Source organism: Lontra canadensis, unplaced genomic scaffold, assembly GCF_010015895.1.
Source record: "Lontra canadensis isolate GAN:19392208 unplaced genomic scaffold, GSC_riverotter_1.0 scaffold1, whole genome shotgun sequence".
In the NCBI taxonomy this organism is placed as follows: Eukaryota; Metazoa; Chordata; class Mammalia; order Carnivora; family Mustelidae; genus Lontra; species Lontra canadensis.
This window is the reverse complement of record NW_022630995.1, coordinates 114609148-114731043: the sequence shown is the minus strand read 5'-3', so window position 1 is coordinate 114731043 and position 121896 is coordinate 114609148. Positions and strand designations below refer to the sequence as shown.

Here is a 121896-nt window from a genome sequence, read left to right as displayed (position 1 = left end):
TCCTCCTCTTTCTCTCTGCCTGCCTCTCTGCTTACTTGTGATCTCTCTCTGTCAAATAAATAAATAAAATCTTTAAAAAAAAAAGAAGAAGAAGAAGAAGAATGGATTGAGTATCTTTAGGCAATAATCCCAGAAATATTATTTTTCTTAATTGTTATTTGGTGAGTATTTGTATTTGGTGAGTCTGAGGAAGCAGAATTTGAGGTTAGGCCTCTGACAGTTTCTGGAGAACAGATATTTTATGTCTCCAATTACAGGGTGATCTATACATCTAAAACCTCCAAATGTTCTGGGGATTCTCTGGAGAGTTACATGGGAAGATGGCTTGGTGGACTGATAATGAGATACAGAACCTTTAGCCTTTTGATCACAAGGTCATTTGTAAGCTAGGAAGAGGGTAACCAAAAGTCATTATTGGTCAATACCTTGCAAGAGCAAAATGAATTGCTTAGCTCAGTTCAGTTTTTATTTCCATTTGAGAGCTATTTGTTACCAGTTATAGATCCAATAAGTGACCCTTTATCACTAAAGTTCACTTGTCCTGAACAGGATTAAGATGTATTTTACAAACCATGGAAGCCAAAAAAAAAAAAAAAATCGTGTGCTATCATTCTGGTTGTTTCTTAAGCTTTCAAGGCAGCCTATTCCTCTGCTTTTACTAAATCGAAGAAAATGGATTTAAAAATGTACACTAAATAGAAAATTTTTACTTGGGTTTTCCTGAATTACTAGTTTGCTCTAAGCCAAGGCTAGCTCTTCACATCTTTTACAGATAAAGATGCTGTAATGTCTTTTTCTTAGTAGTTAAAAAAAAAAAAAAAAAGTTTGTGTTGTGAAAATTATACAGTTTCATTGCTCTTTTTAGTGATGAATTACTGCCTGGATTATCTGTGCTGGACCTATTTACTCTTTTACTAATGCAAGGTTTGTTGGATTGTTCTGTGGTATATATCCAAGAAACAGATGCTTTTTAATTCATATTAGAATTAATTAGGGTTGCTACTGATTAATATGTGTCTTGGTTTAAATAACTTCTTATTATATATCTCTAATTTGTCAACAGCATAGAAATAAATGGTAAAAATTAAAGGGAGGAAAAAAGTATTATGACCAAGCAGTTAGTAGTTCAGAGAAAAAGTAGGCCTTGTTTCAAATCCTGGTGCTCTGTATACAGGATTAGGGACAAGAGTATGTATCTACAGTAATATATAATGCAACAGGCATGAGGTTTCTGGTTATCTATTTTTTCTTTTTTTTGGTTATCCAATTCTGAAAGAAAAAAATTCTATGTCTGAATATTCAGCAAAAGCCTAATGCTTGGCACAAAATTGGCAGAAAGATTAATTACACATAGATCTGAGCTTCAGATAACATAACAGACCATAAGCAGGTAGAGAGCCAAGAATATTCTTGCTTTGTAATCTCAGCACCTAAGAGAGTACCTAGCTGAAGCTGACTGAGGGTTTGTGTAATTACTGAAAGAATGAAAGAGTGGATGAACTGTTATAATGTGTTATTTATATGTCCAAAGAGTCTGCTGTGGAATTTTTTTACAGATGACAGAGCTTAAGTGAAGCCTGAAAATCAGAGATTTGCTATAGTAGTGAAATCATAAATCCTATGAAGAATCTCTACTAGGGAAACAACCATAAAAAAGTCTTTAATCAATTTAGTTCTCTATTACCTACAGCTAATATCCTTTTGCACCATAGTAGAAGTACAAAAGCCTTATATATGATTCCATTTTAATCTATTTTCACATGTCTTCACTTTTCTTCATCTGTTATTATCCAAAATTCTTACTATTCATTCCATAAACTGGCTCTGAGAAGTTCTAACAGCAAAATTTAAAGTAAGTTCCATATATATCTATATAATTCAATAATTTTCACTTCTTTTTTTTTTTGGTATTACTTGTCATCACTGACATTAACTTCAAGTAATGCTTTGGCAGAAGTATATTTATAAAAATAGGGGGATATATTTTTTTTTTCATAATTCAGCCTGTGATGTGTAAAAGGCTAGGAACTCTGTCAATGAGTTTTTGTTTGTTGTGCATGCATATAATCATTTGAACAAAATGTGATTCTCTGGATGGGGCACAGTGGAATAGAAATGTCATAATTTCTTTTTCTCATTTTCCCTGTGTAGTAGAACAAAGTGTTAAACTCCTTGATCCAGCTCATCCAAACAAAATTCCATACTCTCTATCATCAATGTGAAATTTCTCTTCAAATCAGCAACCAATGAAACATGAGTGGACATAGGAAAGAAAAGTTACTTCATGTTTTTCTCATGGATTTCCCTGATAATAACTGCCTGTGTTTTCCCATTTACCCTTAGCTTCGTCAGACACCCTTCGCCACCTCCATAGATCCATCCCACCCGAGGTCACAGATCACACAAAACCTACAGAAACAGGAAATCAAACTTCCTGAGTCCACTACAGAACACAGAAACCTATTTCCTCTGCACATCTCAAATTGGCAAAGCTCTGTCTTAGCGGAGTCAGTGTGGAAGCAGCTGTTGCAAAGACTAGAAGGACTGTATCTCCCAATTTCACATGAGCTTTCTTGCTACAAACTACTGAGATGAAGAGAGCAAAGCTATTTATTCTGCTTTCTACTTTATGGAATGGGGGCTTTGGGCTTATCAACACCACACATACTTGGACTACCCCTGAGGATGCAAGCTCCCAGGAGAACATGGCCTCTGCTGCGGTTTCTCTAAATAAAATGCTGCCAACCCCTCAGATCATGTCAGCTGAGATAGCCACAGTTCCTGAGGCAAGAACCTTTGAAGAGAGTCTTCTAAAATCAACACTGCCTCCCTCAGAAACAGGCACACCTCCCGAGGGTGTGGGAAACCAAACTCTCACACCCCCAGAGAAGACAGAAGGAGCCCTGAAGTTACAGCCTCTTGCCCTCCCAACCAAACCTAGCCTCAAGTTCAGCCCAAGAGCAGAGTCAGTGGTCCTTTCCAACTCTACAATGAAATTTCTTCAGAGCTTTTCCAGAAAGTCAAATCAACAAGCCATCTCTCCCAACACAGTTGCCGGTGACCTGGGAAATCGGTCCCCACGGGAAACATACCTCAGCAGAGGTGACAGCAGTGGAAGCCAGAAAACCAACTACCAAAAATCAAGTTTTGAAACAACTAGAGGAAAGTAAGAAAGATTCTTTTCTTTTATTTCTTTTTTTTTTTTTTCTCTCCTTAACTATAAAGTCTGTGATATTGCAAGCTAACAGTTTCTCACTCTCAGAAAATGTTTTCATGTTCAGGATGAAATTGGATCACATTTCAGTTAGATAAGGTAATTAAGCATTATTTTATCTAATGTAGAAAAGATGAACCAAAAAAATGCAGCAGTTTTGTTTTAATTGAACTGATCGTAGTCCTTTATAATGGGGCTTTTACTTGAGATGCTCACTAACAAACACTGTAATACTACAGTGATTATTAGTTGCTTATTCAACTCAGGGGTATGTCGGTGGGCCTCAGAAGGACACCCACAACATGAAAGAAAAATGACAATACAGTGAGACGCGAACAGATTTAGAAATTGACAGAGCCTGGTGCCGTTGAAGGTATAATTCTCAAGATCAAACCAAGCAGAGCTGGGGTGGAATCCCGGATCCAGTAATGTCTCGGTTGGTGACTTTGAGCAAGTTAATGGGGCTCCCTGATACTGCCTTTTTTCCTACGTGAAAATACAGATATGGTATGGAGGTACAGATAAAAATACCAAGTTCACAGAGTGATCCTGCAAGGTTCATATTAATCGAACATACTTAGATGCATGCTTCTCATAGAACAGGGGCTAAGAAACATATTTTACTAGTACTCTTATATTGAGTTATGCCATTATCATGAATGTGATGAGTAGAAAAGCCCATTTTTCAAATGGATTTTGATTTAAAATTCAAGCAAAGTCTATGTGAATTGTTGAAGTAAAAAAATAAAAAAACTTGTAAAAGTACTGTTAAGGAAGACTTTCCAAAGGGCCCCCAAAATACTAAAATAAACAAACAAAATAGCTGTGAAAAATGCACGCCACTGTTCTTATTTGTTTAATGTTCAGAGCAATCTGTTTGGAATACTAGTAGTTTAGTGTTATGAAACTAAACTTTCAAATACCTTTTACCTACAACAAAATAATTTCAAGACATCAAATAATGCCTTGGGATCTTAGTTGAATTAAACATCTTACTAACTATATAACATAGTTTAAGGCAATGATAGTAGCTTACACCTGCTCTGTGAGAGGCATCCTGTCAAAGCAGTTATTGATACTGATAAGAGTATTAGTGTTATTGATGCTGATAACAATATCAGATATTGGTACTGATACTGTTATTGATATTGATAAGATGAGGAGACACTGGGAAGAATATAAGCCAGTAGATTCATATCTATGTATTCTTTATTATGTAAGTCCCATTATTTTACTATATTTCAAAGGTTATGGAATTTTTAAAAATATATAAGTAAATCTGATTCTAACTAAATATTTATTTACTTAGTGGAATTTAGAACAATAGCAATGTACTATAAAACTAATGTTACAGCTTAGGTTCAACTTAGGTTGGGTAAACTATGCCTATAACCGACATTTTAACATATAAATTAAACTTTTTCACATTGAGGAACAACAGAATATGGTCTATTAAATGATGATAGCAAATGTCATGTCACTTACATGATCATTTCTATTAGTCATATTTTATTAGACTGTATGATTTTATTTTTTAAACCAATTATATAGAACTCCTAGTACTCATTGAAAATGATTACGAACTTTTTAAAGATGCTGTCATCAAGAGATTTTTCAATAGAATATGAAATATAGTGAAAACAAGCAGGAAAATTCACATTAAAATATCACATTTTGTATAGTATTATTTCATAATTAGATCGCTTTTAAGAGTCTCATGCTCTACTGACTGAGCTAGCCAGGTGCTGAAATACTCGCTTTTAAATAAATGCTAGTTGTTTTATTATGTGCCTAACACTGTTCTAGTTTCCAAAGACACATAGAATTTTTAAAGTAAGAATTATTCTGCCTGCAGGGATATGTCTTATAAAAACTGAGCAATAACATATCTGCCAGATTTCTAAAAACTCAATATATGTTAGGAGGAAACAAGATGTTAAAGGTGTAACCTGCCAAACAACGTCATCCCATGGATTTTCCAAAGAAAATACACATATATTTTTCTTCAATCATTTGATCACTACCATAACTTCATGAAGAAGATTCTGTTATTATTTCTTTCAGAGAGATTAAGTAATTTAACTAAGGTCACTTAAAAGTAAATCTCAGGGCGGAGATTCAAACCCGGCTGGTAGGCTTCAGTGATGTAGCTTTCAACCCCTATGTTATACTCCTTCAGCAAATGTGATCTGTTCTCCCAAGTGGGTAAATGAGAGTGACTAGTTTATGTCCCTGCTTATGAGCCCTCAAAGGCTATTCTTTGCTTCCAGAACAAAGCTCAGATCCTTACGCAGTTAACCATACAATGCCATCTTTGATCTGTCTTCTGCCTACCTCCCCAGCCTTGTCTTTGACGTTCTGGCCGGTAAAATTTGTAGGTCTCTGGTCCACAATATGCTATTAAACCTGTCTTTGTTTCCAGTTCATCCCTCTGGCTAACATGTCCTTTTCCCATAATCCTCTTCCTTTACACCCAGTAATAATAGCTCCAGAAAGCCTTCTCAGGCTGCGAGGTGCCCATTCTAACTTTCATAGAGCTTTCCTTGAATTCTTCTATCACTGTACTTGCAATAGTGTATTATAATTACAGTGACCTTTGTGATCTCCTTTCTTATAGAGACATATTTGAATGCTAACAAGGTCTCTGGGTTATAATAGGTACACAATAAATATTTAACAAGCTGAATGTAAAATTTATAGATTAATATTTGAATATAAAGAAGAATCTTTCCCAAAGAAATATTCTTGTTTCTCTATGATAAAATCTAGATGATTCATTTTAGGTTTTCCTTGTTGGGCTTGTTTTGTTTTCTTTCATTTTTCCTTACTGCTTTTGGAATTTTATAGTGTTTCTATGTAAAAGGAATCCTCTGTCTATAGAATTTTGCTGGCATATTCCTGTCTCATCTTGTACTCTTTTGGTCTTTGTGCTGCAGAAATTCTTGGCTACCCCAGAGCTGTGGTTTACTATCTGGTAGAGTGGTTGTTGATCAGTGAAAGGACTCTGAAATAGGCAGGATTTTAAAAAGACCTCAGAATTAACCTATTTATGCATTGGAAAATTATTTGTGGAGGACCTAATCTGCCCCAGTATTGTGTTCATTTTGAGGGTAAAATAGTGAACAAAATGGCCATCCCTTCTGCCCTCATGGAGTCTATATTCCAATGGGAAGGACATGAGGAGGAAAAATAGTAAATCACAAAGGCTGATATTGAAACCAAATGGTGGTAAACATTCTAAATGACGCTTATGAGAGTATGTGACAGAGTGAATGACCTACCTTGAAGGTGGGTAGACCTTCCTTGAGAAGATACTAGGTTAAATGAGGTATAGATAGATATCAATTGCCTAATTAACTTCTCCCACAATCCCAACCCTGTACACACCTATGTGAATCTTCATCATCTCAGTTAATGTCTAGCTCCCTAACAAGGAACCCTTGATATATCCATGACATTTTTTTTCCCTCCTAACTTTTATCTAATATATCAAGACTTCTTCTTGGTACTCCTTCCAGTATATCTCAGATCCCTCTCTACCCTCACTACACCATCCTCTTCTAGGCACCATTATCTACCACCAGCCTCCTAGCTTGTCCACATGTTACCACTCTTGCCTCTTGTAATTCATGTTCTATACAAGTGAGAGATCCTTTCAGCTTTTTTTAAAAAAATAAATTTGATATATATCATTGTGTAAATGTAAGTTATTAAAACTTTTAAATCAGATTAATGAATTTCATTTGATATAAGACTTCAACTTTTGTGACACATTATTTCATATACTATAAGAAAGAAAAGTATGACATTATTTCTTAGAATTTTTAGACTTACTTATCTCTCAGAGATTATTTTATATATATGTATGTATTATATATATATACATATGTATGTATATATATGTATTATATACATATACACATGTCACCCTTTTGCGACTTAAAATGAAAATATAAATGAAACTGGTTAAGGGGTCTCTAAGGCAATGGGCAGTAACTACTGTTTGACAAGAGTGACTGAAAAATGTCATTGATTTTAAAATATATTCTTGATTTCAGAGATGTTGTCTTAAAATTTGTGGAATTTAACATTTTGCTCACATGCTAAAAATCTCTCAGTATCTTTTCTTTTCATTTAGAATAAAATCCTAAATCCTCACCCTGGCCCATAGGGTCTTGCTTGATATGACTCCTGACTTTCTCTATGATCTCATCTTCATCACACTCCCAAGTTCATTCAGCTTCTTTTCCTCTGGCCACACTGACCTCTCTTGGTACTGAACTTGTCCAGTTTATTTGCATCTCAAGGAAACTTCCTGTTTGCTCTTGCTAGAATGCTTTTCTTTCAGTGTACAGAAAGAGAGAGAATTCTTTCCCTCATGTGTCTTCATCTTTAATGTCCCTTGTCAATGAAAACTCTGATTAACTGGTGTAAATTTGCCATTCTTATTGTATCACCCTTATTTTTTCTTCATGGCACTGATGTGAAATTATTAAGTTTATTTATGGAGACAGCTGTGTCTTTTCAGTCTTTCTGCGATAAAACAAACATACATCCCATGAAAATGAGAACCTTGCCTTTCTTTTTTTTTGTTTGTTTGTTTGTTTTAAGAGTAGGATTTAGTGATTCATCACTTACATATAACACCCAGTGTTCATCACTAGTGGCCTCCTTAATACCCACCATGGACATAGCCAATCTACCCCCCACCTCCCTTCTGGCAACCCTTAGGTTTCTTTATAGTTAAGAGTCTCTTATGGTTTGCTTTTTTCCTTCTCTTTCTTTTTTCCTTCCCCTATGTACATCTGTTTTGTTTCTTACATTTTATATATGAGTGAAATCATACAGTGTTTGTCTTTCTCTAACTCACTTATTTCACTCAGCATAATACATTGTGGCTCCATCCATGTTGTTGAAAATGACAAGATTTCATTCTTTTGATAGCTGAGTAATGTTTCATTGTATACATATACCACTTTTTTATCCATTCATCACGTGGTGGACACTTGGGTTCTTTCCATAGTTTGGCTATTATTGATAATGCTGCTACACATATTGGGGTGTATGTATCCCTTCAAATCAATATTTTTGTTTCCTTTGGTAAATGCCTAGTAGTGCAATTGCTGGGTCAGAAGGAAGTTTTAAAGTTTTCAAGGAATCTCCATATTGTTTTCCACAGTGGCTACACCAGTTTGCATTCTCACCAACAATGTAAGAGGTTTCCCCTTTCTCCACATCCTCACCAATATCTGCCATTTCCTGTGTTGTTCATTTTAACCATTCTGACAGGTGTGAGGTGGTATCTCTTTGTGGTTTAATTTGTATTTCCTTGATGATGAGTGATGTTGAGCATCTTTTCATATGTCTGTTAGCCAATTTTATGTCTTTGGAAAAATGTCTGTTCATGTCTTCTGCTCCTTTCTTAACTGGGTTATTTATTTTTCGGGTGTTGAATTTGGTAAATTCTTTTTTTTTTAAAGATTTTATTTATTTATTTGAGAGGGAGAGAGAGAGCATGAGAGGAGAGAGGTCAACAGGAGAAGCAGACTCGTGGGACTCGATCCTGGGACTCCAGGATCATGACCTGAGCCAAAGGCAGTTGCTTAGCCAACTGTGCCACCCAGGTGCCCAAATTTGGTAAATTCTTTATAGATTTTGGACATTAGCCCTTTATTAGATATGTTGTTTGGAAATATCTTTGCCCATTCTATAGGTTGCTTTTAGTTTTGTTTTATTGGGTGGATTTGGAGTTCAAAGAAGAGATCAAGACTATAGATACAAAGCTGGAAAATATGAAAATATTAACACTTGGCTAAGGAGAACTTTTTGTTTGTTTTTATTTGTTTGTTTGCTTTTGTAGTTGGTTGGTTGGTTTGTTTTAATGAAAGGGAGGAGAGAATAGAACAGAAACCAGGGCTAGTGAGTTTTCTACTTTTTTGTTTTTTATTTTATTTTGAATACATAATTGTCATAAATATGGTAAAATATTAATGAAACATGCCAGAAATGAAATAAAATTTGAATACCAATCAAGACGACCATCTTATTTGCTTAGTTTAATGACTTTCTTTTAGAACTTCATTTATTTACTCTTTTTCTATAAGCTACATAACTTGTTTTGTGTGCAAATAGGTAGCTTACTTTAAATGAATTATGACTTCTAAAATAATGTTTAAAATGGCAAGTTCTCTAAATCTTTCACTAGATCACTTTAAGTAAAAATTTTGAACACATTAAAAAAATACTTAAAATTATAAAAACTAACCATTACATTAATTCTACTATTGTAATATGCATTTTTCTACTTATTTCTGTGAATTATGAGTAGGTTTTAGGTGTGAAAAATCTGATCAACTAAATTTATATATTGTCCCAGTTCCTTGAGACTGCTATACCAAAATAACACCGACTGGATTATAAACAACAGAAATTTACTTCTCACAGTTTTGAAAACTGGATGTCTAAGATTAGTATGGGCAGAGGAGAACCCTTTTCTGGGTTTCCAGATTTCAAACATGAAAGAAGGTATGAGAGAATCTCTCTAAGACCTCTTTAATAAGAGCACTAATCCCAGAGATGCCTGGGTGGCTCAATTAAGTGTCTGCCTTTAGTTTCAGGTCATGATACCAGGGTCCTGGGATTGAGTCCCACATCAGGCTTCCTGCTCAGCGGGGAGCCTGCTTCTCCCTCTGCCTGCCACCTCCCCTGCTTGTGCCTTCTTTGTTTCTCTCCCTATAAAAAATAAATAAATAAAATCTTAAAAAAAAAAAATAGGGGCGCTTGGGTGGCTCAGTGGGTTAAAGCCTCTGCCTTCGGCTCAGGTCATGATCTCAGGGTCCTGGGATCGAGCCCCGCATCAGGCTCTCTGCTCAGCCGGGAGCCTGCTTCCCTTCCTCTCTCTCTGCCTGCCTCTGCCTCCTTGTGATCTCTGTCTGTCAAATAAATAAATAAAATCTTTAAAAAAAATTAAATTAAATTTAAAAAAAAAATAAGAGCACTAATCCCATCAAGTGGGCACTTCTGTCTCCCAATGGCCCCAGTCCCAATATTATTATATTGGGCATTTGGATTTCAACATATAAATTTTGGGAGGACACAAACATTCAATCTATGTCATGTGTATTTTGAAAGTTATTATCAAACCTAATAGCATCTGAAGGGGATTACTCTCACAAGCTGTAAAATTCTTAAGAGAAACATACCATTATGTTAAAGAGTATGTTCTTAAATTTCCTTGGGAAATAAATGCATCTACCAGATTACTGCCAATGAAAACCAACACTCAGTGGACAATATTCTGTGTCTTAATTTTGTCTCATTAATAATTTCCTTTTATTTCATTCCTTTGATATTTCTCCTACCTAAATTACTACTGGATATATAAATACATACTGTATTACACATGCTAGAATTTAATGAGTGCTTACATAATCCTAGGTGATTAAATGAAAAATTTTTGTATTTCCTTTTGGCTTTTTCAATATGAAAATATTATTTTAAACATTTATTATTTAAGACAAAATGCTAAAAGAGTCAGTTTACAGGAATAACTGGAGTTAAGTATAGAATTAAGCATCATAGCATCTGTTAGCATGCCTTTTCTGAGGCTTTCTGGTCTGCACACTGGGAGAGCCTGACACCTACTGGAATAGAAGTAGTTTACAATGTTCCCAAATAGGCTGAGTCGGATTGTGAAGAAAAGAAACAAAAAATAAAATAAAATTAGGTAAAATAAAACAAATTTATGAAAAACTATTATATTTAAATAACTTTAAGAATTATTACTTATAAATATACAAATATATATTGTATGTATAATATGTTCTACATTTCTAAATCAATGTGCCTCTTAAAAATATACTATCATTAGCTTTAAAATTTAAAAAATAGGTTGGACTAAATTGTTCAAACTCTATGGAATGGGGACACATTCAGCTTATTCTCTGAATAATTTTGAATAAAATTATTTATTTTTTATTTTATTTATATTCAGAGAATATAAATTATTCTGAATAATTTGCAAAATAAATTTTGCACTGAAAATATTATATATACACAATAATTTGTGATTCTGAGCACTGTATAATCCTCTATCATCAAAAGCTCAATTACATTTACCATACACTGCCCAATATAAAAGGCAAATTAATGATATCTGACAAAAGACTTTAATTGCAAAAGTTGGTATGTAAAAAAAAAAGTTTGTTCTTAAAACCTAAATTAACCGGAAAGTCAAAGTATCAGAATATTAGAAATTCCCCATGATCTGAGCATTGTGTGATTGCCTTTCAAAATCTGTTTTAAAAATATTTTATTTCCTTATTTATTTTTTAAGTTTATTTGCCAGAGAGAGAGAGAGAAAGAGTGTACAAGCAGGAGGAGAGGCAGGCAGAGGGAGAAACAGTCTCCCTGGGGAGCTGGGAGCCCTACATTGGGCTCCATCCCATCAGGACCTGAGCCAAAGGCAGATGATTAACTGACTCAGCCATGAAGGTGTCCCAGTTCTAAATACATTTTTACATGATTCTTTTATAAAACTAATACTTCTATCCAAGTTAAATATTATGTAGAATTTTGAAAAACATGGACTATATAAAGGTACTTAAACTAAAATATTAATGAATTACAAATAAAATTTTGTTTGAAAATAAGTTGTTTTCTTAAGGAGATTAATATTTAGACAAACTTACTTTTGGACTATTGGCCAAACTAAATATAAAAAGTCTAATGTTTTATCCATGTGTGATTTACATTAAGAATCGTTACTAAATCTAAGTACTTCCTTTCAATTTCTATTATTTCTTCTTTCATATTGTGTATATGTCTATTTCCTTTGGAGTACTTTCTCATTCATGACTGGTGAACTCATGTAAATTCTAGTCTCTCAAATTAATAATTTGATAAAGGTGTTCTTATTATAGTTCGATTAAAAATAAGGACTTGTATAAAATAAAGATTTCATAACATTTGGGAAGTATTTATGTTCATAATTTTTTAAGACTATAGTAACATTTTGGGGTGTCTGGATGGCACAGTTGTTAAGTGTCCAACTCTTGGTTTCTGCTCAGTTCAGGATCTCAGGGTGGTGAGATCAAACCCTATGTGGGGCTCCACACTCAGTGGGGAGTCTGCTTGAAAATTCTCTCCCTCAGCCCCTCTTCCTGCTTATACCATCTGTTTCTCTCTCCCTTAGATAAATAAATAAATAAATCTTTTTAAAAAAAGACTACCAAAACATTTTAAATATATATATATATATATATATATATATATATATAAATATTCTAGGAGCTAAGCTCATCATGTGATCTGAACAAAAAGGATGATGATAATGTTCTGTAATGGTTTTCTGGAAATTATTATTATTATTTTAAAGATTTTATTTATTTATTTATTTGAGAGAGTGCGAGCAGTGAGGGAGGTGCAGTGGGGAGGTAGGGGGAAGGGAGAAAATATATATATACACATATACACACACATAATGTATATCTGTATAAGCAATTACGGTTAAGGTAAATTTATCAGATCATTAGAGAAGTGAAAAAGGAGTCGTGTGTCTCTATTTGCATATATGACAAAAATCGGGAGATATATAAATATATTAGTAGATACACAGTTACCTAGTCTTTTGGTAAAAAAAATCCTACTAACTCTCTGAATCATGTAATCAGCAGCAGCAGTGATTTATATTAATTCATTTGGTCTCACAACAACCCTGTGAGATAGGTTATATTATTATACTTACTATATAGAAGGGGAAGCCACATGTAATGAACAAGCTAATGGCTGATAACAGTAGAGTCAAAATCTCAAAGTAGTCAGTCTGGCTCAAGCATAAGTCAACAGCTATGTTACCTGCCCCTCTAGTCAGGGAAACTTTTCCTTATTATTTTGTTTCGCTTATGTAAGTATCCCAGTCTCTGCTCCTCCCCTTCTGCTTCATTCAGGGAAAAAACAGAAACAAAAACTCCAGACACAGAAATGCAATCTCTTCTTCATTTTCCACATGTGTGGAGTAGAAGGAGAATGAAAACCTTGTTCATCAAAAATGACCTTCTAAGTCTGACTTACAGAGGGGGGCAAAACTGTGTTTATGATGGTCGTGAAACTGAGAGAAATCCATCCTTTCCCTCTTCTTCCCTTTCTGTCTTTCTCCCTTTTCACCATTCATATTGTAGCATGTGGCAGAATTCCTTTCCTTTTTAAGACGGAATAATATTCCATTGTAGATAAATAGATGATAGATACCTATATATCACATTTTTAAAAAAGATTTTATTTATTCATTTATTTATTTAATTTATTTATTATAGAGTGAGATATTTATTACAGATAAATTTATTTATCCATAAATAAATTTATATAAATTTATTATAAATTTATCTATAATAAATATGTATAGATAAATTTAATAAATTTATTACAGAGATATTTATTATAGAGTGAGAGAGAGAGAGAGCACAAGCAAGGGGAATGGCAGGCAGAGGGAGAGGGAGAGGAAGAGGGAGAAGCAGGCTCCCCGCTGAGCAGGGAGGCCAATGTGGGGCTTGATCTCAGGACCATAGGTTCATGATCTGAGCCCAAGGTAGCCACTCATACAACTGAGCCACCCACACACCCCAGTATATGTCACATTTTGTTTATCCATTCATCTGTCCCTAGGCACTTTGATTGTTTCCACCTTTTGGCTATTGTTGTCCGTGAAATTTTAATGATATTGTTAAATTAGGATAGTGTGCTAGGGAGAACATTGACTCTGGTTAGTGGTGTTATCTGAAAACCGGTGTTTTGTTTTGTTCGTTTTTTGTTTACAAAGTTAGAGCATATATTTATCCTCAGGAACTTAGTAGCTGAACTACTGAACCACATAAGGCTTTATTTGATTGTTTTCCTCCCTTATTACTAACATCAACAAAATTAGGCTTGTTAGGATATATTCTTGCTTTTGATATTTATTTTGCTTTTAAAATGAATTACTTTTTACTAACTTGTAGGAGAAAGAGGGGCAGAAAGAGAAGAAATTGACCACATATGCTACCGAGTTGAGAAATGAGCAGGTTGGATTTACAAAAATAGTAAACACTTGTCATTAAAAACACATGACTACTTTTGATATATTTAAAATATGTTTATATTACTAATCATCATTGAGTTTGGTGGGAATTTAATTGCTATGTGTTTCAGGGGTTTAGTGTATGATGATGTACTATACCATAATTTCACAATTTCGCTGTTAGTGATGGACAAACTTAGCTCAGGTGGTTTTATTGGAATATATTTCCATGCAATCATTGCCTTGTAATTAGAACAAAAGTGTTCCTCATAAGATAAATGAGTGGCAACATGAACGAACTATTCTTTTGTGAAGGATCAACAAATATTCTTATCTACAAATTAAGTCCCACAGGAAACAGTCCTTTCCTTGAGGCATTTATGAATTCATTAATACATGTATATATTTTTATCATTTATTTGTGGTCACCTTTAGCTACAAGGTAAAGAATGATTCTCAAGTCAAGGAGGCATAGGTGTTTGTTAGGTGAGGTGTGGGGGCTGATAGGAGAGTTGCAAAATAATCCTCTTTCTCTGAGAATGTTTTTTCAGAGGCAGCCGTGACTGTGTTTCATTTTCCTCTTGTTCCTCTTTGAATCCCTAAATTCCTCTAAATAGGAGATGGCAGGAAACAAAATCATAAAGTCCCTTCACTTCATAAAGTCTCCCAAACACAAAATCTTCTCTAACTTCCGAGGGAAAAATTATATGCCATTGGCTAATTTCTGGTGGAGGCTTTGCTTAACTTGATGTCTAATGAATATCCACAGTTCCTATTATTTTCATGTTACTATGTCAATTCAAGCCACAGGTTATCAGTATACAAGTTTGAACGTTCTGCCTTTTACGATAAGATGGCAAGCAATTTATCAATATGAGTCTTAAAGACATATAAATGGACGCTGTTAATTGGTCGATTGTTGTCTTTTATTTCTTTTTTTTTTTAAAGATTTTATTTATTTATTTGACAGAGATCACAAGTAGGCAGAGAGGCAGGCAGAGAGAGAGGAGGAAGCAGGCTCCCTGCTGAGCAGAGAGCCCGATGTGGGGCTCGACCCCAGGACCCTGAGATCATGACCCGAGCTGAAGGCAGAGGATTCAACCCACTGAGCACCCAGGCGCCCTTGTTGTCTTTTATTTCTTAAAGAAAGTATTTGTTCTGGTCATTATTTAAATGACCCCTTTGTTGCTCAGTCTACTGTCGGTTCAGGATAAGAATGTATAGGATTGGCTCACGGAATTTTCAGGTTATGCTTCAAATGGCAAATCACTAATTAATGGAACATTTTTTTTAATTTAGTCTTTTTACTAGATCCTTGGGAGACCAGGTTTCTAAAACATTTCAGTCAAAATTACAGTATAGAGTAGACTGTTTATTTACGATGCTTCTCTTCGTTCACTATCCACAAGAATTCAAGTTACTTAAGTCCAGCTGGAATCCTTTTTCTTCCTTCTATTTTGCATGGTCTGCAAGCTGGCTGATCTTCATAAGTAACCAGAGCTGCCTGGTTTTCCCTAGAACAAACCTTTTACATATTAACTTGGAAAATCCAAAGAATCAATACAAGCTTTTTTCCGTACATGCTGCAGCACAAAAGAAACCGTGTTATTACCCTTAAAGAGAATCCCAAATGCAGTCTTCTGTTTGGAGGGTTACGACCCCATGGAAAGCTGAACACTTCAAAGTAACTGCTCTCCATCCACCATAATCAGTATGGAAAGGTACAAAGGATTTTTAGATTTCAGCAAAATGCTTGTCTGGGATCATTACATTCGCCTTTATACTACCTGTCACCATCTTACCATGCTTAATTTTCTATTTTTAAACTTATATTTTCCAATAATTTGGTTTTAAAATTTCTATTTACATTTTTAACATCCCTTAATGAGCTTATTTCATCAGTAGCATAAACCTAATTACAAGTCACACCAGGGGCTCTTTGGCTGTGGGTAGTTCTTCCAATTTGCACTGGATCAAAGATTGCTGGGCCATGAGCAATCTGCTGGTCTGCTTTTTGCCTACTCAACTCTTTCAGTCATGAGATTGCCTTAGTGTTTAGAAATTTAAAAAGATCTCTGCAGGTGACACTGTGATTCAGTCTCACAACAGATATCTATATCTATCATGTATCGATCAGTCGATCCACCTATCCATTCAGCTGTCATCTCTTTTTCCAAAGCCCAGAGTATGTAGGGATGGAGATATTGTTTTTTCTGTCCTGCCTTGTACACCTCCCTCAACACTCATGCAGCTAATTCAGGTGACAGACTATTTAACTGCTTCTGTTGAAGCTGCTCGTTCTCTAAAATTAGGATGATCAGTGAATTTGCATAAGAAATCTAATTCACATTTTAAAGTCTCCCTTTTTTGTGGTCCTCTCAATTTGAAATCTTCTGTATTTCTATTTCTTGCTTTTGCCAGTTCTTTGTTTCACAGTATTTTTGCAAGTCTCACCATGCTTTTACAAACTGTGCCAAAAGGTCTTTTTATTTCTTTATGGAACTAACCGTTCAAACTTCTCATTCAAAAGACCCTTGCACAATAAGCTATAAGGTTCTCACTGTATTTGCTGTAGGTGGATGAATGACGGAGTCCGCTTTATTTGCAGAAAAAACATTTGGTCCTAAGAAGCCTAAATATTCCAAAGCAGATGTTTATTAACTTCAGTGTCTCTACTCTAGGGAATAACTGTGTACCCCCTTTGGTCTTTAACATTTAGATTGATTTTTTTAAAGATTTTATTTATTTATTTATTTGACAGAGAGAGAGCGAGCACAAGCGGGGGGGAGGCAAAGGGAGAAGCAGACTCACCACTGCGCAGGGAGCCTGAGCCGGGGTTCCATCCCTAGACCCTGAGATCATGACCCGAGCAGAAGTCAGATACTTAACCGACTAAACCACCCAGGTGCCCCAGATTGATTTTTGTATTATTTTAATTATTATTTGTATTTTTAGGCAAAATAGATTTTAAACATTCTACTGATTTAGAGGCATACATCCCATACTGATTTGAACTTGTAGTGATTAGATTATACTGTCATATAACATTTCTTTTAATACCATATTTTGTAAATCATCCCTGCCCCTTGCCCCCAAAAAACCTCATTATAAATGAGAAAGAAGAATCTAAATTAAATGTAACCAAATGCATATTTACAATAGGGAAAAAAAGTAAGGATTTTAAAAACTCATGATATAATTTAATCATTCAATTAACCTACAGGTATTAAGAATTTTCCATAGTATGGTGTAGGGTCTTTATGATAAAATAACTTGGTATTACAACCAGGAGTGAAGCTGAGCCTTCTTTCCCTAAAACAACGTTTATATATATATTCTGCTACCAACCTTTAAAAATTAAAAAAATAATTTATGTAACATATTATAAGCACAATAAAAACACTTTCCAGACTTCTACCTATAGCAACTAGGTCTCACCAACTGTATTAGGTAACTTACTTTCTCATGTAATTTGTTTAGTAACTTATTTTTATGCAATTGCAAATAATTGATGTTTTGTGTCTGCATTAATTTAATAGTTAACATTTAATTCTCTCTCTATGTCCTATAACTCCATTTTTAGCATTAATGTATATGTACGATTTAAAATTTCTTGAGGTAGGGAATATCTTTAAATATCTTTATCATTTTGGGGGGCTTCTAATGTTTGAATGTCATCTAGAAATATGTACTTTAATAAGAGCCATTTTTGTCTGATCATGATATTTTTGTGGCAAATGACTCTGATGCCGTGGAAGTTTCCCAGCTATTTCTATACTATTTTGTGTGTTGAAGAGAATAAGCACACATGGATGGACATAAAGGAAGTTTTTTAGAAACTGGTTTGAGAAGAGTTGTAGATGCAGTATGGTCTCATTGATAAGACATGAGTATCAGAACAGTAAGTCAGCTAAGTCTGTAAGAGGGGATTTATTTATGTTATTCTTAATCATAATATTTTAAATTATGCTATATTTGATCCATACAAAATAGATACATTATTAAATATAGTTTTACCATATATACAGGTATCCCTAAACAATGTATTGTTCACTTTTATTTTTTAGCTTTACATAAGAAAAATGCATCATACTGTATTTCTTCTGTAACTTACTTGTATCACATAGGTTTGTTATATAAGTTAAATTTGAACTATTAGTTAATATTATAGTTCTTAAAGGTGAATAATGTTCATGTGTAAATATTTCAGCATGTATTTCTGCATTTTATGTTAAATGGACATTTGAGCCACTTTCAGTTTTTGATAATTATAAATAATGCCTACTGCTAAAAATATTCAGATATATGATTCCTGGTATACCTGTGCAGTTGTTTCTCTAAAATATGTATCAAGAAGCATAGCCACTGGGTCAGAGGATATTTGCATGTTCATTTTCACATAATATTAACAAATTGTTTTTCAAAGTGGTTGTACCAATATATACTTCTGTCAACAGTATTTAAGAGATTCCTCCTATTCTCTATATCCTCTCTATGTGAGATTGTTGAATTCTCAATGTTTGCTTATTCTGGAGTATCAAATATTATTACATTGTGATCTTAATTTGCATTTTCTTGACACCAACAAAATTGACCTTTTTATATGCTTAATGGCCATTGGTATTTCCTTGTATAAAATGTTTGTTCAAGTAGTTTGTCAATTTTTCTATTGTTCTATTTTTATCCTGTCCTTGTCTTACTCATTGGTGGGAATTTATTATATATTATGAATATTAATCTTCTGATTCATAGTCTCTCTCTTTCTCTCTCTCTCTCTCTCTATCTCTCTTTTTAGACAGAGAGGGAGTTTGGGGCAGGGGCAGAGCGAGAGGGAGACAATCTTAAGCAGACCCCAAGCTGAGTGCAGAGTCATTCATTGCAAAGCTCAATCTCACCATCCTGAGATCCTGACCAGAGCTGTAACCAAGAGTCGGACATTCAACCGACTGAGCTACCCAGATGCCCCATAGCCTCTCTTTTCCAATCACTTCTGGTGTCTTTACATGAACAAAAATTCTTAAACTTTATACAGTTAAGTATTTTAGTTACTACATTTAAAAACATTTATTTTTCTGTATATTTGCTTTAGATCTTGCTAAGTTCACTAATTATCTCCAATAGCTTTTTTTTTTTTTTTTTTTTTTGTAGATTCATCATGATCTTCTACATAAAACCTAAGTTTTCTGCAAGTAAACATACTTTTATGTTTGAAGTCACTGGGTGACTTCACTTCTCTTTCTTGTCTTATTACATTGGCAAGATAATCTCAGGTCATGTGGATATATGTCTTTGCTTTCTTCTAATTGTCTTACAGTTTTAGCTCTTACTTTTAAGTCTTTGATCAATTTTTGAGTTGACTTTTATATCTGGTATGAGATATAGGGGTCCGACTTTATCTGTTTGTCTGTGGCTATCAATTTAACTTACCATTATTGGTTGAAAAGAATAATCTTTCCCCATTGAATTGTTTGGCACTGTTGTCAAAAATTGGTTGATGATAAATGTAAGGTTTATTTTCTAAACTCTAAATTATCTTCCATTGATCTATAGCACTATTCTTAGGCTGGTCAAATACAGTCTCACTTACTGTAGTTTGTAATAAGCTTTGATATTGGATAATGTGAGGAATGAGCCCTCCATTTCTTTTTGCTCTTGCTTTTGCTTTTTTAAAGATTTTATTATTTATTTGACAGAGATCACAAGTAGGCAGAAAGGGAAGCAGAGGGTGGGGGAGGCACGCTCCCTGCTGAGCAGAGCGCCCGATGCGGGGCTTGATCCAAGGACCCTGGGACCATGACCTGAGCCAAAGGCAGAGGTTTTAACCCACTGAGCCACCCAGGCGCCCCCTTCCATTTATTTTTCAATATTGTTTTAGCTATTCTGAGTTTATTGCATTTCCACATGAATTTTAAAAACCCCTTTAAATTTCTGCAAAAAAAGGCAGGAGGGATTTTGACTGGGATTGTGTTGAAGATATAGATCAGTTTAGGGAGTATTGCCATTCTAACAATGTTAAGTCTTCTAGTCGATGGACAGTTTCCATTTATTTAGGTTGTCTTTCTTTCAATGATATTTTGCCATTTTTGTACTTCCTTTGTTAAGTACGTTCCTGAGCATGTGCTTATTTCTGATGCTATTGTAAGTGGAATTGTTTTCTTAATTTCATCTTTGAGTAGTTCATTGCTAGTATGCAGAAATACAATTGCTCTTTGTATATTGAAACCTTGCTATATTTGCATATAAGTTCCAGTAACATTTTTGTGGATTTTTAATAATTTTCTACATAGGAGAAATATATTTCTATGATATGTTTTCAATCATATATATATATATGTGTGTATATATATATATATATATATACACACATATATATATGTATATAATTGCTTGACTAGAACTTATAGTAAAATATTAAATAGAAGTTACAAGAGCAGACATTCTAGTTTTATTCTTGATCTCAAGTGGAAGCTTTCATTCTTTAAACGTTTAGTATGATGTTAGCTGTAGGTTTTTCATAGATGCCCTTTATTAAGTTGAGGTAGTTCCCTTCTTTTCTGAATCAATGTCTGCCTTCCTTTATCTATGTTTTTTATCTGGAATTTATCTATAACGTGTTTAAGGGAAGTTTTACTTTGTGTTTATCTTCCTGGATTCACTGAACTTCTTAGATCTGAAGACTGATATTCTTTAGAAAAATTTCAGCCCTTATTTCTTCAATTATTTGCTCTTTCTTGATCTTTTTCTCCTACTCTTCTAGAACTCTAATATATTTTAGACCACTTGAGTTTCTGTTCATTTGTTTTAATATTTTTTCCTCAGTACTTCAGATTGGATAGTTTCTTTTGCCCTACCTCCAAGTTCATTGATCTTAATGTCCAGGATCCACACTTCTGTTAAGCCCAATCCAGACAAATTTTATTCATATCTTGTATGTTTTTGTTCTATTTAATGGTTATTTTTTTTTTAGATTTGCCATGAGTTTATTGATTATGCTCATTTTTTCCTTAATAATCGTGAACAGGTTTACAATAACTATTTCAGTCTTTGGTTGCCTGCCAATTCAACATCTATGTCATCTCTGTTTTGTTTTGTCTCTGTTTATTGGATGTTTACTTGTATATTGGTCCTATATTCCACCTTCTTCACATATCCGGTTCTTATTATTGTTTATTTTTTATGCTGGGATGCTACGTTCTGAACAGATTTTGTTGTCTTCCCTTAAAGAGCATTGATTTTTGTTCTGGCATGGAGTTAGTTATATCAAGGATGGGATTTTTGTTAAGGTTTTGTTGGAGTATGTGTAAATTAGACTTACCTTACTAGATACAGATATTGTTAGGTTCAGGAGAACACTCAGATGTTTAATGAGCCTCTCCTCTTTGGCTGGTCAGAATTCTCCATGATGGGATAAAATCTGGAATCTGTTCAGCTCACACAGCTTCACAATATTTGTTCTCTGGAGGCCTTGAAAAGACTATTATTTGCAAGCTCTGCATGGTATTCAACCCACGATTTATAAGAAACCCTATTTTTTTTGTTTTGTTTTAATTTTTTATTTTTTTTATAAACATATAATGTATTATTAGCCCCAGGGGTACAGGTCTGTGAATCGCCAGGTTTATACACTTCATAGCACTCACCATAGCGCATACCCTCCCCAGTGTCCATAACCCCACTGCCCTCTCCCTACCCCCCTCCCCCCAGCCCCCCTCAGTTTGTTTTGTGACATTTAGAGTCTCTTATGGTTTGTCTCCCTCCCAATCCCATCTTATTTCATTTAAGGAAACCCTATGTTGACTTAAGATGACATCTCTGCTACCCCCCTCATTTTATGAACTTTATCTACATATTCTAACCACCTCAGCAGCCCCAAACTCATATATATTTCCTTCACCCAGTGCTCTCTCTCTTTGGACCTATTCCTTTGCAATGTAGCTTGAAAACTGTTTGCAGACAGAAAACTAGATTCAATATGGAATTCACATCATGTTGTTCCCTTCTCTCAAAAATTCATTTCATGTATTATCTGTTGTTCCTTTATATATCTTGTCCAGCTTTATAGAATTTACCAAAGGAAAGTAAATCTGATAGTCTGTAATGGCCAGAGACAGAAATTTCTGAAATTTGTGTTTTTAGTTTATTACATAAAAAATAGAATAAGGTCATTCACTTGTATCGAATTAAAGTTTGACTTAAAAAGGCTCTAAATCTGTAGATTAATTTGAGGAGAATTGACATTTTTACATTGGCTATTTCTATCCATTAATAGGATTTATTGGATTTTCTTTTGGGCCTTTGAATAAAGCTTAAAATTTATATGTTATATCTTACACTACTTTTGTTAGATTTAAAAAGAATAATGTTATATTTGTTATTATAAGTACTGCTTTTTTAAAATTTATTGTTAGTACACTGAACCATAACTGATCTTAATGTTGTGGCCATACGTTTTTATTAATTATAAAAAATTTGTATTGATCTTAACTACATGCTGAATTCTTTTAATCATTTGCATCTGGGCTATTTCATATTTTTTATTCAAGTCATAGCATCTGCTACTAATAATAGTTATTTTTTTCTCTCTTTTGATTCTTACAGCATTTACTTATTTGCTTTTGTCTTATTGCACATTGTTCATTAGAAGTAATGGGCCTACATCTGAGTCTACAATCTAAGTACTAATACTGACATTTGCCATAAAGGCAGTCTTGGATTTTTACTTAACTTACAGCTGAACAATGCAAGTTCTAGTTTTAACTCTTATTTATTCTTAATTTACTTTGATCTTGTAGTGTTTTTTTACTTTTCATGTGTACAACAATGCAGTAACAAATGTGTTTTCTCTCATCTCCAGATATTTTAAAGATAGAGACCAATTTTTAAAAATACCTACTTCACAACACCACTCTATTTTCATAGAGGCCTATGAAAATAATTTTCATGGAAAGAATTGTTTTGGACAATGATTTTTTTAACAAAATTTATCTTTTCCTTAGGAATTGGTGTGCTTATGTACATACCAGATTATCTCCCACAGTGATACTAGACAACCAAGTCACTTATATTCCAAGTGGGAGAGGGTCTTGTGGCTGGGCGAGTGGATCCTGTCCTCAGAGGTATGTGACATTTTTTTGAAAATAGCCACTGCTTATAGTGTATTTGTGCATGTTTTGGAATATACAAAGTTAATCATCCCAAGTGCGTATGTGTATAATGGGGTCAGCGTAGGGTCACCACAGTAAATTAGATGCGTGATTTGGGGTAAGTAATACATGCTTCATATGGGAATTTTTAGAATATGTGAGATAATGCAGTAATATGCTTAGCCTAGGAACAGATACTTTGTGAGTCTTCAGTAAATGTTAACTTTCATGCTTATTTCCATTTTTACTATTACTATTACCTTTACTCTATGACCTGATCAATAATCCTGTCCTTTAATTCTTATGACATTCATATGCAGTTTTAAAATTTTATTGATAATTTCTGCTTCATATTAGGTCAGAAAAATGTCCATAACTTAATTGCAATTGTGCGTGATTAAACAGCTAAGTGGGGCCTTTCTTTCTATGTCTACTTTAATGATTCATGTTATTTAATTTTCATTTTTTAAAAAACCTATTTAGGACATTTAAAAATTGTTCAAATGTGGGGCTGAGTAATAAGTTCTTTGAATTCATACAGTCACAGTAGCTTATCTGAAGGTGTTTCAGAAGACCCTGAAATAAAAACAAATTATTATTCAGGCCATGATGTCTCATGTTATGCAAATTGTCGTACAAATAAGTGAGGCAATGAATCTGACACATTGGCAGTCTGGAACAGTGCACAGGAAGGATATGTAAAAATCAAGGTGTTTCTTACTCCCTGGAGGAATAGCTAAGGTTCATGGTCCAGAGAGCTAAGCACATCTTAGGGATTTGAGAGAGCTGAGCTCCAGTGCTGCTTTCAGCATTTACTCCCTTTGTGGCAATTTCCTTGTTGACATGATACACAGAATGCATTGTTAATTCTTCACTAATGAAAATATTACCACAGCAACCCCATTATACTGCCTTTCTGAGTTCAAGGTGAGTCTCTCTCTCTCTTTAAACAAACCAGAAATATGGATCCTTATTCTCATCTCTTATCTTTCTCTATCTTTGAACGTGTCTCTCCATTCATTCATTATTTCAGTACCTATGCAGTGTTTGTCACTTTCTCTTTTATTATGCCAGAACCACATCTAGCAGGGATCTCGTTTGCTAAAGCAGGGACATTGACCTTAATAATAATGCAACTATCTGCTTGAGTTCATCTTAGGAAACTCTTAAGGGTCCTTTTCCAAACAGCCTTACTTTCTATTTAGCTTTAGCTACTGGACTGGAGCTATTTCACTGGACAGAGTTACTTACTGAATAGAATTTCCTGAAATAAACCCAGATAAATGACTAGCCTACTTTGAGAGATGGGAAGAACTTGTAGCTCATCTTAAAACTGAGGAATAACCTCACACATATTGAATTACCCTTCAGGTCACAGCAGAAACTAAAACTCAAGTCTCCTAAAGCCCAGTTGGCTCCAATACATTCCCTCACATGATCAGAGTTTATCCACAAAATTGACTATTGTTGGCCCCACATAGTTGTAGGGGACAAGCTAGATAATTAAAGGGAGGCTAACCCATGGAGCATGGATTAAAATTCCACCCCGATCACTTTTAGATTTGAAACTTTGAGCACGTTATTTCATCTCTCTGTTCCTCATGTTCCTCATCAGCATATCATGATTATAATAATAATATTTTCCATATAGAACCAATACAAAAATTAAGGTAAGTGATAGCCTCACTTGATAAATATTAGCTAAATATTAAAGTCATAGGGGTAAGAATAATATGCCCAAATTGTATTTATAGATTTACATTTATATATATAGGGCCTAGATTTAGTACCATTCACCATTTATATTGATTGCTATGTTAAAATGCTGTAATTTCTTCATTTCCCTTCCATGGTTTCTTCTCAGAAATATTTTCTCGTATTAGATATCTTCCTCTCTCCCTCTCTTCTCTGTCTCTTTCTATCAGAGATAAATACCATATGAAAGAAATGATATTAAAAATTAATATTTTAAAATTTGAGAAAGGGAACACTGCAGGTTAAAATCATAGTGGTCATTGTAATTTCAATTAGATCACCATTACAAAATTTAAGTTATTTGATATTTATCTAGGGGAAACAGATCCTTTTAACTCTAACGATATAAGAAATACTAAGAATTGAAATAAAGGAAATTGTCCTCATAAGCTATTTTTAAAAAATTAAAAGAAGTTTTAACTTTGGTTTTGTAAAAAGTATTTTCAAGAGAAAAGCTATGCTATGTTTAGAAAATGTAATGATAGGTATAAACTTAAAATACCAAATAGCATAGATTTAATGCTTTTTGTAATTTATTTAAAGAAATGTAAGTTTAACACTAATATCGATGAGGGGCACCAGGATGGCTCAGTTGGTTAAACGTTTGACTTGATTTCAGCTTAGGTCATGACTCAAGGTTGTGAGATGGATCCCCACACTGGCTCCATGCTGAGCATGGGGCCTGCTTAAGATTTTCTCTCTCCCTCTCCCCCTGCCCTACTCTGACCTCTCATGTGCTGTCTTTCTCTCTCAAAAAAAATATAATAATAATAATTATTATATGTATATATAAAATGATAATATTGATGATGAAGAATATAATAATAACAGATAATATTTATTGAATGTTTCTCATATTTTAGATATTGTTTCCAAAACTTTAATTATCCCAACTGATAATTTAATGTGAGACAAATAATTGCTCTCCTCTCCAGATCTCAGAAGATAACAAATCCTGTCTACAGGATGCAACATAAAATCGTTACCTCATTGGAATGGAAGTGTTGTCCTGGATTCAGTGGAGCAAAATGTCAGCTGAAAGGTACATTTTAAGCATAAGACTTTTGGAGAATAAGCAACTGATTCCAGTGAAGAAAAGAGTTGTATTTTCCCTTTTGAACCAAAGTTAATGAACATGTAGCCAACTCATTAAAACTGTTATGTCTCTAGAGCTTTCCAACTTAGCAGCTAGTTTAGCACCCCAAATCTCATAATGAGATATCTTACATATTCCTATATTGTTATGTTAGTTTTAGAGGATGAGTAAGTGGAGATCTATCACATTTTTTCTTAACTATATGCTATGGAAGCATGCTTTATTAAAATATCAGAAATCCTAATTTTATATTTTAAATAATCATTAGAAGTGACCCTATATGAAAATAAACTACCTTCTAGTTTTGTTCCAGTTCAATTATTTGAAATAATATTATGTATGTGAATGAAATTCAGTTTTAAAGAATATACAAGTGTAGCATGAGTAATTGTGCTTTTCTTCTTAAATCCTAATAGAGCCATTTTATCAACTGTGATTTTAAGGATTTTCTGGTGGCAAGGCTAATCAAACACATAGTAACCTGCTGTGGCCTAACATCCGTGTGGCTATTATGTTGCTCTTGGCTTTAAACAAGTTTCCTTTGAAAAATAAGATATGGCATCAGCATACATATTTTAAACGAATGAATATTACAAGAAAAACCATTAGCAATGGTGAGGAATTCAATCAGCAGTGTGAGAGACTGTGATTAAAAATTAATGTAAGCGTGGAGAAACCATTATGATTCACATTTAAAAAAAGAAAGTTGTAGTACAAAAGCTCTAGGAAACTTGCAGTTTCGTTAGGGATGTTATATATGGTTTTTCTAGCCCATTCAGTGAGAATCTGTAGGCAAATTCAACTGTAATGCTATTTGTTCTGGGTTTGGCCTGAATTTCAGAGATATCATAAAAATTTAATATATTTTCAGGGTATAATATGAATATGTACTGCATTTATAATCAGGTAAAGTAAACTTTTAAATAAAATTTCATCTATGCCAAAAGTATTCAGAAACAAGATAATTTAGCATAGTTAAAAAGTCCAAATATGATCCTACTTTCAGAAGATTCCTAATTTATGTGAGTTGCACAGTTCTATTCCCAGTGGTAAAACATATTTGTTTATAATCTGTTTATAGCAGATGATAAAAGTTATGAACAGTATTTAGAACTGTATTTCTAAGTCTAAGACTAGTTTCTATATTTTTCTTCTTTCATGCAGAAGATCTGAGGAGTACTAATTCCATGAAGGCTATCTTAGGAGTATTAGTTCCATTATTATTCTTAAAGATTCAAGCGTTTGTTCACAGAATACCTTTCTAGAAATTTAGACTGTCATTACACACCCTGTTGCACCTACAGAACTGAACGTTGATGCGTAGCAAGAAGCAAAATCTTTATGTCAAGGAATGTCATAGGCTATCGCTGATTATGAACTGCCATTACTTCATACTTTGTCCTTCTTACCTACTAATCGATTATTAATCACTAAGGTGGACTATAAACATCTATGAGGAAAAATCATAGAATTCCATCACAAATGTACACACAAGAAACAAGGCTAGTTGACAGTTTTGAATATCTACTATGTATTGTCATCCCCTCTTTTTTTTTTTCAAAGCATCACATGAAATATTTAAATTAAATTCAAACAGTTTAGCTTTGATTATTTACTGACATCTCATGTTCTGTTTGGAAGCAACCTGTGGATATTTTTAATATTAGATTTACAAATCGTCATCTTGAATCCCATTAACAACAATATTCCAGAACAGATCTATGACCTTCTGTCACAGTACAATAATTAGAATTACTCATAATTCAGGCATCTGCTGATTAAGCTGTTGTGTAAAAGTCATCTTTCTATTGAAATCTGCAGTAGAAATAACTTTCTGATTGCAGCTATGCCCATTGTGTCATGTCATATAATCAACTCAATATCACTGTGATTCAAAAAAAAAAAAAAACAAAACAAAACACCCTACTGCTCCCTACTATATTCTGACCATGCTACTCTTCACTTTTATTGCAATACATAAAAGCTGTTGAATTTTTTATTAGTGCAGTTGATGCACTGGTAGTATCAAGAACTACTGTGTCTTTGTCCCTTGAATCAGTCTTCAATTATTTCATCTATCCTGGGCTTCTTTTCCTTCCTTCCCTTCTTTCTTTACACATTTTCCCCTTCTGATTCCTCCTTCCTACAGTCCAAGTCCCCCCCACCCCTCCACAACCATCACACTTTATATATGTGCCAACATTCTCATTCTTATATGGAAGGGAAAATTGTCAGGTTTCTTTTGACAACACTCTTCACACTGTCTCATATGACAAGCAGCCCCAAATATGACAGGAATAATCAGTGTGGCTCATCCATTCTTTAAGCTTCTTCAGAACCCTCAAGGGTTTGGAATAACCTGGTCATGTAGCTACTGTGATAATTACTTCAGTGTCAGGCCTTCACATCAGGAGATCATTTCATACGTAGAAAATTTGTAAAATACTACATACATTTTACAAATCCCTACTTTCCCCAAAAGTTCCATCCCCACAAATAAAATAAATGTCATAATACAAAGTAACAATTTCTTTTTCACTTAGATTGCAGTAGAGTAGTCTTTTTAAATATACAGGGAAGAGTCATAGAACAGGAATAAAATAGAACAGTTAGCCACTGTACTCTCTTTTATTTCTCCTCTTCCACTTCTCTACCTGTTTCTTTTTCTTTCTCCCCCCAACTCCTCTACAGCTCCATCTCCAATCTGTTAGAAAGGGATATTGTAATTCAAAATCCATGAGGCAATTCTTCCTGTTGTCTTACTCTACAATACACTGTTTGTAATATTACTGACCCTTCATACATGCTCATTTTGCTACAATTTAGATAATCAAAATTCTGGTTAAATGTTCTAGATTATCTTATTAAAATATTAGTCATACTATCAAGAGGAAACCAACTTTTTAGGAAGTCTAAGTGAATAGAATTTGTTGGTTAAAAAAAGGAAGAAGCATTAAGTTCAACAGCAAAGTAATAGTTTTGATGTATTTTACATTTGGTATGCCTTTTTGAGGAGCAAAGAGTTTATCTTCAGAAAAGGACCTAATTTTGTGATGTGGACTCCAGGACATTTTTTTTTAATGTCAGCAACAATATACTTTTTAAACCAATTTTATAAAATTTGCAATAATGTGCTTTTCCAGTAGATGTCTCTAAAATGTTCTGAAGTAGAACAAGGAAATTGTGGCTTGCTGTAATGACACAAAAGACAGGAATTTCAGTTCAAAAAGTGTTCAATTAGAGAGGAGGAAAGAAAAGTTTCTTTGTAAACCTGTTTAAAAAATTCCAGTCAGCTTTACTCAGATCCTCTCTATAAGAAAATTATGTTTTATGAAATGTATCACAGATATTATGAATGCAGAAAATACAATCATGCAATTGTTGAAATAAACTGATCCTGCCATATGTTATGAATATATAAAAATGTTTCATTTTACAAATGTGGAATAATTCAATAAATTTTATGTTATTATAGCATTTTAAATATGGGACTTCCCCAGTAAAATTGTTTTAAAATATGACTTCAATTGATATAAATATTTAAAACAGAAAAAAGTCCCTGTATTTCTTATATATTTGCATATCTAATTCATTCCAGTGGCATTAAATGCTTTCTCCTTTAAGAAAGAACATTACCACCTATAAGCATCTTGCTCAATTATGATACATTTAGTCAAAAGTCACCATATAGGGGCACCTGGGTGGCTCAGTGGGTTAAGCCTCTGCCTTTGACCCAGGTTATAGTCCCAGGGTCCTGAGATCAAGCCCCGAATCCGGCTCTCTGCTCAGCAGGGAGCCTGCTCCCCGCCCCCACCCACAGCTCTCTGTGCCTGCCTCTCTGCCTGCTTGTGATCTCTCTGTCAAATACATAAATAACGTCTTTCAAAAAAAAAAGTCATCATGTATCTTCGGTCTTTGTTGCACCAAATTGCTTTTTTTGATTTGACTACCAAATCTCAGTAAATCTTTACATATGTACTGACCATCATCAAGTAAGCATTCACCTGGTATTGCAGGATCAGCAGGAAAAGGGTCTTGTCACACAGGAGGGTTTTTGGTTCTAAGAACAAGCTTCCTCATTACTGAGTTGCCCTTAATGGCTTCCTCTATATGCCTCAAAGGTCTGGAAGGAAAGAAAAAAAAAATAAAAAACCTCATAGTTAATACCTGCCTAATAAAAGGAGGATGAGGAAGAAGAGTAGGAGGAGGAGAAAGGAGAGAGGGGCGGAAGGAAGGAAGGAAGGAAGGAAGGAAGGAAGGAAGGGGCACCTAATAAACAAATTGTTGCTCTTGACACTTGCTGACCTTGCTTCTCTAAGTCCTTGATCCACCGAGGACAGTGTTTCCATGCAGGAAAAAAGAGGAATTGTATTGAGGGAATAGAAAAAAATACTAATAATCTGATTTTTAAATATATTGCATTTTTTAAAAAATCTGAAGTGCATAAAGATCTTTAAAAGTTATTTGACTTACATAAATGTCCTTCTGTCCCAGCACCCCTGTCTCAGAAAGAACCAAGAAAAAGGGACTGAGAAATCCATTCTAGAGAACAAAGCAAAGGTCTGTGCTGAAGTGCAAGATAAGATAAGATTGCCTGGGAAACCTAGAATTTGTCATAGCTCTTGTGGTAGGGAATACTTTTGGGAAGACAGAAAGATTGTTAAATGAAAAAATAAAAGAGCATCGATCATCCAAGAACTTTATCACAGGAGAGTAACTGACTCCACTGTCAAGAGATCCTATCAGCACTTCTCCACAGGCTAAATCCCATGCAATAAACTGGGATGAATACAAGTATTGAACTCCAGTCAACAAATAGAGCTGGGAAAAGATAACATAAACTATTGAATTTGTTAAACAGGCATTTCAAGTTTTTACAGCCTTGGCAGGGACCCGATCCAAAGAATTTCAGAAAAAGAGATTCATTTGACAATTGGCTCTCAAGGATCTTTGTGTGATGGTTAATCGCTGTTTCTTCCACTTAGGAGTACAATTTCCTCACCTGATTCCTCTTAAAACAATAAATTAAAAATAATTATAGCTAGAGCAAATGTGAAGTTTTAAATGTGTACACATACACAATCACTTTAGTTTTTGTCACTTAATATTGAAGGTATTTTCCCCATTCCATTTTCTTTCAAATCAGTCAGGAGAAAATTTCATTTTTCTTACTTCACATATATTATGTTTTCATAAAATGAGGAGAGAATTACTGAAGATCAGTGGGCAGAAAACTAAAGACTTTCACTTGACACTTCTATGTATTATTCTTTGTCCCTTTCAATAGCTTTCTTTTTTTCTCTGACAGTTTTGTTTTCTCTTCCATTTGCCAATGATTCTAAAGGGTTTTTTTTAATAATTTATAAAACTTTTTGACATGGTTTTTTTTTAACATGGATGATTCCAGCTAAACGATGTTTCTGTCACACAGATGATTTCATGTAGAGTACTGTCTCAACCTCCTTTAAAGAATTCTCCATCAGACTTAGAGTCAATGGATGATACCAAGTCTCGGCAAGTTGATCATTTCTATTAACATACATGATAGTGCCATCCTGCCAAATTATCTGTTAGTCTTTACTGAATTAACAATGACTGCATTCAAATTTTTTCCAGCCCTTAAATACTATGTACATTTTAAATATTTAATATATTTATTACAAACTAAATCATGAAAATTGTAGAATGTCCTATTTAATTAATTCATAGAGCTTTGCAAATGTCATTTGGCCAAATTTGTGGCACCATAAATCAAGGAATGTAAATATTTATTATATTTTTTAGTTCTGTTGTATAAATATTATTTTCGTATAATTAGAAAAATTGATGTTTTCTCATGTAATTGCTTATTAATTTTTGTTTCAAATGAAATACATACATTTTTCATATCTGAAATGTCTTCTAATCCTAGGTTAAAAAAGAATTGACATCTCTATTAGAATGTTGTTTCTGAGGGTGCCTGGGTGGCTCAGTTGGCTAAGTGTCTGACTCTTGATTTCTGGTCATAATCTCGAGGTTGTGAGATCAAGACCCAAACCAGCTCAGCATGGAGTCAGCTTGAGATTCTCTTTCTCCCTCTCTCTCTACTCCTTCCCCAGCCCCGCTCTACTCTCTCTCTCAAATAAATAAATAAAATCTTAAAAAAAAAAAAGAATGTCATTTCTGAAAAACAGTTCTCCACTTTTTAAAAACATGGCTTGTTTTCTGAATGCTAAACATAAAACACTAGTAATGATATTCCTATATAGGAATTATATTAGGTAAGTTCTGTAACATTTTCTTTTCTAAAAATGATCTATTATTTAAATTATATGACGTTAAAATTCTAATTTTATTTCATAAACAGTCTCCTTTCTTTATTGATTTTTATTAACACTATTTGATAAAGTATTTATTCAATTTTTTTATTATTCCAAAAATTTTGCTTTACTTGAAAATTTTTGTTTCAAATCTTATTTCATGAGATTAATTTCATAAAGTTCTTTTAACATTTTCCTCTTGATTTCAAATGAACTTTAATGGAAATTGATTGTCATTATGAAAAACAAATCTACTGATTTCAATTTTAAATGAAAAAAGTTTAGGGGCGCCTGGGTGGCTCAGTGCGTTAAAACCTCTGCCTTCGACTCAGGTCATGATCCCAGGGTCCTGGGATCGAGCCCCGCACTGGGCTCTCTGCTCGGCAGGGAGCCTGCTTCCCTCTCTCTCTCTACCTGACTCTCTGCCTACTTGTGATCTCTGTCAAATAAAATAAAAAAATAATAATAAATAGATAAATAAATAAATGAAAAAAGTTTAGAATATTACTTGAGTCAAAGTTTACATAGCATGTAAAAATCCACTAATTTTTATTGAAAATAAAATTGAATTGATTTTCATTCCAGAAATACACATCGTTTTATATTTAATTGATTTTTATATCAATTTAATGTTTTCATATCAAAAGATGCTCCAGAATGATTTTTTTAAGAGAGAGAGAGGGGTAGGGGGAGGGGCAGAGGGAGAAGGAGAGAGAGAATCTTAAGCAGGCTCTATGCTCAGTGCAAAGCTGGATGCAAGGCTACATCTCACGATCTTGACCTGAACTGAAATCAAGAGTTGGGTACTTACCTGACTGAGCCACCCAGGTGTCCCTATTATTGATAAAATTTCTATGGTTTTCTTTTTACAAAAAAAATCACACTCATAAGAAGTGCTTCTAAAATTTAAGCTTTTGTCTCTTTTCCAGTGTTTTTAATAATTTATTATAAATTATTTAATTATGTTTATCAAAATTACCTCCTCCTTATAAAGGCCCACTTCTCTTTGGAATGATAGGAGACTCAAGTTTGTCATTTATTAGAGTTTAAATAGATTATGTTTTTAACGTATGTTCTTATTATCAACAGGCAGGTGTGGTTATTTAAAAGTCTATGAAGATCAAATTCTGGATTAAAACTTTAATATGAAAATATTTGGGATTTTCAGCCTTGTAACAATGAAACATTAGAATTAGAATTTTTCACAATTTTTTCTAAATCAGTACTTCTTAACTAAGGTCATACATCAAAAATCACTTGTAGAGTTTAAAATTATATGTATATAATATTTAAAAATATATAATAAAATATATAAATACATATATATGTGTGTATATATACATATATATATATGCACATGCTCAGTTCCCAGAACAGATCTTCTGAATCAGAATCTCTGGGTGAGATAATGGAAAAGACAATGACACTTTCAGTGTTTCAGAACTTACAGGTGCTTTTGTTTGTCATCCATCATGAAAAATCATTAAAGAGGAAGAAAAAAAAAACCAATGTGTTTAAAGTTGATAACAGATAGAAAAGGAAATTGGAATTGTAACTTGTTTGTTGCCACAAAACAATATAATTTTGTTGTTACTATAATCTCACATTTCTTACTAACAAAGTACCCTCTGTCTACCATGTTATGGAAATGCCTTTAAATGCACCAGCTTTTTTTGTTTTCCTATGATTTTTTGGTTTTGTTTTCCAGTGATTTGATAAAAAGGTAAGCAGTAAGAAAATGTAAACATCATTTGTTCATCCTGTTGATGAACATCACATGTTCCTTTGCTATAAATACTTGCTCATATCCTGAACCCTCTTCCACTACTAAGAGAAATAGGGAAGGCTGTGAGATAGGTAGTTGCTAGGGAAGATTTATTTTGATGCTTTATTCTGGTGATTCTCAAACTTCAGTGTGCATTGGAAACACCAGAAGAGCTTGTTAAAACACGAATTACTGCCCCACTCCAGACTTTTTTTTTTTTTAAGATTTTATTTATTTATTAGAGAGAGAGCAAGCACAGGCAGGCAGAGTGGCAGCAGAGGCAGAGGGCGAAGCAGGCTCCCCGCCGAGCAAGGAGCCCACTGCGGCACTCGATCCCAGGTTGCTGGGATCATGACCTGAGCCGAAGGCAGCCACTCAACCAACTGAGCCACCCAAGCGTCCCAGACTTCTTTATTTTTTAAAGATTTTATTTGTTTGTTTGACAGAGAGAGACACAGCAAGAGAGGGAACACAAGCTCTATCCCAGGACCCTGGAATCATGACTGCAGCCAAAGGCAGACACTTAATGACTGAGCTACCCAAGCATTTCCAGACTTTTCTAAGTTAGAAGGTCTGAGATGGGGCCTAGAAGTTGTATTTTCAAAAGTTTGCAAGTGGTTAAAAAAAAAAAATACTACCCATAGAAGAAAAGTTTCCAGGTGATACTGATATTGCTGAGCTAGGAACCCTGGTTTGAGAAACATCACTTTCTAGTTATTCTCTTCAGTATGCTTAGATTTTAGCTGTTAGAAAAATGCTTTCTACATCATCTAAAGAGGAAACTTGATAAAATCTATGCAATTATTTAATAGATATATTTATATGAATTAATTTGAATTTAGCCTAAAGGAACCTTATTACTAGGACCGAAGGGAAATTTAACACTTTTTGCCACTTTTGCAGCCCCAAAATAAGTATAATTTCCCCAAGCTGCAGATTGTTTTCTTCCAAATAAATCAACAATTATACAGGACTTTCCATAATACAGTGGAGAGAAAAAAGAGACAATATCAAAACAAAAACCTTGAACATGAATGGAAATTCGTTAGTTTAGCTCAATGCCCTGAAGAAAAGCGATGCAAAATTCAATCTAACAATAGAGACTAACTCACATTAATACTAAATATTTTATTCTTTCTATGGAGTAGAAATCCTTCAGTATTACTGTCACAGTCACATATGCCTTAGGGAGCATAATTAACATGGGCTAGAGGGAAAGTTTCACTGGTACATAATTTCACATGGGAAGAAGCACAGTTAGACTCCAAACGCTTATTTTCTCATATAATTATTTTCTCAATAATGAATACATTTATTTATTAAAAGTCTGCAAATTACAGGCCTACCTTACTTGATGTGTTCAATGTTTTTAATAATTTTCACTCTAAATTGTTTTCTCCAATGAAAAGCTGTATTTCCATCTAAATATTAACTTGATTCATGGGAAAGGGGAATCAATTCTTTAACAGAGTAGACTTATTTTATAAGAATTTTTATTTTTCTGAAATTTCTCTGATTTTACCAGTTGATCCCCTTACAACTTGCCATGTAATAGTTTACTTTTACTGGTGGTCCTTGCGTTTTGAGTCTAGGTTTTTCCTAAAAATCTGGGAACAACCCATTTAGTTAAGCAGATACTCTTCCAGTCAGGAACCTGTAGCTCTCCCTTATTTCCAAGGAGACACCAGCAGGAAATCCCATTGTTAAACAAGCGGGCTTTGTGGCAGTCCACCTACAGAGCCACGGTAGACTTTAACACAGCTGATTTTAAAGTCCCCTTGGTGATGCAGGCAGTCCATGTCCTCCAGTTTGCACAGCTGCCACATGCTACCATCCATTCTCGCCTAAAAGAGGGCCTGAATAATTTTATTTTTTCCAAACAGAATTAGAGTCCCGGACTTCCAACACAAGGTGGTAGCACATTGCCCTCCGGATTGGGGCAGAGCAGCTCCTTCTGCAATCCTGGCGGACTGTCATGCTTCTGGACAGGGAAAACGAATGGCTGCGACGTCCCTGAAGGACTGGAAGAAATGAGGCAGTCCCAAGGCTTAACTCTCTCTCTCTTCCCTTTTTGTGTTCGTCTAGCCCAGGAACGGCAGCACCTGATACACAGTAACCAGGCTGAGAGTCACACCGCTGTTGGCAGAGAGACCCCTGAGCAGCCGCAGCGGCAAGACTGCGGTGACCCAGGTCGCAGATTGTAATTGCTAACATCCCTAATCCAATTATCGTCGACACTATTTATAACAACTTCCAAACAAGAAAACACTTGACTGTCAAATGCTTGATGGGGACACATTTAGCATACCCTTCAATCCTTTTCTACTTGGTGCGCCCTGTTGGGAGAAACCTTGGAGGAGCTGAAGGTTCCCAGCCTTGAGGGATCATGTATGATTGTGAAGCTCTGTGTGCAAACACAGGAGATGATTAAAAATGCTGTTATCCTAGTTGTAAGGAAATCACAGGTTGCCACAGTAAAGTCAAGCTTTTGTCCTTCAAAAAGGGCAATCATGGAAGAATCTTGAGGTGGAAGGAATGACGTGATCCTTTGAAGGAGCTAAGAAGGCTCCCTTCCACTGACTGAGGAGAGATCTCCAAGGATGTGTGGATCACTGACTAGGGAAAAGAATTGTGGCTAAGAATCAACAAGAACTTCATGTTGATCCAAAGTTGGCAAGCCACATATTTTTCTCATCGTTCTAATTATAAGTATTTTACCACTTCTTTTAGGCCTGACTTTATTTCTTAGAAACATTTAGTCCTACTAAATGAGACACTCAAATTGAGAAATGGGACTTAGGGGGAATAAAGGTAAATATATCCTAGAAATTGTGGTTTTTTTTAAGGGATTGGAATTCAGTATCTTCATAAAATAGTATAAAATCCTCCTTGAATTACTGAAGTGCGTGCAAAAAAGCAGGGGAAGTATCATTGCTATGTTAAATGATTCAGACTAAATCTGAATCTTTATCACTCATTAAAGAATACCTCAGTAAAGAATAAAATCTTCAGACTATTGATATAACTACACATATATAGAGCCACACATATTTAATTCTGTAACATTGGATTTGAAAGCAGAAGATGAGGTATCAGCTCTGCAACCTCAAACCAGTTACTTTGGTTTTCTGTCCCTTGGTTTCTTCATCTCTTAAGAATGCAACAATAACACTTTAAAGTTAAAAAAAAAAAAGGACTGAAGATTCTGAGCAAAGTTAAAACATTTTAGAAATCTATTATAAATATATATGTCTTTTATATCTATATATCATTTATTTATATATTTATTATGTATTAATTATAATATATTTATTCTATTATAAATATGTATCTATATATTTATTATATTGTATGAATTATTATATAAATATATTATTATATATTATAAATTTTCACCCTTAATGTAAAATTCAGGCTGCCATTTGCTGAGTGCATATACAGTAGTCTATATTTTCAAATAGAGAGTACAAACATGATTTATTTGAAATACCTTTAATCCTGTCATGATATTTGAATAATATATTTGAATAGTATTATATATATACATGCACACATATTCTTTTCTTCTCCATGCAGCAGTGACACAAAAGATGACCGAGCAGATGAACTACCAGGCAATGAAACTGACCCTTCTTCAGAAGAAGATTGACAATATTTCTTCAGCTGTGAGTGATGTAAGAAACACATACTCCTCCCTAGAGGGGAAAATCAACGAAGATAAAAACAGAGAATTTCAATCTTTTCTAAAAGGTAAAAGTAAAGTAAAATATTCATACAGTTAAGACAAAAGGTAAATGACTCATTTATCTTTTCTCATATCTTTTGGAATCTTCACTTTAGATTGAGTAGTATGAAAGTCTAAAACTATATTTTTGGAATAAGATATTGTAAATTATTATTTGAAATATCTAATTTTTTTTCTGTATTGTCAAATCTTTTACTCAATTTTTCATCTGAATTATTTTCATTAAGTACTAGTTAAAGCTTAACTTGTATTTCTTTATAGTTAAAATGAGCTGTACTTAGTTTACTTCCATCGTGGTCTCCAGTTCAAGATAAAGATGAGTTAAGAAAGGATTATCAAGGGACACCTGGATGGCTTAGTCGGTTAAGGGGCTGCCTTTAGCTCGGGTCATGATCCCAGAGTCCGGAGATAGAGTCCGGGCTCCACATCGGCCACATCGGCCACATCGGCCTGCCTCTCCCTCTGCCTCTGCCTGCCTGTGCACTCGCTCTCTCTCTCTCTCTGGCAAATAAATAAATAAAATCTTATTTTTTTTTTTTTTAAGGGATTATCGGGACGCCTGGGTGGCTCAGTTGGTTAAGCCGCTGCCTTCGGCTCAGGTCATGATCCCAGGGTCCTGGGATCGAGTTCCCCATCGGGCTCCTTGCTCCGCGGGGAGCCCGCTTCTCTCGCTGCCTCTGCCAGACACTCTGCCTGCTTGTGTGTGCACTCTCTCTCTAACTCTCTCTCTCTCTCTGACAAGTAAATAAATTAAATCTTAAAAAAGGGATTATCAAGGCACAAATATATGGTTGTCTCAATAATATTGATGAAGATACTGAGGATAAATCAAAAGTGTGCTGTTACCACAGAAATTATTTAGTTTATGGAGTATAATCAATAAAATATATTCTCAGACATCTCAGGTAACAGGAATAATAATTTCTTCATAAATATGAATCAGCTTTGCTCAACTTTTGTGCTCCTAAAACAGCAGGCTGTATTCTTTTCTGAAGGCTGTACTGGATAATCAATTTCCTGTTAATTCCAGTTGTTGTCAAAATTCATTTTCTTGCAGTTGTGGGACTGTGGTCCTATTTTCTTGATAGCTATAAACTGAGGCTCTTTCACAGCTTCCTGAGGCCACTGCACTTCTTGGCTCATGGCCTTTTTCCTCCATCTTCAAAAACCAGCAACACTGTTGGGTCCTCATGGTAGGTCTCAAACCCACCTCTTCTACCTTCCTTTCCTCTTTTAAGGACTCAGTGATTACATTGGACTGACCCGAATAATCCAGGATAATTTCCTCATCTCAGGGTCTTTAACCTTAATCATATCCACCAAGGTCCTTTTGCCAGGAGAGGTAACATATTCACAGGTTCAGGAAATTAGGATGTGTATCTTGAGTGGAGCAGCATTATTCTACCTACCACAGGGATCTGTAGATAGTGAGCAATTGCTATGGTAGTGTTATATACAGGGTACCATGGGACCACCTGATGGTTTCAACAAATCCAGTCTAAGGGCGCCAACAAATCCAATCTAAGGGCTTCTTTCTACAAAAAGAAGCCATCTCAACTAATAAGTTGTAGATCAGGAGGAATTAATTAGGCAAATGGTTTCAAGGAGGGCATGGATTTTCTAGGCAGGTAATTTGGTCACTAGGAATAGCTCAGTTCTCTGGGTTAATTGCATGTTTCCCAATTTTAGGATTAGTGATCCCTTTCACTTTGTTTTACACATAAAAATACACTTATTGTATAATCCCATATCTATCACATTATTTTTTTCTTTATTTTTCACCTGTGGTTCACAGGTAAAAGATAAGGTGGAGGTTTTGTATCATCTACCAGTATGGCAGAACCATGATTTTTTTTTTTAATTATGTAGATAATTGGTATTGTTAAGCTCCTGAAGGAAAGACCCTGCCCTACATTTCTGGCATGTCCCTATGACCAAACTTACCAATGGCAAGCATGAGAAAGGAATATATTTTCCCTGAAGCGATAACATGAGAAAGAAGTCAAATAGAAACAGTATATAATTGACTATAACCACCATAATGAAATTTGTTTAGCAAAATTCGGTTATCATTACCAAAGAGAATTAGAGAGAATTAGACCTGTCAACAGCTTTTTGTGAAACTACTAACAAAGATTCTGGCAGTGACACAGGAAAAATACATACACTCATAACAACAACAACAACAACAAAATTCTCTCCTCAGTGTGAGGTGTTAGATGGGTGCTAAGCATAATCAATTATGAAAACTTAGAGAGCTCATAGTTAATGAATGTTCATTCAGGAAACAAAAACTAAACTCACCCCACAGTACTATACTTCCCTAACAAAACCACAACCCCTTCTCTTGCTTACTCTACATCCCAGCTCCAAAAGAGATACCTGAATGTTATGCATAGGCCATACAGATATTGACATAAAGCACTTTGATAGGTTTTTGCAAAATCGGATCTTGCACAATTTTTTAGCAACAAATTATAGAAATGTTATTGAAAAACTCCTTTTCCAGAAACAATAATCTGTTTTTAAAGCTAATAGTCTGATTCTTTTCAGACACGACTGTGATTTTATCCCATACCCAGTGTATTTTTCCATTAAAGATTTAAAATATGATAGGGGCACCTGGGTGGCTCAGTGGGTTAAGCCTCTGCCTTCAGCTCAGGTCATGATCTCAAGGTCCTGGGATTGAGCCCCGCATCGGGCTCTCTGCTCAGCGGGGAGCCTGCTTCCCCCACTCTCTCTGCCTGCTGCTCTGCCTACTTGTGATCTCTCTCTCTGTCAAATAAATAAATAAAATATTTTAAAAAATTTTAAATATGATAACTGAAGCACCTCCTAATTTCCATTTTCACTATTTACTTTTTTCCTAGTTACTTTGATTAACAACTCTGAAATAAATTTTACCTATTTATAGTGTTTTTACCTGCCATTCTTATTCTCACTTTCATTTTTTTTTAAGATTTTATTTATTTGATAGAGAGAGATCACAAGTAGACAGAGAGGCAGGCGGGGGGGGGAAGCAGTCTCCCCACTGAGCAGAGAGCCCAATGCGGGGCTCCATCCCAGGACCCTGAGATCATGACCTGAACCGGAGGCAGAGGCTTAAACCACTGAGCCACCCAGGCGCCACTTATTCTCACTTTCAGATCATAGTGTTTTTTCTTTAAAAGTTTTATTTATTTGGGCATCTGGGTGACTCAGTTGGTTAAGCGACTGCCTTTGACTCAGGTCAAGATCCCAAAATCGCAGGATCGAGTTCCACATCAGGATCCCAGCTCCGCGGAGAGTCTGCTTCTCCCTCTAACCTTCTCCCCTCTCATGCTCTCTCTCACTCTCTTTCTCAAATAAATAAAGAAAATCTTTAAAAAATAAAAATAAAAATTTTATTTATTTATTTATTTATTTATTTATTTATTTATAACATGCTTGCTCATGCAAAATTGGGGGGGTAAGGGACAGAAGGAGAGAGAGAGAGAATTTCAAGCAGACTCTGTACTGACCACGAAGCCCAATACTGGGCCAATCTCATGACCCTCAGATCCCAACCCCAGCCAAAACTAAGAGACACTTAACTGCATGAGCCACCCAGGTGCCCCAGATCACATTCTTTTTGTTGGATGAATTTAAACAGCTATTTTTGTTGCCACAATGAATTAATTCAATTATGCTTAAGTTTTAGTTCACCTTTTCAATATTGAAAAACATTTTAAGGCCAAAATTATATAAATTCCAAGAAGGTCTGATCCCTAACCTTAAATATTTTATTGTATTTCATCAAGTTGTCATGAAAATTTAAGACAATTTTAACTAACAAGAAATGACTAAATGATCTTGTGGGAAGTGCAATAAAAAAAAAAGAAATTTGCTATTGAGTAGCACCTTATACCCAGTGAAGCTAACATATTCTATTTTTAAGTATTTGAAGTCTAGTTTTCCAAATTTTACTTTCTGTGTAACATATAAAATACACTCAGTGAAGATTTGTTGTGCAAATGAATAACCAGTTAAATGCTAAGTAAAATTTAGAAAATAAAAATACTTTAAAAACCTGCGGTGTGATTATTCATGGTATCACATGTAAAAGCTAGGACTATTTCAGTATAATTTATCTTAATTGTGACTGCTTAAACTTTCTAATTAATGTAGCCTTTCCTTAGTATTTTGGTGCAGTGTCATTATTGTTCCCATACTTAACATTTTTACTATTATTTTTTCCATTATATACAGGTTGATTTTCACTTACTTATATTTTTTGGCCTGTTAAATATATTTCAGTCTTCACTATGCTTAGAAATTTAAAGTATATATATATTTTTTTACTCTGGAAATACTGTTCCCTAAAGATCAATCAGCAATATTGAACTATAGAGTATAAGATTTCCAGGGAAATCTTTATTCATGTAAACAACATTTACAGCTTTGCCTTTGTACCAGATTAATATCAAGATGCTCAAGCAGTACATCATTCTATTTGCTATAATTGATCTTTCACATACTTTTTATGTAAATCTCTCATGGGTCTCAGATACTCTTTAAAACGTGCTTATGAAATAGAGACATGTAGAGACTATATATTTTTATTCTACAATGATCTTTCTTAAATAAGTCTTATGGCAGCCACAAGTCATTTCACAGTTGTGCAGACTTTCCTGTTCAAAATGTTTTGTAAGACATTGGCCATGTTTTACATTACAGTCATTAGCTACCATTTGGATTTGAGTGGAAATATCTTCCATTTATAGACGCTTCGTAGCTATGTACTATAAATACACCTCAAGCATATGTTTTATTTTTTTTCCCATTTTCTGTTTTTGCATGTAACAGGTTTGGTACATTGTTTTTTTCCATTTTTAAATATTAATTTCCTCTTCTGAATAGTTCTGAGTCTTGAGTTCTTCTGGATCCTTTTCCTTTTTTTTTTTTTTTTAATACTACTTTTAGAACTGTCCATAATTCTGACTTTTGATCAGTCCATGCTTTCTAATACTGGAAGTACTAATATATGTTTCATTAGCAGCAAGTTTCCTCTTATTTTTATGAAGAATTAATGTCATATTATGTTAACCAATATATCTTGAATTCTTATTTTCATTTGTCTTTGTTTGGTGATCCCCAAACCTCTCATTATTATTTTATTGTTGATATAAACTATTGTCGAATCTTGTGACTGTTACTTCATAATTTTCCTTATTTGGGAATTTCATTAAATTTCTTCTCTGCAGTCAATTTATTCGTTTTTATGAGCTCAAAGCACAAGCCCTGAAACCTAATTACTAACAGCCTAATAGCATAGTCATGAGATAACACCAGGTATTATTTACTGAGCCAGAGAGCCCAAAGCCATTTATTTTCATACCAGAGTAAGACTAGGTTTAGAATCATAACATATGAGGTTCTATTAACTGAAATCAGTAGCAGTTCCTTCGTGTCTTTTGTTTATGACTGTGATATGTTCTACACCACAATTGATTTCCCTCCTCAGACTTACCAGTTAAGAAGGCTTTCACCTTCTATGAACTATAGTAATTTTTGGAATTTCATAAGTAAGTGTAGTGAAGAAGTATTTTTATTATTACATGTTAGTGGTGCTTAGCTCAAATTTTTTATCTTTTTAGAGATATCTGAAGTTTACCTAATTAAAATCATATATCATTTATTGTTGTTTAATATTTTTTCTCTAGGCCTAAAATCCAAAAGCATTAATGATCTGGTAAAGAACATAGTAAGAGAGCAATTTAAAATTTTTCAAAATGACATGCAAGAGACAATAGCACAGCTCTTTAAGACTGTATCAAGCTTGTCAGAGGACCTTGAAAACACCAGACAAATAATTCAACAGGTTAATGAATCTGTGGTTTTAATAGCAGTCCAGCAAAAGTCTGTTTTAATGCAAGAAAACAGGCCCACTTTGACTGATGTACTAGATCTAAAAAATCGCATTGTGAATATAAGGCAAGAAATTACTGTGACTTGTGAGAAGCCTATTAAAGAACTAGAAGCAAAGCAAGCTCACTTAGAAGGTGCTTTAGAACAGGAACATTCACGGAGCATTTTGTATTATGAATCCCTCAACAAGACTCTGTCTAAAATGAAGGCAGTACACGAGCAGCTTTTATCAACGGAACAAGTATCAGATCAGAGGGGTGTTCCAACTGCTGAGTCAGTTCACAGTAATGTCACTGAGTACATGTCTGCTCTACAAGAGAACATAAAGAAGCAGGGTTTGATGATGCTGCACATGTTTGATGATTTGCACATCCAAGACAGCAAGATTAACAATCTTACCATTGCTTTGGAGATGGAGAGGGAATCTATCAGGGGTGAATGCGAAGACATGTTATCTAAGTGCAGAAATGATTTTAAATTTCAAATTAAGGACACAGAAGAGAATTTACAAGTTTTAAACCAAACACTGGCTGAAGTTCTCTTTCCAATGGACAATAAGATGGATAAAATGAATGAGCAGCTAAATGATTTGACTTATGATATGGAGATCCTTCAACCCTTGCTTGAGCAGGCAACACCTTTTAGAGAGACAATTGTGCAAGAACCACCAAAGGAAGCAATAGCTACAAGGAAGAAAGTGGAAAACCTGATAAGTGCTGTCAACAGTCTAAATATTCTTATCAAAGAACTTTCAAAAAGACACAACTCACTTAGGAATGAAGTACAGAGTCGTAGTGATGCCTTGGACAGGCGTATCAATGAATATGCCTCAGAAATGGAAGATGGCCTAAATAAGACAATGATAATTATAAATAATGCCATTGATTTCATTCAGGATAACTACATGCTAAAAGAGACTTTAAATTCAATAAAGTATAATCCCGAAGTCCATCATCAATGTACCCAAAATATGGAAACCATTTTGACATTTATTTCTCAATTCCAACACTTGAATGATTCCATTCAGATGTTGGTCAATGACGATCAGAGATACAACTTTGTTTTGCAAGTTGCCAAAGTCCTTGCAAATATGCCTAAGGAGGAAAAACTAAGTCAGTCCAGCTTTCAAAAGATTTATCAAATGTTCAATGAAACCACCTCCCAAATGATAAAATACCAGCAAAATATGAGCCATTTGGAGGAAAAAATGCTTTCAGCTACGAATATTTCCAAAAATTTTGAAACTAGGTTGCAAGGTATTGAGACTAAAGTGGCCAAGACACTCATACCATATTATGTTTCACTAAAAAAAGGCAGTGTGACCACAAATGAAAGAGACCAGGCTCTTCAACTGCAGGTACTGACTTCCAGATTTAAGGCGTTGGAAGCAAAATCCATTCACCTCTCGGTTCACCTCACTGCGCTTAACAAAACTCTGTCTGAAGTCTTACTCATGTGTCATAATGCTTCTACACATATCTCAGAACTGAATGCAAGCATACCTAAGCAGATAGAAAGTTCCCAACCTGATCTTCAGCTTCTTCAGAAAGGTCTGACAGAATTCGTGGAATCAGTAATTGAAATAAAATCTCAAATCGCCATATCTAATTTAACTTGGTATATAAATCAAACACTGTCTGGTAGTCTTGCCAGTGTTGCCAAGTCTCAGAAGCAAATAAAACCAGTGCTGAAGAAACCCAGTTCACTTAAAAAACCAACAGTGAATCTGACCACTGTCCTGATAGGCCGATCCCAAAGAAACACAGACAACCTTCTAGTTCCTGGTAAGCTATTGCTGAAATAATAACATTTAATCTCTCTTTTCATTTAAAAGATGTTTAGTAGATCTGTGGGGTTTATCAATACCATAAGAAATAAAAGGCACTTTCTTGAACTTGAGTGAATAGTTAAGTAATTCAAAGATCACTGATATACCATTTGAAGCTGATTCCATCCTATATAAATCAGGCATTAAGTGTTTATCATGTAAATATTTGTCTACATGTTTCTTTTTTTCTGACAAGACCCCTGTAATACAATCAGATTTCTCCCTGTAGAACATTTTTGCTTTTATGTATAATTAAGGAAAACTATTAGATAATGAGCTTCTGAATGAAAATGACCAGACGGAGTCTTACTCATTTTGGTATTATCTGACAAAATGTCTGGTATACTATAGGAACTCAGTAAATATCTGTTGAATGACTGAATGAATGAATGCATACATGAGCAGGAATTTGATTTGGGTAGGTCACAGCAAGCTACAAATGCCAAGCTAAGTGTCTTAGTCCATTTGGGCCACAATAACAAAATACCAAAGACTGGAGGAGCCCCAAATAATAGAAATGTATTCTCACGGTTTTGGGGGCTAGAAAGTCCAAGATTGCTGTGTCAGCATGGTTGCACTCTGGTGAGGGCCCTCTTCCTGGGCCACAACCAGTGACTTCTTGCTGTGTTGTGAGCCATCTCTCTGGGTATCTCTTAAAAGAACACTGATCCTGTTCATGAGGGCTCCATGTCCCAAAGGCCCCACCTCCTAATATCACCAACTTTGGGGTTTAGAACTTCAACATATAAATTTTGGGTGGACGCATGTAGATTATAACACTAAGGCCTTTAGACACAGTTTTCTAAGAATGGTCTTTGAAAATTTGGAGGAGAGGGTTGGGTATGGGAAGAAACATATGTCAGAGGCATGAAGCTAGCAGAAGCATAGAGCAAGACCGCAAAGAATGAAATTAGAGATACCAGTTAGGACAGTATTAGCAGAGTGGTAAGAGCCAGATCTGAGGAAGAGGAAGTTGAAACAGAGGGGACAAATGTGAAACTTGTTGTAAAGGTAAAATTAACAGAAACAGCAGGAGAGTGGAAAAACAGATGATCCAAGGAACAACAAATCAGGATTTGGGGTCCTAGTTGTTTCAGGGATTTCTCTGTAACTTTAAGCAAGTCCACCTCTCTGGGTCTCTGTTTCTTCCTTTTAAGTGATGGGATTGGGATAGGTATTTTGCTGAGCTCATTAGTAGGAATATGCGCAGAGCGCATTACTGTATAAAAAACGTGAGCTGTTCACAGCCTGAATGCACGGCACCTGGGGAGGGAGAAGACCTAGAATACTCTGAAGTTTTGAATTTGGGAAATGATAGGGTAGCAGGATAATTAATAGATGTTGTAAATACCAGAAGAGAGGCATAAATCTGGGAGGAAGCAAGAATTCAGTGCAGTGCATATAAACATACAGAAGTCTCTCACGAAAGAAGTGTCTCATGAATATGTTTGAACTTTTCACAATGAGAAGAATAGCTGCTGATTCTGACTAAAAGAAATGGCAGTGTTCCTCTCATAGGAGTCTGCTATTAAGTTATATGCGCAACCGGATGAATTTTTTATTTTATTGCTTTCTAATTACAGAAGAGTGATCACTGTCCTGACATAATATGACTCCATCTTTAATCTCTGAATGTCTTGATAACATTAAAAATCACAGAATAATACAAAGCTGAATTGCTTCTTGACTACTTAAATTACTGTATTTATTTATGGCTTCCTTGCAATTCGTCTGACCCAGGAAGCCTAATCTTGTCATGTGGAATCACAGAACAAACAATTCAGATGTACATGTTTCCTAGAGAAAGATGGTAATAGTTCAATAGGAGATGTTCTTACACTAATTCAGGAAAAATGATCAGCTGTTCTTTTTCCATTTTATCTCAATCCTTGGTCTTCTGTGGACATTGCAAATGAGTTTCAGTTAAGCTCTACTCCAGCATATGTGGTCTTACACCAGGCAACCCATGTTATTTCTTTTTTTCCTTAAACCAAAAAAATGCCTGGACCATATAGTAAATATAAAATTTAAATAGCTTCAAAATTAATTGAGGTAAAAGGTTTAATACACATAAGAACTTATAAACTTTTATAGTATAAAGAATAACTGTTAATTTATAAAAATTGTATTTAGATATTTATATAGCAGGTGACTCAATACTGAATTTAATGGGCTAATCATTAACTTAGTTCTCATTCTCTTTTTTCCAATGATGTCTTGATAAAATTGCTTCCTGTTCCTTTATTTACTGGAAGTAGAATTTTTTTTATAGACCTGTCTACCAAAATTAGTAATAAATTACACTCTATATAATTAAATTATTTATACTTTATAAATTAAATAATTACACTTTATGTAAGACCAGCAGCATAATGTGTAGGACCCTTTAGTAGTTGTGTAGATATGCATACTTATTAAGCCAGCTTCGATGGGCCATAAAACTGATGGCATTCATTGGACAGCTTAGCTGGTGAAGTCTGTGCATGGTGATAAAACCAGTGGACTCAGTCTAAGTTCTCCTGTAAGAACAAACCAGCTGTGGGGAACCTGTGTGGGTCAATTAGTTAAGCCCCTGACTCTTGGTTTCTGCTCAGGTCATGATCTCTGGGTGGTGAGATCAAGCCCCTTTGGGCTCCATGCTAGGCATGGAGACTGTTTAAGTTTCTCTCTCTCCCTCTCATTTTACCCCTCCCCCTGCTTGTGCTCACTGTCTCTCTCTCTCTCCCAGAAAAAAAAAAAAAAAAAAAAAAAAAGAAAGAAAGAAAGAAAAAGAAAAAGGTAAAGAATAAACCAATTGCAATTAACCACTTTGTTTGATACCCTGTTTCATACCAAGGGTGGGACACACTGGCACACTGGCTAAAATGTGGTTGTTTCCTTTGACCTTTACTATTATATTATAAATAACCATGTAGCCAGATTAACATCAGAAGATTGTTTATCATCATCTTATGAATCTCACAATAATGTTATTCAGATTAGAGTCACTATCATTTACAGAATAGTAAGTGCCATTAATAGAATGAAAAATCCTATGAATTTAGTTTTTAAAACTTAACTTTAATACTGATAACTTCCTTTTAAGCCTAATAATAGTAATATTATAATAACATAACATTGGATACTACTTATTAATAACTATATCACAGGTGCTATACAAATTATACTATATATGTTAGCTCACTTAACAATACTTAGGAAGTAGTTGTCATTATTGTTATTTTGAAGATAAGTAAACTAACCCGTGGAGAGATGAACTGGCCTCTGATAGAGCCTGACTCCTGGCCTGTTGGATTCAGGACTCAGTCCTCAATCACTCTACTCAAAGAGATTGTGGAGTATGTTCACCTGCCTTTCTCTTCCTTCTGCTTCTGTTCAGGGCATCAGATCTGAGTATGGCTATATCTGAATATTCCAGATGGCCAGAATCAATACTCTGAAGGAGTTTTCCTTCTTGAGGATCCAAATACTGCCATTCATTTCTGTACTTACCAGGAGGTAAAGGTGCTACTTTTCAGTTTGATTTTTCTGTAATATGACTAATGGGCAGTTGTCATTGGAAGTGACCATCAATTATTCACATCTTTCCTTGACTAATGTGGTGGAAGGGCAAAATGCAGGGTCCTATCCCTCTCACTTCTTGTGAGGCAGCCCCACATTCAGTTATGTTAGTTATGATTCCTCCTAGGCCAGTGCTGATAAGCTATTCCAGTTGAATCACTAAATATTTGATTTGTGTCTAAATAATATTCCCATAGACACCAAGAGGGTTTTATTTCATCTTTGAAGATTTGTTTGTACAACAATTGGCAGACTTGTCCCTGCAGGAGGGTTTGGCTGCTTGCCTCCTAAGAGGAGCTCAGTCCTGCGGTAACACATCCATATTGACGACAACATCACGGAGGACGGGCACCTGATGCTCATGAGACCACTGACTTTTTATTGCAAAACTATTCCCAACGTTTGCCAGGTATACTTAACTCTCATAATAAACCTCTTTTATTCATAATTACTCCTTTAACAACTCCTCTTAAGAAAGATTACCTTCCACAGAAGATTTGGTAGTATACCAAATACAACTTTCTAAAATTATCATCACTGAGGATATAAGCGATTTAACAGAGAAAATAAAAGCCTGGATATTTCACTGTTTTATTCTGTTTTAAACCCACTTTTAATTTTTGTAACTCTGCATTGAAGCAATTATGATGACTAAGGAGCACTGATTTTGGAGTCAGGAAACGAATGTTCAGGTCTTGCCTGGCAATGTTTTTGTTTGTAACAAGTCATTCATTTTCCTAAAATTTGCTTTCTTCATTTGTAAAATATAGAATAATATAACCACCTCAAAAGTTTATTTTGAGCATCGTGAACTAACTTGTAAAAGTATATTATTAAATTAGTTAAATTATATGATGCTTGTTTTTAGCTATACCCAACATTTATGGGTTTTCTCTAATATTTTCACTTAATATTTGATATATATTACATATACATATACATATATCAACATAATTTACAGACTTAGGTATTCCATCATCCCTTATCTTTACTTTATAAAGTCATTGCATTTTAAATTCAACATATGTTCATAACTTATGCCTATCATATAATAATAACTCAAAAATAATAACATAGAAAATATAAAGGCTTAGCTGCACAAAAATGAATGTGTATCAATAAACACTGAAAAATATCTGCAAAAATTTTAATAATGGTCTTTTCCAAGGTATTTGCTACTCTTTAGATGTCTTCCCATATTATTTAAAAAATAACATTTTCAAGATAACTTGAGGTATCAATAAGTTGACTTCTCTCCAAAATGGTTAACTAAAAGCTGATTAAATTTTGAAGGATAACTGCTTGAATTTAGAATTTATGGTGTGTTTTATAGGGTCTCCAAAACCACACACAAGTTCGGTGATCTGTTAGCATCAACTCCTGGAACTCAGCACAGAGTAATGCACATAGCTGAAGTTTATTATGGTGAAAAGATACATGGTAGGATCAGTGGGGGGAAATGATACAGGCCGAGTCTGGAGAAATCCATGTGCAGACTTCCTTATGCTCACTCTGTCCTGGAATGGGACATGCTTGTGTGTGCTCTTTTCTCTAGTCACAAATACACACACACACACACACACGCAAATGTGCAATATTTCTGTCAAAGGAAGTCCATCAAATAGCACCCAAGGGTTTTACTGGGGCTTGTCTTAGTCAATTCAGACTACTATAACAAAGTACCATAGATTGGATCGCTTATAAACTATAGAAATTTATTTCTCACAGTTCTGGAGGCTGTAAGTCTCACATCAGGCCATCATCACTGGAATCTGGTGAGAACCCTCTTGCAGGTTGCAGACTGCCAACTTCTTGTATTCTCATGTGGCAGAAAGGGATATAGTGAGAGACCTCTCTGGGGTCTGTTGAAAAAAGGCACTACTCCCATTCATGAGGACTCCACCCTCATGACCTAGTCACCCCTCAAAGTCCCTACCTACCAATATTGTAAGATTGGGGGTCAGGATTTTAACATATGAATATTCAGTCCATAACAGGACTGGTCACATAGGCACCCTCTGCCTAGTCCTTACCAAAATTCTGGACTCTCAGAAAGAAGTCAGATGTTCAGCCTAAACATATTGTTTGTACAAATAGTCTGGGCACAGTGGATGACACTTACAGTTAGGAAATGGCAAGAAGCCAAGAGCCCAGATGTGGGCTAAGGGCAAAACCTGGCAGGCAGCCCTTTCTAAAGATAGCAGTCTTAGGCCTGCTTAATGAATTCCTTTCTGCTCATGATTTTAAAGGTATTCTTTGTGTCACAATTGATTAGCGAGCCTATCCACTGAGGATAGTCTCCCTAGTTGTTGTCAATAAAACATACCAGTGTTGAAGAGAATATTAAGTGAACTATTTTCATTTATGGTTCCCTGGGAGAAGATATGACTCTCCAGCTTTCTACGTAATTCTCCTTCCAATGGAAGGATGACAGTTGAGGAGAGGATGCTGACAAAATTGACAGCCCCTTCCTGCACCTTGTTGTGCAGTAAAATGGCTGTGATGTCTTAGGTGAGCAGACAGGAGCCATGTGTTTGATTCCTGCATATGAACCAAAATTTATAACACATGGTCTGACAAAAAAAGGAAATTGGACAGAACACCAGGTCCCATTTACACAGACACTGCACATGTTTGGGTTCTTTCTCTATCAAGAATCACAGGAGCTTTTTCTCAACAATGGACTATTTCTTTGGCATCTGAGAGTTGAAACCAAATTTGATTATTAACTGATCTATAATTAAATACAATGAATGGATGTCCTTCTACTGGTCATCAAAAACACTGTGAATTCAAAATTGCCCATGTGGTATTATTTTGTGTCATATTAATTATCAAACATGAAGAGGAAAGTGTAGGGATTATTAAATCACATATTGTGAGCTTACTGCACAGTGGTCTGAGTTGCATCTTGACAAAAAAACTGAAGGATAAAAATAATAGCTGTACCAAATTTTTATTGAGCATGAAGTTTGAGAAACATGCTTTAAGGTTTTAGTTGCCAATTTTAGTATACACAGCTTAAAGTGACTCTGAAAAGAAATAATACATATTTCATTATAAGTTTAATTGGAACTATTCAACTATGTTTATGTTGAATAACATTTTGTTGTATCTAGGGTTTTCTTTTGCCTTTTCCTAATGACTAATGATTTGTACATATTTTAATATGTTTGTCATTTTTTAAATAGTGCTTTTGATTAAAGGTTATGACTTTTAAGAAAAAGGTGAATAGAGTTGATAATATCAAATAAAAACATTTGATTTCCTGGGTCATGACTTAAGATAAATAAGTGATAATTTAGTGACAAAGGTTAGAGTAAATCTTCTGGGACAGGGATAATACAGTTGGTAAGGATTGCTGATATGATTAAATGAGCTTTAAAATTACATTTAAAGGACTGAGAAAAAAAGATCTCAGAAACAGTATCAAGAGCAACAGATATGACTTATAAAGAACAAAAATAAAAACACTATGAAGGAAAAGTAGTAAAGATAGTTGGAAACAATATTTCCATCCATCCATCCATACACCAATGGACAAAATATGAGTACTTAGAACGAGGAGTTTGGAAATGTCATATAAACAAATAAATATCCACATTTTTTAAAGTTGTTGGAAAGGAACATATAGAGTATTTTTAGAACAACAGAAGGATAAACCTTATTTGATAGGAACAATTTTGATAAATGGGGACACAGCATAGTGCTGAAAGTTAATGTGTCCATAAGTGGAAGGAATCATTTTAGAGAGCATTGGAATTGGGATGAAAAATAAAGTCCTAATGTTGTGTGGACATGTTACCTTGAGCAAAGTTGTGTAGTGGATTTGTACATAATGTGTTTCTCTGTTTAGGACAAACTGGCCCAAAGGCAATGCTAGGTTTTCTCAGTAATCTGTTGGAAACTCCATTCTGCTCCAAGCAGAAATCTGCCCTCTGCAATGTTACTGTTAAAATAAAGAAAGAAAAAAATAAGATCTTAATGATGAAATAGGACTAAACAATGAAAATACCAAATAAAATTAAAAATATATGTAAAACATACATAAAAATAAGAACGAAGGAGAAAACATCAATATAATATGCTGCTTTATTTTGTCCATTGAATATCTATTGAGTAAGTTTTGAATGAGCCCTGAGAAAGATTGAGTAGACAGAGTAGTAAATTCAACACATTTCCTCTTCTCATGGACCTCATACATTACACAAATAATTATAATAAAGAATGGCAAATATTAGCAAAGGCAGAGTGCTTTTGAAAATGTAGGGAGCTCTCCAATCAGTTCAAATTTAACATGAACATTTATGAAATATACAAGTAGGATTAATAGGAAGGTGTAACTTGAGCATATATTAGCATCCAGAAAGAACAGACCAGAATGAATTGAAGCTTGTGAAACATTCCAAGATAATGGCAAAGGAATTTTAGTCATGGTTGGAGCAGGGAAATGAATATTGAAGGATTAGTTATGCCATTTGCACAAGATAGTAGAATGTTGAGTTAGCAGAACTGTTCAACTAATTGCACCGACCTCTACCAAAGAAAATAAATGGACTGGAAAGAGTTTAAGAATTCCTGAAGCCCAGGGTAGGGGAGAAGCTGTGAAAAGTTTGCTTGAGATGATTCCTTGTCTCTAGAAAAACATGCCAATGACTTCATAGCATTAAATTCTACCTGGTCTTTGAGAACTGTGAGAAGGGATAGTGTTGGATTATATATCATCATCTACTCAATCTTCCAATGATTTGTTCATTCACCTTAATTGTTTTTAAGTTTTTATTTTCACTCCAGGTAGTTAACATACAGTATTATATGAGTTTCAGATGTACAGTATGGTGACTCAGCAATTCCTTACATGACCCTGTGCTGGTTTATTCATCTTTAAAAAGACATTTTTGCACTCGGTATGTCAGGCACTGTGCTAATTAGCAGTGACACGCCGTGTAGTAGAGGACCCGAGCCCTGACTTCGAGAAAGCTCACAATCTAATTGGAAGTCAGGACATGGGAGCAATTACAGTGGAGCGCGATAAGTTCAACAAGAGAACTTCTGTGCATCTGACAATAATTAAGAGAATTAACGTAATTAATTCTACTGACAGGGAGGAGAAAAGATTTTGAAAAGAAAATGATGCTCTTTGGGGGTCTTATCTTTGTTGTTAATTCAAGAAAAAATTGCCTTTTGAGACAAATATGTGCAGGAACTTACATAGGTACCTAACCATTTTTTTAAGTATTTTAGTAATAAAGTAAAAAATGTAAGGTGGATGATGTACCAAAGTAGATTTTAGCCGATTGTATATTAAAATGTAAATAGTTTCAATTTGATAAGTCAATGCCAATCAGTCTTGGTTGTTTTAAAGCTCTGTGCTTGACACTGGTCCATTAAATATTTTTATCAGTGATTTGGATGAACACATAAAAAGTAAATTTGGGGGGCGCCTGGGTGGCTCAGTGGGTTGAAGCCTCTGCTTTCGGCTCAGGTCATGATCCCAGGGTCCTGGGATCGAGCTCCACATCAGGCTCTCTGCTCGACAGGAAGCCTACTTCCTCCTCTCTCTCTGCCTGCCTCTCTGCCTACTTGTGACCTCTCTCCGTCAAGTAAATAAATAAAATAAAAAAAATAAAAGTAAATTTGGAAATGATGAAGTTCATTAAAACATCGTATACAGAATTAAAACAAAGAACAGTTTCTATGGACAGATGATAAGTCCAATAAGATAAATGTAATTTTTGGTAATAATTGCAAGTTTGTGCTAAAATGACTTAAATAAATATGAGATTTTAGATAATTTCAGTGACATCAAGGCATAGAAGACCTGCTATGATACACTGTAATACAGATGCAAAAATAGACAATGAACACCTCATGTTTATATAATGTTAACAGAAGTATAATGTCATTTCATTTCAGTATAAGGTCATAACTGGCGGTTGTTACTGTAGCCTGCTCTAATCAGAGTCTATTCCTAATACATCCAGTTCTGGGAGCCATAGGCATAATTTTATGTGTCATAATGTGAATTATTGAGGCAGGGACTTGGAGACCATAGATATCTAAAATATCAAAGAAGGCAAGAAAGGAACTTAAAACACATGGGACAGAAGAAGGTGCAGACCAGAGTGCGAAGCACCCTGAATTCGGTGGGTACATGAGAGATGCCCCAGCAGGCAAACCAGGTGTATTCTCAGCAAGTTTGAGCTACTATAGTGATAGGAGACAGCAGGCCCCAAGCAAACTCAAGTGAACCCTTCCTCCAGATGAATGACCCTGCAAAGAAGTTGGAATAAAGGGCAAAATGGCATCCTCTAAAATGACTCAAAGAGAACAAGGAAACACCCCATTCCTAGAGGTAATGGAATAGACAAAGGAGAAAGACGAAAAGTGTATCCTAGATGTTAAATAGAAGGCAAAGACCCTGGTCATATAGAATCAACATAAAGCCAATAGCAATACAAAAAAAAGTACATCTGTTTGATTCCTGATTCATGCATGGGGCAGTCTCCAGGTGAGAGTGCATTTATAAGAAAATGGGAAAATAAGAATTATAGAGCTAGTCAGATAGCATACATAATTCAGTGTGCCGCAGCTCCCCTGCACAGTTGTTTCATTCCTGGTGAAGCCCAGTAATTGAACGCCACCCTGTGATTCAATCACTGTGCTAGATTCAGAAGATGTGAAAACAAATGAAGCCAGTGCTTTGACGTCAAGAATTCACATTTCTATAGGCATTAGAGAATCACTGAAGTTTTTAAAGTGAGGAAGAAATGGGCTAGGTTTTAGAATGATAGCTAATAGTGAATAGAGGGGTTTAAGAACCTATTCACTTGGTTGAGAAAAGACGTTAAAGAAAATGTAGGCCAGTTTGAAACATTCTGAAAAGCTATTGCATATATGTAATGTTTTCCATATGTATCTTAGTGAGCAAAATAGTGTATGGAATATTGCAAAAGTATATCAAAATAATGTAAACTATTCTCTAATTACTAAGTAATATATATTTTCTTTGAAAAAAAATTTCTAATACTGGCATGTAGTTTGGTCACAATCTATGTGAATTTGAATTATTTAAACATGAAGCATAACGTATATAAAACATTTACAGATCTCACTTCTGAGAAAAATGTTAAACCAAACAACCCTAAATGTAAAAGTCATCAACAATCCGTATTTTGAAATGAGTGAATTGTAAACTGTTCAAACTTGTCACAAGGTGGCGCCATAGCGGTAACTGACCAGCAACCTAGTCTTCCCCAACATTTTCTCTGTGTTTACATAATTATGTATGATGTTTATAACCATATTCATAATTTAAGGTTTTCTAAATCATTGAAATTATTCTATATCTAATATGTGAACTGCATCTTGCTGCCTTCAGTAAATCAAATGTGTCCGGGGATCTATCTCATACTTTAACTACTGTCTAATATTCCTTAGGGAAAAGATACCTATAATTTATTTAACAATGAAATGGTCATTTAGGTGTCTTACAGTTTTTCACTAATGCAAGTGATGCCATAAAGAACATTTTTAACAGTTTTCTTTGTATACGTAGGCAAGTATCTCTGGAGTATATATTCTGCCAGGAAAAATTTCTGGCTTTGAGCGAATGAACCTTTTTAATTCTGATAAATATGGTTAAATTGTTCATTCTGAGCTTCTAACAATTTAAGCTCTAACCAACATTATATGAGAATGCCCATTTTCTTCGTCACTGAATATCTTGTATCTTTTTGAATGTTGACACCTGATAAAGTGTTGGTGGTAAAAATTTATTATTCCTTAATTAGTAGTGAAATTGAATAAGCTTTAAAAATGATAATGAACTTTTGCATTTTTCATTCAGTAATTGGCCAGTTCATATCATCTGCCCATTTTTTCAGGTTTTTTTTCCCACAATCTTTTAGATTGGTCAGAACTTTTCACGTTATGGATATTATCCATTAGATCTTTGTTTCTGTCAAAACATTTTTCTCTTAATCTGTCACTTATCTTTGAACCTGAACTTTTGAACCTTATCTTTGAAACTGAACTTTTGAGCCTGCAACTTTGGCTGCAAATGTGTTTTAATTCTTATGTGGTCAAATGTCAGGATTTTTCTCTTACGGCTTTTGGATTTTTTGTTTTGTTTTGTTTTGCTTTGAGTTCTCCAAAATTTTAAAGCTCTACAAAGATATCCCTTTTACTTGATTATAATACAATCATATAGGTTGTTGTTTTTACTTTTAGCATTTTTGTACATGTGGAAAGTATGTTTTTATGAATATTCAGTTGTTAGCACCGTGTATTCAATAGACACTTTTCTTCTCCAACGATTTGTAATATTACCTTTATCATGTATCACTTCCAAATAGATCTAAATCTGTGTGCAGTTACCCTATTCTGTTCTACAGTTGACCAAAATCTTAACATTTTCACACAAAGAAGTACAGTGGATTATCCCCACTTAGACTATCACAGGATGATTCCCACTTAGAAGACGTAGTTAAAGGAGCTCGGAGACTTGAGAGGTTTGTATGAAGTCCTGTGACTACATGCGCGGCCAGCCTGCGCCCGGGGACCCATTTTTCTTATTTCTCCTTCAGCGTTTTTCCCATTCTGTCTCAAACTGTAAGATCAACGAGAAAATAGGTCACCTTCACCCTCTTGTATCTTGACTCTTTTTCAGTAACAGAGGAGTATTCAGACTGTAGCAGGTCCCCATGCCAGAACGGGGGCACGTGTATAAATGGAAGAGGGAGCTCTGTCTGCGCCTGCCGACATCCTTTCACGGGTGACAACTGCACTGTCAAGCTGGTGCAAGAAAACGCTTTAGCGCCAGGTACGAAAGCGCATGCGTCCTTGCATTTGCTCGCTATCCTAAACAGAAACGCTTCTTGAAAACGTTTACCAAGGAATGTTTAAACCGGATTCATCTGGACTCGTGAGGGTTAATTCCTTTTGCCTCTGAAATTTACTGAGTAACATACGTGATTTACAGGTGGAAATGTCGGCCAGGTAAATCCATATTGATGTACACTTGTTGACATTTTCGATATTGATATGACAGAGGCAGTCTTTTTCTTTTCCCGGGCATCTTAAAAGAAAATACAGATGCATATATGTGATGGGTACAAACTCCTTCTCCTCAAACAAGCTGATAAAGAAATATATCTTTGATTCATATCACATATGATTTAAATGAAGCTGTAAAAAGTAATTAGCGCGTCTTCCATGAAGATTAAGCTGATAGTGTCATTTTGACTGGGTGAGGACTGTTAGAACATGCTCAAAAGTACTGAGTAAAATAAAAAGCCTTTTTTTTTTTTTTTTGGCCCATTTACCTTCGTAAGTATTGTTTGTTATAAATTAACTTCAAGAGTGTACCATTTCTAAATTTTTCATTAAAAATTTGTGTAGCATTTAAAATATATTTTCTTTAATGACCACAAAACCATATTTCAAAACAGGCTTTTCTTAATAATATGCTGCATAGCAAAGAGTAAATTTTTTAGTCTATTATTTGAATCTCAGCCTTTGTAAGTACATTTGGCATTAATTACACAGAAAATTGCTTTTGTCTACTTCTCTGTACTGCATATGATTGCATTTGGTTTCCCTTTTAGCCTCTAGAAACTGTTTGACAAGATGCTGGAAAAATTGTTTCTACATCATGTCAGCTTCAATTCCTACAAGGGGCTTTAAAACATTCTGGCATACCATAATAATCATAGAGTGCTTTGAATTCCTTTATCTCTGGAGAGATCAAAGCAACATGCAAATTAATCTTTGAGGCATTTCTATGAGGGATATATCAAGCGCTATTATCATTCTATCTTGATCTGAATGGAGAAACTGAGGCTCACAGAGAGCAAATGATTGCAGGTAATTCAGCCAAGAGAAGAAGCAAGCATCCATACACCTATACCCTTGTTAAAATTTTGATGAATGACCTTGGTTCCTTCTGCTACCCCTTTTTGTAACGTGATAAAATGATAAAGAAATGAGGAAAGACAAAGCATGATAAAAAAAGAAAAACATGAAAACTGACTCCCTTTTTTTCTTTTAACAGATTTTTCCAAAGGATCTTATAGATATGCACCAATGGTGGCCTTTTTTGCATCTCACACATATGGAATGTCTACGCCTGGTCCTATCCTATTTAATAATTTGGACGTCAATTATGGATCTTCATATACACCAAGAACTGGAAAATTCAGAATTCCTTATCTTGGGGTGTATGTGTTTAAGTATACCATTGAGTCATTTAGTGCTCATATCTCTGGATTTTTAGTGGTTGATGGAAGAGACAAGCTTGCGTTTGAGTCTGAGAATATTAATGGTGAAATACGCTGTGACAGGGTTTTAACTGGGGATGCTTTATTAGAGTTAAATTATGGGCAGGAAGTGTGGTTACGACTTGTAAAAGGAACGATTCCTGCCAAATTTCCCCCTGCTACAACATTTAGTGGTTACTTGTTATACCGTACATAAATTAGTAAGAAAAGACAGACTATCACCTTTCTTAAGAAGGAGCCAGTGTTTTATTTATCTTTGCCTGCACATCTGCTCTGTTTTTGGCTTTTCTACATGAAATGAAAATCAGCTTCTTTTTTAATCTGTAGCCTGTAAGTTTGTCTATGTCATAAGGTTATTTGAATATCTTTTGGATAACCTGTATACAAAGACGTTCTTGCTCCTAATGAGATTTAGTGGCATAGAAAACAAAGTGCGTTTTAACAAATATTTTAACATAATGGTTCTTATTCTCTCATGTTAAGTCATTTAACATAAGGTAATCCGATTAAATAGCAATCATTCAATTTTGTCAGTCACAGTAGTCCTTCCAGTAAAATGCTTGCCTCTTGTTATTCACTATGTATATAAATATATAACATATATTTCCTAAATTCACAATTCAAATAAATTACTTAAAGACCAAGAAGTGTTGTTGTTTTTTAACTTTGATTTTAACTCTTCTCTATTGGGTTGATCAATTTTATGTGTTAGAATTTTCATTTGTAACCAAAATTAAGAAAGTTGCATTCGAAACTTGAAATACGCTTAACTATTTTCTCTGCCTGTAATAAGAGGTTAAAGTAATAACTGACAAATTGTTGAACATTTAAGTCTATGTCTGAGCATATATAAGTGGGTCTTTTACCTGCGCCCATTATAGAATATCTACAGGGAAAATAAAGTCTTCCTCTAGAGAGTATCCTTATTCAGCAGCACATGTGGGCCTGCTCATATTCTTACAAAGGGCACATAAACTTCCAAAGTAATACTACGATTTATGGAATGTTCACTGTGTCCTGATTCTCTTCTAAGGAACTTACCTGTAACATCTCACTGATTCTGCACAAAAACTCTCACAAAGTGGGTATTAGTATTATCATTTTTACAGCTGAAGTAACTGAGACACAGAGAGAGTAAGGAATGGACCACGCTCCATGACTAGCAAAGACTGAGGCAGGATTTAGAACAAGGCCAGGTCTCCTCAGCAGCTGTCACACCTTGTCCATATTGCCTCCAACAGACCTACCACGATTTATGTAAAAATTTCTTTAGATTGTTTATAGTGTTTTATTACAACAACATTGCAGCGAATACCCTTAAAGGTACATTTATTACATATTTGATAAAGTGTTTCTGAAGAATAGGTTCCTATAAGTAGGAGTGGAAATAATAATGAAAAAGAATTTTGGGGGCACCAGGGTGGCTCAGTGGATTAAACCTCTGCCTTCAGCTCAGGTCATGATGTCAGGGTCCTGGGATCGAGCCCCGCATGGGTCTCTCTGCTCAGCCGGTGCCGGCTTCCTCCTTTCTCTCTCTCTACCTGCCTCTCTGCCTACTTGTGATCTCTTTCAAATAAATAAATAAAATCTTTAAAAAAAAAAGAAGAATTTTGGCATGGCAAGCATTTTTCACGAATTAATTTATTTGAAGGTTCACTATAATCCTATGAATCACATATTAAACCTATGAGATACACATTAAGTAATATCATCATCTTTCCACTGCTGGGAAACTGAGGCACACAGAGGGTAATTCCAGCAAATTCTGGGATAAGCATATTTTTTTTCATTTTGATAAGTACTGTCAAATCACACTTGAAAAGTTTGTGCTGATCCTCAGTTCCATTTTGCTCATGTGGAAGAGTGTTCTTTATTCCCTCTACACCCTCATCAAAATTCACAGCTTTTTAAATAATTGCCAATCTTGTGAAAATGGTATTTTCTTATGGCAGAAGCTTGGAAAGATTTCAGATTTGTCAAAACTTGAAAACATATCTCCATACAAAGACTTGGACGTGAATGTTCATGGGAGTTTTACTTGTGATAGCCAAAAACTAGGTACCCCTTACACATCCAGCAACAGAAGAATGGTTAAGCAAACTCTAGTATATGCATATGTAGACTTCCAAGCAATAAAAAGGAATCGACACGCAACAACATGTATGAAACTCATAATAATTATGTAGGAGAAGATTTCAAACTATAGCTTGATAAAACTTGGCCAACCCTGCAGAAAAGTATGGAGTGAGATGATTTTTTTTTCTAATTGAGATATAATTGAAAGTTTACCTAACATTCATCACCTCACATAGTTATAATACATTGTTTCTTTAATGATGAGAATTTTTTCCCCTTATGTTAGTCACCATACAGCAAAACACATCAAAAACTAGTAATGAGAACTTTTAAGAGTTACTCTTTTAACAACTTTCAAATATACAATTTAGTATCATTAACTTTAGTATTGCCCATCCAAATGTCTCATGTTAAGCCGAATTAGCTCACAGAGCCTCACAGAGTAATAGACTCGGGCTACAAGTGGAGGCTTGGTGACTCACAATTTCTATTCTGTTATGTGTAAATGTTTTATTTTCAAAAATATTTGGTAAGTTTTGATAGTTTATTTAGTCCCTGCCTAAAATTACATCACAATCTAAAATGTTTCTATTTTTTCAAGTACTCATAGATTAAGCAGAATTTTTGTCTTACAAATATACTTTCAACATAGATTCCAGTGATATCAATGTACTTTAATATAAGCAGAACAGGGGTGCCTGGGTGGCTTAGTTAGTTCAGCATCTGACTTTTGGTTTCAGCTCATGTCATGATCTCAGGGTCCTGAAGTCGAGCCCTACACTGAGCTCTATGCTCACTGGGGCGTCGGCTTGAAGATTTTCACCCTCTGCCCCTCCCCACACTCGCACTCTCTCTCTCTCTCAAATAAATAAATAAAATCTTAAAATATTAGAACATAAGGAAGTTAACCTCTTGACAATATTTTCCATTGCCATGCACAATTTAGTTATTTGATTTCATAATTAGATAATTAAGAACATTTAGCATGAAATGATACTTTGGTGTTTGGAATTTTATTGATTAATACATTTTTTATTTTTGTACATATTTTAGAAATACACAAATGACAAATTACTACCAATAGCAAAGAGCCATTGTAGCAACTTTTAAGTTGCTGTGATTTGTTTGGCAATTTTTTTTTTAAAATCCACCCAAAACAATGTAAAACAACTAATTTAGTAATATATTTCTACTTGTCATAACCGAACTTACCCATGTGTAAAAAAAATACAGCACTAAGGTTTTCTTGATTTCTCCTATGGAGAGAGAGACTTTCATGGATATTATTTTGTAGTTGAATTCCAGAGCTCTTCTCTGTTGCCAGACCTTTCTGCCCAGCAAGCTCCTAAAGTACAGTAGGACCCTAGTTACTGATGACAATCTCATATCCATTCATTCATCAATTATTGAATAAATACCTACTTTGTGACAGGCAGGATAAATCATGTTTTTTAAATAATATAAAAATAAATATCAAATAAATCAGTACAGACAGATGCTGTATTTGAAATACATTATCCAGACTCATGCTGACATTTATTACCACTGAAATCATGAATAGCTCTGTAAGGAGGAAAATGTATCTTTAATAACCATCCCCTCCTTTTTCTGCATCTCTGACCAAGCTTCCATTACCTCCTTTGGATCACTCCAGGAATTGAAGAAGTTCATATTCAAAGCCAGGTGCACCTAAATTGCTCTTCCTTACTCTCTTTCATCAGTCAGAACTGTTACTTTGGAAGAATGAGCTAATATCATTTAAGCATTAAGAAATGACAATTTAAATTTATTAAAATAAGCTATGTTGATTTTCAGTTGACTAGTCTATTTTATCTCCTTAGAGGGGATTGTTTTGTTGTTGTTCATCTGTTTCAAAATTTAAGTTTACTGAATTAACTGAATTTCTAATTTGTAAAATTTCAGCTACATTATATATAAATGGTATTTATAGGTTATATATTTCTATTAATATTATATATGCATTCAGTTATATAACTTAAAATTTTCATTTATCTAATATATCTAATATAAATGTATATATGTATCTAATATCTAAATTATAATGTATATATTTATAAAACAAGGTTTAATCACATACTTTTCATTCAAGTCTATAGAAAATGTATAGACCACCTGGTACTTTTTTTTTTTAATATTAAAAACTAGCTGAGTAGCATTCTTTATCTTCTTCATCTTCATCAAAGGCAATCTTTAATTTGATAAAATTTTCCTTATTATTCAAACCTATTCCTCTATCCTCTATCCCAAGGTACATACAAGACCCATTAAAGCAGGAATGATAAGCCTGGCCTTCTTAGACTGTACATTTAGTTGGGTAGATTTCCACTGTCAGAGGCAAAGGTGTTTGTTGCCCCAGTGGTTTCAAATCCAGGGTTTCATCAACAAGCTGAGGAGTGTTCTAAAGATACTTCCCTTGAGAGCTTTTACCACAGCTCAGTGAGAATCTTCAATGAGTTATATTGTGTTTGTGTTTAGGGAAAACAACAGCAAAGTAGTGTTCATTTCTCTGAGCTGACATTCTAATTAAACAATCCCAAACTCTGGAAAAAGTCCAAATTTTGGAGTTTTCATTATTTTTTTTCATGGATTGCTTCACGAATTGATAAAGGCTTTAGTCAAGATGTTTTACAGTTACCGAGTGTCGAATGTAGTAATATTTAGAATATTTTAAGATGTTATTTCCTTAGTTTAAAAAATATCAATCTATAGCAGATCCTGGTTGAAATGTGATTTCCTATTAGCATCAAACAAATACTTTTATCATTGAGCTCACTGACAATCACAGGGAAAAATGCTCCATGACACAATCTAGGAGTTGGTACATTTTGTTTGTTTGTTTGTTTGTTTTTAATTTTCAGTGTCTTTTCAGGGTATCTGAAAAAACTTGGATTCAAACATTTATTTAAATTTCTTATTTTTTAGATTAACAAATACTATATCAAATTCATTCAAGTTAAGATAAGAATACTACATGACACAACCCAAATGGTGGGTATTTTTTTTTTTAAGATTTTATTTATTTATTTGACAGATGGAGATCACAAGTAGGCAGAAAGGCAGGCAGAGAGAGAGGAGGAAGCAGGCTCCCTGCTGAGCAGAGAGCCCGATGTGGGGCTCAATCCCGACCGGGATGATGACCTGAGCCAAAGGCAGAGATCCCATGAACCCACTGAGCCATCCCGGTGCCCCAAGGGTGGGTATTTTTATAAGTACTACTATACTCTGCTTACTTCAGCCACTAATGAAAAAGCAACTCACTAGATTTTTCTTACCAGGACACAATTACAAATAGTTTCTAAACTTTTTTTTTTTTGTAATTTATTTCCCCTCATTTATCTTTGCCACCACCATTACCACTAAAGCATTTGATTGTGCATAATTTGTATAAAGTGGACCTCATATGTATTCCTTTATCTCTACGAAATCTATAGATTAAGATGACAGTAATTCGTCAGAAAACATGAAGGAAAAATTCATTTATTTATATTACCTAGCCATTTCCAAAAATGACTTGAGGTTGCTAGACGGATAATATATGATAAGAAAGATACTAAATTTTGACAAAGATAGTGGCTACTTATATACCAAATATATGTCAAGATCACATACTTTTTAATTCTAATTTCTTAGATACGTTCACATGCACTGATTTTCATGATTTATCACAGTTATCTTGCTGTTCACAGAGAATATCCCACAGAGATGCATCCCAGAGTCTCAAGTCCTCTTTCAATTCCTTACTCTCCCTTACTCCCTCTCCCATCATTGCAGATTTGCTATTTAATGAACATGTTTAGATCTCTTTAATCCTGCTGAGGAGCCAGCTAAATAGTGTGGAAATTGTTCTGTAGGTGAAATTTAAAAGACCCTCCAGAGATCGCGTGTCTTTTTAATGCAACTTTAATTGCCCTTTCTGAATCTTGTCATTAAATCTTTTGAATCAGAATTCTATTTCATATACTCTAATTCTATTTCCTTTAAATGGTCAGCACACTGAGAGGTCATCCGTGGGTTTTAGTCTATTACACAGCTTTCACTATATTCACAGCAAACTCTGAACTTTGTGTGCCTCCCCCTCCCCCTGCAATGAATGGAAGCAATAACCAAAGACGATCATGGCATTTCTGTATCATTTTGGCTTCTCTCTCCCCATGTGTTTACTCAAAGTAGAACATGTTTCAGAAAACAACACCATCTATCTACCGTAAAGACTTTCTTGAATATCATTAAAAATTTAAGAAATACATTGTAGATATCATGGAGCAATATTGGTATCTGAAAACTGATTCTGTAGTCTGTTCTGAAAAATGGACAGACTCTAAGATGCCTATACAGCATCTGAGAATTCCATGAGGCCCACTGTTAAGGTTCTTGGCACTGCAGCTAATGGAAGTTCATTGATACTAGTAAATGCACAGAACATGCTAGGAGAATGGAAAGAAGTAAATGTCTTAAATTCATTAATTAAATTTTAGAAATTTAGAAAATTTTCTAGGAAAAATCATTTTATGCAAACTAACAGAGATGTACTTGAATTTATAATCATTGATCCTAAACTATTCCAAATTTTCTCTTTTTTTAATCTAGAAAATTAAAAAGTGACATTTGTATTTGGCTAATTTTACTTTTGTTAGAGGTTTTAGGTCTAGGATGAAGACATCAAATTTTCCTAAAATGCTCTCATTCTGGGCTGTGACAAATAGCTACTACATGCCGTAGATATAACCTTAATATATTCATGGAGTCTTGTCAACAAGATACATCTTTTTCACACCAGTAGAAACATTATCTTGGCAAGTGACCTTGTGAGAAAACTATCGGCAGTAGGGCCAGTTACCACCTCAGGGAAAATGATCACTTTCAGGAGTAAAGAATTTGGCAGAATTTATTCTGCCATTCTTTTTTTTGAAGTGCACAAGACCCCCAGTTACTAATCTCCCTTATATCACTACAGTTAGATCACTTAAATCATTCTCTACAGAGAGAGTGAGCGCATAATTGGGGGTAGAGGCAGAGGAAGAAATTCTCAGCCACATTCCCTGCAGAGCTTCGAGACTGGCATGAAGGTCTGTCCACAATTCATGAGCTGAAACCAAGAGTCTGATACTCAACCGACTGAGCCATCCAGTCTCCCCCAGAGGAAATTTATGATAGGGAAATTACTGTTTATACTTACCCCAGCTGCCATTTTGAAAACCTGTGAATTTGTCTTGAAAAAATGTTAAGATACATACTGCCCTTTGGACTTTGTGGAAGGCTATTCTCTGAATAAACTAGGAAGCCTCACAAACTAGGAAGGAAGAGGAACACAAATTACTCCCTATCAAGCAAGGGCAAAAATGAATGACTGGGACTTCATCAAGATCAAAAGCCTTTGCACAGCAAAGGAAACAGTTAACAAAACCAAAAGACAACTGACAGAATGGGAGAAGATATTTGCAAACGACATATCAGATAAAGGATTAGTATCCAAAATCTATAAAGAACTTATCAAACTCGACACCCAAAGAACAAATAATCCAATCAAGAAATGGGTAGAGGACATGAACAGATATTTCTGCAAAGAAGACATCCAGATGGCCAACAGACACATGAAAAAGTGCTCAACATCACTCAGCATCAGGGAAATACAAATCAAAACCACAATGAGATACCACCTTACACCAGTCAGAATGCCTAAAATTAACAACTCAGGAAATGACAGATGCTGGCAAGGATGAGGAGAAAGGGGAACCCTCCTACACTGTTGGTGGGAATGCAAGCTGGGGCAACCACTCTGGAAAACAGCATGGAGGTTGCTCAAAAAGTTGAAAATAGAGCTACCCTATGACCGAGCAATTACACTACTGGGTATTTACCCTAAAGATACAAATGTAGTGATCTGAAGGGGCATGTGCACCCAAATGTTTATAGGAGCAAAGTCCACTATAGCAAAACTATGGAAAGAACATAGATGTCCATCAACAGATGAATGGATTAAGAAGATGTGGTATATATATACAATGGAATACTATGTAGCCATCAAAAGAAATGAAATCTTGCCATTTGCGACTATGTGGATGGAACTAGAGGGTATTATGCTTAGCAAAATAAGTCAATCAGAGAAAGACAATTATCATATGATCTCCCTGATATGAGGAAGCAGAGAGGCAACATGAGGGGTTTGGGGGTTAGGAAAGGAATAAATGAAACAAGATGGGATCGGGAGGGAGACAAACCATAAAAGACTCTTAATCTCTCAAAACAAACTGAGAGTTGCCGGAGCGGAAGTGGGTAGGGAGAGGGTGGTGGGGTTATGGACATTGGGGAGGGTATGTGATATGGTGAGTGCTGTGAAGTGTGTAAGCCCGATGATTCACAGGCCTGTACCCCTGGGGCAAATAATACATTATATGTTAATAAAAATATTTAAAAATTATAAAAACAATTACTCCCTCTTTCCCAAAATTCTTTGTGGTTAATGTGTTATTTTTTCTTCTCTTGTTTCTTAAAACATGGCAACTTATTAGACAAATTGTCTAACAAGAGAGGAACTTAACACCCCACACATTTTCTTTTAGTAGAATCCCATGATTTTTCCTAATAACATGATTACCAGTGTGTTGTTGAGCATACTTCCTGAAGTCCTATGAAGCACTCTGTAAATTATAATAAAAGTCATGGATGGGGAAAGTGGGCACATTTTTTTAATAAAAGGAGCTTAAGCTCCAGTAATGGGTTTGCTGAGTTTCTACACAGGCATTGCTGCTGAGTAAATGTAAGAAGTTAGCAAATTTAGACTTTCTGTGTTTTCTGAGCTCTAAAAGTGAAAAAAAAATGCTATAGATTTTTTTATTTTTTAAAAGATTTTATTTATTTATTTATTTATCTGACAGACAGAGATCACAAGTAGGCAGAGAAGCAGGCAGGGGGAAGGGAGGAGCAGTCTCCCCGCTGAGCAGAAAGCCCAATGCGGGGCTGCATCCCAGGACCCTGAGATCATGACCTGAGCCTAAGGCAGAGGCTTAGCCCACTGAACCACCCAAGCGCCCCACTATAGATTTTTTTTTTAATTTCTTAGAGACGTGGCTTTGAAATGAATCTGCACTGAATTCAGATTCCCCTTAATAGAAAGTAGGTTCTGCATAGAAATTGATCAGAAAATGATTGTAGTAGTACATACTTCTCTTTCTCCAAAACAGCTCCTAAAATATAAAAGAAAATTTCCACCTGAGATAAAATTTCATCGATTTCACCTGCATCTCTTTCGGAAAAGGAGAGAATGCTGGTAAACAAATATATTAAAAAATAACTGTGGAACCTGGGGGGAGATTTTTATAAAATCTCAGAACAAATATCAGAGGCACATTCTTCTGATTTTCCCTTCCTGAGGTAGAACACAATCCAAGATTAAAATGACGGTTTTTCAGAATGAATGGAAAGATACTCTGGAAGTTACCCTATTTTGTTTTCCAAGCCTTTAGTTGGAAAAGGTAAAGAAATAAGAGTAATTCTTTTCCTTTTCTGCCCACTTTACATCTTATTTTGACCTCTACATTCATTCTCCCTGTCCCCACATCTCCTCAGGAGCCTCTCAAACACTGTCATTTACCCAGTGACTCGGATGCTTCAGGGGCAGACAAATGGCATTTGCAGTACCTGAGAACTAGCCAAGACCTAATTGCCTCTCCCCAGGTCTCAATGGCAGGAACTTTTATTCATTTCTTCCCCCACATCCACTCCTTTTCTATGAAAGTAAGCCTCAAGGCAGGAGATCACCTTCCCATTACCCAACAGCTTGATTCTCTATGTGAGCCTCTGAAAGGCCGCAGAGAATGTCTGGCCTTGCTAGTGAAAGGAAAAGCTTTGGTCTTTAAGTTTCCTGATCCCTTTTCTTTTGTAACCCTGGTCTCCTCTTTCTCCTCCCCCCTTGCCCTTCCCCCACCTCATCTGCCTCCCCGGTTACCTTAGTTTGTTTTTTTGTTGTTGATCTAACTGCCTGTGTTTTCTCTGCTTATCTCCTATTCCTTTTCTACTCCCTCCTGTCCTTTTTCCTTCCCACTCTGCATTTCTTACACAATTTCCCGTAAAACATCATCTAAAGAATGGACAGATTATAAAACCCTGATGATCATTTTGTCACATTTATTTTTACCCCATATTTTCTAAGGTCCAATAATAATTCAAAATACTCCCTAGGCAGTATTATGTTTTCAATGATATTTATTTTCATTGTGTACAGTAGTGAAGCAGGCCCTAACTGTATTTTCTTTATGAAAATATTACTGCTAATGTGCTGCTCATAGAATTCTATAGCTATCTAAATAAATTAAACTGTCATCTGAGCAGTATATTCCAAAGAAATAATTTAACATCATTATTTACAGATTGCATCCAGTTTAAACATAGATAATATTACTTACTAGGTGAAATATTTGCCATGTGCAAAAAATATGGAATGACCAAAAAAAAAAAAAAACACCAAACTGTCTCCACGAAAAGCAATAGCTACCTTTATAATTGAGTAATATGAACATAATACACAACTAAATAAAATTATCTATTTATTTATTTTTAAAGATTTATTTATTTATGTTAGAGAGAGAGAGTGCATACGTGGGGGGAAGGGCAGAGGAGAGAGAGGAAGCAGACTCCCCACTGAGCAGTGAGCCCCACTTGACTTGGTGCTGGATCTCAGGACCCTGAGATCGTGACCTGAGCAGGAAACCAAATGTCTGACACTTAACCAACTGAGACACGCAGGAGCCCCTGAACAAAATTATTTAATAATGGATGAAGAAATCCTTGGGGTAAATTAGCCACCATACAAAAAAAGGTCCCAGTCAAAAAATTTGTTCCTAAGTATCAGAAACCTTTTGAGTGTACAGCACTCACATTATTGAAAATCACTACATTTCAATTGATGAAGATTAAGCATGATGAATGCTTGATTGTCTCCGATGAAATCACATGTGCTGACAGAACATCTGTTACAGCCTCCCTTCTTGTTATTTTATTGCAAATTTACAACTTACTGCAATTAAAATAACATGATTAAAATTATAGACATTTTGAATAAAGGATAATTTATAGACCTCTCTAAATAATCAAACCTACTTTGCAAATGACTGAAATTTTAAAAAAGAAAGGATTTCTGAAACCCTATACATATTGCTTTTCATGACAAAGAAACACTGGTATTTAGTATTTATATTCAGCATAGCTACTGCAGAAATTTAAAGAAAGAGGGGGAGAAAAAGAATCCTAGAATCAGAAATCTGCAATACCTAGTTATTATTTTTATTAAAGCCACTCCACAAGGCTTTAACATTGTTTTTTCTTGATCTTTGCCATATTCACAAGGTCCAGCCCAATGACCAACATATAGCAGGCATTTATTTAGTATTTGTTTACTGAATGTTTGATTTGAGAAATAAATGTATGAGTGAAGTGTTCATAAGACATATGTTTTCGTTGTTCACAAATATATCATGTTGCCTAAAACGTAACTTCAACAGAGGATGCCATAAAAATTGCTTAATTTTTATACACAGGTGTGTGAAATAGTAAAAGTAAAAAAACTATCTTTTCCCTATAACTGCAGTTGCCTGTAATCATCTGTCTGTTCAGTATAACAATTAAATTAAATCTGTGGAACTGGATCAGATTCAAATAGAAGCTTATAGGAATCACTTATAAACTACAGTTTGACTGTTTGCATGTTGCTAAAACTTTTTATTTCATTATTTTTCCCTTACATCAAATGTTCTGACTGGAATTTATACAGATTGAGGTGCCAAGATCATCAGGTGTTCCTTTCTTTCTTTTGTTTTTTTAAGAATTTATTTATTTGACAGAGAGAGATCACAAGCAGGCAGAGAGGCAGGCAGAGAGAGAGGGGAGGAAGCAGGTTCCCCGCCGAGCAGAGAACATGATGTGGGGCTCGATCCCAGGACCCCGGGATCATGACTGGAGCCAAAGGCAGAGGCTTAACCCACTGAGCCACGCAGGTGCCCCCAGGTGTTCCTTTCTTAACAAGGTTAGAAACTGGGACAGGAAACTAAAGGGACCTCCTGAAATTCCACTTTCTTCTCCTCCTTTCCCTGCCTCTATTCTTGCTAGATCCTACACCGCTGCCTCACACACATCTTATACAATAAATAATGTATGTTCTCCTGGTAAAGGTCAGAGATTTAATAATTTCCTTGGAGGCTTCCACAACAATAGATAACATCTGAAGAGTGACTGGGCAGAGTCAGCATGAACGTTTTCCAAGACCACTGACTCACCAGGACCCCTGGCTCCAGGGCATAAGTGGCTTAAGAAGAACACCTAAGCACTTGTCTTTGTTCCTGGATGCCTGAGAAGACAGGTGCACCAGACCACTGTCCTCAGTAAAAAAAAAAAAACCCAGGTCCCAAGCAAAGAAGAGACTCACCCTTCTTTCCTTTCTGAGTCTCCCAGATACTCTGTTTCTACACTCTCTCTACATTTTTAAATAAACTCCAAGTAGCTTCCTCTCAAGTAGCGTTTGATTTCCATCCTGCAGAAAGCCATGGACCCTCTTGGCTGGTCATGCCGGCGCTACTCTGGGTCCTCAGAGCTGGCCTGCCTACACGAAAATCAGCTGTCAGGTGGTCAAACCATAGTTTATGTGAGAAGCAGTCTAGGAAGGATGGGGGATCTGACGGGCAAGGGTTGACTGTGTTCAAACTCCGGTCTTAGGCCATTTGACTAACTTTCCCATGCTTTATTTTCTTTATCTGTAAATAGACATAAAAATTAGTTCCTACTTATTATTAGGATTCTTACGTGGATGACAATGCATGTAAAACATTAAACACAATGGCTCGTATTTAGCAAATCTATGGCCAGCTGGCACTGTCATGCTAGAAAGAAGATTGTGAAGGGGAGAGGAACGCACAGAAGAGATGACTAGCAAGCTCTCCATACTTGCTTACCGTGGGATCCAAGTTTTAACAAAGAAAAAGAAAAGCAACAAAATGAATAGAATTAGTGGAGTGAGAAACCTCATGAAAATGAATGGGGCAAAATATACCATGTCACCAGAAGAAAACTTGCACAAACATGTGTGACAGACTGAAACACTGAAGGGCAAAAATGGATTAAAAGATTTGTCTGCATCCTGGATTGCAAACATCTGAAAGCGGACTTTTTCTCCATTATGACATTAGTTTGTACTTTCTAATTGATTAAGTTCTTCTTTCCAGCTAATCTCTTAACTCTGGCGAAAGACCCGGCAGGCAAGGCATCCTGTGACCGAAACTGAAATTACCCCCTCAAGCAAAAGGGACCGCCCTGACATCAGCAAGCCCCCACGGGACTGACCCCAAGACAAGGAGCAATTTGACTTTCACTGCCCACATGCACGCACCCATAACCCTTTGTCCCATGTTTTCTTTATACAAACCTAGAAGTATTTACAGCACTTTGGAGACTGTCTTTGAGACCTTCGTCAGCTGTCTTCCAGTGTTGGTCTCACTGAACTAAATTCCTTTCTTGTTTTACTGCCACTCCTCTCTTTGCTTTTGGGTTTTGTCGCAGTGAGTGGCTGAGCATGATCTGTTTGGGACTCCCGGAGCCAGGTGTTCTTGCACTCTGGGGCCCCAGTTATAATTCTGAAGTGAAAGAGCCTGTTACCTCAGCCTGAACTAACACATCATTGTTTAGGGAAAAGACATAGGAAATGAAGGCATATGAAGAAGAAAATTACTCGTTGGACTTCAGATACTGTATTAATTCACATTTTTCTTTATATTTAGTAAGATGTTTTAACCTTGCAAGTATGTGAAAAAAAAAAGGTTAGTTACAAACGAATATAAAAAAAATAATTACCAAGATAAAAAAGAATTTTCCATGTAAGTATATTTTATTTTAGGTGTTATATGAATCATAAATGTCAAAATAACAAATCACAGAGAACAGGTAAAAGTTAAAACTATGGAACTTCACAAGCTGTTCTAATGTATCAAAATTGCATGAAAATTAAGGAAATCATTTTATATTGCTAAAAATTGCTTGGTTCAGTATTGGTAAAGTGTTTCACTAAACTTTCTTTTTTTTTAAGATTATACTTATTTGTTTGACAGAGAGAGAGAGACAGTGAGAGAGGGAACACAAACAGGGGGAGTGGGAGAGGGAGAAGCAGGCTCTCCACTGAGCAAGGAGCCCAATGTGGAATTCGATCCCAGGACCCTGAGATCATGACCTGAGCCAAAGGCAGACGCTTAACAACTGAGCCACCCAGGCGCCCCTTCACTAAACTTTCTTGACTGAATTATCTAAAGTAGGAATTTTCAAATATTGGATAAAAATATTCATCCCCCTCTCTAGCACACTGGAAAAGACAAAAAAGGAAAGCAGATTAACGAAAAGGTTTTATTTAAGAGGCAGACTGCATAATGGTCACACGCAAGGTTGCTTAACTCAAAACCTGGCTCTGCCACTTACTTGCTGTGTGACCTTTCATTAGTAACTGAGTCTCTCTGAGTCTCAGTTTTATCTTCTGTTAAAAAAAAGTAATAATAATAATAATGGTAATAATAATAAGTAACTCATAGGGTTGGTGCAGGGATTGAATTAATTAACATGCAACATTTAGAATAGTAATTGCTACATAATCAGTACTCTTTGAGTATTCACTAGTAGTGTTTCTGGAATTCTTCACTTAAGAAATGATGGCAACAAATAATTAACAACCTCGAGGCTCAGAAAATGTGATACAAACTTCTTGGGTGTCTGTATAGTGCTGCTCAGGGCTGTCTACCTCAATTTATTACCCAACAAAATATTTGTTCCTAATTTCAAAGAGATTTCACTTGTAACAAATATTTTGAGATTCTCCAAATCTTGCCTGAGACAAATATAAGGACAAAGCCATAGAAAATATTTTATAAGGAATCTCTTGAGCAAGCCAACATAGAACAGAAACATTCAAATATGAAAATGAATTTCCCACTCATGATTTCCTTCTATTTCTGTCGCCTTGCTAAAGCTTTTTTACATGATGAAGTTCCTCGCCTATGGTACAGGTAAATCATAGATTTCAAACTTAATCCACGTAGATTCCTGCATGGATTTAGTTATCTGTCACTCAAGCAGAGGGTCAGACATGTTCTGAATGGCTATTGCACAGAGGGGTTCAATCCACTTGTGATGTGGGTGATGTAATAAGAAATATATATTTGGTCTTTATCCCAGGTTCATGGCACAGAGTTCCTAAAACCCTTGTAATTTCTTGAGTGATATGGTTGAGCAGTGTCTTTTATTCATAAGCCCCGTTCAACCACACCTGAGTTTATATTAATTAGATGACTGATGGCTGGAACCCTACAAAGCTTCAGGATGAGGGCTGGTTGCCAGAGGAACCACCATATAATGCAAGGGTTGACACTTTCAGCTGTGCCCTCTAGACCTCCAGAAAGGATGATGGGCTGAGGATTAAGTTAATCATTAAAGATCAATGATTAAATCAATCACGTCTAGATAATGAAAACCTCCTTTAAAACCTTAAAACAAAGGGTTCAAAGAGCTTCGGGGGTGATGGACACATCTGTATGTGGGAGTGTGGTATACCCCAAACTTTATGGAAACAGAAGCTTTTGTACCTGGGACCGTCCAGTCCTCACCCTATGTACCTCAGAATCTGTACCCTTTATACTAAACTGGTAATAGTAAGTAGAGTTTTTCTCTTGAGTTCTGTGAGCTACAATAGCAAATTACCAAGCCTGAGGAGGAGGTCATGGGGACCCCCAGTTTGTAGCTAAGTTGGACAGAAATGTGGGTAATCGGGGGACCTATTACTTGTGATTGACATTTAAATGTGGGGAGGCAGTCTTACGGGACTGAGCCCTTAACCTGCAGGTCTGCACTAACCCTGAGTAATTAGTGTCAGAATTGACTTAAATTGCAGGACACCCAATTGGTGTCCAGAGAGACTACAGAATTGCTTGATGTGAAAAACCCAAACATTTGGTGTTGGAAGTGTTATGTATTGATAAAAACCAGATCAGACTAGTAGACCACTCTAGAAAGGTATTCTGAGTAAAAGAGTATTGATGAAAGAAGCAGCATATTAAAACAACCCAACATCCAATGACAAAGAATGCAATTAGGTAGAGCAAGATGTGGCTAGAATTAACTAGGTTAAGACTGACTCAATCGTGCTGTCGACAGATTACTGATTTGGCAGAGAGAAAGAAAAGCAACAAGATGAAAATTGACAATGAATTAACACAAGATACTATGTTTTTCTTTTGTCGCATATACATATACATCTGGAAAACTGAAGTAGGGGGCGAGGGTGGAGGGGAAGCACCAAGAGAAAATGGTTTTGTTCTCTGGATTTCCCATCCACTTCTGAAATGTAAGTGTGTCATTCACCTCTAGTAAAACAGTCAGTCTGTGAGGAAGAAGCTGGATATTTAAAATGAGAGCATAGAAAAGGGAAAATGTAACATGAAATTATTTTCTGAAATCCAGAATTCCACTTATGCAATAGCATAAAGTAAGTAAATATTTTGTTCCATTTAGAGGAGAGAATAATAACACTGACATGAATTATAATATGATTATAGATTAAAACTATTTTTATTGTATAAAAATGCCTGATTTTGAGAAAAACAACCATGGTAATATTTTATTATTGTTTTATGACGTGTTCTCTTGACTGTAACAAAATACTGGGAAAAAAATTCAACTTAACATTCAACAACTTAATATTCAATTACCAAATTACTTGTCAGGTGTAATGGTATCAACCTGTCACAAACACCAGGGTCAAATCTGTTTCCCTTTCTCCTAGTACTGGCTCCCCTCCAGGTGAAACCTGACTCCTGACTTCATGATCCTATGCAGGTAACACAACACCCAGAGGAATCTAATTTGGTCACACTTCTCAACACTTAACCCCATCTTCTTCCCTCTTACTCCTGCGTCTCTCTTGGAGAACAGCTCCCTCACACAGGCCTTTCTATATCATTGTGAATAAAAATTTCTTCATTTCGACTAGTCATTTGATCTGCCATGAATTAGGAGACAATACAAAGAGTAGAGATACAATCGGATTGGGGCAACATTCTTGAAATTATTCCAAAAAATCCATTTGCATAGTGTGGAAAACTATCATAGCTCTTAAGCCACACAATGGGTTGCACAATCCATTCTCTGAAAAAAAAACCAAAACCAAAACTAAAACAAAAAAAGGATGAATCGGTATGTAGTGGCTTTTATGTTGAGGAGAACACAACTGCTTAATACAAAAAGAAGTCACTAAAAAGAAGTTCTCATCCTGATTTTTAAATTATGAAATTAATAATAGCCATAAATTAATAACAAATGCCATAATAAATTATTTTAAATAATAATTTAGTAATAAATAAATGGAATTAGAAAGTATTAAATTAAGGAGAATAATATGGTAACTATCCTATTGTATTTCACAGCTTTTGACCTTCTTTTCTCTGGGTGAAGACAAATCAGTAATTACATGCAGAATTTAGATGATATGCAAATAATCCAGTTACATTAACAGTAGAAATTAAAAGGAATTTAAATGGAAGGTGGTCTAGGGATTATCCTGCCTCTGAATACTTTATTGGATAGTGGGGGTTATTACATAATGAAAAGTCCATTCTATTTTAAGGCACATATCTTGTTCTCAGTATTAAGGTAAAATACATTTCCTGTTATTCTCACAAGTGAGTTTAGTTCAGTTATATAGAGTCACATAGAAAATAATTTCTATGGCCTTCCTATTTCTCCTCAATGCCTCTTTCCTAGTGTCCCACCCAGAAGGGAATGCTGTATTCCAAGGATAATTCAAATGTCCTGTGGGACAAAGCTCAGAAAAGGAATTGTCAGGGTTTTCAGGCTCTTGACACTGAGATTGTCAATTCAACCCCTCAACACTTGTGGTTTTCCTGGAAGTGTCACTCAAGGATCACTTGAGATAAGACTATAGACATCTTTCCCCACTTTCATAACAGTTGAGATCTAAAATTTAGAGCCTATTTCACATTATTTAAGACATTTCTATAAATGAAAATGCAACACTGAACTTAATGGTAAAATTTAGCAACTCTAAGCAAACTCTATTAACCATATGACAGTACACATAATTCATATAAAATATACTGTGATGGGTTGAACTGTGCACCCCCCCCCAAAATTCAGATGTTGAAATCCTAAGCCCCAGTGCTTCAGAATGGGACTGTATTTAAGAAGTCACTAAGTTAAAATGAGGTCTTTAGGGTAGGCCTAATCCTTTGACTTATGTCCTTGTAATTAGAGAGCATGGTCTCAGGGGAAAGAACACCAGGAAGACACAGTGAAAAGGTAGCCATCTGTAAACCAGAGAGAGAGGCCTCAGAAGAAAGCCAACCTGCTAACATCTTCACCTTAGATTTGTTGCTTCCAGATAAAATAAATCTCTGTTGTTTAAGTTTAGTCTGTGGAATTTTATTATGACAGCCCTAGAAATGAATACATATATTTCATATATAATCTCATATACACATGTATTAGCTATACACAATATATACAGTGATACATAAATTAACATGTAATATATAATATATATTAAGGATATAATATTAATTTATATGTTAATATAAATTGATAACATTATATCTATGTCTGTATCATCTATACCTATAAATGGACCAATTGGGTGAATTCGCTTAGAGGAGATATTGAGTTCTATACAGCTTATTTATGTTAACAAGCAAATTTTTAGAAGTATTTGCCCGTAGTGGAAAACACTGACTGTGAATTAAAAAAATAATAAGAGGGTACAGAGGTCATTTCTAATAGATAGCTTATAGGGGATATTTAATTCTACTTTGCTACCAAGCAATTTGCCTTCTCCAGCCAAGAGCATTTTAAAAAGCGCTGACAACACACTTACACAATTGCCTCCAACCTAACAACCTTAATGAGAAGTTTCTATCTATGTTTTGATCTTTCCACAGCATGATGGCTGCCTCTTTCAGAGTATTGTACCAATCATTTGCTCGGGTATGCTGATAACAGCATGCTGTCAACTTCCACATTGTTGGGCCTGTGTACTGTATTTGACATACTTGATCATGGGTCCACACTTTCCTTTACAGCAGATGTTACTGCCTTACATAAGGCTGTTCTTTATGCATGCAGTATATACAGCACCTTATTGCTAATATGGCTGAATGTCTTCCCATTTGTTTCAAACACACCATTAAGACCCGTGGGATTTAGTTATTGAATAAAGGTGGCTCTGGAATTGTTGAATCTAAGTTATATTCTCCTTTTAAGGCCATGATTCTGAAGTACAGTTTCAGTCGACATTGTTATGTTTATGATATATGAGTTTATTTTTCATCTCTCAAAAAGCAATTTACAAATAGATTAAGTGCCTGAGTGTCATTTGTAAAGTAAAATTGTGAGCACCCATCCATCACCTGAATATTGCTTTATAATTCTCACTTTCATATGACTTATATTTATTCCACAGCTATAGGGACATTTTGATTCGTATATTTAGTGACAGCAAGCACTTTCCTGGATCCTACTGTAGTTCAGGTAGAAAACATTTTGGTACTTTCCTTCCTTTAAGTGCTTCCAAAAGTGTCTTAGAATAACATTATATTAAGACATCTTGATATAACAATTTAAAACTCAAAATGAGTCTACCAGGTAGACATTGTTATCCCTATTTTCCATAAGAAGTTACTGAGATACTCACAAACTTTAGACTATCCACTACTCTGAAATGGATGTCAGAGGAAGGATATGAACCATGTCTCATGCCAAAATCCACTCTCTTCCCTATTTCGCTACACTGACACACAACTCCCATTAAAATAGTTGGGAATGAAATCTAATTGGGGTCTGCACCTGAAGATTTATAGTTGATGTTATTCCATAAACCATGTGCTTCAAAATAATTATTTAAACTCATGCAGCTCGTTGATCACACAATTAATTACAAACATTAAAAATGGTTGTGTAAGCGCTGTCATAATAGAAAAATAATTAGGGTGCTTGGGTGACTCAGTTGGTTAAGCATCTGCTTTTGGCTCAGGTCATGATTTTAGACACCTGGGATGGGGTCCCACGTCTGGCTCTCTTCTTGGCCGTGGAGTCTGCTTCTCCCTCTGCCTGCTCTGTGTGCCAATCCCCCTGGTTGTGCTCTCTCTCTGACAAATAACATCTTTTTAATAATAATAGGAAAAATTAGATAATTTGCTTGACACTAAAATTAATAATTGGTCCATGTACAAAAATGACACAAAGAAAGTGAAAATCAACTTACAGAATGGAAGAGATTATTTTCAATACACATATCCAACTAAAGATTTATATTTGGAACATACAAAGAGCTCCTATAAATCAATAAGCAAAATACAGCTTAAAAGAGGAATGGGCATAAGTCTTCTTCAGGAACTTGACAAAAAGGGATATTCAAATGGACACAGAACATTTAAGAGGATGCACAACATCAAAATGCAAAGTAGAACCACAACAAAATATGTGTACACACCACCGAATTGCTAAAAATAAAACGATTGAATATAACAAGAACTGGTAAGAATGTAGAGGAATGAAATTAAGAATTTTCCTGAGTATAAAATCAGGAAACAAGAATCAGAACATAGGATTTGTCAAAGCTCATCTTTCAAACACAGTGTGATGGGACTGAACGCATTCATATTTGGAAAAACTTCCTCAATAGGTACTCACATATGACAGTTTCAAACAGCATTAGGCCTGACCCAATTATTTCCAGGATATGCCAATTTTATCTCTTCATCCCTCCCTCTGACAGCTTTGAGTGACTGTGGAATATTCAGCTTAAATTTGAATGTTTTTTTCTTATATCGTATGGTTTTTCAGCTAATAGGACTGATGTGAAAGCTAGAAAAGTTTGCAGTGACAACTGACAACAGCAATTTTACCCTACCAACACCCTCGTGGTGTAATGGAATCATCTAAGAAGCTGTTTTTTTAGCTTTTTTTCTCTCTCTCTCTCCCTTTGGCTAGGAAACCTGATGTGTGGAGTGTAAACAAATAAAGTGGGGGCAAAGTGTGCTGATCTGGCTGTAAAAAAATGATTCGGGAAGCAGGAAAACTCTTCTGGCCTTCCCTGCATCCCCACGAGGGAGGATCTTGGCCACAAAATGCTTAACTCTGTCTCTCCAGGTAATTGATGGGACATAATATTCAACTATCTGAATAACTAATACAGTGAAATGGAGGTCTACACCACGGCTTCCAAAGGCTCTTTCTTTCTTTTTTTTTTTTTAAGATTTTATTTATTTTTTTGACAGAGATCACAAGTAGGCAGAGAGGCAGGCAGAGAGAGAGGGAGGGAAGCAGGCTCCCCGCTGAGCAGAGAACCTGACGCAGGGGCTCAATCCCAGGACCCCGGGATCGTGACCTGAGCCGAAGCAGAGGCTTTAACCCACTGAGCCACCCAGGCACCCCCCAAACACTCTTTCTTTAGGTGAAAATTTTCCAGAACCCTCAGGAAAATTGTCTCCAAATCCCGGTTGATAAACATTAATTGAAGACATTAAACTCTTAATCTAACAAAACATTATAAATTTTGAATTTATGCCTCCACCATTCGGACAAAATGATTTTTCTTAAGGTCACTAATGTCCTCCATACTCCCAAGTGCAAGGGATACATTTCTGTTCTCTTTTTAACTTCGCTCCCACTCGCCCCAGCAACACTGGACAGAATTGATTCCCTTTCTCCATCATGAAAAAAATGTTCTCTTTTAACTGATGACTGTGGTGCTCTCAAGAACATGTTTGTATTCCTACTTCTTGAAAATTCAGTTTTAGGAATCATCTGTTTGCTTGCTACTGTGGAAAATGAGCATTTAACTTTCTTTCCTTAAGTCCCACAGACACATACCCATCGCATAGCCAAGTCTCCCAATATAGCTATGTCATTTGATAGTTAGATTAATATTTTGTGTGTACATTATCATGTTTTGCAAACACAGGTGAGTTTTCTCTGGAGTTAATAATCATCTTTGTGTTCTGACTTTTCTTTATACTCATCACTAATTCAATCCAAAACCCTTTGCCAATTGTCTAAATCTTCCTCTAAATGATTGGATCCATGAGTCATTCCATCGATTTCATTTTTTGACTCCAATCTACTCTCATTGCCTTCTCAATCTGATGGCACAGCTGTCAGCGGGGACTCTTTTTACTCTCATAGTGGGGATTCCCTTCATGTCTTTCCAAATTGAAACTGTTCCATGTTTTCCTCTTTCAAGGTTTAGTCCTTCATTTTAATGGGTCACCTTCTCCAGCCTTCTTGGAAAGAGTACAAGAGACATAACTCTTTGTTACCCTGCATGACTAAAATATCTTTACTCTATCTTCATTCTTGATTGAGTACAGATTTTTTTCAAAATTCTCAACCTCAAATAATTTTTCTTCAGCAATCTTAGCATATTACCCATGATCTTATTAGCTTCCAATGAGACTATGGAGACGTTCAAAGTCATTTTGACTCTTTATCCTTTGCTAGTGTCCTTCCTCTTTTTGTTTTCCTTTTCTCTTTCTAAGCTTATAGAAGTTTCTCTTTGTCCATAGTGTTCTGATTATCTAGGTGTGGATTTATCCATTAGTTTGAGCACTCCATGAAAAGAAGGGAAGAATGAAAGTGGGAACAGGTATATTTGTACTGAGTTGGCAAAATTGAGGTAATTTCTGGTGGGTTTTATTTTTTGAATAAGGTCAGATCTTCTGAGCCCCTCATAAAATTTTTGGAAAGTTTTTCAGGTCAGGGTACCTGAGTGGCTCAGTCAGTTAAGCGTCTTCTTTCAGCTCAGACCATGACCCCAGTGTCCTATCCTGAGATTGAGCCCCAAGGCCATCTCGCTACTCATGTTCTCTCTCTCTCTAGCTTGCTCTCTCATAAATAAACAAATAAAATCTTAAACAATATATAAAAAAAGAAAGTTTTTCAGATCTATTGTGGAGAATAATAAGGAGTTCTTTTTAGCCAAGTTTATTCTTATCCCTAAATAAGAAAATGGAACTCTGGGACTTGAGTTTAACTGAGAGCTCAAAATTCAAGAACCTGTTGCTAGTTTAAGGACAAACAGGTAAGTTTCAAGTGTTTTCACATTTCCTAGTGATATGTTAAGCGTCTACACAGAACTTGTGAAACGGGTGATCAAAAATCAGCTTTATATCATTCAGCCCAAAACCTTCCCTGACACTATCACCCCTTTTGAGTTCTAAAAGTTTGACGTTGAATGAATAGGAGAGAAAATGTATTTGAGGAAAGCTGGTGATGTGCTGTAGCATTTCATCTTTCCTTCCCCCTTTCTCTGAAAGGAAAAGAAGATCATGTTGTGGTCTTTTACCATGAACATGAAGGGTGAGTACTCAAGACTACTCAGTGAGTTTAACTTGTATTGCTCAGAGTTTTTAGGAGGTATTGAGTCAATGCCACTAACACCTGGAAAGTTTAAAAGTGAGATATTATGGATGGCTAGCTTCTCTGACCTCAGTGTAAGTTGAGGTGGCTCTTTTGAAAAACAAAAACAAAAGCAAAAAACTACATGTGCAGGCATGCAGAATTTGGGGACGGGTTATGATAAATATTTTTCCTGAGTCAGTGTCATCTTAAAAGAACCTTTCTCAAGAGGATGGCCAACCAAGTGGGGAGGAGATGCAACAGGAGTTCAGCCAGATAGATAGATATAGATAGATATAGATATAGATATAGATATAGATATAGATAGATATAGATAGGTATCTCCCATATAATTGAAATGTATATTAAAAAGTCTTGAAAGAAGTGTTCCAGAGTGCAAATCAACTTTGAACATGTGCCAGACATAAAAATCTTCAAGCTACATTGCAACAGTACTGATGAATAGATTCCTCATCCTCACGGATTAAAATCCTATACTATGGTTGTCAATACTGCCGCTCACATAGGTCCAGATATGTGGGAATTCAGTATCTCCCAGAGAAAGGTGGAGTTATATTGATCTAAGATTGTTATTTTGCCAAAAGATTACAACAAAAAGATAATAGGGTTAGACTATCATAAATATTGTCAAGAAAAAAGCTGGGCAGCAGAAGAGGGGGATGCAACGCATGGAGGATGATGTGGCTATAAGTTATCCAGAATTATTAGTCAAAGCAAGATGCTGCTGGTGCGGGTGAGGGGGAAGAGAATAGAAGACAGCGGGTCTTAGACCTCTCTGAAATTACATATTCTCTACTGAATAACTGGATTTATGGCTAAGCCCTAACACGGGTAGCCAGCAAAGAATGTCACTTGTGATTTCCTGGACTCTTAAGTTTTGGAAAGAGTAACAGTCTCTGATACTTGCAGAAGACAGATGCCTTAGGACTCTGTAGGAGTAAACATTGGTCAGCTTCTGAACTCCAGTTAGTATATAACTATCTTGGTAGAATACCTTAAAACTTTATTATGTAAGTGGGTTTGATAAGTTCCATTTTAATCTTCCTCCAGCCCCCGTGGAGATGCAGCTTGCTAGAATGTAATCTGCCTGGTGGCTACAGTTAAATCCGTGAATACAGTCCCTGCCTTTTCCTGCTACAATTAACTATATCTGGTATTTCCCAAGAATGAGTTTTGAAGTCACATGTGCTTAGATGAAGATATAGTAGGCAGATGATCTGTGAGGTTAAAAGTGAAAAAACAGAGAGATACCAAGAACGATCCTTTACCTATCCTAATGGAAATAAAACAAACAAACAAACTACACCAACGAAACAACTTAAGAGACCCAAGCTGTCCAGAACGTCCAGAACCTCAGAGAAAGAATTGAATGAGACATAGATTTCTTTTTCTTCTAAATTTCATGATCTCTTTCAGGCCACTAAAGTACAATTTAGTTCACTAGAAGTAATTTACTAAATGTATTCTGGAGGGATCCCTGAGTCCATGTATCACTGAAAATGAGCAATTTGTTCCTTTCTTGTAGTAACAGACCCAACAAATTATATAGAAATAGGGGAAGAAGAAATGTCATTAAATATATTGAACTGATTAAAGTAGTGGTTTTCAAACTATGTTCCAAGGTCAGAGGCCCCTTTCAGAAGGGCAAAACAGAGGCAGCTTCAAATAGATCAGCTCCATTTTTATCTGTTTTTTATATTGAGCTTTTACATGGGATTACATTTAAAAACAAGATTCTGCTCTACAGTAAATTAGGAAATCATTGCTATTCTAAAGATAGAAAAGGTGGAACATCTTTAAAATATACCGCACAGCCATGTTCAAACGCTATATAACATATCAATGAACATATATTTTCAATTTCTGTAGCTACCATTTAAAAACAATTTTTATATATCTAACTTAGTAATTTTAAAACAAAAAGGAAGTAAAAAACAAAAAGTGAGAGGGAGGGAGGAAGATAGATTGGGCTGGATTCCAGTCTCAAATTTATTCCTTTATTCCTTTACCTTAAGGTGAAACACTGATGGGCAATTCTTAAGTTCTATGACTACATGAAAATAAATTTTAACTAGACATGTGATTATTTCTTTTTATTCATAAAGTTAATAAAGCATTGTTTTTTAAAAAATAAAGTTTCTCCAGAAGGAGGAATCAAGTGGTATTAAAATTGACCAGAACACAGTGGGCACCTTACGAATATTTACTAAATAAACAAATGATGAATAAAGTCTCAGGAAAAGATATAAAGCTATCATTTCATTTATTCATTCAAATATAAAATGATTATAGAAATTTTATGAAAATATGTATTTCCACATATTGTCAGGAAAATATTTTACCTTTCTCTTGTTTCTCAAGAAAATCACTTATTTTGTTCTCTCTCTTTTTAATTAAGGTGAAATTCACAAAACATAATATTTTGAAGTGAGCAGTTCAGTAGGATTTATCACTGGATTGACAATGTTGTGTAACCCCTATCTGTATTCAATTCCAAAACATTTTCATCATCCTGAAAGAAAATCCGTACCGACTAAGCAGTCATGCTCTGTTCCCCTCTCTCCTCAGTCCCTGGCAACCACTAATTTGTTTTCTGTTTCTGTGGATTTATCTGTTCTGGATATTTCATATAAACGAGATCATGCAATATGAGACTTTTTGCATCTGACTTATTTCATTCACTATAATGTTTTTGAGGGTCATCCTTGTTGTAACATATATCAGTATTTCATTCCTTTTTTCCCCTAAAAATATGCCATTGTGTGTGTACCCCACACTGTGTTTATCCATTCATTGATTGAAATATTTGGACTGTGTCCACTTTGGGCTATTGTAAACAGTATTACTCTGAACCTTCATGTACAAATATTTTATTAAAAAACTGTTCTTAATTTTCCAGAGTATACCTCTACAATGGACTTGCTGGGTCATGGTAATTTTTAATTTTTTGAGGAACCACCAAACTGTGTATTAGGGTGGCTGCTGCACCATTTTTCATTCCCCCCACCAGAGTGTGAGGGTTCTAATTTCTCCACATCCTCACCAACACCTGCCGTTTTCCGTTTGGCTGTCTTTAAATCAAACATTTCTGTTATTAAATATAATTACTTGTTTTATAGGAGAAAAACTTATTCAAAATGAATTTCCTTTTTCGTATAGTTGCTTTGCTATTGTTCCAAAATGGAGCTCTTACTCTTCTTCATTCATTTATTAAGGCCCAAATGTAGAACACCGTATCATTAGACTGTGGGGACTTGCTTTCTTGAAACAGAATGCCAGGGCTCATAAAGAGGCCAGATAACAGTTCCAGTAGTTTTTATCCCTTCCCCATTCATTCCCATAATGCCATATGTTTTCTTTTCTACTAAATACTTTTGGTGTAGAGTATCCAAGTCCGTTATAGTGAATGTTGGCAAAGAACAGGGAACAAACACAAAGATGCAAATTAGAAAATATTCTGAAAAATCACTGTTTACACAGTTATACCCATACTATATGCTGTTTCACATGTACAAAATTATTTCATGGCATGAGAAAACAGAAATCCCAGAACAATAGGAACATGGATACTTTGGCCCATCCTTTGACATTTTACCATTATTTTGTTTGGTTTTGCTGGTAATTTCACTTTTTGTTCCAATTTTATTTTTCTGCTCCATGGCTCCTTTATCATCTAGAATCGGTTGTTTAGGTGACTCTAATGTGGCCACATAACAGTTTAATACATTTCTGCTCAAGCAGTGATCAGTCACACACCACCTGCCAAGCACTGTAAACGATCACCAAGTAGACAATTTTGACAGGCTGCTCCTTGGGGATTCCTGTGCTGTTTTGTAACAGGCGGTAGCCCAGCGGGATTGCAGCGTAGGAATGCTAACCCAAAAGCAAGGATGAAAAAAGAGGGAAATAAGACTGAAGATGACTCAGCGCAGGTAAAAACCTTTAAAAACTAAAAGTGTTGAAAGATTATATAAACACGAACACCAGAGAGAAACAGATTACTATTTGGCCTCAGAATTAGAAAGAAGTGAAAAAGACTACATAACATGATGAACAATGCAATTTACTGTAAGACACACAGAAATGCAGAAAATGACAATGGGGAAAATGTAGCATCTGGCAATTTTTGCCAAAGAAGTTGGAAGGAGAGAGGACATAAAGCTCAACTTAGTAGAAATAGGCAAGGAAACTCACGTTGCACACAATCAGAGCAATAATCCTAAAGACTACAGTTCACTGACAGAACATGTACTTTCCCTGTGTGAAGCTTGGGGTTTCCATCCCATCATCACCCATTTATGTGCACTTGTGGGAGCTCAGTCAATATTTTTTGGTTCTATAAGAAAGAAAGGTATGCTACGTAGAACTTTTTTACATATGTAAAACATGAAGAAAAAAGCATTTATTTTTTTCTTCTGACATGTGAAAATATGTTAATTTGTATTATTGATATTTCTCAATACTTCTTGATATTTCTTAAATACATCCTTCCTCTGAGACAGAATAATATGTCTTTACTCTATGATGTATTTACCAAGAAATAGCACTAGGTAAATCCTATAAATGTAACCAAAAGAAAGATTGTTTTCTTTAAGATTCCTAAGAGCTGTAGGCTGGACTTTGAATGACGTGGACACTCAGAGATTTGTTCCCATTTGACTGTGATTGGTGTGGCAGGTGGGAGGACCACAGATACACTCTGCTTCCTCCTGTCACTTTCAACAGCCTAGAGAAACCACAAGCAAAGAAACAGGGACTGTTACCTTGAATCCTGTTCAAGAGGAAGAACAATGGTGCCTTTGTGCTTGCTTCTGCCCAAGGGAGAGTCTTGTGGGCTCAGGATCTGTTACTGAAAACCTGCCTTGAAGGAAAACATATTTGAGACCAGACCCTGGGTAACTGGAGATTCAAGCTTTTGTGAGCTAGAACCTACAGGGGACAGCCCTGATTTGATTGGTAAATATCTGCTCTCTTTAAACTGTGTGGTAATATCTTCTTTTGGTGAAGACACTGAAGCTGGCTTTGTGGGAGGAAGCTAGTCTAGTGTTACACTTGTTCACCTAATGTTTATGAGTTGCAGAATGGAACAAGATAAAGTCACAAAGACAGAAAGTCCAGGGACACAGAAAAAAAAAAAAAAAATGGCTGAATAGTTCTTTGAAGAGAGGATGGAAAAGTAGCCCAGAATTGTACTGAAGTGGGGGTGGTGGTTAATACTGTAGTCAAAAGACATTTGCGGACTCCTGGCTGGCTCCATCAGGGGAACATGCGACTCTTGGTCTCGGGATTGTGAGTTCTAGCCCTACGTTGGGTGTAGGCATTACTTAAAAGTAAAATCTTTAAAAAATAAAAATAAAATAAAGAAATTTGCATACAGAGTGTCAAAATAGCTACTTGTTCTGCCTCTTAGAGAGATAACGCCGTAAGAATTTAAAAAAGGATATCCTCTAATTCCAGAAATTCCACCAAGTGACATAACCCCTCTAACCCTTGGACCCCTCAGTACAAAATGGGACTGTACCATTCACAGTCCTGTGAGGATTTGAGACACATTGCTCAGGGCCTGGTGCAGAGTAGGTATTTGATAAGTGGCAGATTTATTTGGGTTCATTTTTTTCTCCCTCCAGTTATTCTAGGTTCAATCTCAAAACTCCAACAATTTTCTTTCTCAAACAAATCTTACTAACCCAATTTGTATTGCACTATTTCTTAAATAAGTTGTTGATACTAACATCTATATAAGAAAAGGAATTCAGGCAGCAAGGGTCTGTCAGGTGTGTACACACAATTGAGAAGACTGTGTATGTATTTCTCTCACAAAATAACTTCTACTGTAGCCGCAGTTGGGGTTTTAGCAGTATTAACTTACATGGGAAAAGAAAATATTCTAGGCTGAGTGTGGCTTGAACATGCTATTAATAAAAATGTCCTTTACTAACATATTTAGTGTGTCTTCACTATCTCAGAGGCAGATGAATTCAAAAGCTGTTTCTTTGCTAAATTCTGAATTATCGATACTTCATTAACTCTATGAAATCTACCAGATATGTTTTCACAAGTATAATCCATGTATCACCTGGAGTTTCCTCAGCCCTCGAAACCTATTCAAGATGAACTTGAACCCCATTCAAAATACACGTATAATTTTCTAAGATTTATGAAAGACTTGTTTGAGAATATTTGCTCAGAGTTAAGAAAATTCTCAAGAGCTTATATTTAAAGGGTCAATTCTAACTCCAGGGTTTTATTTGCACACATACTATGTCAATCTATTTGTGAATCTCAAGCTTATATCTTAATCTTCACTAAAATTACGTGATTCTTTCAGGACATGCATGAAGTAAACTTAAAGACTTTGGTGGGAGTGGTAGAATTGAGGGAGCTTTACACTGTGGCAACACCGACTATTTCCAAACATTGACAATCATTTTCTCTAAGATTCTTCTGGCTACCATGCTACTGTCTCACTGACACTTTGCTCCATAGAATGCCTATACATAAATTACCACTCAGTTCTTCTCATTCCACCCCATTTTCCCCACTATTGTTGCTTTTTTTCCCCTTACTTTAGTCCCTCAAAATGTTTACTAAAGGAGGCCTCTAACGTCATACATCATAGTTTTATCAAAGCAAAAGTCATTAAATTCCTTTAGTAAATTTTGGTTTAGCCTTCTTGGCCAAAAGACGTAGTTGTGCCAATTTGGGCTCTGTGGTGTGCCACCAACATTCCCCTTCAGGAAGGACTTCTTCCCCAGTTACTGGTGATGTCTCTGGGAGTCCTGGAATCAGCTAGGGTGAAGAGAATATCCTTGGCCAGAGTGATGCTGCCATTCTAGGGACAGCTCACAACTAATAAATGGTCTGTATGGGCATTTAAAGGCCTGGCTGCAAACTTACACTCAGGAGATGATAACCGGTCACCTCAGCCCCGGTGCTCCCTGTGGGACCAGCTGCCTGACTGAGCTGAAGTCTTCTTTGCTTTGACTGTGTTGCTTCTCAACCCCTCCCTGTGCTCAATTCAGCTTTCCGGCTTCTCCTTTCATAGTTGTTATTCCGAAGATCACTCTCTAATCAACTTTCTAAATGGAATTTTTATCTTCAAGTTAGCTTCCCAGACAATAAGGCAAGAGCCCCTTGTTAGGAATACGTAGTAAGCAAAATAAAGATGTTTGAAAGGGATGGGAAAAATACAAGTGTGGAGAGACCTAAAAAATAATTTAGGATAAGAGAAGAAGTATAAAGAGGAATAACCAAGGTTTTCAACACCTAAGAATGAAAATTTTAGTTGTAACATCTTGACAGTAACAGTCTGGTACTAGGAGAGCAAGTAGCACTTGATGGAGATGAAATAGAAAGGAAATGCTCTAAATTAAACTGTCATTACACTAGAGGAATATTTCACTATGGCAGTCAAAATGGTGCAGTGGGATTTAAATCATCTTGTGTTTCCAGCAGTTTTGAAGTACACAACATTATACTTCCATGAGACCCAATTTTTGGTTCATTGACACAAGTCCAAAGATTCTTACTTCTCTCCTAAATATAGAAGCAGAGGTTAAATGCCTAATTATGAAAACTAGGAATATTTTAACAACCTATTTCAAAAATGATTCCCAAAAGACATTGGCCGTGAAAACCACTGAAAGATATTTCTCTGGGTTTGGTCACGGTAGGTCTCCATCTGGCATTTGGTCAATCACTCATTAAATATTAATTAGCATTATTTATGCAATTTCAATGCTCTTTTACCCTTTTAATGGAGGAAAGCCTGAAGGAAAGGAAACTTCAAAGAACAGTTATGTTCTTTTCTACTGATCTGTTAATTGCTTACCCAATTTAAATAAATTTATTTTTCACATTTCCCTTTACCCTATTAAGACTGAAATAAAAACAGTGAATGAAGTGCAAAGAAAAAGGACTTTGCTTCTGATCTTGCAATTTGCTTCCAAATAAAGAAAAAGTTATCCAGGTAATTGCTATTCACATAAAGAAGAAATCACTACACTATTTAGCAATTCTTAAGTCTGCATTTTCAGGTTTTTTTAAAATATATAGAATAATTTTCAGATCACATCATCCTAAATTAAGGAGTTTTATACACAGAAAAATAGCATATGTCTAGCAATTACTAAAATATGCCACAAAAATTTGGTTCTTCAATGTGCCAAGAGGTTAAAAACCATTCAGCGACAATGCAGGGATTTGGAAATATTGTGGAATAGAAACGTGCATCAATGAAGTCATTTAATTCTTTTTTCCCAATACCCATTTGAGCCTCTGTTACGTGTCAAGCATACATACAAAGATTTTCAGAAGGGGCACCTGGGTGGCTCAGTGGGTTAAATCCTTTGCCTTCAGCTCAGGTCATGATCCCAGGGTCCTGGGATGGAGCCCCACATCTGGCTCTCTGCTCAGCGGGGAGCCTGCTTCCCCCTCTCTCTCTGCCTGCCTCTCCACCTACTTGTGATCTCTGTCTGTCAAATAAATAATAAATTTAAAAATATTTAAAAAAAAAAAACGTTTTCAGAAGTTAGCCTACCACCTGCCTACTCAGTAGGAGCTCATCTTCTAGCGAGGAGACTAACGAAAAGTTAGCAATTATGATATAGTGAAAAGAAGTACTGCAATAGATCTGTGTATGGAGAGTAGAGGGAAGAAAGGACTAATCCATCCTGATGAAGGGGCCATGGATAAGGAACATGGATAAGGAACACTTGCTATTAGTCTTGCACAGGTGTGAGGTAAATGAGGGAATAACCCTGGGGTAAGAAGGAAATATACATTCAAGCCGTAAGTTGTGAGAGATCCTGGTATATTCTGAGATTGTCAAGTGTGTTACATCACTGGACATGTATGTGTACATGTGTGCACGCGGCAACAGATAAGAATAAACATACACCTCATGAGAAATTAATGAAGGGTCTTATATGCTCTGTTAAGAATTTTAATTTTAGGGATGCCTGGGTGGCTCAGTTGGTTAAGTGACTGCCTTTGGCTCAGGTCATGATCCTGGAGTCCCAGGATCAAGTCCCACATCGGGCTCTCTACTTGGCAGGGAGTCTGCTTCTCCCACTGACCTCTCTCTTCTCATGCTCTCTCTTAAATAAATAAATAAAATCTTTTAAAAAAAGAATTTTAACTTTATTCTGAAGCCCATGGAGAGCCAAAAAATTTATTCCAGGAATGTTATTCAGGAAAGACAGAAGCAGCTATGGCTTTAAGAGACTGATGGAAGTTAATCTGTTCCATACTTAGAGCCCTGGGGCAGTATTAGGGGTCTGTACTGATAGTTCCTTCAGGGACTCTGGTTATAAACAACACAAAAGGCCAGACCTCCTAAGATCACCTACACTAGAGGCTCTCAATGAGAATCACCTAAACATGTGCTTTAATTTGTCCAAAGAGTTCTCTGGGCATGGGTATCTTTTTTTTTTTTTTTTAGATTGATTTTATTTATTTATTCATTTATTTATTTATGTGAAAGGGAGGGTGCGGGGGCACAGAAGAGGAGGGAAAGAACCTCAAGCAAACTGTGCTGAGCAAGGAGCCCAGCATGGGGCTCCATCTCATGGCCCCGAGATCATGACCTGAGCCAAAACTATGAGTAGAATGCTTGACTGACTGAGCCACCCAGGTGCCCCTGGGTATGGGTATCTTTAAAAATCTCTTTTGCTTACTCTAATGAGAAGTAAAGTTTATAAGAAATGGGGAAAGATTGAATTATAATGTTCAGATATTTGAGATGTTTGTATCCCCCCAGAGTCTAATGCACTGCAGGTGTTAAATAGGAATTGTAATAAAAAATGCATTTTAAAAGAAGCTTTGTGAGCTGAAGCAAAACTATTAGATAAAGTCAGTGTTGAGAGCTACCATTCCTCCAAGACACTCTACACACACCTTTTTTCAAATATCCTCTTCATTTTTACGTACATGTGCCTTTGCTATCTAGAATAATGTCTCCCAAACTGTTCACATGGAAACATCCGACCCATGTTACAAGGCCACTTTGCTGGATCTTTCCTAACACCTTTTTCTCATCCAGGCAAGAATGGATTGTTCCATTCACCAGGCGCCTCTAGCACAGTTTATTATACTGCTAAAGCAGTAACTTCATCGTGTCCGCTGTCCTTGCCGAACTGTACACTCCAGGAAGAGGAACTCCCCTTGAATCCCATCTGTGGTGCCTGATAGCACATGTTTGCTAAATAGCTCCGAGTATGGAACAGGGAAAAAGAAAGTTGCAGATTATATATTAAAAGATGCATAATGGGGAAGGTGCGGGAGCAGAGAACAAAAGGGATGAATGTCATTCTGAGAAGTATTTTGCCTGACTGACAGATTCGACAGAGTTGGAAGAAAAAGAGCATTAACTATTATGCAATATTGACAGGGAAGGAAATCGTTGCTCATTTCCTATCTGTGGTGGACTGGGGCTGTTGAGGCTCTGAGTACAAAGGAATGGAAGGGGCCCCACCATCTTGGTCTACATTTGCATCAAGGTTGTGTGGGTTAGAGGAATGGACAGGTCCTAGTGGAAATTCTCAAACCTTTCTGTGACCTAAACAATGAGCAATAACTTAGTGTAACTTGGAATAGTTCAACTGCTATTGTCAACTCTTTGGTGGATTCTACAAAGTAAGCTTTTTATTTATTTATTTATTTATTTATTTATAACATGAGACTTTTGGAAGTACAGACAGGCAAAGGGGAAAAAAAAACAAACAAAAAACAAAAAACCACCAAACAGAAAGACAAACAAAAACTTCTTGTACCACTTTGGACAAGAAACACAAAATCAAAACCAGAACCAAAACCCCTTGTATGGTGGTACTGTTACATTTATGTGCCCAGAAGCCCAAGTTCGAACTCAAGTCTCTGAGCACAGCCCTGGTGATAAGGCACGTTAGGTCACTTACACATCTATTGGTGTAGGTAATTTGGGTAGGCTTGTACTGGGCATTCTGTATTCAGTTTTCTTTGTAATTTCTTTCTGCAATTACAAATATCAAATCAAATCTATTCTTTACTTTTCCTTAACATGTGCTGTAGATATGTTGGGAAAGTAGAATATTCTCTCTTCTTTAGGGTATCAGTATCTCTACCATTTGAAGATTACCAATTTTGGAAATAATGCAAAATCTGCATTTTAGGCTGTTTGTAATGTGCCAGAGATTAATAAGCCTCCAGGTTATTGCAATATTTGCTAAAAATGGAAGACACATAGATCAGATGCTTGAGATTCAAAATATACAAACATAATGTGTAGGATATAATCAAACCTAAATCTTCAGATTTTATACTCTACAAAGTTACTATGAAAGACCGTTTTACTAAGGATTAGGTAAAATTGAATAAAAATCCAGCATCTTGTTCTGTTCTTCTTTCCCGCTGACCTGATTTTAAAATGAAGTTCACATGTCAAAGCTACTGTTGAGATAAAGTAAGAAGTTTGACTTGATTCTGCCATGGATACACTGTGGAACCACGGAAGAGGCCTTTAACCTTTTTGAAATTCGCATTTACTATGTCAAAAAGGACTTTATTATGAGGTTAATAAGATCATGTCTGTAGAGTATTTTAAGCTCTTTTATTTTCAGAATGTTAAGCAAATGTGAGGCTTTATTATCATTATCATTACCATTGGCTTCAAAGGGAATTTGGCTTTCATAGCTCGGTGGGGTGAAAAAAGATAAGAGCTTGGCTGCTGGTGTTCAAATAAACGTCAGGGTTAAAAATTCAAGGGGAAGGTGAAGAGACGGGGAGAAAAGCCTCATTTCATTGCTACCTCAGTGATGAGAGCTAGCTTGAGCAAGATTGAATCCTAAATAAACCATCAGGGCAAATTATACATATTCTCTCTCTCTCTCTCTCTTTTCTCTTTCAGGCTCAATCTTTTAAATTCACTCCTCTGTTATTCAATTTAATATATTACTCATCCCTCTGTGTTAAATTCAGAAGATAAGTAAAATCATTCTAAATGTATTCCTGACTGCTTTTCTTAGCGCATACGTTAATAGAATTTCCCTACATGTTTAATGTTGCATATATTAATAAAAAATACAGCAGACCACTTTTTTTAGATTAGCCCAAAGCGCAGTTTGGTCCTAAGAAGACACATCTGTAATCTCCCAGTTTGAAATGGATGGTAATATTAAAGAGGAAAATCTTAACTTTCTACAGTTATGGGCACTCCTTTGGTAGTGAAATCAAAAGTGACACATTTTGAAGATTGTTAAACATTTGCATTCTTTTTTTTAGCTCCATGAAGAGCAAAAAGAAAGGTCTACCTCCTGTATCTAATACCATTCACTGAAATGTAAAGTACAGTCATGATACTTGTAGAAAGAATGGACAAACAGCAGGAAAAATAAAAATGTATCACCTCTCTACAGCCATTTGTCTTCTGCTAGCAGGAGTAAAGCTTCAGTCAGATACAATTAAATGGACTGAAGCTTTAACAGTGACTTTTGAACTGCTTGAATTAACAAAATCAATCCTCATAAATTAAGCTATCAGTGATCTATGATACAATTAAGCCCCATAATCAAAAAATGCTACAGAGCATGCAATGTCTCTTGTGCTCTTTCTAACACTGAATTTTCACTGCTGCCGGCTAACTCTTCCTACAGGGCTGTGTAAAACTCCATCTGGCACACTAGACACTAGCGTGATCCTCGGTTTCTTTTCCATTCTTCAATTTAGGCTGACATCTGGTGGTCTAGGGAAATGACAAGTAATGCTTCTGAATGTAAACCATTCACAAATGTGGCTTCTTTTCAGTTTTTCCTTTGTCTTTCTGAAACGCTTGAAATTGCAACCAAACCAGTTAATTACATGGAAATTCACGTAGAATAACAATTTAAACAGCAGAACAAGGAGAGTTAAGAAAGTGACCTTCACGTGATGAATTATATACATGTAAGTATATTGAACTCCTTAGTGGCTAAAAAGCATCAATAGGAAGCCCCATATATTGGCCAATTAGACCCACTCAGAAAGGGTACTATTTAATGGCACCACACTGGGGATCATAATGGAAATGTTCTATGTGTAAGATTTCCCTCTTTCTTTCTCCTTGTCAGGATAGTTGGAGGGAGGAAAATGAAGAGAATGAGGGGGAGGGGAGGAGGGAGCTACTGTGTGTTGTCAGAAATTGATGTTTAAACAGGCATAAGACAGTGTTCAAAAGCATTTCTCTTTTATTTTTTTCTTTGGGAAGAAGGGGGCACTTCCAGCAGTTAGTGGCAGTCCAGATGGCAAAACACACTGGGCCAGAAGCAGGAGCAATTTAACTCTCGTTATGCCTAGGATTAAAACAGAAAATAAAAAACAAAAAACTTCCAATTAATTTTTTGGTGGTATATTCCACTAATTACCAAATTGTGGTGAAACAGAACGATATACTGTCAACCCCTATGGCCTTCCTACCATGTGTACAATTGTCCAGCACAGAAAAAGAAAAGAAAGAGAAAAGCTTTTCGGATTCTTCTCACATTCAGCACTTAAGTATACCATCTTATAGTACTTGGACTATGAAGAGACATAATAAATGGGCATTTTTGTGATCAGATTTTGGCTAATGTTTCTCTGGGTGTCTCTTGCACTGGCTGTAAATAGTACAGGCAATAAATATAACGTTTAATTGACTTTATTCTATCTCCATATTTATAAAAGTTTCTAGATTGACAGAATTGTGGACAAACCGCTCTGTAATGAAAAGCAACCACAAAACAAACCAAAACTAAACAAAAACAAACAAAAAAGACTTTAACCTTGTCCAAGAAAGGCCATTGTGAATGTTTGGTTTGGTCCCTGTTTCCACTTAACCTTGTGACCCTCAAAAGGTTATTGGAAGGAGTGCCAATTATGTTGGTGCTTTTGAAATATGGCCAGGTCCTCTAGGAGGTAGCCTCAAGCTGCCAATACCTAATCTCATAAAGGTCACTGAGAAGTTCAAATGAAATTGCTTTTAGTTGCTGTAAAACTCACCTGAGTTGAAATGAGTACACAGAAGGTAAAATGTTTCCATCTGCTCTTACCCTTTCTAAGGGTGAAGTTTAGTCCTAATCAGCAGCCATCATATTTCCCAAGAAAGAATTTTATTTTCTTTTAATAAGCTTGTAACAACTTATAAACCCTTAAAATTTTGTTTTAAAGACTTTATTTGTTTGACAGAGAGAGATAAAGAGAGAGAGACAGCAAGAGAGGGAAAATGAGCTGGGGGAGTGTGATAGGGAGAAGCAGGCTTCATGCTGAGCAGGGAGCCCTACAAGGGGCTCAATCCCAGGACCCTGGCATCATTACCTGAGCCAAAGGCAGATGCTTCATGACTGAGCCACCCAAGCACCCCTACTTATAAACTTTTCAAAAAGGAGAATGAATACATGTTCTGTCAGGAAAATGTCTATAACAAATCAGTTGGAAAGACAATGCCTTTCTAGTAGACTTTATGTGACTCTTTTATTTATTAAGGGGTTTAGGGCAGAGAAAAACTGAGATTTTAGGAGTACTCAAGGAGTCTCTCTCACAAGTATCTTATATTGATTACTAAGGAATGAGATCTCAAATTAGAGATTAGTTCTTTGGCTTTGGACTTTGTGGCCTCCCTGAATGTAAATACTGTTCCAAGGAGTCACTTCTGGAATTATGTCTCATTTTTATCAACTTAATTTTCTTTAGAAAAATGAATTCAGGGGGCACCTGGGTGGCTCAGTGGGTTAAAGCCTCTGCCTTCAGCTCAGGTCATGATCCCAGAGTCCTGGGATCGAGCCCCACATCGGGCTCTCTGCCCAGTGGGGAGCCTGCTTCCTCCTCTCTATCTCTGCCTCTCTGCCTACTTGTGATCTGTCAAATAAATAAATAAAAATCTTAAAAAAAGAAAAAAGAAAAATGAATTCATAAATGTAATTTCCATTTCTTTTAGCTACTCTGGTCCAGGTATAAAAATGGTACCATATTCAGTGTAAGACAAACTTTTTCATTAGAAATGTCATAGAGTATCTTCAGCTTCTTCAAAGACTTCTGTGGATGTTAGGCAGACTCCTCAAGAAGTCTTTCCTGTATGCTCTTTTGTACGTACGTCTTCTCTTCTGAGAATTCCTTTGCTCAATAACCCACAAGAAGATTCCTCATCAACTCTACCAGCACCACTGCCCACTGCCCACCATTACTACCACCTCTGTCACCACAGCTTGCCACTGCTGAAAAGACTGGTAACAACAAAAATCACAAATGCCAGCGCTAGACCTGTCATTGCCTGTTAAAAGTGTTGTGGTTTTGGCAGTGGAGCACAATGTCAAAAAGCCTTCCCTCGTTTCAGATTTAGATTTCTTTTCTTCCTTCCTACTTCTTTTCCTTCCCTCTTCACTCCCTGTTGTCTATTGTTTTGTTATGATTTTATTTTTTTTTAAGACTTTATTTATTTGTCAGAGAGAGACCTCGCACGAGTGCGGGAGAGGCAGGCAGAGGAAGAAGCGGTATCCCCTCTGAGCTGGGAGCCCAGTGTGGGACTCAATCCCAAGACCCTGAGATCATGACCTGAGCTGAAGGCAGACCCTTAAGTGACTGAGTCACCCAGGTGTCCCCTTTATGATTTGAAATCCCCTTGTTTATGACTTAAGCAAAATTGCTTTGATCTAAGGATGAATTAATTTGCTTACATTGAAGAAGCTGTGTCTAGATGCTGTCATCAACATCTGTTGTTGATAAGCAATCAATAGCTCAACGTTGATTTAGTGAGGACAACTAAAGACTTATTGACAACACATGGAAGAGCTTCTATGCCGTAATGGACACTTAAGCTTTAAATACCAAGAATTTGTGAGGACTAACCAGCAGTGTTCAGTCTGGGCCAGTCTACTCTTTGTTGATCTAAACAGCTCTCCAAAGATCTTGCAACACTCTCTCCTGTGGCAAATAGGCACTCTTGGTCAACAGTGGTGTTAAACCATGTGGTAGTCTCAGGAGGAGAAGGGATACCATTCTTGTGTCAGCGAGGCTACTCTTCGTAGGTAGTGGTACAAACTCTGTGATGATAATATCCTTCTGAGCAGCCCACTTTGCCTGCCTCTCCAGTGCCTTCATCTGCTACTTATGCACCCCAGCAGTGATGGAACTACACCAGCAGCAAATCCCCAGCTTTTAGTTGGAAGGGCCAACTCTACTGAGAATCAACTAGTACAAAGGTATGCCTCAACTAATGTTGGATTTTAGATCTTTCATCTCCCCTTTGCCTGGAGCAATAGTGTAATTAACCTATCATTTGTTTGGAGTATGTTATTTCTTTATTGGCTTATTAAGAGATATCATTCTGGGACGCCTGGGTGGCTCAGTTGGTTGGCCGGCTGACTTCGGCTCAGGTCATGATTCCAGCATCCTGGGATCAAGTCCCACATTGGGCTCCTTGCTCGGCAGGAAGCCTGCTTCTCCCTCTGCCTCTGCCTACCACTCTGTCTGTTTGTGCTCACTCTCGCTCCTCTCTCTCTCTGACAAATAAATAAATAAAATCTTTAAAAAAAAAAGAGATTATTCTCTCCACTATTGGCTTGCAAAATATTATTATTTTAAATTATAATGCCCACAGCAAATGTGTATTAAATAAATTATTGGCAGAGGCAGTCTCTGTCTGAGTATAATTTGCCTCAAACAAAACTCTTCTTTCCTTCCTTCTTTATTAAGAAAAGTGTTGCTCAACTAATATGTATAGATGCTAAGCTATTTATTTTTAATTAATTATATTAAAATATAATGTATTATTTGTTTCAAGGGTACAGATCTGTGATTCATCAGTCTTACACAATTCACAGTGCTCACCATAACACATACCCTCCCTAATGTCCATCACCCAACCACCCTATCCCTCCTACCCCTCTCTACCCCAGCAACCCTCAGTTTGTTTTCTGAGATTCAGTCTCTTATGGTTTGTCTCCATCTCTGGTTTCATCTTGTTTTATTTTTTCCTCTCTTCCCCTATCATTCTCTGCCTGTATCTCAAATTCCACATATCAATGAGAGAGCTATATATAGTAGAATATTATACAGCCATCAAAAATGAAAACTTCCCGGGACGCCTGGGTGGCTCAGTTGGTTAAGCAGCTGCCTTCGGCTCAGGTCATGATCCCAGCGCCCTGGGATCGAGTCCCACATCGGGCTCCTTGCTCATCAGGGAGCCTGCTTCTCCCTCTGCCTCTGCTTGCCATTCTGTCTGCCTGTGCTCGCTCTCTCTCCCTCTCTCTCTCTCTGACAAATAAATAAAATCTTAAAAAAATAAATGAAAACTTCCCATTCCAAGGACATGGATGGAACTAGAGAGTATAATGAAGAGATGGCAGCATAATAAAATACATGCTAGGCAAAATTTAAAGATCAAATAATATACTATTAGGTTTATGTATATGAATTATATTCAAACTCCTCTTATTTTTCTCAAATCTTGTATGAAGCATTATTTACAAATGTTGCCAATTAGAATACTGGAAGGGAAAGGAAAGAGGGAATCACTGAATCTAGTATGTGCTTTGTCTTTTTTCACATCGTTCCCTCAAATCCTCACGAGGCAGGGGAAGATGAATATAAGAGTGATTTTAATAGAACTCTTATTGGAATAGTTTCATTGCTTCTTTACTATAAGATATGGAAATACTGATAATATTACAGGTATATTACTATGCTATATATAAAAATAGTAATAAGAAAACTAGTAAGGTAGAATTATGTTTTTAAAAAGCAGATTTATTGTGGATAATATGTTTTAAGTTTGGTTTTATGCAAAAATATAAGGAATATGTTTAAAAGCTAAAAAGCAAGTATAATTGATATACTTATTAATGGTCTAAACCTCATTGAATGTCCTTTTAAAATAACAATCATTGTTTCATTTTTGTAAATTAAACTCAACCCTTTAACAAATGAAATTCAGTCTGATAATCAGTTCACAGGTATAAGGGCTACAGTCCAGAAACTTAGAGCACTTTCTCTAGCTCTAGCAGTTGGACCTACTGTATGGGGACCCTGGTTTTGGGCCAAAGCTACTGTGCCAGTCTGTCTGGATGTCATACACACAAGGTGGCTCCTCTTAGCAAGCAGATTCCATTTCCAGATGGTTAGCTTGAGTAGACAGTGAGATTAGATGCCTCTCTTGTCAGGCTGCCAAGCATTCCTGGGATGGTCTAATATTTGCGCTTAGAAAAAACAATGGCTGGGAAAAGGTAGCTGTCATGGCTGCTGAAATTTCCTTGGTACAGAGGAAACAATGCCACTTCTTTGTCGAGAGGTGCGGTTTTTGTTGGTGTTGCTATTTTATTTTTTACCTGCATAGTCACAGCAAGGATTAAAATGGTTGGCATTTGTTTATCTCCTTTGAGAGCCAGCGCTTTCCCTGCCCAGCTGTCTGTAGTTCCAGAAGTCATTACACACAAGGTTATGGAAGCCAAGTAGCAATTTCCTCAATTCTTCCCTGAAAACTTTTCCTTCTATCCTCTTACATTCTTAGATGTCCACATGGCCTCATTATGGGAGCCAGAACCCAGAAAATGAATCAGCCAAAGCTGGATTGAGGTTTCCCAAATGTGGCAGGTGAATAGCAACAATTAATACTACTTTAAACACAAGTGAACAGTTGAAAAATATTTATTTTCCTGCCCACCTTGAGTGTAACCTGGAATTTCAATTATTAAAACCATTATTTGCTTGAAGGTATTACCTTTGAAAAAATAAATTATGCACTAATCACTATTCTAGGATTGGAAGTAAAAAATGACTAAGGAATTGTCCAACCATGGTTGGTGTATGATGACCATAATGCTTCAGTAGAAATACACAAGGTACTGAAAAAAAGAAAGTCTCTTTAACAAAAGTGCTGGGAAAACCAGAAAGCTACATGAAAAAGAATGAAACTGGGCCACTTTCTTATGCTATACACAAAAATAAACTCAGAATGGATTAAATATCTAAATATGAGATCTGAAAGCACAAAAAATCCTAGAAGAAAGCACTGGTAGTAATTTCTGTGGCATTGGTCAAAGCAATATCCTTCTAGATATGTCTCCTGAGGCAAGGGAAACAAAAGAAAAAACAGACTATTAGGAATACACCAAAATAAAAAGCTTCTGCACAGTGAAGGAAACAATCAACAAAACTAAAAGGCAACCCATGGAATGGGTAAAAATATTTGCAAATGATATATCTGATAAAGTATCAGTATCTAAAATACATAAGGAACTTATATAAGCCAAGACTCCCAAAAAACAAATAATTCAATTTAACAGTGGCAGAAAACATGAACAGACATTTTTCCAAAGAAGACATACAGATGGCCAACAGACACATGAAAGGATGCTCAACATCACTCACCATCAGGGAAGTACAAATCAAAACCACAATGAGGGTCACCTGGGTGGCTCAGTTGGGTAGGCATCTGCCTTTGGCTCAGGTCATGATCTCAGCATCCTGGAATCAAGTGCCACACCAGGCTCCCCACTCAGCAGGGAGTCTGCTTCTCCTTCTCCTTCTGTGCTCTCTGTCTCTCTCAAATAAATAAATTAAATCTTAAAAAAAAAAAAAAAACACCCACAATGAGATATCACTTCACACCTGTCAGAATGGCTAAAATAAAAAACTCAAGAAATGACAAGCTTTGACTAGAATGTGGAGAAAAATGAACACTCGTGTGCTCTTGTTGGCAATGCAAACTGGTGCAACCATTGTGGAAAATATCATGGAGGTTCCCCAAAAAATTAAAATTAGAACTACCCTCTAAATAGAACTATCCTATGATCCAGTAATCGCACTACTATTTACCCAAAGGATACAGAAACAGAAAAACAAAAAGATACATTCACCTCTATGTTTATTGTTGCATTATTTATAATAGCCAATATATGGAAGCAACCCAAGTGTTCATGAGAGATGAATGGATAAAGAAGCTGTGCTGTATTTATACAATGGAATGTTATTCAACCATAAAAAAGAATGAAATCTTGCCATTTGCAACAACATAGATGGATCTAGAGGGCATAATCCTAAGCAAAATAAGTCAGTCAGAGAAAGACAAATACCATATGATTTCACTCAAATGTGAAATTTAAGAAATAAATGAGGAAAAAAAAGGAGTCAGACGGAGAAACAAACTCTTAAATATAGAGAACAAACTGCTGGTTACCAGAGGGGAGGTGAATAGGGGAATGAGTGAATTAAGTGGAGGGGATTAAGAGTATACTTACTGTGCTCAACACTGAGCAATGTATCGAATTATTGAATCACTGTATTATACCTCTGAAATGGATATGACACTGTATGTTAATTATAATACTGGAATTAAAATTAAAAAAATACAAAGTTGAGAGGATAGTATTAAAAAAAAGAAATATACAAAGTACTGAGAAATGAAAAATGATGGCTTTACCTAGGCAAGAGAAGGGAGTCAGTGAAACTAAGACTTGAGGAATTAGTTCATTTAGCACATGGGGAGAGCAGCATGGTGTTTCACAAAAAGGAATGAAGATGCACAACCTATGAAAAAGAAGATGAGACAAGAGTGGAATGCAAAGCCAAAACACAGAGGGGTGTGTATGATTGCATAAATAATCTAAAGCATATCCTGTGGTTTTGAGAACCTGATGATGGATTTTAAGTAAATGAATAGTGTGATTTCCATCAACACAGAAGATAGATCTGAATGCTGAGGGCTGAGACAGCAGTTAGGAGACTGATGTAAAGAGCTGGCTGAGATGGACAAGTGCTGATGAACGTGGAGAAGAAGGGCCATGAATAAGAGGTATTTAGGAAGACACAATTCTTTACCCAACTCTGATAAGTGTGTTTTTAACAAAACACCAAGCAATTATCTGATCCAGCTGGGTGTCCTACAATTCAACTCAATTCTGACACTATCTACCTGGAGATAGCATCAGAGTTTACAAATTAAAGGCTCAGACCCATAAGACTGCCCCAGCTTCAGGAACCAAATACAAATCCAGGTTGTAACCTGTGTTTCTGACCAACTGGCTATAAATCAGGGGTTCCCACAACCCACTTCCTAAGTTTGATTAATCTGCTAAAGTATTTCACAGAATTCAAGAAATCAGTTCACTCAGTAGATTACTCGTTTATTACAAAGTATATTGGAAAATGTTAGGACAAGGTCCAAACTAGGAACTTCTGTCTCCATAGAGCTTGGGGCCTGACATAGCAACCTATGGAAGCACTCTGAACCCTATCATCCTGGGGGTTTATAGACGTTTCATTACATCAACATGATTGATCAAATCATTGACCATTGGTGGCCAGTTCAGTCTTCAGCTCCTTGCTCCTTCCCCAAAGATCAAGGAGGTGGGGCAGAAAGCTCCAACTCTCTCATCGCAAGGTCAGTTCTCCCACCCATCAGTCCTGTTCTTAGGTGTCCAAAAGTCACCTCATTAACACAAGTTCAGGTGTGGTTGGAAGAGGTTTGTTATGAATATTAAAATAATTTTATCACTCTTATCACTTAAGAAATCCCAAGTTTTAGGAGCTCTATGCTAGCAACAAGGAATAAGATCAAACATACATTTCTTGTTATAAATCACAATATCACAGGAGGAATACACATTAATTTAGGGTGAGAATTTTCTTTTGAAGGACATCCATGACATAGTATGAGGGACACATGCATTGGATTGGTTACCTATCAAATTGCAGAAATTGAAGAACTATAGCAGTTGAACAGGTAAGTTTATGGGGTAAGATCGTAATCTAGACTTTCTCAATGAAGGAAAGAGACACCTGACTTGAGCTTACAGGAACAAAGCAGTAAAGGTATCAAACGCACAACAATGTGCAAAGAAATCCAGTGTGAGGAGTATCTGTTTCCCAATTGCACAATTGTATTGCTGAGCTAAGAATTTCTCATGTAAAGTAGGATTTGTCAGATGATAACGTTTTTATTATTTAATTTTTAATTTTAGACTCTAACAGCTCATTGTTCACCTTATTGTGGCCCTTTTACAACAGTTTGAAAAAAAGGAAAATAATTTTTACGAAGACCATTTTTTCCCCCAAACTGAGTATGTAGCATTATGCTGGGGGTATATAAAGAGAAGCATCAGTATTCTTAAACAATTTTTCCATCAGATTTTAGCCAATGAATAATTTTAAGTATTATTTTCTGTCAAAATTACACAGATAAATTATTGATGAGAACACAAAATGCACATAAAACATAGGACCTGGGATTAATTAAATGTGAGAAGCCAATTCTCAAGGTCATATGCCCTCTCTGCTGCAGGGATCTCTTCGGTGAAATATTTCAAATAATTTCCATGAAGGTATTTTCCAAATGTTATTTTAGGTTTCTAGCTGAAAATGAAAATATTTGAATATATTTATGGCGAATCAAATCAAAAGGGTGAAACTGGTAAATAATGTGCTATTTTGTCTTATTCCAGTGTCTCTAACAGGACTCAGCAAATCATGCCCCCTCATCTTTCTCATAAATAAATCTACTCATGGTGGTGTTGGTAGGCAGAAGAAAAAGATACCTTTTGATTAAGATTGAAATTGTTGGGGAAAGCTTTCTCTCTTTAATGCAGTGAGGTTATCTCAGCTCACAACATCCCATTATTTGAAGTTTTGTTTGGTTTAAAATAAGAATATACTTTTCTGAGTATGATACTTGATTTCCATTTTCAGCAATGTTATCCCACTAACACAGCAGCGGTACTGACAGTATTCGCACATAATGAGATGGAACACTTCTTTTCATTCTCAAACCATGCTTCCAGTTCAGGACCTCATTAATTCTTGTCTTACTTACTACAATAACCTCCTGACTGGTCTCTTTGCCTTTAATCTCACCTGACTTGAATCCGTCATTCTTCATGATTAATCTTCTGTTAGTACCATTCTATTCTCATCACTACCCCTCTCAAAAAGCTTCAAGAACTCTCGACTCTTTACCTAAAAAAATATTTTAAATTCCTTTAGTTCAGTTATTTCTAGCATTTGGGCTTCCTGCACCAATAAACCTGTGAATCCACTGAAAGGTACGGATCCTCTCCCGGCAAATCTGCAATTATATTTATATCTACACCAAAGTTCTATATAATGTTCAGCTAATTCACAGATGCTCTGAAACACCCAGGAATAAGAACCGCTGTCTTTCATTCATTCCACAAATACTAGTGGCCTTTCACTACATGTCAGTCCCCGTTCTAGGTGCTGAGGATAAAGTAGTAAACAGTTAAAAATTCCTACCCTCATTTAGCTTATGCTCTGGACAGTAAAGAAGATAAGCAAGTAAACGTATGCAAGACTGTGATGGGTGCTAAGGAGGAAATAGGAATCCGAGAGATGGTATATAAAATGCTGAAGGGCAGATGTGAAATTGAATAGCTTAACCAGGGAAGCCCTCACTGAGAAAGTGGTTTCTGAGCAGAAACCTGAAGGAAGTGAGTGAGCAGGTCTTAGGACTATTTGGGAATAGCATACATGCATTGAAATTTGTAAATGCAGAGGCCCTGGAGTAAGCATGCTTGGCAATGTTGAAGCAGAAAGAAAGACCATCAGAGCTGTAATGGGAAGAATGAGGAGGTGAGGAGTTACAAAGTCAGAGACTAACACCTGATTAGATATATGGGGTCTTGTAAGTCATAATAAGTACCTTGATGTTCTAGTGAAATGTCAGCCTTCAGGTATATTCAGCTAGACTCTCCACAGTCTGGTTTTAACCAAATTTTTGTCTTTACTGTGACTACTCTCCAAACCACAGAACATAATTTTATTTAATCTTCACAGTGTAAAGTTTAACTGCTTACATATATACATACATATAGACATATGCTTTATATATATACAGATACATACCTTTGTATACATACATATGCACATATATACACATTTTAAGTGAATATATAGATATGTATATAAAAATATTTTTCTGACATTCATAATTAGTAATTAGCTCATGCAAACTAAAATTTCCAAGTTAACATGTGCCAAAGTAATATTTTATTTTTATAGCTTATAAATCATATATACATTTAAGAAAATAATGTTTTTCATACTGTTACCAAGATAAAAAGGAATCATAGCAGATAACTCATGTTCTAGTACAATGGAAGAAAAGTTGTTTCTTACAGAAAACATAATTTTCAGCAATTAATCCAACCACATAGTATTATACAACCATTAAATAAAGTTTCAAACTTCTTCAAGTATCTATTTTTCATTTACTATGTTCAAGTATCTTACTAGGGACTTGAAGATACAATGATATGTCAACGAGATTTTGCTGCATAATAAACTACATAAAACTTAATGGCCTAAAACAAGAAACCTTTATTTTTTCTCATGAATCTGTGGATCCATTGGGCAGTTCTTCTTATATGAACCAGCTTGATTGATCTCTGTGGTCAAGTCATGTATCTACTATGGTTGTTTGGTCTAGGATTACCTCATGAACATATCTGGTCACTGGCAGTGTGCTTGGCCTTGGGAACCACATCTGAAAAAATTCCTTTTAGTTCTTTATGGTCACATTCTCAAGAAGGCTAGCCTGGACTTCTTTACAGGGACCAATCACAGTGATTCCAGGACCAGCAAAGACAGGAAATCCCACAGTGAAAGTACTTTTCAAGCCTCATCTTAAGTCTTATTTGCTACTGTATTGGCCAACACAAACCGGATGGCCAAGTCCAGAGTCAGGGTGAAAAGTGATCATTGGGGGCCATTGCTGAAATAGCCCACCATAAATGATGTGCATTATCAAAGTTGCAAATTACACTAGACTCTCTCACAGTAGTACCAACTAGACATCTAATATTGTAATATACATGAGTGACATTTCGAAAAAAAAAAAAACAAAATACAAATTAAACCTTATAAAACAGCTTTTTTAAAATAAAAGAATGATATTTTTCAGATAAACATGCTGCTAAGAATAACTTCTATTTATTGGCTACCAGGTGCTTGACATACATTTTCTAATTTCATATTTACAGAAAGTCTGCTATATAGCAATTCTTACTACTTTTGCATTGAAAGTAATTTGAGAGTGAGGGGGTTAAGTTACTTGTCCAAAGTCACATAGTTATGTTATGAAATTTGGACGTAAACCAAGGATCTACTGAATATAAAGTCTGTCTTATTTTCCTTATCGCTCCCTCTGTGGTGGAAGGTGTTTGGGCTAGAAAGCTAGCAACTGGATGCATTTTCTTCATGTAATCCACATTTTACCTCCTAAATTTCTCTAGACTCATTCCTCTACTGTCCATCTTGCCCACTAGCTCCTTAGCCCAAGCTGATATCTTTCACCTGGATTATTACAGCAAGGAATACCAGAGGCACTTTTTCAAATTTAAATCTGCTCATGTTCCCTTTCTTACAATTCTTTAATTGCATCTGCATCCTTCTCTCTTTCACTGTATCTTTGTTATAAAAATGTCACAAGACTCTGCAGGGTCTGGCCTCTAAGTACTACTTCTCTAACCTTTGTGTTCCAGACACAAGCCTTCCTTCAGCAATCAATAAATCAGTCAATTCAACCAATAAACATTTTTTGAATGACTACTATGTGTCTGTCCATGGGATTTAGTATACATCAGCAAACCAAACAGACAAAAACTGCTGCCATCCACAGAGCTTATGTTCTAGCTGAGGAGTCAATCAATACACAAGAAGCACTATATTTAAATACTTTATAAATAATGTGGAAAAGTGATAAGTTTTATAGGGAAAAATACATTATAAATAATGTGGAAGAGTGATCAGTCTTACAGGGAAAAGAATAATAGAGCCAGATAGAGCAGTACTGGAAGATGGATTAGAACAGGATACAGTTTTATGGAAATAGACCTCCTGATAATGGAGATCTGATGTATGTGAAGGAGCTGGCTAAGGAGGTATCTGGTGGAAGACAGCTGAAAGGCTGCAGAGGTAGCAAGCCCGGCGTGCACAGAGAATGGCAGAGGTCAGACTGGGATTGACACCATGTGGGTAAAGAGGAAACTGGTCAAGAAAGGTCAGAGGGATAATGGGGGCTGCAGACCAGGCCCTTCCTTATGTGGTTAATTTCTATTCCCGTGAGCTCTCAGTTCAAGTGGACTTCCACTGGACAATCATCTTGATTAATTCAGGTAAGTCAGTCTTCTGTAGGTTCTTATAGCACTGTATATTTCTCTTATTTTTGTATTGCAGTTTTGTTTTACATTTTTGGCATCTTTATTTTGTAATGTTTTGACCTTCCACAAAGCTGTATGCTCTGCGAGGACTAGAACTGTTTCTGTTTGTGCCTGCCACAATCTCCATCGTACAGAACACACTATCAAAAACCTGCTATATGTACGATAAATTGCATTGACATAATCAGTAAATGCTTAACATACTAAGCACCTATTATGGCGTGACATAGCAGAGTGAATTTGAATGAATCACTATCATGTGCCAGGTCTTCCTTACTTCCACGTTAAATGGGCAGATGGACTGAGCTCTCTCCAAGGTCATGTGAGCATATATAAGATTTATTTTATTGCCTTCTAATATATTAAAGATTTAATATATTCCTACTTGTTCTAATGCACTTACAAAGAGATATTACTTATAAATACACTTTGTTATGGGTTGAGTTGTGTCTCCCAAAATTCGTATGTTGAAGTCCTAACTGCCAGGACCTAAAATGTGACTGTATTTGGAGACTTAAAGAGCTAATTAAGGTAAAATGAGGTAATATGGGTGAAGCCTAATCTAATATGACTAGTGTCCTTATAAAAAGAAGAGATTAAGACACAGGCAATACAGATCAAAGGATGACCATGTGAAGGCACCACAAAAAGGCTGCCACTTACAAGCCAAGGAAAAAGGCCTCAGAAGAAACCAATCCTGCTGATATTTTCCTCTGGGACTTATGGCCTCCAGAACTGAGAAAATAAATTTCTGCTGTTTAAGTTATCCAGTCAATGGTATTTTTAATGCTAGCAAACTTACATGCACTTTAAAAAATGTTTTGTTATGGAGTGTCTGGCTGGCTCATTCAGCAAAGAGTGGGAATCTTGATCTCAAGATCATGAGTTCATGGTTGTGGAGCCTACTTAAAAAAATGTTTTGTTAAAGTTTATTTATCCTCACTTGTGACTTACAGTGACCTATGATCTTCATTTGCCATACCCTTGTTCTAAAAAAGATCTTTTAGAGAACCAGTTTTCTACTAGTGGGGAAAATGAAACCAGCAAAATTAGTGGTTTTCCAAAGACTTCTGAGCCAGCCAGATTTCTCTGTGCATTACTACTGGCCAGATGAACTGTCCAATCTCATGACCCTAGTGGACAATCTTTCGAAGAGTAAGTTCAGAGGTCCTTAACGCTTTATAAATACATTTTGTGCAAGAAACTTAAGAGAAATAAAAAGAAATTCAAATGCAGCTATAATCATTTTATATTTTTAATATCCTCAGTATGAGGTAATACAAAGGTAGGATTCCATTATCTTTATGAATCCAGCAATAATCCTCTGCGATGAAATTTGTAACAATTCTGTTTGTTTGAAATAATTTAAATCTTGTATTTTGAATTTCTCTTATAGTTGGAAATATCTTAACAGTCAAATTTGTTCAAAATGCATTGTAGATTACTCTTTCACAATCACTATTCCTATCTATATTCTCATCTGAAAATATTGAGTAGTATGAATTATTTTCAGCCCTAAAATGAAATGTAGTTCTTTCTGAGTTACATTTCATACACAGATTATTGTGGATAAACTAAGTTCTTATTGACATTAAATGTGATTGGAAATTATTTGTTTTGGAGACAGTTTAAAACATTTGTTTTATTTCCACATCTGACTACTGACTAAGAATCTAAATACAAACTATGTTGATCCATTTATGATTAAAATTATAGATTTTACTAATATCACTAATTGTTAGCACATTAATAATAGCCTCTATTTAAAAAGAAATGATCACTTTTTCTCAGCTCTCTGAGAGGATTTGGAATGTGTTTGGGCTGAACTGTCTGGCAACTGCATGGAGTTGTTATTAACCTATATCTGGTTTTATGTTTTATAAAGGTATAGTTTTCATTATTACACTTTAGAATAGTCCCTGAGCAGTGGGTAAACTGACATCCAGATCCCTCCTCAAAGTTAGGTACTAGGAAAACTAGTTTTTGCCACTCATCTCTTATCTTACTGAAAGTACAGTGCCTATTTCTAAAATATACTTAAATATATTTTACTCATATTGTATTTCTAAGGATATCATAAAAGTCAAAATATTTCTAATTTGTATCATCTTTGTGCTTAATAGTGACATTACTAAAAAACACACACTTACATGGAAAATTAATTTCATTAGCCAGTGGAAATGTGTTACCGTTGTACTTGTGACAGATTAATATCCCTTTAGAGCAATAATTCATATTCATTTAACTCAAAACTATTATGATATCCTAGGTTGCATATTGATTTTGAGGGAAGAATATTTTATCCAGGTTTATCCTTAGGATACATTTGCTCTTTGTCACTTTAAGAAAGCTTTGATTGTGGCCAGGTCCCTTTCATACAAAATGGAAAGCAAAATTCATGGTTTGCCAACTAGAAAAGAATGAATTATATGCACTGAAGATGGAGGACATTTTCAACCACCCAAGAGATAAAGAAGAAAATGATTGGGCTGACTCAAGTTTAGCAGTCAGAAACTGAAAGTGAAGGCATTTATGGGTTTTTTGTTTTGTTTTGTTTCATTTCAGGTTTTCCCAACATCTTTTCTCTCTTTTTCTAGTATGAGCATCTAAGTTTCATTTCTGGACTTTGACACAACTGAATTGTGTATGATCTTAGTAAGACTAAATCAAGCCAAAGCATGGACACTTAACCCAAGCTGGTGAATCAGACTGTCTGCTAGTTTGTGGAATATCTCTAGCCATTAAATATTGAGAGGAAAACTTCAAGAACAGACAGGAAAACGTATTTTGTAATCTAGACACTGTGAAAAGAAGTAAATAGTAGTGGTAGTACCATAGACTGAATGTATTGCCCCAAAATTCATATATGGAAACCTAATCTCAGTGTGTTGGTATGGGGAAGTGGGACCTTTGGGAGGTGGTAAGTCATGAGGGTAGAGATGTTAAAAGCAATTAGTACCCTTAAGTGGTCCTTGAGAGGTGCCTGGGTGGCTCAGTTAGTTAAGGTCTGCCTTCGGCTCAGGTCATGTTCCCAGCCAGTGTTCTGGGATGGAATCCCACCTTGGGCTCTCTTCTCATCGGGGAGCCTGCTTCCCCCTCTCCCTCTCCCTTTCCCTGCCACTCCCTTTGTTTGAGTTCTGTCTCTCTCTCTGTCAAATAAATCAATAAATAAAATTTTAAAAAGAGAGAGAGAGAGAGAGACCCTTGCACCTGCAGACATGTGAGTATGTCGTGAGAAGGTAGTCCCCTATGCACCAGGAAGCAAGCCCTCACTAGGCATAAAATCTGCCGACATGGTGATCTTGGACTTCCCAGCCTCCAGAACTGTGAGAAATATTTGTTGGTTAAGCCACCCAGCCTATGATACTTTTGTTTTAGTAGCCTAAACAGACTAGAATAGGCAGGTTAATTATAATTGTAGAATTTATTACATACCTGAATAGAGTATTACGGATGAGAATGTAGTACAGTATGAACTTCACTTTGCTTCTTCTCAAGGGAGTAAAGATTTTCTTGAATTGTGGGGAAATGGAGCCTCAAATTAAGAGCAGAAAGTTTGGGAGCGCCTCCGGCACTTGCCCCAACCAGCAGCCAGTTCCATCCTCTGGACCCCTACCCACAGCTGTCCACATGTGATGTCCTCCTACCCACAGCTGTCCACATGTGATGAAGAGAGACAGGAGCAGCTGTTAGGGAGCAAGGTGGCGAGTGCAGGGATAAAGATAGAGCTAAACTGGGAGAGAGTGTGATCAAATCACTGTTTGAAAACTGTCAAAGAAATACTGTAGGGAACAAAGCAGGAACAAGTTGTTGGCTTTTAGAAAGAACTGGTGCTGTTCATCAAAATCTACAGAACTTGGGTTCTAAAGTTCTTTAATACTAGAGTATTTCTCTACCAAGGAGAAGTATACTATAAAAATAGATGTGCCTGAATACACAGACTATGATTTTTTTTTCCATTATATGTGGCTGCTTGGTAAAATTAATTTTTTTATTTTCTTTTAACGATTTTATTTATTGATTTGACAGAGAGAGAGAGAAAGAGAGAGAGAGAGCACAAGCAGGGGGAGCAGCAGGCAGAAGGAGTGGGAGAAGCAGGCTTTCCACTGAGCAGGGATCCTGGGGGAACTCAATCCCAGGATCCTGGAATCATGACCTAAGCCGAAGCAGACGCCTAACAGACTAAGCCACCCAGATACCCTTAAAATTAATTTTTAAAAGTTAAAAATCAACTCTGACTATAAAAGCTTATACCATGTAAACATTATCATCTAATTTTTAAGAAACATGGAAATCTACTAACAATGAGTATTATGGTAACTAGCTACTCTGGACTACTGAATTTCATAGGAAACCACAAAAACCTAGATAATGAAAAGAAAATGAAAATAAATTCAGAATCCTTAATAAAGCATGAAACTATCTGTAATATTCCAATATTCCATTGGCCAACTGTGGTTCCTAGGGCACTTCTTCAGTATTTGAAGTGAGATTTAAAAAGCAGTCACACGTCTTCATACAGCAAACTGGAAAAGGCACTCACCATTGGCAACATTTTCACTGGAGGTAAGACTTGTCAGTTTTCTCCTTCTGAAAATATGGTACTACAGAGCATGCCTCCCCATCCAAATGCCTCCTAAAGAAATGACTATCCCAAGAGAAAGCCTATTTATGTTCTAGAAGCTTCAGCCCTATGTTATTAAGTGGAAAGGTTATACCTGTGTTTTTGTATTTCAGTTCCAAATATTAGCCACTAATTCCCTTTAGCTTAGTGTTATTTAGATTTTTACCACACTTTACAATTCATTGCAAATAGCGTGGATAGCATGTGAAGATCGGATCATGTTTCAGTTAGGCACTTCTGCTGTTAGTAGGTTTCATACATTGTTTCAAATTCGACTTTCAGCCTTTCCATTATCTTCACAAAGACTGAATACAAAGAGTTACATCTGTAATTGTCTTTTTTTATGCTTTTATCACATAACACTAAGCTGTCACCCCTCAAGCTCCCATTCCTTTTATTTGGTTTGTATCTTAACCATACTTTGTTATATTTATCAGAGCTCAGACTCCATCTGCATGGTCTATTTTCTGATCCAATTGTGTCTTACCCTTGCTGTACTCCCTCATCTGAAGACATTATTATATCCTGTAGTACTACCCTTTCATCTGGCAAATGGTCCTTTATTATTTTATACTTAATCAGTAATGACATGCTCCTTTGTTCTGGAGATTTTGTTTATTATGTGTGCATTTTTCACAAATACTAAAATAATTGCAAATTTCTTTAACATTACTTTTTGGAGGACAATTCTTTTTTCTTTTCTTTTCTTTTCTTTCTTTTTTTTTTTTTTTTAAGGAAATAGAAACATGAAAACTGAATAGGTTGGTTGTCTCTTAAAGGTGCTAGGCTAGGGACACCTGGGTGGCTCAGTCCATTAAGCCTCCGACTCTTGATTTCAGCTCAGGTCATGATCTCAAGGTCCTGAGACTGAGCCCCATGTCAGACTCCATGCTTGGGTATGGAGCCTGCCTGGGATTCTCTCCCTCTCCCTCTGCCCCTTCCCACCCTTTCTCTCCCTCTAAAAAAACAAAAAAGAAAAGAAAAGAAAAAAGAAAAGAAAAAAGAAAAATGAAAGGTGGTAGGCCAATAAGAAACAAACCCGCTGTTGAACATCACTGTACTGTCTCCTACACTCTGATTCATTGACTATTAATATGGCAATAGAATAAACTTAATGTATTTCTGTAAAATAGACTCCATTATTTTCTCTCAGAAAATCTCATCTAAAGTTCAAAATTCAACTACAGCTATAACTGTTGAGGACAACTGTAGGGGCCTACTTAGCCAGAGCGACTCCATCTTGGTTAAACAACCATTTTGTTGTTTGTGCAGTAAAACTTAAACTGACCCTGCCCACCCCTCACAGAGGAACTTACTTAAAAGCAAGTCTGGGAAATGAGTAAAATATGGTCGACCAGTTCCTGATAACAGAGCCCAAATACAAGGATGGGTCAGGTCAGGTGGAGATAACAGAGCCCAGAATGCAAGGACGAGTCAGGCCAGGTGGAGACAATCTCATTGGCCAGGCTCAACCACATGGCCTTTGCTCTATAAAAGCTAGTCTGTGAAGCTGGGGGTGGTTGCTCTCTCCGTAAGAGACGGCTGGGGCCGGTCGGTTTGATTCTCTGTGCTGGTGCGAAATAAAGCTTTGCTTGACCTTCGCTTTGTATCAGTCTTGCTCCTTTGATCACAGACCCCATCACAACTACCCAATGCCATTAAGAAAATATGCAAGTGAGGAGTGCCTGGGTGGTTCAGTGGGTTGAGCCTCTGCCTTCAGCTCAGGTCATGATCTCAGGGTCCTGGGATCAAGCCCTGCATTGGGTTCTCTGCTCAGCAGGGAGCCTGTTTCCCCCTCTCTCTGCCTGCCTCCCTGCCCACTTGTGATCTCTGTCTCTCTGTCAAATAAATAAATAAAATATTTAAAAAAAAGAAAATATGCAAGTGAAGTGAAAATGAAAAAAAAAAGTTTTAATTAAAATATGGGAAATGGATCAGCAACTAATTTCCCTGATTTTTCAGACTGTTGGATTCTGGATATTGAGTTGTTGAGGATTTTTGTTTTTGTTTTTCTCTTTAAAAAGGGTAGAGAGAATGCTTTGGAATTGAGTCCCTGTTCCTCAATCGTATTGCTCTAGCCACAGTAATGGAGAAGAGCTTGCTATTTTATTAAGGTGAATTGAAATAACTCAGACCTTGGCTTCTACTTCCCTGCCATTTCCTAACTCTGAATCACACAGTTTAACTTCCTGTTCCCGGCTTGTGCATATTTAAGATGAAAGAATTCGAGTATTTCATATTCTAGCCATAAAACTCTGTGATGACCTGACTTCACTTTATTCACCTTTTCCATTTCTTCTTCCTTAACCTTAATTCTCTAAATATCTCAATTTCTTTCCAACCCATTATTAGCTTTATGACTATTCTTCAAATTATAAAAGTTATATAATTTTAAATTAAAAGTAATGTATTGTTGTGTGTGCCCCTCATTGGTACAGGAAACCGACTTTCAGTATGTGTGACACTTACACTGTATTGTTCAAAAAAAACCTTAATGGATGATGATCCCCTAACTAACCTGTTTATATATCTAGAAGGTGGAAGTCAGATTCATTAAGCAACTGATCAACGTTTTTAACTAATTGTTGGCAGCATAGAGAATAGAGTCCCTGACCTTTTATATACATTTACATTTTTTGCTATACATCTTCCCTCCTTTAGAATCATTTTTAATTTGTTACTATTGTTAGGTTAGTTTTTTTTAAAGAAAGTGTTCCTACTCTACTCTCAGAGTAATGATTCATGGTCGACTTGTGAACTATGACCCCAAGCCATTTTCTGCCAGCTGTATGGGATATTTTTGTTTTCCTCTCCAATGTAGAGCTCCACAATTGTCTCTGTTGAACTATATTCTGTATCTGATTCTGTATCTGTATCTTGTTATTCAACTATAGTTTCTTCTAATCTTTTTACCTTACTTAATCTTTCTGGGCCTCAGTTTCCTCATTTGCAGACTAAGGAGCTTTGGGTGGATTAACTCCTGAGGCACTCTTTACTTCCAAAACACTCCTTTCCAAGTTGGTACTAAATCAATCTTTGACTCCTTAATGCCACTTTCAGGTTTAAGGAATATGTTCTGTATTTTATCATCCAGACACTTGATAAAAAGATAGACCACTACTAGGCCCCAGATCAACTTCTCCAGGACACCATTTGTCACATTCTCCTGAGTTGACACTAATGTATTGACTGCATCCCTATTGCTCATTTATTTTCTCTGCAAGTGTTTTCAATTTGGGGAACATTTGTTGATTTGTTTTACAAAATTTCTGAGATAGATTAATTTTACTTTCTGTATTTTTACTCGTTAAAAGCTTGCTTCTTCAAATCAATGAGGTCATACAAATTCATTTTATACATTATTTTTTGAGACTTTAAAAAGATAGAAATGTTAGATTAGTTCAATTGTTAAAAAGATCAATATTCTATTAATTCTAAGAACACCAAATTTATCTAGTATTTAAGATTCAGAGACAAATGAATTATAATTATTGTCAGAGGTTTACAAAGCTTGAATTAATCTCATAAAGTAATTTAGTTTTATTTTGTCTTCTAGAACCTTAATAGAATTAAACAAACTAGATGGTTAAGCTTCATTATTTTTCTACAAATAAACATTGTTATTTTCCAATAACTTCATTTATCCTTGCTATAGACTGCAATACCACACTTGCCTCCAGTCCTTTCAAAACATTTCCTTAATTAATTCAAATCTGTTTTGTTCCTTCTGTAAAATGTCTTTGAATATAATGCGCTGTTCTGCTTCCGGGATTCTGTTTCTATTGTCTCTAGAAAGAGACTATGATCTTAACTTTGCCAGCAGAGGGCACATACACATATCCTTCTTTGTTTCTTCTAATCTACAAAAAGGAAATTAAAAAAAAAAAAAGAAAAAGAATAAAAAAAAGAAGCCACATTTGAGGTTCTCTAATATCCACCTTATTTGAACTGGGTCTAATTTAAAAATAAAACATCACCACTACAACATTAAGATTTTTGTCTTAAAAGTCTAATGCTTGAATGAAAGCCATAAGACACTCAGATACTGCTGTCACGGAAATAGGACACTGGTTTAATATATCTATTCCTGCCTTATAAAATTTGGCTGGGAGTTTGACTACTCCTTTTGTTCTGATGATATTTTGGTCTGGCCTTTCTGTTTTTGGTATTCAGTTCTGGCCTTAGAATTAGCAAAGAGGTAGTCAACTAATATTTATTTACATGTTTATTTATTTGTAGAATTAGCAAAAATTCTAACAACTAATAGTCTATGCGTTAGCCTGAAGTTAATATAAATACATTTGCAGAATATTGAATTTAATTGGACATCTAATTAGATATTTCTGAGAGAACATTTTTAAAGAAAAATAAGTTGGAGTGGAGTCATCAAAAAATTAGTCTGTTGACCATTTTGGTAAATGACTTAAGAATACTTGTGAACATTTTAATCTTCTGGCTGCTTCCAATGAGCTAATAGAATGGTAGGATTTTTTACACTGTCAGCTAACTGAGCACAGAGAAGCATGTATAATTTCAATATTATGCATATGCATCATGTAATTATATAATTGCAGCTATGTTGTGCCTGCACACATCAAAAGGTTATGCTTTTAAAGTGGAAAAATGCTGTTGAAAAGCAGAAGTCAAAGACTCATATACTAATATCTATCTCCAGCAGCATAAACTTTAAGTATTTTGTATAAGCCACTGTACAGCCTGACTTATACTAAGAGCAATCCAAAGAATTCACAAATGGAAGCTCAAATGTCATATCAGCTTTTAAAAGATTTTAATGACTGAGATCAAGATGATTGATAATATTTACAGGTTTTTCCAAATGTTAGTGTGTAGAACAGAGTTACCATGATAGACAAATACCATATGATATCACTTATATATGGAATTTAAGAAACAAAACAAGTGAACATAGGGAGAAAAAAAAAAAGAGGCAAAACAAGAAACAGACTCTTAACTATAAAGAACAAACTGATGGTTGCTGAAAGGGAGATGGGCTGAAGGATAAGTTAGTTGGGTGGTGGGGATTAAGGAGGGCACTTGTGATGAGCACTGAGTGTTGTAAGTGATGAATCGCTAAGTTCTACACCAGAAATCAGTATTATACTACATGTTAACTAATTAAAATTTAAGTAAAAATTTGGAGAAGAAAAAGAAAAAGAGTCACCAGGATATTTTATTATTGAGATGTGTAAATCAGTACACTTCGGGACTTATTTTAAAAAATTATTTGAACCTTAAATATGGAAAAATAATAATAATGTAAGCACAAGGTTCAGTTCAAGGCTAAATTCTGCTATATTAAAAATATTTTGGCATAAGATAATTAAAGTAATTATAGTAAGCAGAGAGAAAAAGTTCCAGACAAAAGAAGTAAAAGCACTCTGAGAATATGAGAGTATTTCAGTTCATAAGGAGGTTTGTTTGTTTACTTTTCCCCCCCAAACAGTCTTTTCAACTGGGAGTAAACTCCAATACTCCTTCTATAAAGAATTGGCTATTTATTTGTTTATTTTTTCACACATAAGTTCTTTTCCAATTAAGCCCAATCGTGATTGCAACCCTAATGGTAAAGCCACTGAGATTACAATTGATGATTCCAAACATTTTATTGAGTCTAAAAATCTTAAGCAATTAAAATTTTGACAGTTTTTAAATTTACATATTTATGTGTAGCTTTAGCTGACATCTGCATATATAATTATAGGTAATAATTATTAACTATTGATTTTTAAAAAGACTTAGTGCCCGGAAGCCCTTAGTATTTTAATGCTTTTGTCTTTCTCTTTGATAATATAGAGACTTAAACATTGACTCTGTCTTACATCCAGGATCCGCAATGCTGAGTAGAAAAGAGAGAAATTGTAAGAACACCAAGTGACCACGAAGGTTGAGTACCTCACAAAGAAACAGATTATGCACCCTGAGTACACATGTCATGTATTGTTTCCTACTTAACTGACAAACATTAGGCTCAAACAATGTTTATCTGATACCAAAGCTTGCTCTTTCTCCCTTTGACTTCCTCTCTTTCTTCTTTTTCTTTCTCCTTTTCTTTTCTCTTTCTCCTTCTTATTTTCATCTTTCTTTGCTAAACTAGATTTTAGTATCACAACTTGCTGAATTTATATCTAATAGCTTAGTCATATTTCATTTTACTCTAAAACCTGACCACTATTACTGAATATTAATATGATAGCCCTATAGCATGCATTGAGCAGCAAGGTCTAAAGGAGGAGATACAGGATTAGAACTCAGTGTTCCTAGTTTCTGGAAATTTATATTACGAAACTGGATAAAGCAATCATCTTTTTTTAAAAGATTTTATTTATTTATTTGAGAGAGAGAGGGCACATCCTTATGAACAGGAGGAAGGACAGATGGAGAAAGAGAGAACTTAAGCAAACTCTGCACTGAGTGGTGGGGAGCCCAATACAGGGCTCAATCTCAGAACTCTGAGATCATGACCTGAGCCAAAATCAAGAGCTGGGCACTCAACTGACTGAGCCACCCAGGTGTCCCAACAGTCACCCTTTTTCTAGTCTCAGTTTACTTCAGTTCCAAACAAACAAACAAACAACAACCTTGTTCTTATTTATATGGCCTAATTTAAATTGATTGTATAACATTTTTCTTTTGTAATTTATACTGCTCTGGCTTCTACAGATATTTTTAACCATGCGGCAATTGACTTCTCCCTTAGTAATAAGGAAGTAGAAAGAAACTTGTGGTTCTTTAAGGTATGAACTTAACGGGGTTTTTCCACCATGTGATTCATCCTGAAATAAAGAAAGGGAACTAGAATTCAAACATTGATTACTGCACCAATTAAATGAATGCATTTATCATTTTAACCATTAAATTTATTTTTTTAATGATTATTTTTCACATTTTCTTTTTGACCTCTCAGGTTGTGTGAACCAACAATTTAAAGTGGATAAATCAAGTCAATTAGTACCTGTACCTGAGAGAGCTTGAATAAAGGAATACTTTCTTTAGTTGCCTGGGTAACTTTTCTATTAAACATATTATTTTGAAGTATTGCTCATCTTTGAAGGGAGTGGACAAAATGGGATATATTTATTTTGTCCTATGTCGAATCTGCCTTAGTGCAAACTAAGCCTGTTGTACTGAGATGCTTATTTGGTAGCCTTTATGGGATGATTTTGTGCTCATGATTAAACAGTACAATATACGTTATAAGTACAATGTGATAAAAATCTTTACAAGAGATGACATGAATAAATGAGATCAGGTTATTACCTTCCTTCCTAAACAATGGTCAAATAAGAAAAATGTGGGCAAGAATGGGATTGTGATAAACAGGTGAATAAATACCAAATTCCTTCCCTTTGAGTCAGTCACACATTTAATGACTTTCACAGTACATTCCAAACACATGGAAGAGGAAGTGCTAGACCCGTTCACAAGAATTTTTGTTAAAAACAAACAAACAAACAAACAGTTTTTTATAGTTTAAGAAATGGAACTGGCTGAAGGCAGAAACAGGCACATTGGAGGTCACCAGCTATAGATGAGCTTTCTGATGGCCACCAGGTTCATGGAGGTCTGCTATTTAAAAGATAGAGTGTATCTTGACAGAGGGTGCTGTTGGTAGTGGTGGATAGGAGGTATGATGAGAGAATCTAATTACATGGTTGCTAACAGGTTGGAAACAAAAGGAAGATCATATCTACTCTGCAGCTAAAATGTGCTAATACCAAATTAGATGCTTAGTCAATATAACCACCTCTACATGTAGTAAGTGCTTATGCCTCAGAGAAGCAGTTAATTATCTCGCCTCAATTTACCAGCCTCCACTTGAAACCCAACTTTAGCCATATAGTTAATGCCATATTTGAGGAAGATGTGGGTTTTTTCCCCTTAATGAAATAGAATCAATCTATTCCCCAGAGAGTGATATTTAATCACTCT

The 121896-nt window shown here is 35.7% G+C and overlaps 1 protein-coding gene across 1 annotated transcript; it reads left to right on the top strand.

The window, feature by feature from the left end:
* The first annotated feature begins 2471 nt into the window (after positions 1-2471).
* On the top strand, positions 2472-60253 carry MMRN1 (multimerin 1). The gene is made up of 8 exons (XM_032861685.1): positions 2472-3166; positions 23264-23383; positions 26101-26207; positions 36411-36515; positions 37902-38075; positions 43752-45740; positions 58017-58169; positions 59400-60253. The coding sequence occupies exons 1-8, from the start codon at positions 2592-2594 to the stop codon at positions 59819-59821; spliced, it is 3645 nt and encodes a 1214-aa protein (XP_032717576.1). The 5' UTR covers positions 2472-2591; the 3' UTR covers positions 59822-60253.
* Positions 60254-121896: the final 61643 nt, after the last annotated feature.

Bases quoted from the DNA above. Each gene is read 5' to 3' on its own strand.
- MMRN1 (XM_032861685.1), top strand. From the start codon at position 2,592: ATGAAGAGAGCAAAGCTATTTATTCTGCTTTCTACTTTATGGAATGGG. The intron at 3,167-23,263 runs GTAAGAAAGATT...TCTTTTCCTTAG, and splicing joins TTTGAAACAACTAGAGGAAA to GAATTGGTGTGCTTATGTAC. The intron at 38,076-43,751 runs GTAAAAGTAAAG...TTTTTTCTCTAG, and splicing joins ATTTCAATCTTTTCTAAAAG to GCCTAAAATCCAAAAGCATT.